The sequence below is a fragment of the Myodes glareolus genome, chromosome 10, assembly GCF_982192425.1.
Source record: "Myodes glareolus chromosome 10, mMyoGla1.1, whole genome shotgun sequence".
NCBI lineage: Eukaryota > Metazoa > Chordata > Mammalia > Rodentia > Cricetidae > Myodes > Myodes glareolus.
In genome coordinates, this window is record NC_142035.1 from 51,254,689 (window position 1) to 51,394,564 (window position 139,876).

General features: G+C 51.4%; 4 protein-coding genes and 1 long non-coding RNA gene across 12 annotated transcripts in view; 3 read left to right on the forward strand and 2 right to left on the reverse strand.

The window, feature by feature from the left end:
* The window catches only part of Prom2 (prominin 2), a 14,944-nt gene extending 7,644 nt beyond the window's left edge, over positions 1 to 7,300 (forward strand). Inside the window, exons 15-24 of the mRNA XM_048459886.3 lie at positions 1,492 to 1,638; positions 2,508 to 2,579; positions 3,263 to 3,355; positions 3,493 to 3,546; positions 3,822 to 3,902; positions 4,052 to 4,120; positions 4,869 to 4,958; positions 5,122 to 5,228; positions 5,510 to 5,582; positions 5,736 to 7,300. Of these exons, the coding sequence (XP_048315843.1) occupies positions 1,492 to 1,638; positions 2,508 to 2,579; positions 3,263 to 3,355; positions 3,493 to 3,546; positions 3,822 to 3,902; positions 4,052 to 4,120; positions 4,869 to 4,958; positions 5,122 to 5,228; positions 5,510 to 5,573 (777 nt within the window). The 3' untranslated portion in view covers positions 5,574 to 5,582; positions 5,736 to 7,300. The remainder of the gene's footprint in view (positions 1 to 1,491; positions 1,639 to 2,507; positions 2,580 to 3,262; positions 3,356 to 3,492; positions 3,547 to 3,821; positions 3,903 to 4,051; positions 4,121 to 4,868; positions 4,959 to 5,121; positions 5,229 to 5,509; positions 5,583 to 5,735) is intronic.
* A 5,478-nt stretch (positions 7,301 to 12,778) lies between these two features.
* Positions 12,779 to 83,943, forward strand: Kcnip3 (potassium voltage-gated channel interacting protein 3). 5 transcript variants are annotated; one of them, XM_087911231.1, is made up of 9 exons: positions 12,779 to 12,927; positions 22,756 to 22,921; positions 74,484 to 74,604; positions 74,993 to 75,062; positions 75,288 to 75,358; positions 79,991 to 80,098; positions 80,478 to 80,582; positions 81,199 to 81,261; positions 82,048 to 83,943. In XM_087911231.1, exons 1-9 carry the CDS (start codon positions 12,825 to 12,827, stop codon positions 82,093 to 82,095), a joined length of 855 nt encoding a protein of 284 aa, XP_087767357.1. In that variant the 5' UTR covers positions 12,779 to 12,824; the 3' UTR covers positions 82,096 to 83,943. The 5 variants fall into 5 exon arrangements, with proteins under 5 accessions (XP_087767357.1, XP_087767360.1, XP_087767358.1 ...); XM_087911234.1 differs by having other exon boundaries at positions 12,785 to 12,927; positions 74,480 to 74,604; XM_087911232.1 differs by lacking the exon at positions 12,779 to 12,927 and adding an exon at positions 17,052 to 17,192.
* Positions 19,795 to 32,558, reverse strand: LOC146892590 (uncharacterized). 2 transcript variants are annotated; one of them, XR_015739095.1, is made up of 4 exons: positions 27,038 to 32,558; positions 22,329 to 22,496; positions 21,337 to 21,414; positions 19,795 to 20,100 (listed from the first exon to the last, which is right to left on the reverse strand). It is a non-coding gene; the product is annotated as an uncharacterized LOC146892590 (long non-coding RNA). The 2 variants fall into 2 exon arrangements; XR_015739096.1 differs by lacking the exon at positions 21,337 to 21,414 and having other exon boundaries at positions 19,796 to 20,100; positions 27,038 to 32,556.
* Positions 83,944 to 88,930: 4,987 nt separating the features above from the next.
* LOC125416687 (oxaloacetate tautomerase Fahd2a, mitochondrial) lies at positions 88,931 to 100,675 on the forward strand. 3 transcript variants are annotated; one of them, XM_085696431.2, is made up of 8 exons: positions 88,931 to 88,952; positions 95,606 to 95,856; positions 96,617 to 96,833; positions 98,615 to 98,674; positions 98,890 to 99,052; positions 100,078 to 100,186; positions 100,277 to 100,364; positions 100,485 to 100,675. In XM_085696431.2, exons 2-8 carry the CDS (start codon positions 95,612 to 95,614, stop codon positions 100,545 to 100,547), a joined length of 945 nt encoding a protein of 314 aa, XP_085552557.2. In that variant the 5' UTR covers positions 88,931 to 88,952; positions 95,606 to 95,611; the 3' UTR covers positions 100,548 to 100,675. The 3 variants fall into 3 exon arrangements, with proteins under 3 accessions (XP_085552557.2, XP_048315765.3, XP_048315764.3); XM_048459808.3 differs by lacking the exon at positions 88,931 to 88,952 and adding an exon at positions 93,358 to 93,482; XM_048459807.3 differs by lacking the exon at positions 88,931 to 88,952 and adding an exon at positions 93,368 to 93,517.
* A 111-nt stretch (positions 100,676 to 100,786) lies between these two features.
* Positions 100,787 to 111,509, reverse strand: Gpat2 (glycerol-3-phosphate acyltransferase 2, mitochondrial). Its single transcript, XM_048459806.3, has 22 exons — positions 111,440 to 111,509; positions 109,319 to 109,436; positions 108,945 to 109,058; positions 108,242 to 108,315; positions 107,771 to 107,875; positions 107,438 to 107,566; positions 105,832 to 105,931; positions 105,424 to 105,557; positions 105,076 to 105,175; positions 104,767 to 104,979; positions 104,333 to 104,455; positions 104,104 to 104,186; positions 103,755 to 103,873; positions 103,209 to 103,279; positions 102,879 to 103,137; positions 102,650 to 102,798; positions 102,412 to 102,489; positions 101,976 to 102,107; positions 101,763 to 101,883; positions 101,615 to 101,680; positions 101,338 to 101,393; positions 100,787 to 101,051 (listed from the first exon to the last, which is right to left on the reverse strand). Exons 2-22 carry the CDS (start codon positions 109,379 to 109,381, stop codon positions 100,935 to 100,937), a joined length of 2,406 nt encoding a protein of 801 aa, XP_048315763.2. The 5' UTR covers positions 109,382 to 109,436; positions 111,440 to 111,509; the 3' UTR covers positions 100,787 to 100,934.
* Positions 111,510 to 139,876: the final 28,367 nt, after the last annotated feature.

Consider the following 139,876-nt stretch of genomic DNA (forward strand, 5'->3'; position numbering starts at 1 on the left):
AAACTGCTTGGATTTGTCTCCATCCCAAGTCATGGGATGGCACAGTCAAACAAGAACAGTCCTGACCTGATGCCTCAAGTCATGGCTAGGGATGTTTGCTTACTGTCACTACCTTTTTCCTCTAGAAACTTTAATCAGAGACGGTGAGCCGATAGCTGGAGACTCTGCAGGTTGGGCACAGGGGATTGCCAGTCCTGGTGACTGGAAGTCACCTCAGCCTTAGGTGATCTCAGCCCAGGAGAGGGGAAAAGTGTGGGCCAATGAGGCTTCTGGTTCTGAGGGACCAAGCAGTTCTTTGAGGTTGTATGGTGATCTTGAAGAAACTTCTCAGGAGAGACTCTAAAAAGCCAATCTGCATAGATCAGAAAGATAAAATGTGCCATCCAGGGCACCAGACTGCTGCTTCACATCCCATCCCTGTCAATGATGCCTGGAATGCTGCTACCAAGAGAGTTCGAGCCCCCTCTCCCTGGAGGAAGGAGGAAGGTTGCCTAGTAAGGTGGGAAGAGGTGACCAGAGATGGGCTGCCTTCTGATATGGAAGCTGAATGTCATGTCCACAAGACAGGCAAATGCTGGCTGTCTTTCCTGGAAATGTGGGTGTGTCATTCACTCTTCATCCATTCATTCACCAGTCCATTCACAAATCTACAAACTGGATCTCACCAACCACTTGACAGACTCCGCTGCAGACGAGGGACCTTACAGTAGAAGTGTCCAAGTCCCTGGTACTACTGAGCTGATATAATTAACAAGTGACTTGAGAGTATAGGTGCTGTGAGGACCTTACTGCGGAGGATGTGATAAAGAAGGGCCAGAAAGCTACTTTGTATCGGGTGGCCAGGGAAAGTATTGTCTATTTTACTTTTCTCAGGGGCTCGCCAACCAGTTCCCAAATAAATCACTCATGGAGGCTTATTCTTAGTTATGAATGCCCAGCCTTAACTTGGCTAATCTCTTGCCAGCTTTTCTTAGCTTAAATTATCCCACCTATCTTTGGTCTCAGAGCTTTTATTTTTCTATTTCTGTATACCTTACTTTACTTCTTTCTCCGTGACTTGCTGTGTAGTTGGGCGGCTGACCCCTGGTGTCCTCTTCTCCTTCTCTTGCTCCCCGAATCCTTCCTTCTCCCAGATTTCACCTCATATTTATCCTTTCTGCCTGCCGGCTCTGCCTATTTCTTTCTCCTGCCCCACTTTTGGCCATTCAGCTCTTTATTAGACCATCAGGTGTTTAGACAGGCACAGTAACACAGTTTCACAGAGTTAAACAAATGCACACAAACAAAAGTAACACACCTTAAAATAATATTCCCCAACAGGCAAGTCTGTGTCAGAGCTCAATTGTCACATGGTCCCTGGAAGCAGGCCAGGACTCTGAGTAGAGGTCTCTTGGGAGCCTGTGAGGGTGTGACCACCTGGAAAACCGGGTGATGGTCCTTGAGCCAAGCGACCAGGCTCGGCAATGTGCCCCATCCTGTCCTCTCCTCCAGTACACCCAAAAGCTTCAGGATGAGCTTCAGAACTTCAAAGTGGATGTGAAGGATCTAGACCTGCTGAGCCCCGCTGCCCGCCGGGACCTGGAGGCTTTGCAAGGTAGCAGGCTGGAGAAAATCCACTATGGAAACTTCCTGGTACAGGTCAGTGAGGGGCACATCTGGTGACCCAGCAGGACGTGGCATTGAACAGAAGGGCCAGTCTGTGTGTGTTTGGCCTCTTTCCAGCTCCCCACAGTCTCTCTGCTCCTGGGACTTCTTCCCCTTAAGGACCCTTCTCCAGGTCCTTTAAGCACGGCCATGAGTCGCTGTTCATGGTCCTGAACCCACTGCAGCTAAGAATGGTGGTGTCATTCTGAGTTTCCCACATGTATGGGTGTTTTGCCTGCATGTATGTTTGTGTATCATATGCATGCAGTAACTGTGGAGACCAGAAGAGGGCAGCTGAAACCATGAGACTAGCGTTTTAGATGGTTGTAAGCCACCAAGTGGGTGCTGGAAATCCAACCCGGGTCCTCTGGAGGAACAACCAGTGCTTTTAACTGCTGAGCCCTCTCTCCAGCTGGACACTGGCTTTTCTTCAAGTCACTCTAGAGAGCATCTTTATTTCTCTAGTCCACTGGACTCTGAAACACTTTACACCTTCAGTTCAAGCTCACTATGACTCACGTCACAGTAGTCTTAGCTGGAGCTGGGAATATGGCTCAATTGGTAAAGAGCTTGCCCAGCACGCACAAAGTACTGGGTTCAATCCCCAGTGCTACATAAAGCCTGATGTGGTAGCGCGTGCCTGAAACCCAGCACTTGAGAGGGAGGAGGAGGATGTGCAAGCTTGGATTCAGCCTCGGCCATATGAGACCTTCTCTGAGATAATAGATAGAGATGTGGGGCGGGGTGGAAATGATTGAACGTAGTTGGAGCAGGGCACACTTGACAAGTCTGGGAGTTCAGAGGCTGAGGGTATCCAGGGACATCTGGGTTCAGCCTGCTTGGTGTCTCCTGTCTTCCCTCAGATCCAGAAGCCTGTAGTGGAGACTGACGTGGAGCAACTGGTGCAGGAGCTGGAAGGACTGGCCCAGGCTCAAGTGAGAGGGAGCGGAGACCCTGTAGCCAGATAGCCGTCAAGAAGGAGATCTGGACGGGGGGGGGGGGGGGGGGCGGGGGGGAGCTAGGAATGCTGGGATTGGAGAGGGGGCAGGAACAGAGGCTGGGGACTGAGGGCCACACTCACAGGTGCTGAGGCTTTCTACCCTGCTGTTGGGCTTGAGGGTCTGCAGCTTCAGCTCCCCTTCAGGCCCTGATGTCAATTGCTGTGTGGCCTTGGGCAAGCCATTTGGCATCTCTGGACCTCTGTCACTGCATCTACAGACTGCCCTAGTCTCCGAGCAGATGGAGGTTCTGGCCTAACCTTACACAGCTGGGCCAGCTTCAGACTCTGCCAGGACAGGTGCTATGAGGACCCCCCCCCCAAAGAACACACGCACTCCCCACAGGAAGCCTCTATATTTACAGATATCTCAAGTTTTTGAAGTTCTCTCTGAGACATCTCAGACTCTACAGCCACCTTGACCCTGGGTAGAGCAGAGAGCATGGCCCAGTTTTAGCCGTGGTTGCTACAGCTTACACGGTGCTGTGGCAGGTTTGGTAGCATCCAGCTCAGGGAAGACCTAGAACAGGGAAAGTCTGAGCTTGAGGATTTTCTCCTCCCTCGGAGGGCTGCTCTTCCTGTTGGGGTGGGAATCCTTCTAATCCTTTGGTCTGCCCTCAGAATGACTCTGCACTGAAGCAGCAACTACAGGAGGAGGCCAGAGAACTCCGAAGCCTCTACCAGGAGAAGGTCGTCCCCCAGCAGAGTCTTGTGGTAAGCTTGGAGGGAGTCTGGGACCTGAGGGACAGGAGGGATGGAGAGAGGGTGTGAAAGGAGGGAGGGGCCTGCCGTGGTCTCCATTGCCTGCCTCTGAATCCTTAATTCTGACAATCCTGATTCCTCCTCCACAGGCCAAGCTCAACCTCAGTGTCAGGGCTCTGGAATCCTCAGCCCCAGATCTGCAGGTGGCTAATGGGAGTGGGAGGATGGGTCAGAACAGGTGGGCACTAGAGGAAGGCAGGGCAGCTGCTTTGAGATTTCTGCTCTGTCTTGTCCCATTGGAAGGGGAAGGGGAAGGAGGAAAGGGGTCAGATCATTAAGGACCTCTTTTGTTGGCCTCTGGGTCCTAGAGCCTGCCCTTCATCTGTTAAAATGATGTGCGGTATCTCGTAGGATGGATGGATAGATTGGTGGGTGAGTGGATAGATGGATGGCTGATTTGGGCTATTGTCTCCCGCAGGTGGATACCTCAAACGTTCTTGGTAACATCACTCGTCTGAAAGGAGAGCTGCCTGCCCGGACCAGCCACATCATGAGGAATGTGAGTTGTGGGCAGGGAGTGTCTACCACAGGCTTTCCCTCCAGCTCGGCTTTCACTGTGTCTCCCATGAGAGCCAGGCTCGTTCTGACGATGTGGAGAGGTGTAGGGAGGCAGGATCCCTGCCAACCGTAGGCTTCTCTTTCCTGTAGGCCTCTGAGTGTTTCCTGAACAGGGAAATGGGCTACTTCTCTCAGTATGTGGCCTGGGTGAGAGAAGAGGTAAGTGAGGACTCTCACCCCACCTGGCCTCAAAGTGTACCCACCCCAGTGGACTAGCTGTGGAGCCCTTTGGGGGTACCCTAGGCCTTTGGAATTGGACCCAAACTCCTAGACCTTCCATCTGCACTCTCGCTCCCACCCCACTTATACCCCCAGCCCTTTTGGTGAGACCCAAGTATGGGCTAGGTTGACCAAAGCTTTCTAGAACATTCCATCTACTTCTTGCCCCTATGCCTCTCCATGGATAGGTCCCTCACCCTGCTTGTCTAAGGCCCACCATCAAAGCTCATCTCCTCTTACACATCCCAGGGGCCTTAGGTTCTGGGAAAGGTCCTAGCTGGGGTTTGGCTTGTCTGTGAGTGTCTGTGTATATGCAGTTGAGGACAGGCGTGTGTGTGCGTGCATGTCCCCTCTCCAATAACGATGACTTAACAATAACCATAACTTAACTTAACGATGACTTAACGATAACCATACCGAGGGACACAGTGAGACTCACGTGTGGGCTGGTGAGTGGATGAAAGGGACAAGAACTAAGCTGAGCTGGAAGTTCAATGTCCTAACCTTCCTGGGGACCCATGACCATTCTATCTGTGCATGCACCTGCCGCTCCGTGTTCACGTGTGAGGTGGACTCCAGCTATGTCCCTGGGCTTCTGTGGTCCTCTTGGCCTCCTTTTCAGAATATGGGGTACCCATCTGTGGGTTCAGGTGTCTTCCCATATACCTGTCTCGTGTTGGTACCACAGGTGACACAACACATCGCCACCTGCCAGCCCCTCTCTGCAGCCCTGGACAATGGCCATGTGATTCTATGTGACATGATGGCCGACCCCTGGGTGAGTGTCCCCAGCCTGTCACGGATACAGAGTCCAATGGACAGGGACAGTAGGAGGACATGAGGCCAGGCTTGTGGGGTCAGTGCAGAGTCTGTGGGCCTGGGGTTGGAGGGAAGGCGCCGTCTGCCCAGCCTGGTGAGCTGACCTCATGGTTCCTGTCCAGAATGCCTTCTGGTTCTGCCTGGGATGGTGCACCTTCTTCCTCATCCCCAGCATCATCTTCGCTGTCAAGACCTCCAAATACTTCCGTCCCATCCGGAAACGCCTCAGGTAAGGGACTGCCGGAACAACAGAGGGCATCAGATGTCCAGGAATTCTTTACAGCCATTGGGCCACACCCTGTCCAGACCCCTCCCAAGCAGAGAGAGAGCTTCTGGCCCAGCTCTAAGGAGTATTGGGACCTGATAGTTCCCACCTAAGCCTGCTGCATCTTTCTTGCTGCAACATGACCACCTGGAGGGTAGCTCCTTGGGACTTATCATTCTCTGGAAGACTCCTGAGGCAAGGAAGGGTCTGTGCTGGGGACTCACTTTACTTCTGTGATGTCACAGCTCGACCAGTTCTGAGGAGACACAGCTTTTCCATATCCCCAGGGTCACTTCTCTGAAACTATAGGACCCACTGGTGAGTCACCCCCCCTCCCACAATCCCCCTGAGCCTGATCTGAGGGGCTCAGATCTGGGGTTTCAGTATGAAGGAGGGGGCAGGAAGGATTGGGGTCTGGGTCGGTGTGGATGGAACCCCCCCCCCACCTGCCTTCACCTGTTTTCTTTTTAGTTTCTAACAGGGGCTTCCTGTCCTCCTTCTTTGTCTCAGCCTGGACCAGAAGAATTCTGTAATCCCCTCCCCAGAGCGCAGGCTGGCCTCCGGTGCTGGCCTGTCCTCTCCTTCTCCAGCTTCCCTGGTCCCACCTTTGTACTCTTCTCCTTGAGACCCAAATCATACTCAGCCCTTACTGAACTACAGAGCCAACAGGTTCTTCTGGTACCTAGCCCTTGTCTTCCTTGCTGTGGTATCCCAGCAACAGGAAGGGCCTCTCTCCACCCATGGGAGCTCCTTCTCCAGTCTTTAGGTGGACTCAGGTCCTTCCATTTTCCCTATCTTTCTCCTTGCTTTCTGTCCAAATCCTGTTCCCCTTGTCTGAGTTTGACTCCCCCCCCCCACCTGTACCAGCCTCCTTCCTGGTCCCTCCCCAACCCATTGCTTGCTCTCTCCATGGACAGGCCTGTCTGAGGGCTGAGCTGTCCTGTCTGCACCCCGGGTTATAAATAGCCATGTTGGCTCCATCTTCCCTCTGAGCACTGGCTCTTAAGAGTGGACCAGGGATGTAGACCACATGGACCCCCTCTTTGCCTCAGAGACAGTAGCATAGGTGGCCCCCAACTGTGCTTCCCAGGAAGGATCTGGTGGTGGGAATACAGTTTGGCCCTCCCCTTTCCACCCTGCACATACGGCCTGGGATCACCCCTCACTTGTCTCTGCCTGGTCCCTGTGTGCTGGACACTGGGTCAGGAAAGGACAAAGAAAAGAGAGACAATATGGACGAGTCTCTGTTCCATTAACATGTTGCCATTTCCCTAAGTTTTGCCTCTGGGTCCCTGAAGCTGGATCCCTAAGGCTGAGGTTCAGTAAACAGTTTAATGAACATCTGTGGGAAGAATCCCATGGCCTCTCTGACTGCAGGCACCCTGGGACTGTGCAGCAATTTAGTGTGAGGAGCAGAGCCTGCCTGGTCATGTGATTCACAGCCTGGTTCTGATGCTGCTAGCTGGGGCACCTCAAATATGTGGTGTAGGTCTCCCAAGCCGCAATTTCTTTCTTCGATAAAGTAGAGAGGCTCCTCAGAGCCTGTATGTAGGGTTGTGAAAGCCAAACATGACGGGTGGAAACCCTTGACAGGGCGTGGTGTGAGCAGGTGCTGCTCGGGAGTTGAGAGCTAGGCTGAGGGCAGAGCTGGGGTCTGGGCATAGAGGGGAATGCCCTTTATGTTAGTGTGTTTCTGGGCATGTTGGTGTGGAATTGCATCTTCTGAGCTAGCAGCAGTTTTGTTGCTAGGACTCAGGATGGTGGTACCTGATGTGCTAAGACTCCTACATGTATACTCTCAAACAAGTTCTTTTGTTTGATTGGTTTTTTTGGTGGTTTGGGTTTTTATTTATTTGTTTGTTTGTTTTTTCTTTTTTCTTTTTTGGCTTTTCCCAGAGGTTAGAAGTTTTTGTTTTGTTGTTTGTTTTGTCTTGTTGGTTGTTACTTGTTACTTGTGGGTGAGGAAGTGACACCCTGTATTTTTTAGATATAATTGATGGGATTTAAACAAATGAAATAAAAGCAATTAAAAATCATTTCTAATTCTGTCAGAGTTGCTTATCTGATCTATTAGATGCCTGAGTATATTAAGTACAGTTATTTTAAACTGAGTCTTTGATGCAGCCCCTGGTGACCTACTCCTGGTGGCTTTTGTGTTTTTTGTTGGTTTCATCTTGCCTCTTCTACATGGTAGGGTTGGTTGGATATTGGCACTCATATGTGAACATCTGCCAGAATGATTGGAGGCCTTGGATGACATTGTCTTCCATATTGTATGCATCTAGCAGCGGCTGAGGACCCAGCAAACAGGGCACTTTAATCCACTGGCAGGGACCAAAGTTCCCTGGAGAGCGGGTCTGTGTCAAGTCTTCACTCCCCCTACCCCCCACAGCATAAAAGATTTTCCAGGTCCCCTCTTCTGATGGGCATGGAAGGCTGGCCAGGCACCCCCTTTTGATGGGCGTGCCTTTTAACCAGATGTTACTTAAAGCTCTGCTCAGCATCCTTTGGAATCAGAACACATCCTAGGATGGAAATAACCCGCCTTTGCCACTATGTCATGTTTTATGTGATGCTGGGATTTGAACCCGGAACTTCATGTGCTTTAAGCAACCGTTCTATCAAATGAGCTACATCTTCATTTCAGCTCTGTGGTTCTTTACAGGCCCCTTTGCTCCCCGCGGCTTAAGTACATCATTTCAAGTACTCAAAAGGCACACACATCCCACATCCTCTTTTACAAGTGATGTCTAACTGGGAATTATTCCTCGTGTTTAGCACCCAGAAACCTCATCACAGCCTTTTGGATGCTGTTTGGAGAAGTAGTAAGTTCAGAGGCTATTACTGTAAGCACTGGTCACCAAGGAATGAGGGTGCTGGCAGTTAAGAAACAAAAATAGCTGTAGAGAGAAGCAGATGCCTGCTCTCCTGGTTTAAAATGATGGGCGGTACCTGGCTGGAGCTGCTCTGTACAGAAGCTGAACCCTCCTACCCCTGCACACACACACACATATGCACAATGACAATTATCTGTTAGGTTGAGTTGTTGTTATCTGTGACTGAGCCTGATGAAGCCCCAGGAAATTATCTGGCAACTTCAAGGTCATCTAAGTTAGATTTGGGTCCCCTGGTCCTGACCCTAGACATGTTCTACTGGATTCTCTGCAGGGCCCCATCTCCTGTGGCAGCACGGGAGGTAGGCATATCTCCAGGGAAGTTTGAGTCAGATGTCCTTAGTGTCCCTGTGGCAGGAGGGACGACAGATTGGGGGCCCTGGGAGTTCCGCTAGATCTCCACCTGGTTGCTCAGCACAGGGCCCTGTGGCAGATTCTGCCAAAGAAGCACCATGTGGGCTAGGGCATTTGAGGTCCTAGGTGAACAGCTCTGGGCAGCACAGGGAACACACAGCAAGGTTCACGTGTCTGGGTCTAGAGCAGAGTGGACAATCCACTGAGCTAGGCACTATGTATCAGCCAAGGGAGAGGCATACATTTAGCTACTTGGTTTAGAGAAGGAAGGCACAGAGATTGGGTATGAGAAAAACCCACCCAGAGGAATCTACAAGGCTGGTGGCACTCCAGTACCCATTGGAATTGCCTGGGTCCAACCTGAGACCTTGCTCAGGCTTGATCACGGACAACGTCCCTCCTCCCATTGTCCAAGGGCCAAAACCATTTCCTTCCCTTTTCAGACTATGTACTGAGCGAGGAGGCTGGCAGCCAGCCTGATGGAACAAAGCCTTTTCTCCTGGCAATGAGGCCTTCCCTGAGTCTCTCGGATATGCCATGTGGAGCACCTCACACGCCCCAATCTTACAGACAGTAATAAAGTTGTAGACCTGGGTGAGGATGGAGGTGGAGCAATGGGGACCGAGATCTATACCACTCCTGCCCATGGGTGATGTAGAACTCAGGGTTGAGATAGCCACCTCCTCATCTACACTGAGGGTACCAAGGAGTCAGGGCCAGTGGAGACTCGAGGGAAGTAGGCGAAGCCCAAGATGAGGGGAGATGCCTCCCTTCACTAAAGCCAGAAGGAAGAGGCCCACAAGCACAAGAGGGCCAGCAGGATGGCTCGCTGGGTAAGGGAACTTGCTGCCAGGCTTCATGACTTGAATTTGATCTCTAGGACCCAAGTGGTTAGAAAACTGACTCCCACAAGGTGTCCTTTGACCTCTACATGTGTACTGTGCCCGCTTAAACAACAACAAAAGAGCAAGCGGGATTTGTGGGAGTCCTAAAGTGTGGGAAATGTAGGGAACAGGCACTTCCTTCTCCCCTCTGTAGGGTCACTGTTAGCTGTGTAAGCGCAGAGCTAAGGGGAGGGCTACTGATCCGATTGAAGACTCCTGTGAGAGTTGGCATGGGACCGCATTGGTTGGCCTGATCCAGGCCTGGCGGAGGAACAGACTTCAGGCAAGAGCAGGTGCATCTGCCCCTGGGTGTTGGAAGCTCCTTTTTAGCCGTGGTCCCCCGACCACATAACAGCCATGTGGAAGAACTGGTGTGGCCAGAAGGAAGGTCGCCAGAAATGGCTAGGGCTGCTGGTTCATCTTTTGTCAACTTTTACGCGAGTTAGAGTCACCTGGAAAGACGGACCAGCAACTGCAGAAAGGCCACCATCAGACTGGCCAGTAGGGCCTTTTCTTGATTAATGGTTGATGAGAGAGGACTCAGCCCCCTGGGGGCAGTGCCAGCTCTCAGCAGGTGGAAGTGGGCTGTATAAGAAAGCAGGCTGAGCAAGCCAGTAGGCAGGCTTCTTCCATAGTTTCTGCCTCAGTTCCTGCCCTGACTTCCCTCCGTGATGCACTGTAAGCTGAAATAAGCCCATCCCTCCCACAAGCTGGTCCTGGTGTTTATCATAGCAACAGAAAGCAAACTAGGAAGCTTAACTGGAGGCTGACCTCCCCGCCACACACACACCCTCTCTGGGAGCAGGCCTCCTGCCTTTGGAAGCCCAGTTTGGCCCCAGTGGCCTCCACTTCAGGGCAGGTGTGCTAAGAGCGAGCCAAAGGAGAGCCCTAACTGTGCTGTGTGCCTAAAGGGACTAAGAACTGCTTCTGTTCCCCTCCCAAGAAGGGTCCTGGGCCTGTCAGGTTTCCAGGTGGCTTGTAAAGAGGTTCCAAGGGCCTGAGGAGGACAGTAGAGGTGACGCGGGTGTTTACAGTTCCAGGCGATGTCCACTTCTGAGATCTGCAGCATCCGAGGAAGGTTAATTTTTTTAGGGCAACAGACACCTCTGGAGCTCTTATGAGGCCTCCACCCAGTAGGGGCCCTCTCACAGGTAAGGGCTGTGGGGTTTGGACCCTGAGAGATGTCCCTCCCAGCTCTCCCAGACCCTCTGCAAGACCCAGACACAGAAGGGGCCTGAGGTAAAGGTGTGAAGCTGGAGACTCCCCAGAGCTGAGTCTGAGGGGCTGGCAAGGAAGGAGTTAAACTTGAGCCTGGTCTGGAGAGGTCCTGAGCAGAGACTTGAGAATGGTTCTGTTTGAGGAAGACTCCAACCGAGGGTCTCAGGGTCTCTGCTTGTAGTTGTGTGAATTTCTCTCCTGGAGAGGTGGAATGGGCTCCAGCTGGCTGTAGAGGCCCACAGCTGCATCTTCAAGTGTTGTAGTACAAAGAAGAAAACAGCCCCCTGAGTCTTGGAGTCATCCCTCCCTCTTCCTCTTGCAAACTGCACCACACCAGCCCACCTGAGGAAGCCACAGTTAAAACCCATCAGCCTAACCCGTCAGCCTAAGTGTTGCCAAAGCACACTGGGCCTCCTTCTGCACCCTAAACAGACCTCCAAAGACTCTTTTCTCTTGTCCCCACGTGGCAGAGCAAGGCTGAGGTTCACTTGATGTCTCTTGCTTTGGCTCCTTTTCATTCCTCCATCTTCCGGAAACCCTGGAAGGATCTTAGAAATGTCTGGGGACATTGAGAAATTCCCTGAAATACCCAAAGGAAGGAAGGTCAGGCGACTCGAGGCTCCTGGCAGGGCACAGTTCCTTTGTGCCTGTGTTTTCTGTGGGGTACCTCCTGGGTAGCGGCTGTAGGAGGAGGTTGCTGGCTGCCTGGTAGGCCCAGGACGGGAGGGCTCTGGACTAGGCTTGCTCCGCCACAGCCTGTTACTCCCAAGGAATGCGTCTCAGAGGAGTGGAATTTCAGCAAGGGTACCAAGCAGAGATTTGTGACTCTCCAGAAAGAGGTGCTGACTTGGCGGGGGGGGGGGGGGGGGGACTGCTCAGAAGACCCTGCCTCCTCAGGAAGCGCCCTGAGTTACTTGTTCTGGGCTGTGCAGTGACCAGTGTCCAAGCTGATCCCCGAATCTTGGACAATTATAACTGGTGGGTAGAAAATTCCCCCAGAACTGGCTCTGATTGGAAAGAACAGCCTGGGTAGCTGTCAGGTCGACAAAGACTCGACTTTTCGGGAGTTTTTACCATCATTAGCATAGACTGGGATAATGACCCTTCACTCCACAGCCCACTCGGGACTCCAAGGCCTCAACCTGCCCTTCCTTGTGGAAACTTGCTAATGCCCAGCAGACAGCTGGGAGAACTGACCCTGACCTGGGAGCCTCTGCGGTCCTCGCCATCCCCTTTCCCAGAGAGCCCTCTAGTCTGCTGAGTCCCTTGCCCAGATGGAAGTCCTGATGGGCAGATGACAGAGCTATCACCCCCCTCTAAAGACAGCCTTCCTGCCTCTGGGGATCAACAGCCTCAGGGTTTTTGCCCCTAGGGCCTGACAGCTGGAGCTAATTGGCTGACTCAATATAAAGGGGGTGGGACAGGGTAGGGAGGGCAAGCAAGTGCTCCAGGGCTTTCTGGGAAGGAGGGGCGGGCTCAGCTCTGTTTCTATGGGAACCACTGGCACAGGCAGGCTCCTCAGGGCGCCAAAAAGGGAAACTTGGCGCAGGTTTCGGCACCTGGCTCCTGGTGGATTCCCAGAGAGACGAGAAAATGCCCAAGAGCTTGTCTCCTATGGGACAGGAAGGAGCCTTCCCGGGGATGCTCAGGACCCCTGATTCCTTCTTCCGTCCCCAGATCCTACTCCTAGAGATCTGGGGGAAATCCCGTGACTGCCCAGAATCCCTGAAACTGGGGGAAATGTAAAGAAAGTGCTTGCTCCAGCTAGGAAGGTTTCCATATTGCAAGGCCTGTGAGGGGTTACACAGAGGTGACTAACGACACAGATCAGAAGAGGTGGAAGAACCCCAGGAGTCACTTCAGTGATGTAATCCCAAGGGCTCCCCCTCTTTGTTCTGGGCAGGGACTGGTGTTGGGGTGGCCTCCCTGCTTTCCCTGTGACTAGGAAGGGTGGGAACGGACCACGTATTAGAGAGGGATGAGAGCCAGGGGCACTGAGAGGCTGAGAGACCAGGTTTAGGAGCCCTGGAGAAAGAGAAACTGGGGGATGGAGGGAAAGGGGGAGGGAGGGAGGAAGGGGAGTGAAGAGGGAGGAGGGAAGAGGCAGAGGAGAGGTGGAGTTAAGACCCGGGAGGGAGGGAGAATGGAAGGAGTGGGCAGGGGGCGGGGGAGAAACCTCCAGTGACAATTGCGTCTGGGTCCAAGCAAACATGAGGCAGCTGCCAGCCCGACCGGGCAGTCTGGCTTGCTCGGGCTGCAAAGCGGGAAGGCTAGTGACAGTCCCCTTCAGCGGCGGAGATGCAGAGGACCAAGGTAGGTGCGGATGGGCTGATGGCTTGCCGGGACTTGGGAGAATCTGGGGCTTGGGTGTTGCTCTTGACTGTAGAGTGTCTTCATGGGTGTTCCTAGTGCCCCCTTCCTTAACTCTCCATGCTTGCTGACCCGATAAGGGGAAGTGATTGCTGGGGGGCATCCTATCTGGAAGACTGAAACCCTGGGGCTCTTTTAGATGCAAGAAGCTCTGGGTGATTTGGACAGAAGAGAAAGAAGCTTGAGGTTAGTTCCATGACTGGTCCTGTTCAGTTAGGTCACTGGAGCAGGGACCTGGGTAGCTGACCCTGAACCTAGCCTCATCGTCCTTAGTGAGACAGGGGAGCATAGAGACACAGGGGGTGTCTTGTGAGTGGGGGCTAGCCAATGAGCACAGTTTTCAAGTAATCCTTCAGTTAATGAATGAAGACCCCCTTCTTCTTAAGGCAACATGAGGTCCCCTAATAAGGGCACAAGCAGCTCCACCTCCATGGGGGCTGTCAGGAGATGGCAAGAGAGGGGAGGCAAAGGGGCACCAGGCAGAGTTCGTGAAATAGTTGTGAGGTGAGGGAAAGGATGGAGCCAAGAAAAATCGGCTGTGCCCCAACTTAGCATTGACCCTCAGAGAGTCTGGCCTGGAGCCCAGCGTGCTGTCCACAAGTCCAGGATGGTCTTGCTTAGGAGGAGGAAGGACCAGATCCAGGTCCAGTTGAACATCCCAAATAAGGAAATCAAGGTCTTATAAAAAGAATAGACATTGGACTGGTATCTGGCAGTCTCTCCTCCCAAGAGATGACTTTCTGCCCCCCCTCCCTGTCCATTCCCCATGAAGACAAGCAGCCCAGAGAGGGGTGTGGACTGGTTTCAGGCCATACTGCCCCAGAGTCAAGAATACTACCCCTGCTCTGTTTGGTCCATTGCCCGGGAGACTCAGAAGAATGAGCAGACAGAACAAAGCCTTTTGGGTACCAGAGCAGGGCTCCTGGAAAGGCACAAGTGTCCTTGCAACCTCTGGACTGGCAGGGAAGAAGCACTGGCAGCCCTCTGTCCCGGACTCACATGCACACTGCCTGCAGCATGGGCTGTGTACACCCACAAAAGCATTGGTGTGAGCATGAACCTCACGGTCATGTAAGCACAGTCACGTATACCCTGTGACCGCCCCTGCTCCGCCTCCAGAGTCAGGCAATGTGACTCTGTGTATCCACAGACACAGGGATTTCTACAGCTCTGTCTGCCAGCAGGGGACAGCCCCCTTTTCTCGCTCCTCTCTGGTGGTTCTAATTTCCAGAAGTCTCCTTGGGACCTTAACTACCACTAACACTACCAGGTGGCAGAGTGAGTGACCAGAGTCCCACAGTCCATTTTGGCCATTCTCTTGGCTGCTATGACCTCTACAGTGTCCAGAATTGGCCTCCAGGAGCCCATGTAGTTCATCATCTTATGCCTGTCCCTGGATTTCTATGTGTAACCTGGTCCACAGAGATGGTGGTACTGGGTGAAGGCCCCACTGTACTGTATCAGCAGGCGATTATGAGACAACCTTTGTCCCTAGCAGCAGAAGGCACACCAGCCAGCATAGGTTGGGAGTTGGTCCCACTTGCAAAAGCCAATAGCTACTTCCCAAAATCTGCCCCTGCCTTCTCCCCATACACCCCAACCATTTCTTTTCCCACTTGATCCTGCAGAATGGGCACTATCTTTTTTATTCTCATGCTGACAAAGCTCGGAGTGGTCACTGACCACAGTGGCAGGTCTCCTGAGCCAAACCCTTTGTCAGGAGGAGTGAGCCAATAGCATCCAGATTCTGAGGTGGCAAGGTGTCCTCATGGGTCAGTTTGGCCCTGGGAGCCTCTCCAGCATCTTGCGAGATGGACCTTAATCCGTTCTGTTTGAAAAGACAATAACTGAGTACCTAGACAGGGTAGAGATGGAGGTGGCCCTGAAGGACCACGCTTCCCTCTAAGCCACTCTCCTCTTGTAGCCCACAACGTAGTTCTTGGTATGGTTCTTCCTCTGCGGGTGAGGAGAGGAGGAGGACCCTAGGCTGCAAGCAGTGCTGGAACTGGATTTGAACTGTCTTGTCCTCCAGAGCACAGGCCCCAAGCACTGGGTGGGGGTAGGAGGCAGGGAGTGGCAGGAGCAGACTCCAGGGGAGAGGAGCACACCTTTATCCAGGCATCCAATGAGGGTTGACTCTAAAGTTTGTGACCTGTTTGTACCTTCAACCTGCTGCTTAATGACACAAGTGGGACTCTGCCTCAGCCACACCCACCTGCCTACATTAGCCCCTGCTTCTCCTTTCAGGGCTGTGGATCTAGACGTGTGAGTGAAAGAACCCATTCTCCACTCCTCTTCTTTTCTGTTTCTTTTACAACCCAAGCAGGCTTTGCTGTGTGCCAGAGAATGCCCTTGAACTTCTGGCCCCAGCCTCTAGGTTCTGTGCAGTGGGATTACAGATGTGCCCCTCCATACCAGTTCGTGCCAGGGCTCAAACCCAGGGCTTCATACACACCAGCAAAGCATTCTAGCACTTAGCCCACCTCAGTCCAGTCCCCGTTTTTCACCTTCATCTCCCACAAAAGCAGAGAGCTGTTTAGGTTGCTCAGGCTGGCCTTAGGGGCACCCTCTGCTCCCTTGACCCTCTGGGCCTCACTGGGATTCTCAGGAGCAGTTGCAGGCTCCCCCACATGGCCTCAAGGGCTTTCAAGGCAGAGAAGGGGGAGGAGGAGAGTTTCTGCCTCGGCCAGCCCTGCCCTGTCGGGAAGCGTGCACAGTGTGGGTGAGTCACAGTGCTCCCCCAGCTCCCCGCCCCAGCTGACTGATGTTTGCCCCCCCTTAAACAGGTGCATCTGTCAGCTGCGATCAGCCCACATCCTAGAACACCACAGAGCAGTCATGTGACAGTGCCAGAGCTGGAGCTGGGGGAGCTGTCAGGGCAGGAGGACAGCCAAGAGGGGCCTGTCCCTCGGCTCTCCCTGTCCTGTGTCAGCACTCCGTCCAGCTGGCCCTTCCATCAGGCTTGTGCCGGCTCCTACTCCGTGAGGCAGAACAGAGACACTAGGCTAAGGGCATCATCCCCAGCCCCGTCACCGCTGCCTTCTGCTGCCTTCAGTGTATAGGTGACTTCTGGGACAAATAGGAGCTCCTTTTCCCTGGTGCCATGCCCATGCCAGGCCTTACGGTAAAAGCCTCTCTCTGAACAGGCTCTCTGGACAGTGAGTGGTTCCAGGCAGCTTGGTGCTAGATAGGGCTCTGCCCCCATGCCACTGAAGCAAACTTGCCTTTCTCTGGGCTTCTAACTTTCGGCTGGGATTAGAATATGCCCTCTGCCCTCTACCTGGGCCCCAATTGGGCTCAGCCCCTTGTGTTGTCCTATGGGCAACTGGGAATACCATCCTGCAGCTGTCACCAATGCCCCATAAGTATACAAAAAGTGACAAGCTCATCCGCTCCTATCCTCACTACTAGGTCAGAGTCCTGACCTCAGAGGCAGTGGCTTGGTGAGGGCTCGGGGCTGCCCCTGTGGTCTGGGAGCCCTGCCTCTGCATCAGATGGGACTGGGATCAGCACTAGCTCCTTCATATCTCAACTGTGTGAACAGACAAGTTACTTTGTCCCTCAGTGCCATGGTCTCCTATCACCAACCTCATATCACTAACACATTTAGCCTAAACCATATATATATATACATGGTTGCTAGAGTATAACCTAAGAAGGCATCCTGACAGAGAAGGTTACTAATGAACAGCTTAAGTCAACTTGAGTTATGGAGCGTCCTCATTGCCAAGGACAGGGGAGTGCTTGTCCTGGCAAGTTAGCAGGCACCAGACACAAGACTGGGACTGTCCAGTTCCGGCCTCCTCCGCTGCTGCCACACCCGAGTCTGAGGCCCAGGGACATGTGCATATATACATGTGCACATGTGCGGGTATGTCCCTCCCAGTACGTGCTCCCACCTACAGGGACACGTGACTGTCTCAGCTTCCCCTGCCAGGATGAACTACCTGGCTCACATCTGTTTGTGTCAGAGTGGGTGGCGGACTTAGGATCGCAAAGATTCCCAGTCCCTGGGGGCCTGCACGACACAACACCCACCAGCGCCTTCTGCCATCTGTCCCGTTCGATGGAAATAGAGCATACAACTAGTGGGTGCTGGGTGAGCCAGCATGCATCTAGGCAGTCCCTGTAAAAGGAGGGGATGCAGGTTAACCCCACATCTGTCTCAGACCATGACCTCAGGACAGTCTTCCTGGAAAGGAAAGGGGGTGAGTACCTGGAGCACCCATCCCTTGTCAAGGCTCAGGAATTTCCATCAGTGGGATAAGTGCGCCAACTGTTATCTGCACTTCTAATTCTATAGAGTAGAGGTTTTGGTTGTTTTGTTTTTAATAAAAATGAGCAGACAGGCAATGTGGTCCCCAGGTCACAGACCCCTCCTGGCCCCTTATCTCTCCAAACACAGGGTTCCTGAGTTTGGAGTTTGGGGATTGCACAGGCAATACAACCTCTAACTTGGGCCCAGAAAGACAATCGCCATGGTGGGTAGGGGGCTTATTGGCATGCATTGCTTCACCTGTGTTTCCTGTACCTCTGGGAGGGCATTCTATGATCCCTATCTGCAGATGAAGAAACCAGGGCTCGGAGTAGTCAAGTACCTGGTCCAGGATTGCCCGGTGTGAACATGAGGGCCCAGCATTCAAGTCTCTGGCTGACTGGCTGTGGGCTGCTTCCCTTTGCACTCAGCTGCCTGAAACAGCTCCAGCCTGTCTCAGATCCCCCCCACCTGCCCAAAGCAAGGTGCAGCCTCTGCACCAGCGTCCAGTGTGTCCTGGTCGCTCTTAGAAAACTTCTCACTGCTATTTCCATCCATGACGCAGTGTGCTTGTCTTCTTTTGTGGTGTGTGTGTGTGTGTGTGTGTGTGTACGTGCGTGCGCGCACGCACACATGCACACGTACACGCACACATGTCGTGTTTGTGTCTTTGTGAGTGTATATATCAATGCACTTAGAATGCACATATTTGCCTGATTTACCTCTGGAGAACTGCTAGATATTTTGATAGAAGGATGTCAGCCTTTAGCTATACAGCATTTGGCTAGTGTATGCCCACTGAACGCCTCTACCAATCTTCTCCAGGGTTGACATCTGGAGTTCTCTGTGGCCAGGGACTACACTAGCTGCCAAAGTTCTCACCTTTGGGCACCCCAATAGTCTGACTCCACCTTCTTGCCAGACAGACTCTCACAGGAGGTGTTTCTTGCAGGTCATTAGCAGTGTGCTGGGCAACTGTCCCATGGGCATCACGGCTTTCGGGGAGCCTGTGTAGGGTGGGGAAACATGTGGTAGGACATTTGGGTCAAGGGGCTGATTTGGTGAAAACTCTTGGGACAACAGTATCTAAGTGCCTAGACGGACCACCGTCAGGGTAGACAGAGGCCTCTGTCTCCATGTGGACAGGTTTCTGATTCTGACACCTGTGTCCCTGCCCACACCTCAGCACATCCTAAGCATCTGGCATTAGCCTCTCCACTCCATCGCAGATGCACAGGTATACAGGTCAGAGGATAATCTTCAGAAGTCAGTTCTTAATTGGGCAGTAATGGCACACGCCTTTAATCCCAGCACTCGGGAGGCAGAGGCAGGTGGATCTCTGTGAGTTCGAGGCCAGCCTGGTCTACAAGAGCTAGTTCCAGGACAGGCTCCAAAGCTACAGAGAAACCCTGTCTCAAAAAACCAAAAAAATAAAAAATTAAAAAGAGAAAAGAAAAAGAAGAAAAAAAGTCAGTTCTTTTCTTTACCAAGGCCCCAGGCCCCCAGGTGCTTCTACTCACTGAGCCATCTCATCAGCTCCAAAGGAAACTTTTACTGAGTTAAGTATGTAAGAAAGAGCATAGATAGACCCCACGTCCACTTTGCCAGCCTGGGATATATGACACCCTGACTCAAAACAAACAAACAAACAAACAAACAATCAAACAAACAGCTAGTACAAGCCGTAGGTATAGTGCAGGCCTTTAATCCCAGCACTCAAGAGGCAGAGGCAGGTGAATCTGTGAATTTTGGGCTAGCCAGATCTAAATAGTAAGATCCTATTTAAAAAAAAATATCAGCTGGTACAATATCCCACCCATGCTAGACACTGATGCAGTTGCCCCAGCATGTGTGTGGTTGTTAGAACGCTATCATCTGCAGTTCGTGCATCCGTCACTACCGTCAGGCAACACCACACACGCAAGAAGGTAGCTCTGTCTGTCCCCAGAGGTCCTTCTGGTTTACCATTCAGTAACCACACTTTTCTCCTCCCTATGCCCTTCCCCCATCCAATCCTTGGCCTTTTAATCTGCCCTCCCTTGCTAACATGCTGTCATTTCAAAATGCTGTGTAAACAGACTCACGTGGCATGTGACCTTTCAGGACTGGCTTTTTCGTTCCGCTTAATTCTGAGTCTTCATCCAAGTTGTGGTGGGTGTCCAGCTCCTCCCTTCTCATGGTTTGGACGTTCTGGGACAGCTGCACCACCTTGGTTTCGTCATTCCTCTACGGAGGGACATCTGGCTGTTTCCAATTTGGGGTTCTTACAAATAAAACTGCCATGAATATTCAGTTATAAGGGTTTGTTTAAACATAAATTTTCAACCACCTGGGCCAAACACCCAAGCACGCACTTGCCAGACTACGTGTGAGCTGTTTGTTCCATTCGCTGAGGACCTCCAGCCTTTCCTCCAGAGTTGCTGGAGCACTCTGTGTCCCCAGTGGCCAGGCAGCTGTGACCCAGGTCTGCATCGCATTTACTGTTTTTGCTATTTTTTTTTTTATTTCAGGCATGGAGTGTTTCTCATGGTGATTTTTAAAAAAATGCGTTTATTTTTGAGCATGCACATGCCCGTGTGTGTGTGTGTATGTGTGTGTGTGTGTATTGGTGTCGGAGGACAATTTTGTGGAGTCTGTCCTCTCCTTCCACCTTGGTGTGGGTTGTGGGAATCGAACTTGTGTCTTCAGCCTTGTGCTGTAAGTGCTTTAACCACTGAGTCATCTTGCTGGCTCTCCTGGTGGTTTTCAATGCGCATTTCCCTGGTGGCAGAAGATGGCACGTTCCCAGGTGCTCATGTGCCATCTCTGTGCCCATTGGTGACACGTCTGTGCATGTTTCTTCTGGACAGATTGTCCTTTCGCTGTGAAGTTCATGAAGTGAGAGGCTGTCAGATACCAGGCTCTGTGACAGAAAGAGCCGTTTACACAGGTACACACAGAGGCGCACACACGACGGGCACACACGCACACACACACACACACACACACACACACACGAGTCTCACAGCTGCCCTTCTGGAGTGACCTGAGAAAGCAGAATAATAAGCTATAGTCTCGCTCGATATTCCATATACATTCTTTTGCAGCAAGGAAATGCAGCAACAGAGACTGAGGCGGAGGCACATGGCAGTGACCTAGTTAGAACAGTGCTCCTGGGGTCTGGCACCTGAGTGTGGCCTTGAGAACCCAGCGGACAAGTGTCCAGGGCAGGGAGCAGCAGATACCCAGGCAGTGCTGTGGAGAGAGGCAGTCCGTGAAGAGCAGAGAGCTGGGGGCAGGCACGTGACATGGTTTGATTTGCCAAGTGACAGGCAGCCTTCAGGGACTTCAAGCAGGGCAAAGAGATGTTTGATTTCTGTTCTGCTGTCCTCACTGACCCAGCAGCTCCCACTCTGTCACCTCCCCTCACAGAAACCCACAAGGGTGAGGGTGCAATGGGGTCACCTCCCTCCCCTCAATGCCTTTGAGCCTAGGAGGCAAGAAGAGGGTGTCGGAAGAGCTATTTAACATCCCTTGGCAGCTCAATCAGACCCTCTCCCAGACAGACAAGTGTCAAATATTCATGAGGATGACCCGTGCTCACACCTCCCTGCTCCTGCCTCCCTCACAGTGTGCTGGGCCCCGCCATAGGCTTGACGCCTCTCAGGGGCGGATGTGGACAGGCTGCCTCCTTCCCTCTGCCCTTCTTCTTTCCCCAGATTTCTGCTCCCTCAAGAGGTGAAATTGTCACAGCCCTTGTCCAAAGAGGCTCACAGAGAGATTTCTGGCAACCCATACAGATAGAGGAAGCCAGTTCAGGTGTCCAGACTTCACTCTGACTCTCTACCAGGGGAGAAAAATGGCACCAGGACCCGCTTATCCCAGGGCGTTCAAAAACAGTTGCTTCTGGAGACTGTCGATCTGGTTAGGGAGCTTGGGGGCCCCAACCCCCACCTTCTGAAATCTCTCCAGGGACCCAGTCCCATGAACAATTACTTTGGAAGCCTGTGGCCAACATTACCCAAACTTTGGGGTCCCAAAGCCATGTTACAGTGTGGTATGTCCCCAGACTCCTCACGAATTAGTTTTCTAGGCTGTAAAAATGTGGTGTGACCCACCTTGCTGGGCTGTGACAGATGACTTGAGCTCAGACCAACAGGCGCTGCAGGAGAAACCACAGAATCCACCACACCTATCTAGGATTTGAGACAAAAATCTGCGGTGCCAGCACCTCAGGTGGGAGTAGGGGGTCAGTGGGGGTGGGGCTCGATGCTCCCGGTTTCTCCTCCCCTCCCCACACGCAGAGTCTTCAGCCGTGAATTCAGGAGATAATGAAACAGCTGCCCGGCCGACCCTGCCCCGCTCCTTGACCAACATACAGAATTTATTCATCGAGGCCATTTCTCTCCTGAATGAGATGTTTAATAATGTAGAAGGCGCCTCTGATCCAGCCAGGGCATGGTGTGTGTGAGCATGTGCCTGTGTGTAGGTCTGTGGATGCATGTGTGAGTACATACACGTGGGTTTGAACACGCAAGTGTGTAAACACGATCCGGACAGGGAGACGCCTCCATCCCCATCATTGGCAACCCCCCTCCCTCCACAGCAATGTTCCTGATTGCAAGTGAGCCTTGGGAAAGGGGAGGAATGGAGGGCTGTTCCTCTGGGTGTGATGGGGAGGTGAGTGAGAGCCAAGACCATATCTGTCCCATTGCTGTGCTAGTGCAAAGCAAACCAGATACCCAGAGGGGCCATCGTGACTGACTGCAGCCTGCCCAACCAGGAGCTACCCTGCCGCCCCTAAGGGCGGATAATGGCAGACAATTTGATCGCCGGGATTGAAGGGCAGGATTGCTATAGGCAAACAAATCCCTGTGTTCTGAATCCTCCACTGTGGCTCCAGGCTGACCTTTTCTGATTCACTGTCTCTTAGCCCCCAGCTCCCCCTAATTGACTGACCACACAGCCACGGGCGTGCTTCTTTAGGTCATCAAGTTTGGTGGGGGTTCTGCCCAGGTGTTCACACAGACTTCCATCTCCCCTCAGCTCACTTCCAGGTGAGAACCCAGGCCAAACAAGGCCCTTCGCTGGGAGACGGCAGCGCACCTACCCCACTGTGTCCCCTGTGTGACGTCTCTCTCTCCTCCAGGCTTCAGTCGGTTCGTGAAGAAATCCTTCTGCTCTGGCAGCCTGGCTTGTGGAGGGGCGAGCTCCAGACGAACAAGTCTGGGCTCACTTCTCTGGAACCTTCTTCCAGGGACCCACCCTATGCCAGAGCCTGAGCGCAGAATAGAAAGAAACCATGGAGGGATGGTGGTGGGGCAGCAGAGCTCTCTCTCTCTCTCTCTCTCTCTCTCTCTCTCTCTCTCTTTCTCTCTCTCTCTCTCTCTCTCTCTCTTCTCTCTCTCTCTCTCTCTCTCTCTCTCTCTCTCTTGTTAGGACTGGCCTCACCCAGGATATCAGAGTGACCTACAGAACCTTCTGGAAGTTCCCTCCATGAGCCCATATTAACATCCCCTATGTCTATTCCCTCGCAGGAAGCAATGAAGGCGACAGACGGCAGCCTCCTAGGAGACCCTGGGCGCGTACCGCTGAACAGAAAGGAAGGCCTCAAGTGGCAGAGGCCAAGGTTCACCCGCCAGGCCCTGATGCGCTGCTGCTTGATCAAGTGGATCCTGTCCAGTGCTGCCCCGCAAGGCTCAGGTAGGACAAGAGTGACCGGGGTCCAGGGAGAGAGGGTATAGATCGCTCTGAGCCCTGTCCACCCCGAGGCCACGGAGGCCACTCTAGGACATATTTCCTCCACCTCTGCTGAGAAATTGCGTCTCTCTTTGTTCATATCCTCTTCTCACTGATGCCTTGTGCCACACAGAACTGAGCTCCCGTACATGACCTTAGTGCAGGACTGTGGCCCACGGGGACAGAGGAGTGGGGTCACACACAGGTGTGACAGGGATATGGAGGCAGGCTGGGGGCTGGGAAGCCGGGCTCTGCCTCACCCAGCCCTCCCCTGTGGCGCTGCCTTGAACATGCCACACATCCTTTCTAAGTTCTCCATAGAAAAGGGATCTGGATCCACCCACAGGGCGAAGGTGTAAAACACTTTAATCTAGGTGCTCCCGCTTCTTGCCCCATGCACCTGGAGATGGAGGCTGGGGTTCTGGGGTACTTATGGTGTGGAGATGGTGTTGACAGCGCGTGTGTTTTTATTGGCACAGAGGCATGTATGAGAACTTATCACCAGGACAAGATGCGTGCTCAGTCAGGAGACCTGCATTACATGTTTTCATTAAGTGTTTTCTTAAAAACAAATCAGTTTTCTTGCTTTGAGTTCCAGGGAGCCTCAGTCTGTTGTTGGACAATGGGTACAGGCAGTATTCCTAGCGTCCCAGGTGGGCGGGTGCTCATGAGCAGAAGAGAGATGACAGGCAGGGTGACCTGTGCATGCATGCGCGTGAGGAGACAAGGTTGCAGCATCCCGGGACCGCATCTTTATCTGCAAAGCCCACCCCAAGTTACTCATTGCTCCATTCCATTCCACAGGAAGCCTGGCTTTGGTGGGCTTCTCTGTCACTCTTAGCTGACATTGTCTCTGAGCCTTTCCTACAGAAGCGCTAGAATGTGTGGGGAGACTTCATGCCCCCCTCCCCAGCTGTTTTGTGATCCTGCGGGCAGCAGAACATATTTAGCTCTACCCTCATGGTGCTGTGTGATCTGCACTGGGGTGAAATATTTCCCACTGTCCACCGCGGTGGGCACCAAGAGCAAAAGGAGCTGTGGCACCCTTGTGTGGCCTCTGAGTGTGTCCAAGGGACTCAGCTCTACCCTAGATGGCTCACTTTCTGTCCCCCTTCAAACTCAGAGTGCCCCTTGACACCTGTCACCCTGAGTGACAGCTAGCATCAAGGGCTTGCTGAAGCCCTCTGCTTTTCTTCATGATGCCCACTCTGACCCACAGGCCCTATCTACCAGGCAGTAGTGGTTCTGGATGGGCCTGCACACCTGAGGTGGCAATGATGGAGAGTTAGAAAACATGCAGATGTGTTCACAGTCACCACAGGATGGCAACAACCACACCAAGAGCCCTGCCCCATTCTGGGTGACTTCTTAAGGGGCAGGGCCTTTCCCAATTACTCCTTTAAGAGGTACACAGTAGAGGGTAGGTCCAGGATAGCATGGATCAGTGCAGCCCGGTCTGTGTTTGCATGGACAGACATGTTTATCAGAAGTTGCCAGGCACTGAGAGGAGATACAACTGACGGGAAGCAAGCCCTGTGAAGCCAGAGCTGCCCTCTGCCTCTTGCTTCATTTTACTTAGGAGTTCACAGGCACTAAAAGAGACAAATGGCTCATCGAGTTCTCCAGCAATTGGGGCAGGGACACCACAGACTGAGGTGTGGAGCCCCCATACACCTTGACTCCCTTGGGTTAGCTCCTAAGTCTCAGTTACTCAGCCTAAACACCCATCTGCATCCCTTAGGGAGGACGCCACCGGTGTGAAACATGGGAGGTTTTCTGCACATGAGAAATGCCATGCTCTGGTTGATGAGTCGGCTTCTCCAGTCCGGGTGCATTGAACAATAAGCCGCATTCAGGACATCTTTGTCACACGTCCAGGGAGGCCTGCCACAGTATCCTGAGCACTGGGTGCCTGTGGCCGCCCAGCGCCCCAGACGCCACCGCCCTTGCTGTTGGTTTTTTTCCATTCAGCGGTAGGCTCAGAAAAACAGGTGTCTGGGATGGCTGGGAGCAGAGGTCAAGGCTCAGCACAGTGTCCCTGAGACTTGAGTGAGCTGGGACCTAAATACAGAATGGGGTTCAGGGCCGTCCAAGTGGTGGTGCAGGGGCTGGTCCAGTTGTGGCTGTGCCCTGAGAGGGACTACCCAAGGGGATAGCGGCAGTGCTCTCTAAGATGCATGGGCCCAGAGGGTGGGGTAGGGCAGGAAGCTTGACCTTCCCACCCCAAAGCACCTATTCTCAGCCCAGGACCCTAGGGACATCTCCTCGGTGTGGTGTTCCAGAACTGTGACTCTGGCCTGCTCTGTGGGTGGCCCTTCCTGGCAGAATGCCTTCCCAGGCATGGTTTCAGGTGTAGCTGATGCCACCAACTGGGCAGACCTGCTTCTCCAGGAGGCCTGGGAGATTTGGGTTTCTTCAATGACCTGACTTAGAATGAACTTAGAATGGACTCCTTCCCTGGGGTCCTGGCGACCTGAATGGAACAGAAGGCAGAGCCCCCCCCCCCCCGAGTCTGGGGAAGGTCACAGCAACTCTAAAGGAGCAGGGGACCAGCATGGGATAAAGCTCAGGTCCACTGCCACCGTGGGAAATGCCACCCATGCTGAGTAGCGCTTGTTTCTGTGCTGCACAACACAGCCATTCATGGAACCGAGGATGTGCTCCCGCCCCTCCCCTGAAGTGTAGGCCCACAGGCTCATTGGCCATGCAAGTCACAGGATCAGTCCAGACTCAAGAGAGGACAGATGCACTCCCAGCGCCTTGAGCTGCCGCATGGAGAGACCATCTTTGGTCCACTCCAGAGTTCTCGAGTTCTCAATCGAGCAAACCAAGACTTCACTCCTTAGAAGACTACACCATCTGCGGCCCTGCCGCGGGAGTAATCCCCGTCGATGAGTGCCATTAGGATTCCCAGAGAAGCTGCTGAGCTGAGATACTGTCCTCTTGCTACTCTGTGTACCTGGCCCATCCTCTCTAACTGAGAAGAGGAGCCCAGAGGAGCCAGGTACCATCTCAGCCTCTGGGGCAACAGCCCCATGGGTGTCTCTTCTTGGGGCTTCTTCCTTCAGAATCTAAGCTCTCTCACCTGGAACCCAAAGCAGGAAGACAGGGGAAGCACTGAGGGGGTTGGGTGACCGAAGGACCACCTCATGGCTTCACCTGAGGCCTGGGCCACCTCCTGGGCAGAGAGGCAGCTCTTGTTTAGTAGTGTGTCCTGTGTACCACAGTGTCTGAATCTTGCAGCTGCTTTCAGCCATTCCTGTATCAACAGCTATTGATCCAGTTGTTACAGTAGTCAGGAGAGGACGGCAGAACAAGGAACAAAACCCTTGGTCAATGACGGTGATGTATCTGTGTGTAATAAGTGCTGTAACGGGAGCGCTGGGGAGTCTGCAGCCAGGGTCTAGGCAATCCTTCGAGGGTGGTCCTTGGCTACAATTGCTAGCTGCGCTGAGCTCGGCTGCCACCTGCTGGTTGACTGGGCACATGACACCAGCTGCCGCCAGGGCAGCCAGGAAGAGGAGGCTCTGCTCTTGAATTACATGCTGAGTAATGTAAGTCCAATGGGATACGTGGTACTTTGTTTATGGGCAGGTGCTACAGTGGCAAGAAGAGGCCACCTGGCTCCTAGGCTGCCAGGCACCTGCCAAGCCCTGGCACCCTCTCAAGAGCATTTAGAGAGGATTCATTCCCTAAATTCATTCTCCGACCATGGCCCTTCCACCTCCCTGACCCCTGACCCCATGGTTAACCACAGGCCATGATCAATGGGAAACAGTCTCTCAGGCCACCTCTCCTTCCAGGCAGCGTACGAAGCAGCTGTGCACAGCTTTCTCCCCACCACGAAGACTGGAAAGGCGTCCCTTTCCGCTGCCCTTGCCCTGAGGGGCTTCACGGCTGGGTGTCACTTTTCCGGCCACTCTGCCTGTCAATCACATGGGATTTCCCTCCTTAAATAGTCTAAGAGACTCCAGTGAGAGCAAAGTTGACAGGGAAGACAAAGCAACCAGGGGCTGAGCTGCCTGTCTACCTGTCCAACCCAGCCCCAGCATGTTCCACCCTGGCTTGGCCCTCACCCACCTCAGTATGCGTGGTGATAAAGAGATGCGCACACGGTCCACGAGGCCTGGGGCTAGAAGTAGATGCCCAGTTCCTGGGGATTAGCTCAGAGCTCATGGCACCCTGGCTCCGTCTTCCATCCTTCTCTACAACAGCCCGGTTGTGGTAGCCAGCAACTAGCTGTATTCAGAGGAAAGAAAATATTGCCAGAGAAACATGTTTTTCTGGAAAATTGAGTGCATGCCATTCTCCTGTTGGGACCTGTGTAGCCCCTGAGGGTGTTACAGCTTTCCTTAGACACATTAACATTCACAGTTACTGAATATACTGGCTCAAGACACCCAGGGCTAGAACTGCCTGCTGGGCCTGCCGTACTGCCTTTGTGTGTGCTCAGTAAACAGCTCGGCACAGCCTCCATGACCAGGTACACAGCGGGTGTCACCAAATACCGCACTTGGGTTTGGGTCTGGTCGTAGGCAGCACACAACAGTTCACCTACCTTTGAGGAAGCAGTCTGACTCGCCTGCCTCCATACGTAACAGCAGCTCCATGTGAGTTAGGGAGGAACAGGAGCTTGCAAGCTTGGTTCTTCAGCGCTGTCCTGCTTAGCAACAGAGTGGGAGCACCAGCCCTTACCGCATCATTCCAGGCAACGGAAAGAAAGAGGCACACGGAGGGAGAAAGTGCTGCTGCTATGTCAGCAAGGCAACACGGGCACAGAAAGTTCTAGAAGACTGCTTATGTTCATTGGCCAGAACTAAGCCAAGGGGACTGCAAGGAACATGGAGGAATGGCACTGTTATTTTTTGTTGTTGTTTGTTTTGTTTCTCTGTTCTGCTTTAAGATAGGCTCTCAGCTATTCTGTGCTGGCCTCAAACTTGCTGTGTAGCCAGGGATGACCTTGAACTTCTAAGCCTCTTGTCTCATCCCAGAGTGATGAGATTAAAGGTGTGAGCTATAATGTCTATTTTTCCCAGTGCTGGGGATTGAACCCAGGGACTCACGCATGCCAGCCAAGTTAACCCTAGAACAGCAGTTTCTTACTGGGCGTGTTTGTCCCGCTGACAGATCCTGATGTCTGTAAGTAAAAGCTGAGGGAAGGCCCACAGGATCGTCACTTTTGATCACACAGAGCTCTCAGGGTCCTTTTGATGACTGGGTGCCTCCTTGGTAGTCAGAGGACCTCAGCAAGCTGCCTGGCATTTACTAGGTTCTCAGTAAAGGGAGGCGGAAGTTCCTACTCAAGCCATGCTCTTGATGGCCCCGTCCTCATCAGAGAGACCACTTCCTTCCTCTCCCCATTCGCTTTCTCTCAGACACGCAGGATGGATGCACAGAAGCCAGGTATAAAGGGGAGGCCAAAGACCAGGGTGGGGTGGGAGCAGGCTGCAGAGAAACCCTGGGCCTGCGTGAGGTTCACACTCTGAGCTGCAAGTCACACTGGATGCCACCTCCTCCCAAGGTGCCAGAGCAATGCCCACCCCCATCCAGGATTTCTGCACCGGCTGACACTTTCATTTGGGCACCAGTGAGGTCCTGGGTCCTGGAGGCTGAGGGGATAAGCGCAGGTACAACGCAGACTCGAGGAGACACAGCATCTCCTGGGCAGGCACTGGCAAGAGAGGCCAAGAGAGAGGCTAAGACCAAGAGAGATGTTGAAAGATTGAAAGAGAAAAAAAACTAGAAGTGGAGGAGGGCATCCTCTCAAACGAAGGGTGCTGAGCCTCAGGTTGGGCAAGGCAAGCAGAGAAACGGGACCTGGGCAGCGCCATGCCAGGGTGCGGTGAGGGCTGTTCCCCGAGGCTGCAGGAGTGTCAGCATGGCTGTAAGAAGCACCTGGGAGACATCATCAGCTTCTTCTTCCGCTTCATCTCCGGGAACCTGGCTCGAGGTGAGGGTTGCCTTGCTGGGTCAGGGGGACCATGTGCTGGAAGATGCTATTTGGGGCTAGGGACTGGGAGGCAGGAGTAATGGTACTAGGGACTTGGGAGCAGGATCGGTCTTTGAGACCACGTAAGGTCCCCGTCCCCCTCAGAGGGCCAAGCCAAGGCTTTCCGACTCGTAAGTTTGGAGAGAGATGGGCTGGCCAGGGACAATTCATATCTTCGTAGTAGATAACGACCCAAGCCTGCCTAGCTGCTCTAGAGAGCCCTCCCCACCTTGCACAAGTAAACTCCCTCCTTCCCCGAGGACTCCTCTTCCATCAGAGACAATATGGACCTGTCATGCAGAGGAGAGAGAGGGAAAGAAAGGGAGCCAGTGTGTGAGAGACTGTGTCTAGAAGCTATCTATCAATGACAGCCTTCTTCAGCTCCTCAGAAGCCCACTTATCTGGAAGGCTTGGCAGGAGGCAAGGGCATCCGGCCTATGCCCTAGATCCGGCCTGGGGTTGGGGGAGGTTTCAGAGTTGGCCACTTCTATGCTGTTTCCTCTGCCCTTCATCCAGGCTTGGCAGGGCCTGCTGACAGGCAGTGGGCACTTGCAGACCCAGAAGGGGAGGGAATCCTGCAGATGGGGACCTGAGAAATAGTGTTGAGAGCTTCAAACCTTGACGCTCAGGACCCTCCTTGGCTCTTTGGTCCTCTCCTGTATTGGAAGAAAAGGACCTAAGCTAAAGTCATCACATGGTTCCCCAAAGAGACTTATTATTAAATCCATCAAACAGAGCCCTTGCAGGCATGTGACACACGAGGTAGCCTTCTGCTCCAGGGAGGTGTCAGCGACCCAGAGGGGTGACATGCTAACAGTCGACCTCACTCTCTGGGGTGTCTCCAGGCTCCTCTTCTGCCCAGCCTGGGGCACCACATGAGAGCCAGGCCCAGTCGAGAGCTGTCAGGCTAACACATGGCCTTTTATTGCTGTCACGTGTGCACACACAGGCTCGCGGCCTGAGCTTAAGGATCGGAGGACAGCTCTGTGGAGCCAGCTTCCCCCTTGCACCTTCGCGTGGGTCCCAGGGATAGAACTCAGGGAGCCGGACTCAAGTGGCAAGTGCCTTTACCTGTAGAGCCGTTCCCACCAACCCACCAGGAACATGTTAAGGACAAAGACAGGAAATTGCAGTAGATTTGCTCATCTCCAAATCTATGGATGGCTTAGATATTTAATAATGACTTAAAACGCCAGAGGAATGAGAAACTGAAAAGAAACTGCCACCAGCAAGCTGTCCAGAGGGAGGTCAGCATCTGTGCCAGTGTAGGCAGCTCAGGGGGCTGGAAGGGGACCTAGGAGCCCAGGGTTACCCACCCTTCTAGTTTGTCGGAAAGAACATCATAACTAAGCAGTCCTAGTCAATTTGCGGTCTGGCCCATCCTTGACCCATCCAGTCCTAGTGCCAGTCCTATCTACAAGGTGGCATGACAGATTGTCACAGCTGTGTGGACTCTCTTCTGGAAGGCAAGCTCCTCCCTTACCTAGCACCAGTCGTCAGCCTGTTCCTTCTCTTAGCACAGGATTCCTAGAGAAATTTCAGTAACTTGGGACCACCCAAGGGAGGGGCACAGAGTCTTTAGAACACCCTCACTCCGGCCAGAATGGTTATGTTAGGGATGTTGCCTAGCTCAGAGCAGGCAAGGGGAGAGCAAGGGCAGCCCCTAAGTCCTACCCAAGCCTCCTGCTCTGGCAGATAGTTGTGGAATCCTGGCCCTTGAAGAGGCTCTCTGGAGCCAGGACTAGGGCAGTCTGGCTTTGATTACAGACTGCTATGCTTTTAGATATCAAGGCAAGGAACCAGCTGGAGGAATCCTGGATCAGTCACCTTTGACCCTTTCTGCCTACTGGCTGACATGGCCCTTCCTTACCTTGTGGATGATTTCTGTGCAGTAGTTAGCAAGTGCGGAAGGAACTTCACCTGGGGCCCATGGGCAGGCCAATGTCATCCACCTGTCTCTATAGGCAACTGTAGTGCCCACACTCCTGCCTCCCAGGTGCTGAGCTGCCCCCTCTCCAGGTCAGAAAATGGATCCTGACTTTCTTCTCCCAGGTACACAAGGGTTCTATAGAACAAGCCCTCAGGCTCCAGAGTGGTGACAGGAATCCAGGTCACATCCAGGGCAGCCAGAGTAGTCATTGCCTTGACCCTGCTCCAGGTGTGGGTCAGACCCCTCACCCTGGTCTCACACCCCAAATTCCAGGGACCTACTCAGGTCACTGAAGGTGTCCCAAAATAACTCTTGTAGATTGTAGGTAGGTCCCGGAGCAAGGCCGCCTCCCCAGTCCCTTAGTGTGACCCATAGAGTCATACCTCTGCTGTTGTCCTTTGGAAACTCCCGATTTATAAAGGGTAAGACACAAAGAGCCCAGACAGTGAGAGATTAACACTGTGGAAAGCCCCCCACCCCAGAACCCCTCACGGTGGGTGCAGGGTAGAGGTCAGAAAGGGCTGTCAGCTAAAGCAGCAGAGACTGTTCCCTACCTCATCACAAAGTCCATCTGGCTTGAGTTACCCGGCTATCATTTTGATGTACTAAATATATTCTCCGACAAACAGACGCAAGAATATACCCTCGTTCCACTGACCTCCCAAATGAGGATGCCAGCCGGATGGCAAAGCTTGATTCAAATCAGAAAGAAACCCAGGGAGGTGGGAGGGCTTGGAACAAACAGGGCATAAAGCAAGATGGCTCAGTTATACACACATGACGGGAAACAGTAGACCAGAGGCAGTGAGGGGCCATCCACGAAGGCATTGTCTCTGTCAGAGAAAAGAGGAGCTTCTCAGACCTGCGCCTTGGTGTACCGGTCTCCACATCACTAGGCTCTTCCTGACAAGTCAGGTGATGCTGAAGGCAGCCTGGGAGCTGCTCTGGGCCACCAGCTTAGCATTTATTAGCACAGTTTGTCAACAGAGCCCCATCTGCGAGGCCAAGCTTCAGCTCTCACCGCATCAGTTCCTTCCTCTGAAGGGTGAGATGGGTGTAAGAATGGGGTCATTGAGGTGGTTGTGTCGGATGCGTGTGGAAGGAGCGGCTCCGTGGATGGCCTTCTGCTTTTATCTTGTCACTGGGCGGCTCCTGGCTTGGCTTTGCTCTGTATTAATGCTGGACATTGAGCAAGTTCCTCCGTTTACCCACCCTTCACGTGGACACAGTAGCATGCTCTTTGGGAGCCCACCAGCATCTGTAAGGGATCACAGCAGCAGCTGGGCAAGCACTAACAGAACCTGACTTTGGGGCCCTGAGCTGAGGTTTTTTTTTTTTTTTCCTTTCTGTGTCAGTCAAGTTAGTTAGACCGAGAATATAGATGGTAACTTTCCAAAGTCAACCTGTTGTGATTTCTCCCCATTCCACTTGCACAGAGCAAGGCCTGTGGGGTGGGGAACTGGGCATGTTGTAGCTTCCAGACCCTCACTGGTAAGGCTGCCCTCTGGTCTCTCGTCTCACACCTCTTGGTAGTCCCTGGCTGCTGCTGTCTGAGTTCTGGAAGGTTCCATGTTCCATCATTGTTCTGTGCCCCGGCTAGAACTCTCTCCCAGACTCTTTCTAGTGAGGTGGAGCCCACTAAAGCCCACCACGGGCAGTGCAGCCATCTTTCTTCAGAGAGAAGTGGGTTTTTCAGGCCGATAAAGCTCCAGCGGTCCAGGATCCTTCCTGTTCCAGGCTCTGCCCACTCTGCCTCCCTCCTCTATATGTCCAGATAAATGGGAAGAATGGGAAGAGCCTGCTGGAGCACCGACTGATGAGGTGGGCAGGGAGGTGTGTTGGGCTCCTGGGTCCCAACATCATCACCACTTTCCCAGCCCGACTCCTCCCTGGTGTGTATGAGTCTAAGTGGTCAGGGTGGAAGGTTTTGGGGATTTGGGACTGCCATTCCCCCATATGCACACCAGAGGGCAGCAGAGGCCGAGGCAGCCGGCAGTTTTAACCTTTCAGGGCAGGTTTTACACAGACTGTTAATTTCTTCTGACACATCTACTTCACACCTTAGAGGATTAAAGGCACAGGATCTGGCATTTCTGGGCTTCTAGCCCTCTTTCAGGATGCATCCCGATTCCCTGAGCTGAGCCAAGAACAGACCAAGCACCTCCTCCAGCTGGCCACCCACCCACCCCTAGCTATCCAATAAATCTCTGTTCTAATAGCTAGGACTCTGTGTTCCTTGGAATGACAAGGCCCTCATCCTGCGACACTCCAGAGGCTTCAGTGGATGAGTGGGTCCTAGGGTGCTGCCTTCAACGGCCTTCTTTTGTGATGCTCCTCATTCCTGTGTGGCAGGGAGGAAATGGAGGTAGGAGGTTCAGGGCGGGAGCATCTACATTTCCAGATCCTTCCCTGGATGCTCAGGCCAGGGCTCCTGAACCTCCAGTCCTCCAGCCTCCAGCCCTGTACCCTTGGTATAAGGGAAATGTCGGGAGAGGAACAATGACTGTCCTTCAGCAACGAACTAAATGCATTCCCTTCCCAAGGTTTAGCTCTTGCTCTCTTTGGAAATGATGTGGAAGACAGTGAGTAACCGGGGTTTTATTTTGGTTTTAATTTTTTTGAGGCAGTATCTCTCCATTAAGTTTCCATGCCTGTCCTGGGACTCACTATATAGACCAGGCTGGCCTCGAACTCACAGAGATGCTCTTGCCTCTGCCTCCAAGTGCTGTGATTAAGGGCATGCAGCACACACTGGGTTAAAAAAAAATACTTTTTATGACTTCACATCACAAACAAAGGAGGTACTTTTCTGGGATTTTCCAGCGTCGAAGAACATGATGGGGGTACTCAGAGCCCAGAGACTACAGCTCAAGATGCTTGAGCCTGGTCTGGGAGGTTGAAGAAAGCTCTCCAGGAACTGGCTTAGTGACAGGCAACAGCTGGGGCAAGATAAGAGGCGTCTCCTGGCCAGGTGCTGCTGAAGACGAACCAAGTCTCCGCAGAGCACAAGGCATGGCCAGGCTGGTGACAGTCACAGCCCTCATGGTCAGGAAATGGCTCCATAAAACACACACACACACACACACACACACACACACACACACACACACACACACCACGGCTAGAGTGAGGACCCAGGCCTAAGCAGTGAGCAGAGGCAGGGATCCGCTGGAATTTGGCCAGGATGGGCAGAAGATGGTGGCGGCAGATACACTGGCAGATTCAGCAGGGACAAAAGCCCACGAGCCTGCCACATAGCCTCTAACTTTCAAGAAGGGCCCAACGACAGGATGAGTTAGCAGGAACGGGACAGCAGCCAATAGCAACCTGAGGTCTCTCTGAGCGCCTAGGGTGATCTCAGGCCAAGGGGCGAGTTAGGGATCCAAGAAGCCATTGTCTTCTGCCCCCAATGCGGAGGGGTTAACCTAGAGCAGAGGGAGATGCCTGACTCCTAAACACCTCTCCTGGCTAGAAAGAGGTGGTGGCCAAAGTGGGAGGGAAAGGGGAGTGAACTGAGTGCTTGCTCTGGGGTCAAACCGATTGTGGTGCCGACACCTATGCTACCAGCCTCCACTGCTACCACCTTCCATGAGAGAGCATAAGGCTTAGGGAGGAAACTGTTGAACCGTCCATTCACTCATCCATCTGTCCGTCCATCCATCCTTCCATATACACACCCACCCGTCTGTCAGTTCATCCATCCACCCGTTTGTCTCTATTTCCAGCCGTGTGTCCACCCACCCATCTCTCCACACCTTTGTCTATCCACATATCCACCCACCCGTCAAGCCACCCACCCACCCATTACATACTTGCATAACATCTGCACAAAGCCTGGCACAGCAGGGCTTGAGGCTGGTTGAGAAGGACAAAGGGGCCAGGAAAGCCTTTCTTTCCTTCGCTAGTCTTCACCAGACAGGTTACTTTCTCACCCCACATATGTGTGAAAATCTCCTGTGGTTGGGAAATTTGTTGCCAGCTGTACTGGACAAGCCCCTCCCCCAATCCTTTGCACCCCCTTCAGAGGAGGAAGGCAGAGGCGGCGACTCTGGTACAGTTTATCCCTTGGCCCTCTGTGGGGATCTCAAGTCCCCACATAAACCCCATTGCAAGCTTCACTGATATTGGGGAAATTCCCAATAGCAGCAGACTCCACCCACTCCTCTCTCAACTCCTGGGACCTCTTTCTCAACCCTGTCAGCACCATGAGATGTGAGATGCGAGATGCGTGAGGTCGGGTGTGTACGGGGACACCACGGGCAGTGCTCTTTACCCGGCTCTCTCGGTCTCGGTGCAGGTTAAAAAGCTAGGGGCTCCATCTTAGCACTTGGCAGGGGAGGTGGATGCACAGTGGACGGCTGAACTATTTCTAAACACAGATCTCACAAGGAAACTGGTTGAGGAGAGTCTATGGGGAGGCTGGAAGGCAAAGTGGGCAGACTTAGTGCAGTGTGTGTGTGTGTGTGTGTGTGTGTGTGTGTGTGTGTGTGCAAGCGCACTAGAACACACACATGTGCTCGCTCTCACCACTCTCGCAGGTGTGATGAGAAGTGTGCCTATGACCAGGTGTTGGGGACCAGGTGCTGTTGTAGCAGCATTGACAGCCCATGACGGAAGGGTCCCTGGGGATCTGCTGCCCGACACGGGAGCAACCAGGCTGTGTAGGCCCCTTAGTGCCAGGAGTCAGCGGCTGCCATGGGGGCAGAATCTTGCAGGCATAAATGGAGGTCTTTCTGCCCTGTCTTTAGATGAATCCTTGGGCATATGGGCTAGAGAAAGGCTACCTCTGAGAAGATGGAAAAGGGAGCCTCGGAAGAGGGTTGGAGGACAGGGATGGTCCTGGGGTTGGCCCAAGGGTTCCTAGAAAGGGTTGGAGAGGCCTAGAACTGTGCCCTGGTGACCTGGAGCAAATCATTTCATCCCTCAGCCTCTGTTTCCTCATCTTTAGGATGGAGAGCGGCAATGGAGCCAACTCCCCCCTGCTGTGAGGATTAAGAAGCAGCAGTCAGCCAGGGTACTCGGCAGGCACTCCGAGTTAGCTTCTCCTGTTGCTGAGATAAAACATTCTGAGCAGCCTTCCTCCAGGAAAGGGCTTATCTGGCTTACACTTCCAGGTCATAATCTGTCACCGAGGGAACTCAGGACAGGAACTCAAGCGAGAACTGCGGAGGAACACCGAAGTGATGGCCGAATTGCCAGCTTTCTCAGGCACAGCCAGGCCACCCACCCAGGGATGGTGCTGTCCACAGTGGGCGGGGCCTCCCACCTCAATCATTAGTCAAGACAGTCTCTCTCAGACATGGCTACAAGCCTCTCCGAATAAAACAAATCCTCAGTTGAAGTTCCCTCTTCTCTGGTGACTGAGCTGTGTTGAGCTGACAATAAAAACTGGGTCTGCTCGCGATAGGCACCCAGTAAACTCCACGGCTCCTGGGTCAAGGCTGACCCTCAGAGCCGCAGAGAGAACACAAGTGGTCTCATGCCTAGGGGGCTCCTAGTGAGAGAGCCCCTCTACCTCCGGGGACGAAAGTAGATTCTGTTTTAATTAAGCCCAAGGCCTGGGGTAAGAGCAGAGTGCCACGTGTCTGTCTCCATCTGTGGCCCTGCCAGCCCACAGGCCAGGCTTATTCATAAGCACTAAGGTGGGCATCGCCAGCTCATTTTATAGGTGAGGACTATGACCAAGGGAGGTTAACAATATCCATCCATCCATGCACCCCCACCTACCCACCCACCCGTCCACCCACCCGTCCACCCACCCACCCGTCCATCCACCCACCCGTCCATCCACCCACCCGTCCATCCGTCCACCCGTCCATCCACCCACCCGTCCATCCACCCACCCGTCCATCCGTCCACCCGTCCATCCACCCACCCGTCCATCCGTCCACCCGTCCATCCGTCCACCCGTCCATCCGTCCACCCGTCCATCCGTCCACCCGTCCATCCACCCACCCGTCCACCCACCCGTCCATCCACCCACCCGTCCATCCGTCCACCCGTCCATCCACCCACCCGTCCATCCACCCACCCGTCCATCCGTCCACCCGTCCATCCACCCACCCGTCCACCCACCCGTCCATCCGTCCACCCGTCCATCCACCCACCCGTCCACCCGTCCATCCACCCACCCGTCCACCCACCCGTCCATCCGTCCACCCGTCCATCCACCCACCCGTCCTCCCACCCGTCCATCCACCCACCCGTCCACCCGTCCACCCGTCCACCCACCCACCCGTCCATCCACCCACCCGTCCACCCGTCCACCCGTCCATCCACCCACCCGTCCACCCACCCGTCCATCCGTCCACCCGTCCATCCGTCCACCCGTCCACCCGTCCATCCACCCACCCGTCCACCCGTCCACCCGTCCACCCGTCCATCCGTCCAGTTGTAATCAGGTCACTCCAGAAAAGCTGTGTCTGACCCCACACCTGAGTCCCTAAGGAGCTTGTGTCACGGGGACCCTCATCACAGGTCTTACACAGCACCGGTCTGGCTGCCAAGAAGGTGGCAAGCGGGGAGGAACTGGAACTGCGTCTCTTTGACAAGTTTGCCGGCTGCTGGGATACAGACCCCTGGGTAGAGTGTGCGGGTGGCTCACACATTTCACCGAGTAAATATTTACAGCCATTATAGCAATTGATCGCCTTCGATCCTGTGCGCAGCTGTGAGAGAGCCCTGCTTACTCATGCTTTCTTAAAAACAGCTTCTTCCCCTGAGCGGCTTTAATAATTCAGCTCCTAATTGTCTCCGAACGCAAGCTTGAAAATGCCAACTCAGGGCCTTCCTCCCCACCCTAGTGCTCCCCCATCTTCCCCGCAGGCTCTCACTGCTCCTCTGCTACAGCCCTGACCCCGACTGTGACCGTACCGGGGAAGGGCTGGTGGGTTCTGATGTTGTCCCTGCTCTATGCTGAAGCCAGGAGGAAAGCTAAGTGTAATGGAGCTCCAGGGCCAAAGAGGAGTCAGCAACAGGAAATTCTAGCTGCTGCTTCCGGGGCACTTTGGATAGTTGTAGGTGGGGAGAAGACACGGGGCACCTTAAGGCGACAAGGGAAACCTGTGCGGAATAGGCACTGAGGCAGGCCACCGCCAGTGACCACGCCTGCCACAATTGGGGGGGAAGGGTGGGGGAAAGTGAATATTGACATCATGACTGTACATGCTGCCACTCTCCTGGTGAGTGATGCTCTGCAGTGCCTTCCAAGGGCTGTCCCCATCTGCGTGTGGGATAAAGGTCTGGGAATAGCATGGTGTCCTAACCCTGCCCCTGATGCAGGGCAACCAGGGGTCCTATAGCTCTATTCTGAGCTCCTTGTCCAGTCAGTTTCCTTGTCCAGTCAGTCAGTAGGGTAATGCAGGAGGTGCTGTGGAAGAGTCTCTTGTGCCTCCTGCAGAGCACCTGGAAGGTGTGAGATCTTCACAGCCAAGGGACCAGGCCTACCTGAGGCCAACAGTGAGGATTACACGCTGCAATGACCACCAGTCCCTGGGAAGGGCTGTCCGTCGTGGCAGAAATTCCCACCATCCATGGTAGACATCCAGGACCATGAGGTCTCTTCCTAGACTTTTATTTTTTTAATTTATTTTTATTCTATGTATGTCTGTGTACCATGTGCCTTGCAGTGCTTGCAAAGGCCAGAAGAGGGCGTTCTTACCCTCCAGAACTGGAGTTACAGACAGTTGTGAGCCACCATGAATGTGCTGGGAACCGAACTCAGGTCCTCCAGAGCTCAGCAAGTGCTCCTAACCACTGAGTCACTTCTCCAGGCCCTTCCCCTCCATCTTAAACTTTTAAACAACAGTCGGCCCAGTCTGGGATAAGAGGGTGTGACGTGCAGGCTGGGTAATGTCTGGTAGCCCAAGTTCCAGACAGATAGAAGATTCCATGGAGGAAGGGTGAAGTTGATATGTAAGAAGTTAGTGTCAGAGAGGTAATGATTAGGGCTCACCCTTTGGTGACATTAGTCCCCTCTCTGTGTAGTTTGATTTAGAGTCTAATAAGCCCCTTTGACTAAGCAAGCTCAACCAGTGACCCCTGATTCAGCTGCTCTGGTGAGAAAGGACATATTCTCAGAACCCAGGCAGCCAGGCACCTAAGGGTTAACTAGGATTTCCTAAAGCCAACACCAGGCCTAGGGTTGGCATGCAATGTGAGTGCCCTCTGAGCTCAGGAGGGATGTGGCCATGGTGGCAATTAGATTCTATTCTAATCCAAAAGATTTTAAAGGCATTCCTTTGGGTTCTCCTTAGAGGTTTTATGATTTCCTCCCCTTTTAGTTGATTGTCCCACTGAGAATTCCAGGTTTGTTTTTTTTTTTTTTTCTGTGACTCAGGGAAACAACGATTTATGGATCAGGTCTATGCCTTAGCCAGTGGGTGTGGGTTTGGGGTTCCAGTTTCCAGGTCTCGGTCTGTCTCTTCCCATTGAACTTTGAGTTCAAACCTCAGCAAGGACCATTGTTTGGTATATCAGTGCCACAGACGGACAAACTGGACGACAGGGCCTGGTGGAGTCACATCTGCTCTCCTTGGGTCACACACATGCATACACACATACACACACACACACACACACGCACACACACTCACGCATACACACACACACACATATTACATCCCAACTAAAGTTTCCCCTCCCACCTCTCCCCCAGTCTCCCCACTCCTACCTCCCCTCTCCCCCAGATCTATCTCCCTCTGTCTCCCTCAGAAAAGAGCAGACCTCCCAGGGACATCAAACATGGTATAATATGCTACAATAAGACCAGGCATAGACCATCACATCAAGGCTGTAAGGCATCCCAGCAGGAAGGAGAAGGTCCCATAAGCAGGCAACAGAGTCAGAGACTCTTCCTGCTTCCATTGTTAGGAGACCCACAAGAACACCAAGCTACTCTGCCATAACACATATGAGGAGGATCTAGGTCAGACTCCTCCTACAGGCTGCCTGAGCTCTGCAAGCCCCATGAGTCCCAGTCAAGGATTCCGTGAGACATGTTCTCGTGGTGTCTCCGGCCCCTCTGGTTGTTCCCATTCTTGCTCTCCCTCCTCCACAGGACTCCCTGAGCTTGGCCCAAAGTTAGACTGTGGGCTCTGCATCTGCTCCCATTAGTTGCTGGATGAAGTCTCTCTGGTCTCTTTGGTGACAGTTCTGCTAGACTCTGGTCCCTGAACACTCCGCAGGCAGGGCAGGCTGTAGGTTGAAGGTTCCGTGGCTGGGTTAGTGCCCCAGTCTCTCCACTTGAGGCCTTGCCTGGTTACAGATGATGGCCAGTTCAGGCTCTGGGTCCGCTATTACTAGGAGTCCTTGCTAGCGTTACTCTTGTAGATTCCATGAAGTTCCTATTGCACTAGATTTCCATCTTGTCCTCAAAGTGCCCCCCAATTATAGTCATTTCTGCTTCCCTCCCCCTTGATCTCTCCTGTTTCCACCCCCATCCACCCCAGTCCACCTGTAAAATCTGTTCTATTAGCCCTTCCCAGGGAGATCCTCCCACCCACCCCCCTTAACCCCTCATTGAGACTTAGTCTCTCTGGGTCTGTGAACCAGAGCATGACTATCTTTTACTGCTAATATCCACTTATAAGTGAACATATACCATGTTTGTCTTTCTGGATCTGGGTCACCTCACTCAGGATGATTTCTTCAAGTTCCTTCCATTTGCCTGCAAATTTCATGATGCCATTGTTTTTAACAGCTAAGTAATACTCCATTGTGTAAATGTACCAAATTTTCTTTATCCATTCTTTGGTTGAGGAGCATCTAGGTTTTTTCCAGTTTCTGGGTCTTATGAGTAAAACTTCTAGGAGCATAGTTGAGCAAGTGTACTTGTGGCCTGGTAAAACATTCTTGGGTCCTTTGTGTATATGCCTAGGGATTATATAGCTGGGTCCTGAGGTAGATTGATTCCCAATTTTTTGAGAAACCGCCATATTGATTTCCAAAGTGGCTGAACAAGTTTGCACTCCCACCAGCAATGGAGGTGATTTGCCTTGTTCCACATCCTCTCCAGCATGATCAGTCACTTGTGTTTTTAATCTCCACATTCTGACAGTGTAAGACAGCATTTCAAAGTTGTTTTGTTTGCATTTTGAACCACTGGACATTTTTACATCTGGACTCAGCCTGTATCCAGGAGCCATGAACACCCAAGGAAAACCACATAAAAAGCCTTTAAAGCTATGCCTGCAAGTGCAACATTTGGGAGGCTAAGGCAGGAGGATTGTTATGAATTCAGGGTTAGCCTAGGCTGCATAGTGGGTGCCAAGTAAGTCTGGACTGGACTCCCTGTCTGAAAACAATACAATTTAGGCTTAGCCAAATAAAGGCATGACACACATAGAGGCAGTCATTGAGACAGAAGGATAAATACAGAGAATATAGAGTGAAATGAATATGAATGTCCTTAGAGACCTAGAAGCACGTTATACACATGACAAAAAAAATCTGCAATATTGGAAGTGACAGTCTAGGAGTTGAAATATAGAACATTTCATAAATGCTGAATTTCATATGAGCTGAATGCCAAATGACCACCATGAAAGGTAAATCAATGGATGTGACTATGATAGCCTTGGAATTCCATCAAATGCTGTACTTAAAGATAAAGGGAAAACTATGAAAAAGAATTTAAGATCCAGGCATGGTAGACCACATCTATAATCCTAAAACTCAGGAGGCTGAGACAGAATAACCACCAACTGGTTTAGGGTCAAACAAACTACATAGCAAGTTCAAGGTCCACCTGTGCTACCTAGCAAGATCTTGTCTCAAGGCAGCAACAGTAACAGAAACATATGAAGAATTCAAAGATTAGGGCTGGAGAAGAGGCTCAGTGGTCAAGACTAACCTGGGGTTGGTTCCCAGCACCCACATGGCAGCTCACAATTGTCTGTACACTTAGTTCCAGAGGATCTGTCACCCTTTTATGGCTTCCACAGTCACCAGGCACACGTGTGGTGCACATACATACACTGGGGCAAACACTCATTGTAGATGGATTTTTCTGTCCCTCCTGCCAGCTCCCAAATAACCAACACGGGGACTTCTTATTAATTATGAAAGCTCAGCCAATAGATTAGGCTTGGTCCTAACTAGCTCATAACTTAAGTTAGCCCATTTATCTCCACCTACACCCTGCCACATTACGCGTGGAATTACCTGTCCCCTGCATGTCTTGCTCCCTCTCCATCTGGCTGGTGACTCTGCTTTCTTCTTCCCAGCATTCTCTCTGGCCCCAAAATCCTGCTTAGCTATTGGCCATTTAGTTTTTTTATTAAACCGATCACAGTGACATATCTTTATAAAATGTAATCATATATCTCTCAACAACCCATAAAATGAAAATAAACAAATCTTTAAAATTAAATAAATAGAATCTTAAAGTCATGGTAGAAAGCCAGTTTCAACCTTTATCTAAAAGAAAACAGGTGAGGGAACTTGGAAAAAAACACGAATATATTTCATTTAACTGTCCCAGAAATTCAGTAAGAAAGATACCGTGTGAGCATGTGTGTTTGCTAGTTCACATGTCTATATGTATGTGCAGGTGGGCAGGTACATGTGTGCACGTGATCTTATGGAAGTCAATGTCCTCTTCCTCGATTTCTTTCCAAAGAAGGTGTATTTTACAGATGAGGCCATAGACAGATGAAAACTGAGATTTCTCCAGTTCCTACAGGGACAAGGGCTGTGCCTGAAGGATGCCAGGCACTAAAGCCTGGTTGTTTCCGTGGGGTCACTCTGAGACATGTGGCATGTCCCCTAAAAGCACACATCATGGAAATAATGTCTCTCTAACTTGTACCCCAAAGTACTACTGGGTTTTAAGAGGAGGCTACCATGGTCAAATAGACTTGGCATTTCCCGATGGCTACAGCTGGACAAAGTCTACAAGCAGGGCTTCTCAGAACCTTTAGTGTTTGAGAGATAAAGCATGAAGCCCCTCACCCTGAAAGCTCTCTGCTCTGGATTCTGAGCTTTCATAGCCTCTTTGTGTCTTTGAAAGATTTTTTTTGTACTTTTCTGGACCTTAATCTTCTCATCTGCAAAATGGGAGTTATAGTCACAGTTACATTCCTGACCATCTTCTGGCTTTAGGGTCATAGTGAGAAAGTGACGGAGCAAGTGTGTGTGTGTGTGTGTGTGTGTGTGTGTGTGTGTGTGTGCGTGTGTATGTGTGTGTGTGTGTGTGTGTGTGTGTGTGTGTGAGAGAGAGAGAGAGAGAGAGAGAGACTTTATAATGTGATCTATTCTGTCTCATCTGAGTTCCGTCACTAAACCATCTGACCTCAGCCTGTTCCCAGCTGCTGTGGGCAGCTGCACAGATTCAACTTCTCATGCATGATTTACAAACTGAACTCCAGAGTGTGTGTGTTTGTTCAGCATGTGAGGGGTGAGAAGAGATGATGGACCTGCCTCAGGAAACCCCAGGACATTACTGCGTGCTTGTCATCAAACCCTAGCAGACAGCATCCAGCAACCGGAGACCCCTCTCCCACTGTGGGGCAGGGATGTGATTGCATAGGCCCTTTCTCCCCATGCCTTAAGTTGGTGTCTCTTGTCCTGGGGCAGGGTGACACCATGTATTATTGCGGAGCCCAAGATAACCTCAAGCTTGCTATGCAGTAAGGATAATCTTGAACCTATTTTTTATTTAAAAATCTTTAATGTTATTTTATGTGCATGGGTTTGCCTACATGTGTGCCTGTGCACCACTTGTGTGCAGCACTGCGGAGGCCAGACTAGACCACTGGGTTTCCTGGCCTGGAGTTACAGATAGTTGTAAATTGATACGGGAGTGCTAGGACTCGAACCCAGGTCCTCTGCAAGAAGAGCAGATTTTTGTCACAGCTGAACCATCTCTCTAGCCTGACCTTGGATTTCTGATCCTCCTGCCCTGATCCCCCCGAGTCTGAGATTCCAGGTGTGTGCAAGCACTCTCAGTTTATAAGGCAATGTTTGTAGAAGTCGCAAGACTTCGCGCCTGCTTGGCAAGCTCTCCACAGCTGAGCCACAGCCCTGACCCTGTTGTTTCCGTCTGTTTGAGATAAGGTTTCATGTTATTGCGTAGCATGGCCTCAAACTTGTGGCAAGCACCCTGTCTCAGCCTTGTGGGTGCTGGGATTATGGGCATGACCGTCCCATACCTGGCTACAGGGACCGTTTAAATGTCCAAGCCAGAGTGGAGGGCGACTGTGGGACTTAGTTAAGAAGTGGGAGATCTCACCTTGTGAGATCTGGGATTATGAGTGCTGGGATTATGGGCATGACCGTCCCATACCTAACTACAGGGAATGTTTAAACGTCCAAGCCAGAGTGGAGGGCAACTGTAGGACTTGGTTAAGAAGTGGAGAGACTCGGGCTCTTTCTTGTCCCTCTTATGCTACTCTGTGACCTCACAGCCCAAGTTGAAGCTCCTTTGTCCCATCTGGCCCATGAAAGTCAAGTGGCAGTCATAGCTGCCTTTCTGGTCACCCTGCCATTAAAGCAGGTCAGTGGTGGCACACTCCTTTAATCCCAGCACTCGGAAGTCAGAGGCAGGTGGATCTCTGTGAGTTTGAGACTAGCCTGGTCTACAGGGCAAGTTGCAGGACAACCAGGGATACACAAAGCTTCCCTGTCTTGGGGGGAAAAAAGGAAGGAAGGAGGGAGGGAAGGAAGGAGAGAAGAAGAGAGGGAAGAAAGGGAGGAAGGGAGGAAGGGAGGAAGGAAGGAAGGAAGGAAGGAAGGAAGGAAGGAAGGAAGGAAGGAAGGAAGGAAGGAAGGAAAGACCTAGACCATGTGATTACTCCATGGCCCTGGGGATAAAGCCATCTGGACCTCTATATAAGACTCCTGCCTTTGCTTCCTCTTCCTTTGTGATTTCAGTACTAGGGACCTCTAGTCCACAGCTTGAACCTACTCTCACTCTGTCCCTGTCCTATGCACCTGGGCTCCTCCTTAAGCCATCCCTGACCCTCAGTCCTGACATGGAAACTCCCCAGCTCCCTCCATGAACCTCTCCTCTAGCTGCCAGTTTGGGATAGCAGCTTCTCATACCTTCTCTGTCACAACCAAACCATGCCTATGACGGGTTAATGGTCAGTCTCCTCTGGAGTGGAACCATTCCTCTAGGACTGGGACCAGATCTGCCACCCTCAGTGCTGTGTCTGGTAAACACAGGGAAGGAACCCAGCAATACCAGCTAAAGGAACACATGCATGTGCTTAGATGTAATATTCTAGGATCTTACATCTTTCCAGACTGAGAGAAGAATCTAAAACCACCTCCCCTCTATACTTCCTGTATATTCTATAACTACCTTCACTAACTGTCCCCGCTATACTTCCCTGGTGGCCTTTCAAGTCCCACTGGCAGTTACCCTACCATCTAAGGAAGCGGGGAATTCTGGGTATTTCTGAGGCACCTCTCTGAGCATGGTGGTTCAAGCCTGAAGCTTCTGAAAATAGTTTAGAGAAAGTCCTAGAACAGGTGTGAATAAAGCCATGACTGGTACCTGATATGTGAGTTCTGAGGACCACACCTGGGGCAGATAAATAGTAGGCAATCCAAAAATAGGACTCTCAGTACTACCACCATTGTCTATCTTCCACGCTACCCTGAGCTCAGAGAGGCTAGGACACTGGTTGAGGCCTCTCAGCTCATCTGAAGCTAGGAGTGGCATCCATACCTAAGGCTTGCTCACCCCCAGGGCACTCTCTGGCATCTTCTCCCTGTGGAAGAGCCTGAGGTTTTGATCTCCGAGTTGCTTGCTGCCTCCAGCTGATCCGGGACATCTGGCCGTCAGAGGACACGGTGGTGGTGGGGATGCTGGCACCAAGCATCCAGCATGGAAATTCCCCAAGACACCCTTGGGCCCTCAACTTCAGTTCCAACAAAGAAATGCTTATGCCCTGGACGTCTTCACAGATCAGCACAAGGCTGGGACTTGAGAGCACTTTGTGTTGATGTCATCATCGTGAGGATTGATGGCAATGTGTGACTAGGATGAGTGCCAGGGGCAGCTCTGAGCCAGCCAGCGAACTTCTGACTTCCCGGGCATCCTTTAGCTCAGGGCTCTGGCCTAGATTCCTGGGGGCTAAAATCACACTGCACTGATTAACAGGAGCCTGCTGCTCTATGGGGTCCTGTACAGGCCGGGGTGCTTGTGGGAAGGACTAAGGGGGGCTTCCCTAACTTTAAAGATGAGGAGCTTAGCCTGGGTCACCCTGGCTCTGATCTCCTGACTGATCATGACCGGGGCCTGTAGCCAGCAGAGAGATGGGAAAGCCAAGTTCACCCAAGGAACAAATTTACCCAAAGAAATGCACAGACCCACATGGTGAGCATTGTACAAACGCGGTTCAAAGTGCAGCTGACCCTGTCATGGTGGAGCTGTTTAGTTGCCCGACATGGGCAGTCCTTCAAGTGAGGGAGAATGGGAGAGTCTCCATCACAGGGACCAGGAGGACAAGTTGAGTTCATGTCACCCCTCCTATCGCCCATTCAGTAACGCTAGGCTCGCATGAGGATAGATGGAGGCTGGATATGTCTTGCTAGGGATGGAGACGTGTAAAGTGGTCCTCTCCTTCTTTCCCAAGGGACAGTCAGCGAGGGCACTGGGTGTTCTCATTTTTTTCCTGTTGCTGTGATAAAAACACTTTGACTATAATCAACTCTGGTGGAAAGGGTTGCTCTATCTTATACTTCCAGGTCACAACCCATCAGGGCAGGAACTTGAAGCAGAAACCATGGAGAAATGCTGGTAGCTAACTTGCTCACAAGCTCATCTTTATGTATCTTTCTTATACAGCTCAGGACTACTTGCCTAGGACCCACGGAAGGCTCGGTCCTCCTACGTCAATTAATCATCAAAGCCCTCACATTGAGATTACCTCCTCAGGTGATGCTAGTCTCTGACATGTTAACCAGCAGACTGGGCAATGAGAGGACTTTCCTTTAAGCAGTAATGTTCCTAGAACCACAGTGATATTTGGGGAAAAGCCTACATGGCCAAGTCATTCTCATGCCTTCCGAGTCTTTCTTGGACATGAGAAGCATGGGGATAAAAATCTCTTAGGGCTCACTCATCTCTTACTTTCTGAGGCAAAACAAAAATAAAATAAAATCCTAAGGATGAAGATGACTTTAGAAAAGAGTCTCCTCATGAGCTAAGAGGGTTTCCCCACAACACACAGATCCATGACCAGCTTGTCCCTGCGGTATTCTTCCCATACGACAGGTTCTTCCCTGTTGTGTACATGTTGTGTACATGGCTGACAAAGGAAGGACAACCGCTTTTATGAAGTTAGGGCCTCTAAGAGTCTCTGCCTCTTGTCCTTGTGGGTGTTCCTATTCCCATTTCATTCCCCATTTAAGGATTTCTTCCTTCTTGAGGAAATGTTGAAGGAGACAGGGGACTGTCGGTCCTGTCTATCCCTGGGATGGAATGCGGATAAGATGGACATTCTTCCTTCTGCTTCTCTTCTTTTTGATAAAGGGTCTCATATAACTGAGGCTGTCCTTGAACTCCTGGTCCACTGGAGAACAAGCATGCACCACCAGGCTTGACACCCTCTTTATCTTGAAGGACACTCTAAGTTGGCTATTCATTTTCCTTCCTTGAGATTTTTTTTTTAAAGTTAATCTAATGTAGTCTGTTTTCTTCTTACTTTGCTGTACCTAATTGTGGTTTTTCTTCATATTTTTTCCTGATTGGTATTTGTTCACTTTTTGACTCTGATTTCTTTCAACTGTTTTTGGAAATTTCTTCAAATTCTGTTATTATTTTTCATATTATTTGTGTAGGGTTTTTTGACCTTTTCTTCTAAGACTCCAACTATATATTTTTTAGGCTTTAAAATTTTTGTCTTAATTTATTTCTATTTTTCTTCTATTCATTTTAGTCCATTTATATTTAATGTAATCCCACAGATGGTTGAACTGATAACTGAAATGTTTCCATTTGCCTCATGTCTTAGGTGTCCCTCTCTTCCCCTGTGACTGCCATGTCTTGTGTTTACACTCTCTTGCTTCCTGGTGTGTGTTATAACTTCATTGAGTAGTGATCTAGATACATATCTGGCTATGATATCATCTCCTGCTCCAGGAGATGTGCATTTTCTGGGTTCATTTTGGAGTTTTAATTCTCAGTATTTTGAGCAGTATGCTCAGAGATAGTGACAAAATATTGGTCAGATTTCCATTACTGTAACAACATATCTGTGGTGACTTAATGAGGAAGAAGGTTATTTGGCTTACAATTTTGGAGATTTGAGTTTTGAGTCCATGGTCATCAGTCCCTGTCATTTTGGATTTGTGGTGTATGTTATGACCAGAGTCTGTGGTAGACGAGGCCTCATGAGAGCCATGGAACAAAAGGAAGAGTGTATGTCAGGATCCAAATATAGACATGACTATCCCCCAGTGACTTAACTTCCTTATACTAAGCCCCACTTCCTAAAGAACTGTAGTTAGGCCAGTCAGTGATGGTGCATGCCTTTAATCCCAGCACTCAGGAGGCAGAAACAGGAGGATCTCTGTGAGTCCAAGGCCATCCTGGTCTACAGAGCAAGTTCCAGGATAGGCTCCAAAGAGGAACCCTGTCCCAAAAAGAAGAAGAAGGAGAAGGGGAAGAAGAAGAAGAAGAAGAAGAAGAAGAAGAAGAAGAAGAAGAAGAAGAAGAAGAAGAAGAAGAAGAAGAAGAAGAAGAAGAAGAAAAGATTTGTAATTGGACTTTTTTTTCATTGGGACAGTCAGCTTCCCAATAACGACACAGAGACTTATGAATTATGAAAGTTCAGCCAATAGCTTAGGTTTGTTTCTAACTTGTTCTTTTAACTTAAATTAACCCATTTTTTTAAAAGAAATCATGAATTTTTTTTAAATTTATTTATTAATTATGTATACAGCGTTTTCCCTACATATATATGCTGCAGACCAGAAGAGGGCACCAGATCTCACTACAGATGGTTGTAAGCCACCATGTGGTTGCTGGGAATTGAACTCAGGACCTCTGGAAGAGCAGTCAGTGCTCTTAATCTCTGAGCCGTCTCTCCAGCCCTAACCCATATCTTTTAATCTACATTCTTTTACATGGCTCAGTTACCTTTACTTTGTAATGCCCATGCTGCTTGCTCTGTGTCCCTAGCATCTCCTCCCTTCTTCCCAGCATCCTCTGTGCCTAGAAATCCTGCCTAGCTACTGGCTGTTCAGCTTTTTATGAAACCAATCACAGTGACACGTCTTCACACAGTACAAAGGAATATTCTACAACAAAGATTCTACTACTTGGTGTGTGGTGGTTGGGGGGAAGGTACTAGAGATTGAACACTCAGGAGTCACATGTTAGACAGGTGCTCTACCATTGAGCTATGTCCCTAGCTCTCTACCACCCAACAGCACCATGTGCTGGGGAGCAAGCCTTTGCCCCACGAGCCTGTTAGAACATTTACCCCATAGCAGAGACAGAGACAGATCCCAGTGTGTTCTTCAGACCTCCAATTTTCTCTTACTGAAAACATATTAATGTGCTATTTTGAAATCCCCTTTTCCTTCGCTCCAACATCAGGGGCATCTCTGGGTTCTGAGTCGACAAGGTGATTAGCAATTTTTTTCTTCTCATATCTAGAGATCTTCTGCTGCATGCTGGACATTGTGATTTGTTATAGAGGGTTGGTATTAAATTATATGCCTATAAAGACTGATGAGATGGGGGCACCAGGGAGACAATTTGTGGGCAAAGTTATTGCTCTAGTAGCATGAGCTAAGCTTGGATCCCCAGAACCCACATAAAATCTGACAGCTACCCCAACATTGTAGAGTCAGGTGGATCTCAGAGACTTGCTGTACAGCCCATCTAGCTGAAAGTCTATTCCAGGTTTAGTGAGATGCCCTGTCTCAAAAATACTGTGGCGAGCATTAAATGAAGACACGGAACATCAACCTCTGGCTTTCACAGATTCCCTTCGCACGCACGCATGCACACACACACACACACACACACACACACACACACACACACACAGTGTATTGGCTTTTCTATCTGAACACTCCAGCAAGCACCCCAGGTGGGTGGCCCCTGCCCCATGCAGCTGTCCAGTTAGATCCTTTCTGCCTTGTGGCTCTGTCTTCCCCTCCCCTGACCTCATCCTGATTGCTCTGCATGTCTGAGGCCCTTCTTCACCATGTGGGGATCCAGCCTGCTGGAAATCTCAGAGGGAGACTCTCCTAATGTACTGGTTTATAGTCATTGTCAGCGGGACTGGCTTGGGAGACACCTAGGAGATACACCTCTGAATGTACCTGTGCGTGTTTCCACAGATGTTACTGAGGAGGGGAGATGCACCCTGGGTGTGGGTAGTACCATCCTATACACCGAAGCCCTTGACAAAATTAAAAAAAAAAAAAAAAGAGGAGGCCAGTTGTGCGCCAAGCCTCTTCTCTCCCTGAGCCCTACACCTCCAGTTCTGTATTTTGCTGGCTCCCTTTTCGGAAGTCTGGTCTTCATAACTAATAAGTAATGTATTAATTAGGACTCTTCTGGTTACAAGAAACAGTAACCCGACTCAAGTTGTTGGCTTAAGCAATAACCAGAGGATTTGCTGGCTCATATAACAGGAAGATAGCTGTTTAGATGCCCCATGAGGCACAGCTCCTGAGGGGACAACATTCCCAGGCTCCTCAGAGTGCCCACTGACTCCATAAGTCTCCTATAGGGTTCTCATGGTCCTGGTCCCATCTAATACCCAACCTGAGCTGACCACGGAAGTGGTGGGAGACAGTGCAAAGCAGAACAGAGGACTCGATGCCGCTTTCCCATTCCATTCAAATCTCCAAAGCCTCTGTCCCATGGCTTCAGGAGCGAAGATCCCGACAGAAGCAATCAGGGCGCCGTTACCAAGTCTGAATGGGGATGGTGAGCAACCACTCATGGCCTGTGTTGAGGCAGAGCCACAGGCAGAGGGACAGAATCCATGTTCATCTTGAGATGGCTGAATGGAGCAGTGGGGGCCGGGAGGGGGTTGGGGCCCTATGTCCAGGAGGGATGGAAGGGGTGTGGCTGAGCTCCTGATGGCCAAGCAGAGAGGGATGGAGGCCTGGTGCCAGAGCGCAGAGGTACCGTGGAGGTAGATGGGAAGAAGGGTGGGACAGGGAGGAAAACTGGGGCCAGCACAGGCTGGAAGAGGTGGAGAGGTCAGCTTTGGAGGTGCTGAGTATGAAAATCCAGGAAACATGGTGTGAGGTACTGTAGGACCCCGCCTCTTCTGTGGATACCCACACCCGATCCAGGCGCGCGCCTTCCCGAACTCGGGCCCACGAGAATGGACGATTGTCCTGAGGGTTTAAAACAGACACACACAAAAAGAGAGCTGCTCACTTACCAAGAGTAAATGGCCACTTTATTAAACTCAAGTCGGGTATTTATACCAGTGGGCAACCGGGATCAAAAGGGCAAGGCCTCCTCCCATCCAGGAGCAGGAGGAGAAGATTACAGGCCCCTGCACCTCAGGCAGTATCAGCTGGGAGGGGCCAGGCGTGTTGGAGCCCACTGCTAGAACCTTGAATACAGGTGGAATCACCACAACAAAGAGAGCCAGGTTCTTCCTAAGCTATCCCCTCAAGCCAGTGCTAGTGCAGAATCTCCAGGGAGCCGGAAGTCACACGGCCCTGCGAATCGCCAGGAAGAAGGGAAAAAGACCTTGGTACCTACAAGGTACTTCTTGGTTGTGGGACTCCACTCCTGGCGGTTTGTTAGAAGGGTTCTTCGAACAATGCCTGTTGTGCCCAGTAGAATGTACTAGAACTAAGGGTAAGGGAGGCCTGCTCCCCAGAGAGCTGGAACTAGTGCAGCTTGCTGGGCTGTTCCCAGGGGATGGCTCCCTGAGATGGCACCGGTCCAGACACGCAAGAGTCAGAATCTTTGGAGTCTGGAGTAGCTTGGTGTCTGGAGCAGGAAATAGTAAGCCCCGTCAGTCAAATCCCCAGGTTCCCAGCCTTGAAGAACCAAGAGCAGAGCTGTGTGAGACATAAGAGATAGAGGGGTATAGGAGGCAGAGACGGCCCAGAAATATCGCAGAGGGAGTCCAGGGAAGGCCACCAAGCAGGGCTGGTGGAATCTTGGTGGTCTTCCTGGAGACAGCATGAAGAAGCAGCTTCAATACTTCAGGCCGAAAGGACACAGGTACTTCAAGGGCAGCCTCTCTAGATGCCAACCAGCTTTGTCTGATAGCTCCCTAAACTAGACCAGGCTACCCCAGGCATCCTAAGGCCTTCAAATGAGAACCTGAGCTCCTCCCTTGAACCCCCTAGGGAGCATGGATCTGAGTTCCTCCCCTTGAGCACTCGAGGAAGCATGGGGGGGGCGCTCCTCTGCAGGGCTCCCTCATCTTCCCCTGCAGGAATTTTCCACCAAGTAACCCATCCCTCCTGTTCTTTCCCTAAAAGCCAAGCAAGTGCTGCCACTTCCCAGGACGTGCCGGGCAGCCCCCTGGGGGGCGTGGCAGCCCCCTGGGGGGCGTGGCAGCCCCCTGGGGGGCGTGGCAGCCCCCTGGGGGGCGTGGCAGCCCCCTGGGGGGCGTGGCTGCCGAGAGGGTGTGGTCGGACAATTTCTGACTGAGAGAGGACTTTTGGGTCTCCAGGCCTAGTCTAGGGAGGAAGCATGTGAGAGAATCGTCGCCTAGCATCAGCGCACCTCCGTTAGCCCTGGGCCTGAGAGGGCCCAACTCTAGTGAGCAGAGGAGTCAACTTCCATCCATTAGTCCTGCAGCCCAGGCTGCTCATAGCAGCGCGGGGCCACTGTGCTCTCGGGCCTGTGATCCACTTAGCCTTCGTTAATATTTTACACCGCACCGTCAGGGGATCGATGACTCGCTTATAGCTCCGTGCTTATAGGCCATCACTGACGCTTCCACTGGCATCTGAAAATGCTTAGGAGCGCAAGGGAAACTGAGGCAGGATGGCAGTGGTGGGTGCCAGCCCCAGAAGGCTAGCAGGGATGGTGTCTTACCCACGCTGGGGTTCTCTGCCTCACCTGGTCTTCCTGCACAGCTGGGCTGAGTGTAAAATAATGCGGAGATTGGTGCCCACTCAAGCGCTGCCCATAGCCTCACGGGATCCTTTACGAGACCAAGGAGAGACTAGTTACCACTCCATTTTATGGATGGGGAGACTGAGGCTTACAGAGGTTATGACTCTTGAGATGTCCGTCAGGACTTTTACTCCATATGAACACTAACTGGGACCTAGGCTGGGTATTTCTTAGTGTTTAAGTGTATAATTTATAGGTCACAGGAGACCTTTGACCTTCTGGCCTTTTAAACGTTTTACTCTGTGGAGTTCTCCAGCCGAGCTGTCTAGTAATCTTGGCCTCTCTGCTTAGCCCTCTGAATTCGTCAGTGGAAACCGTAACCTGATCAACCTGAACTAAAAGCCGTATGCTTACAGCTCCTTACAAGTGTTGGCCTGCTGGGCGGTGGTGGTGCATGCCTTTAATCCCAGCACTTGGGAGGTAGAGGCGGGTGGATCTCTGTGAGTTCGAGGCCAGCTTGGTCTACAAGAAAGAAAAAGTGGCTATCTATTAACCAAGAAGGTGAAATTGTGAGGCTGGAGGCTGTGTGGCTCCCATCAGTGAAATGCTATTTCAGACTGTAAGGGGGTAAACTGCACTTGTGCCCCCGTAATTCACCCTCTGAGCCTCAGTTTCCCTGTCTGTAAAATGGGAGATGAGAAATGCCCACTGGAGGAACTCTTTAAATATATCCAAAGGCATGGCCCAGACATATGAGCTCTGGCGCAGGTGGGGTGGCGCAGGTGGGTGGGGGTGGGGTATCTGCTGAGGTTTCCATAGACCTGAGTGTAGAGCTGCGTCTGGGACTAAGGTGTTGATGCCCTTTGAATGAATGGACGAATAGTTCGTGAGCTCCTAAAGGAAAGCTAAGGTTGTTCGGGCCTGAAGTGGAAACTGCACTCTTAGGCTCTTAGACGTGAAGCAGTTCTCAATTTCTCCTTCTGCTAAAATAGCAGGAAGGGATTGGCATTGGCGGCAGCAGCGCTTCCCTCCTGGCCCCTCTGGGTCTGGCGAGGACTCCCGCGGTTCGCTGCACCCGCTGGAGAGCAGCAGAGAGTCAGCACTGGGCACCCAGCATCAGCTGGAGCTTCGCAGCCTGGAGCATCCCTGGCTCCGCCCTGCCACTCCCCACCCTCTCCTTTCTTTCCGTGACTTCCTTGGCCCTACCCAGTGCCCCAAAGGAAAGAAAGCCATCCACAAAGTAATTAGCACAGCTTTCAGCAGCAGCTTAGATCTTCCCGACAGCCAGAAAGGCAAATAGGCCCGCTAAGGAGAAGGTTACAAGTCCGAGACACGACCAAGGTTATACAGCTGTCAGAACTTGAACTCTGTTCGGTAGGCTCCAATGCCAAAGCCGAAGCTTCCTCGTAAGGCCTCGGGAGCGCCAGCAGGTTTCCAGAACTGGAGAACTCTTCATATCAACTTCTCCATCTTCAAAGAGGGATGGATCGGGATCAAGTTGAATCTCAGGCTGTGGGTTGAGACTTGCAGGAAACAGCCCGGAGAAATAGGGCTTCCCGGATCCTCGGCACCCCTCCCACTGATTCTCTTGTGTGGCCGCCGCGCCCCTCCTCCTGGGCACCCCGCTCCCCCCAGAGGGTGGGGAAACCGCAGACCGCGCGGCCTCCCCAGGGCTGGCGGGGTAGCAGTGGCAACCCGCCAGGTTCAGTCAGGAGCTGGACCTTGCAAGGCGGGGCTTCGTCCCTCCCACCTCCTCCCCGGCAAGCAAGGAGGGGCCGCAAGAGACAAGTCCCGGAGTGGTCGCTGCGCCTAGGCCAATGAGCGTGCGGGGAGCCGCGATGGAGCCTGGGGCGGCCGAGAGCGCCCGGGACCCCCCGCCGGTGTGGCCCCGAGCCCTCGGGGCAGGAGAGGGGGGCGACAGAGTCGTGGTGCCCGGTGCGGGGCATGGGAGCGCTGCTGGCTCACACTGGTTTCGGGAGCTGCACCCCACACTGCAGCCGTCGCTGTGCCTCGAAGTTTGGTGACTGATTTGAAAACTTGCGCCCGGGCTCCAGCATCATTGTCAGGCCAGTTCTTCTCACTGTCGCCTTCTCCTCCGTGGGGTCCTGGCCCCACCAACACCCATAGCTCCGCCTGTCCGGGGCATGTGAGCCGCCGCCCCTGAAGCCGGGCGGGAGGCTCCGGCCCCGGCGCCTGCAGGCAGCTCACGGCCTAGGGGTGCGCCCCGGTTCCTGCCACGCTCGCCATGGGCATCCAGGGTATGGAGCTGTGCGCCATGGCCGTGGTGGTGCTGCTGTTCATTGCTGTCCTCAAGCAGTTTGGCATCTTGGAACCCATGTCCATGGAAGGTAACGTGTGGCCGCCCGCCCCTCTGTGACTCTTCCCTGGGAGGCCAGGGTCGGTGGAAGGATAGCTGCATCGGCTCAGGCGCCGCCCCCTCCTGGTTGCGGAGGGTTGGGTCTGGGATTAGGAGGGCAGAGAGAGCTCGGGCAGAATAGACCAAACCTGCAGTTGGCATAGATGGGAGAGATGGGCAGAGTGACATCTTGAACGAGCATTCCTAGCTGACCCAGGCCTGCGAGTCCAAGCTGCTTCTGACTTGGGCTGCCTGCGGGACACCGTGACCCAGTGTGAAGATGCCAGGAAAAGACCCACAAGCCCAGGTGCCAGTATTAGCGAATGGTGTGAGAGACCTTTGCCAGTGGTGGGATTGTCTCTTTCGCCCTCCATCTGGTGTCCAGTTCCCTGTCCTCATACAATGCTCCTGTCCCTGAGATCAGTAACCAAATCCGCAACTACGTTTCTGTCCTAATGAAATATTAACGGACTATTCTTACACCAGCTCTGTCCATATCCTTGGGACCCCTAACAAATATCCTTGGAGAATACCAGCCACAGGGACCTACCACTTCTGGGCAGGTTAGGAGGAGGGGCCCTTCTCCGGACACATAGCTGGGCTAAGAGAAGGGAACACCAGAGCTATAACTTCCCCCAGCTGTTCCAAAGGTTCGAGTACATCCCGAGAGAAAAAGGGCTGGCTTCAGGTCACCTAGGTGCCTTAGCTCCTCCAAGGGTGGATGGGCATGCTGCCTGCTTCAGCACTCTAATGACCTTGTCAGGCCTCCGTTCTTGGGAATGGAACCCAGAGGCTGCAGAAGGGAGGTCTCTCCTGTCTCTTGAGCTGTCCAGCATCCTTTTAGACATAGGGATGGGACCCAACCCCTGCAAAAGGCTCATGAGGGCTGGAAAGGGCAGGCCAGGATAGAAAGTCTTGTGTTACTCTGATCCTAAGGCCAGGGTTGGCTCTTTCCTTGAAACCTATCACCACGCACTCCCCACAGATGCCAAGAGCTCCCTCATGCCTCTTTTCTAAATCTGTAAATGAGGACTGGAGAGAAAAAGCTTGCTTAGATCACCACCACCTTGGACTCAGACTCTAGTGGGCAGGAAAGTTGCCCAAGCCAGCCCTTGCCTGGCTGGAGATGGACCCTGGCAATGAACTTAGTGGGGAACAATGCGAGGGTCTTTGGGGTTGGAGCAGGTATGGGGAGGGCTTCACATACCCCCAGCAGACGTCCTGTACCCACCCTCTTCTGTACATCTCCTGTTGGAAGCCTGGAGTGTGTGATGAGGTTTGATACCTAGGGAAGCCAGGACCATTCCATTGCAAATCCATGTTTTGGGCCCTCCTGGACCCTCGCTCCTGCCCGTGCCCAGAAGCACCGGTCAGCCTCATTTCCATAGCGCTGCAAAGACGACTCTTGCCAACGTCTGGGGCGGTCTAAGGGTTGTGAGTTCTCAGGAAAAGGACTGTCTTTCTGAGGTGGGCAGGATTCCTAAGACGGTGGTATGATTTGACCTACTAACCAGCCCGCTGCCAGCTCGGAACTTCCTTCCCCCTTTCGAGACCACTTGTGACTTTGGGAGTCTTGATGCAGGTGAGGAGCACACAGACCGAGCTGGAGAGGTCTGAGAGGGGAATCCCGTCATCCTTACAAACGGTAATGCCTCTTAACCATGCGGAGTCTCTGCTGCACCTTCTGTAAATAGGGGCTGATGGTCTAACTCCTGCACCCCCGTGCTGTGACAGTCGGCGCCCTGCTAGCTTGGAACCATTGCTATCACCAGTCACCAGCAAGAGGTGGCTACTAGTAATAATAGAAGTTATTCAGAGCCGAACACATTTCTCTTACGAAGACAGCTCTCCCCTCCCCACTTCTTGGGTCAGAGCGGGGGAAGTTGTAAGTTCTAGATGTTCTGTGTTGATGGGGAGTGGTGCCAGCTAAGGGCCTGAAGTGCCTGGTGGCCAGCAGTGGCTAAGGGACTCTGGGGTGTTCTGTGAGGAGCCTGAGTCCCGCCAGCCCACTGGGTATGAGATGTTCTGTATACTGCTGAGATGAAGCGGCTGGTACTCCTGGTCCTTGGCCCTGCCGCATGTGCGCATGTGCAATTGGCCGTATCTCTTTTCTTCTGTGTCTCCGAGGCTTTCACTTGTAAGACATCAGAATTATGAGTCCTTCAGGACTTAGGGAACTGAAGAGTCCGGAGCTTTTCAGAGGGTCTTGAAGTGAACCCTATCTCGGTTTTGGGACCGGAACCCAGCGGGGACTGGGCTGAGGAGCTAAGGTTTGTTAAGTGGTTGTCTGGCGTGTAGGTTCTGGGTCTGATCAGCCAATGCAGTTAAAGCAGCATTGCAGGGTTGGAGGCTTTCGCTGGCTGGCTGACATTTAGTTCTACAGGGAGTCCCAAGTCTTGCCCGAGGCTCTTTACTAATCCTTGCTTGAGGGTCAGTGGGAGGGTACCCAGCCCCATTTCCTGCACCTCTGTCGTCTCTGAGGTACTGGTAATGTGGCATTCTTCTTTGCCTTTTCCCTGCAGAAGCCTTGACTCCCACACACCTGGGTCTCTCTGCAGCCCCCTACTCACCGTAAGGTGCTGGATGTCTGGGCTCCTTGGTTAGTTTGTGATTTGTCTCCGGATGGGGGCGTGGCTTGGGGGCGTGGCTTTGGGCTGCCCGCTATAGTTCCCGTTCCCGTGCCTGGCACCATGTCAGCAGCTTGGTGAGGATTTTTTGAATCTGTGAGGGAATCTTTTCAACAAGGAGAGACAACTGGAGCTTCCAATCTGCCTCCAGCCCCAGATGCTCCACCCCCACCCCCACCCCCAGCCTAAGGCTGTGTCTGGGAGAGACACTGATCCCACTGGGTATGAAGGAGCCTCTAAATGCCAGGAGTGAGGTCCACTGCTGAGTTTGCAGAGGCTAGGAGATTGTGTATGTTTAGTGTCAATGGAGATAGGTGTGACTTGAAGGGAAACAAGGGGTGTGGTGGAGGAGGCCAGGTGAGGTTATATAGAACATTGGTTGGTATTTGAGTGAAAGGTGCTAAGTAGGGTCTTATTAGGTAGCCCAGACAAGCCCCAAACTTGTGATCTTCCTGCCCCCTCCCTTCCAGCCCTGGGATTACAGATACACTAACCACCATGCCTGGGTGGAACATTGAACCTCAGTCATTGTCATATTCAAGTGGGCTTCAAAAAGCACACTTATCAGGCATCAAACGCCTGAGGTCTCCAGACATGTTCCCCTCTAGGAATATTGGTCTTTTATTCTCAGAGAAGTCTGGAATCTCTGTGTGGAACTCCCAACTCTGGACACCCAGGGGCAGGCAGGGTCGAACACAGAGGTAGGTAAAAGACCTTCAAGGATAAGCAGTCAGGGCTTGTCAGTGTGTCCCCATGCCAGCCGTAGGAACAGGACTTGTTAGAAATGAGCATTCAGTCACGGTAGTTCAGGCCTGTATCTCAGCTTCTGGGGAGGCAGAGGCAGGAGCCTCCAGGACTGCCTAGGCTACAGAATCAGTTGAAAGCCAGACTGGGCAACTTAATGAGTTGCCTATATCAAAATGAAAAATTAAAAACAGGCTGAGGGTATAGTTCAGTAGAAGAGCATTTTGACTAGTGTGCATGAGACCTGTGTTCAATCTCTAGTAAAATACACACACACACACGCATGCATACACACACATGCACACTTGTATCTTAAGGTCCTCCTTAGACCTATGGTGTCTGGATGTGGGACCCAGCTGCTTGTCTGGTGTTCAACTCCAGAGACCACTGTGATGTGCTCCAGTTGGAAGACATGGCTCTGGGTGGCCATGGTCTTGTGGGGACACTGGCATTCATCCAGACTAGAGGACATTTCCAGGCAGAGGCAGATATCTAAAATTTTAGTAAGAATCCTGGCTTCCCTTTTAGGAGCAGACAGAGGAGGACTGGGGCTCCAGGTACAGCACCGGGTCCTAATGGAGGCATTCGCAGCCCTCTTGGAGGGGTGGCGATGAGACTGGGGGAACGGGTAGGCTCTAACTATGTCCAAGGCAGGGCTTCTAGAGCTTGCTATGAGAAGTGGAGGGTAGGGCTACCATTAGGGCATGGGGGTGGAATACAGGGCCGAAACTGCAGGTTTGTTCTGTTTCCAACCAGGCCTGTTAAGTTTGGGGGAAAACATTTTGTTTGTTTGTTTGTTTGTTTAATCATAGATGTAATAGCTGGAACCCTCACAAGGAGATTACTCTACAGTTCTGTAACCAGAAGCCTTGCAGATCTCCCCGCTAAGGTGACATAGGTGAATAGGGCCCTCCTCCAAGGGGCTCTTGGGAGTAATACCTGTTCCTTGAGGTGTCTTGTTGGCCCCTGCCCACTTCCTCCATTTCAGCAGCATCGGACTGAGCCTCCTGTCTCAGCCTCTCTTCCAGTGTCCCTTCTACTTCATTCTGAGCTCCTGCATGGTCCAGGATGCATCCCTGTCTTAAGGTCAGCTGAGCAGCAACCTTAATGAACTCCATCTGCAGCTGGAATCACCTTCTGCTGTGTGACCAGACATACCCATAGGCTCCAGGCATTCATCTCGGACCTCTTTGGAGAGCCATTATTGTGCCTAGCACAAGGGACCCACGTGAAATCATGAAGGAGGTGGAGGCTGCACCCCTCTGCAGTGTGGCCTGGAGGGAGGCTTGCCTTCAGCAGGCAGCGAGTCTAGAGCATCACCAAGGACGTGAGGTCATGAGGAACCAGGTTCCAGGGCTGAGCTGATGCTGCCACTGACCGATTAGAGGGAAACAGTGGTCCGAGCAATGGAGGAGGCAGGGAGGTCAGATGCTGCTGACGAGGTGGCTGTGGGGGGCCCATGTATATCTGGGGATGGTACCCTATTACCAGCTGGAGCATCTCCCAATATCCTGTGACCATCAGCCCCACCTCCCTTGCCTTTCAGTCCTGGTCATCCTGTTGCCCAGATTTGCGAGTCAGGCAAGGGCTTGGAGATTGACACACACAGAGACGCACAGAGACATGGATCATCCTTGAATTCCCCAAGAATTCCCCCTTTTTATTGTGTTCCAGGGCAGCTTATATAGGGATCCTTGACTGATAGCCATGCCCCAGCCGAACCCACCAGAAACCACTCCCCTGCATCAGGAACTCCTGAGGGTCTCCTGCTCAGAGCAGCTGCAATCCTAACAAGTTGTTTACAGGAAATTCAGGGTCTGGGGGTCCCCAGCTCCCAACACCTGACCCTTCTTTCACATCCCACCAGGGATTGTGTTAAAGGACACTACCTTCAAAGTTCCTGTGTTCTTTTCCACACCCAACTGTGGGTTCTCCACTAAGGGCCTCAGCATGCCCAGAACTTCCTGGCAAACAGCAGGTGCTGAGTAAATTAGTCCAGTATCAGTGGCTAAGAGCACAGTTCCACAGACCGGGGAAGTTATAAAGCCAGAAGACCGACTTTACCTTCTGCTCTGCGCTCTCCAGGGTGAGGTCTGTCTGGTGAAGGGGCTGGCAGCATCCCCTGGGCAGGACAAGGCATTGCATGGAGACAGTCAAGGAACTTGCGTGTGTTTCTCTTCCTTACAAAGCTTCCGAGATTCCATTATGGGGGTTCCATCTTGACCACTTTATCTAATCCCAATCACCACATAAAATCCCCCTCCCTTGAAGTACACTTGAACATATTGGCACAGGAGACCACTTCCTAAATATAGCCCCAGTAGCAGACACTGAGAGAAACAATAAATGGGACCTCCTGAAACTGAAAAGCTTCTATAAAACAAAGAACATGATCAACAAGACAAAACGACAGCCTACAGAATGGGAAAAGATCTTCACCAATCCCACATCAGATAGAGGTCTGATCTCCAAATTATACAAAGAACTCAAGAAATTGGTCATCAAAAAAACAAATAATCCAATAAAAAAAAAAAAGAAGTGCAGATCTAAACAGAGAACTCTCAACAGAGGAATCTAAAATGGCTGAAAGATACAGAAATGTTCAACATCCTTAGTCATCAGAGAAATGCAAATGAAAACAACTCTGAGATTCCATCTTATACCTGTAAGAATGGTCAAGATCAAAAACACTGATGACAACTTATGCTGGAGAGGTTGTGGGGAAAAGAGAACACTTCTGCATTGCTGGTGGGAATGCAAGCTGGCACAACCCCTTTGGATGTTAGTGTGGAGATTTCTCAGAAAATTAGGAAGGAAACAACCTTCCTCAAGACCCAGCAATACCACTTTTGGGTATATATCTAAAGGATGCTGAATCGTGCCACAAGGGCATGTGCTCAACTATGTTCATAGCAGCATTGTTTGTCATAGCCAGAATCTGGAAACAACCTAAATGCCCCTCGACCAAAGAATGGATAAGGAAAATGTGGTACATTTATACAATGGAGTACTACACAGCAGAAAAAAATAATGACATCTTGAAAATTGAAGGCAAATGGGTGGAGCTAGAAAGCATCATTTTGAGTGAGGTAACCCAGACACAGAAAGACAATTATCATATGTTCTCACTCATATGTGGTTTTTAAACATAAAGCAAAGAAAACCAGCCTACAAATCACAATCCCAGAGAACCTAGACAACAATGAGGACTCTAAGAGAGACATACATGGATATAATCTACATGGGAGGTAGAAAAAGACAAGATCTCCTGACTAAATTGAGGCATAGGGACCTTGGGAGAGGGTTGAAGGGAAGGGGAGAGGCAGGGAGGGGAGCAGAGAAAAATGTAAAGCTCAATAAAAATCAATTTTAAAAAAGTATAAAATCCCTCCCCCCTCAGAATACCAAGGTTGGATTCAGTTCCTGCTTTCTTACTGCGGGCATTAAATTTCACCCTAAGAAGTCTGAAAGGGGTTAATATAGAAGCGCACAAAAGCAAGCCTGATTCTAACCGCTATGGTTTCCACCATATTATGCTGCAACCAAGGGAACCGTCACCAGGAGTCGCCCTGTTTGGATCCTTCAGTTACCAGAATTAGGAGTCAGCTAGAGCACTTCATTAAGTATCCAGTCCTGAGTACTTTTAATTTTTTATTTTAATTTTTCTTTTATGTTTATGGGTGTTGTGGTGATTTAATGAGAATGATGCCCAGAGGTTCATATGTTTGAAAGCTTGGTCCTCAGCTGGTGAAACTGTTTTAGGAAGGATTAGGAGGCATGGCCTTGTTAGAGGAGGTGTGTCACTTCAAAACATTGTTACCATCACCACCCTCCCTCTGCCTCCAACTATGGTTCAAGATTAAGCTCTTAGCTATTTCTGCCATTACATCCTTGCTCTGCTGTAATGGACTCTAACCTTAGATATCATAAGCCCCCAATAAACTCATGCTTCCATATGCTGCCTTGGTCATGGTGTCTTCTTACAGCAATAGCAAAGTAACTAAGACAGAAGTTGGTACTAGGAAGTGGGCTACTGCTGTCACAGGCCTGACCATGCTGTCTTTTGCAGGAATGTGGAAGACTTTGGGACTTTGGGCTAGGAGAGCTGTTGTGTGCGACAAGCAGGGCTTAGTGAGAAATCTTAGTAGGAGCATGGAAGGCAGTGGTACAGTGCAGACTATGGAGGCCCAGCTAAGGAAGTTTTAGAGGGGAACAATATTCGCAATTGGGCCAGAAAGCATTCTTGTGATATTTTGGCAAAGAATGTGGTTGATTTCTGCCTTTGTCCTAAGAATCTGCCCGAGCAGGCAGATCTCTGAGCCTGAGGCCAGCCTGGTCTACAGAGTGAGTTCTGGGATACACGGAGAAACCCTGTCTCGAAAAAACAAAGAAACAAAGGAAAATCTGCTGAGGCCGCTACTGATTTCCCTGGCAGAGGAGGTTTCCGCATAGCCCAGAGCTGACTCTGTCATGTGTTTGTTAGTAGTCACTGTTATGAACAGGTCTACAGTGAAAAGGAGCAAGCAAGCCAAAAAGAAATTAAAAAATGTACAGTTTGAAGTGAAAAAGAGCAGACGAAAATTTAACGTTGGAGTCAAGGCTTGTGCTGAAAGAGATGAGAAGGTTAAAGAAAGGTTTGTTCCAAAATGGAATAAGGGGGAGGGGGGGTGCCTTCAGAGACCCCACTCAGTTAAGTCTCTAACTTGTGCAAAGGAAAGACCAGAGCGTTTTCTGCTCCAAAAACGAAACAACAAAGGAAAGTTGCTGCAAATTTAGGGGACCAGGCTCTACCCCAAGTGGGAAGCTTCATTTGACAGTGTCATCCATGCGGTTCTGTATTTAGAGTCAAGAAGGATACACCAGTCAAGGTTCGAGGAATCTTCCTCCACTGTTAAGTAGAGCTGCTGAGGCCAGGTATGTGGCAGAGTCGCAGCATGGAGACCCTGAGAAGCCGTTGCATGAAGCTGTCAGCGTGAAGCCTAGATTGCATTGGAGAGCCTTAAGATGTTAGAGGCAGCAGATCCGTGAGATCTGCTAAGGAGAGATGCAGACAGGAAGTGAGACAAGCCTGAGAGAGAAGTAGTTGCAGTCAGCAGTCAGAGCCATCGAAGCCTTTTGATGGGATTTGAAGTTTGTCCTGCTGGGTTTTGGTCTTGCTTTGGTCCAGCATTTCCTCCCTATGCTCCCGTTCCTCCCTTTTGGAATGGTAATGTATGTCCTGTACCATTGTATGTTGAAAGTAAATGATCTGCCTTTTGCTTTTATGAGGGGTTACAATTAAGAGATTGCCTTGAGTCTCAGAAGAGACTTTGAACTTTAAAACAGTGTTGGGACTGTGGAAGACTATAGGGACTTGAGAAGTTCGACTAAAATGTATTTTGTATAATGATATGGCGACCCCTGTAGGCTCATATATTTGAATACTTGGTCCGCAACTGGTAGAAATGTTTTAGAAGGACTAGGGAGCATGGCCTTGGTGGAGGTGTGTTGCTGGGGTAGGCTTTGATGTTTCCAAAGCCCATGCCATTCCCAGTTATCTCCTTCTGTCCCAATGTGTAGACTAAGATGTAAGCTCTTGGCTGTCCCTCCCGCCAAGTCCTTGCTCCATCATTATGGACTCTCTCTAATCCTCTGAAACTTTAAGTCCCAAGTTAATGCTTTCTTTTATAAGTTGCCTTTGTCACGTGTCTTAACACAACAATAGAAAAGTAACTAAGGCAGGTGTTTTGCCTGCATGTATGTCTATATACCGTGTGCATGTCTGGTTCCCACGGAAGTTGAAAGAGCGCATCGGGTTACCTGTAACTGGAGGTACAGACAGTTGTGAGCTGCCATACAGATGCTGGGTCCTCTAGAAGAGCATCCATAGCTCTTAATGACCAAGCCATCTCTCCAGCAGCCCCAGTCTCAGGATTTTATTGTATCACCAGTGATGATGCCCTGAGCATCGCGGATGCTCTCCTCCACGGCAGATTGTAAACTGCCAGACTTCTGAGCTCCTTGGGTTGGGTTTCTAGATCTAGGTTGCTGGTGTCAATGGCAGAAGTCAGCATCTATCACTGCTATAGGAACGGAAAGAAGCCTCATGGGACTGCTCCCCGCCATGCTCAGGTCAAGTCCCTCTGGTGGCTGTGCAGAGGGCAGGCAAGATGCGGGCTCCTTCCTGGTGGTGGCATTAGTAGGACATGGCCTGGGCCGGAGCTTGAGGTATGATGTTGCTCTAGGCTGAGGCTCTTTCTCGGGCAAGGCTGTTACAGACAGTGGATTCAAGCTTTTAGTGACAGGTTCCCAGAGGACGGTGCTATAGTTTGGATTGAGTTTGTCCCCCAGATCCATATTCTACAGGCTTGTTTTCCAACCTGTAGTTCTCTAGGGAAGTTTTGGGACTGTCGAGGAATGAGGCCTGATGGGAGGAAGCTGGGTCACTGGAAGCCTGCTGTCCTCTTTTCTAGTTGTCCGTCTTTTAAACTGTGGCTATCCTAGTCGGCAGCTGCAGCTCCACCGCTAGCAGCAGCGGCTAGGCCTCAAGAGCCGCAGCCTAAGGAATTTCTGTTCCCTCAGGCACCGGCTCTTTCAAAACTACTAAGAGAGCTTATCTAAATCTGTCCTGCTAAAGAACTCAAGATTCAAGGGTTGAGGTGGAGTCCTGCTTCCCAGAGAGGCTGAATAGCAAGCAGCTCACCTAGCGGCCTCCTCAAGTCTCCCAGGAAGTCCCTGTGCTTTTTCTCGCCCCTCCTTATAAACCCTTCTCCACCTGGCTCCTCCCTACTACTTCCTGTCAGCTAGTTGCTGACACAACCTCCAGACACAGGTGAATTTTATTTAATCAAACACATCTTTGCTTCATTAAAGAAATGTTCCAGAGCGTAAACCAAAGTAACACACCTTAAAGTCATATTCTACAACAGAAGGCCATAAAGGGACTGTGTGTGAATGTCATCCCTCAGGAGCTGTTCATCTTTGGGAGGTGAGGTCACTCACTGAATGTGGAACTTGTCAACTCAGCAAGGCTGGCCAGCCAGTGAGCTCATTGAGAGCCTCCTGTCTCAGCCTCCTTAGTATCTGGATCACAAGCAAACCACCATACCCAGCTTTTTCACAGGGCACTGGGAATTGGGTGCAGGTCCTCATGTTTGCCTGGCAAACCCTTTATTGACTGAGCTACCTCCCAGTCTCCTTGAGAGCTCGGATTTTTTTCTCTATTCATATCCGAGCCCCAGTGAGATGGACAGGCTTTGGGGGCCCTTTATTCTTGTTGTGATATGCTAGGCAGACATTACTCCAAAACAACAGGGCCTGAAGACCATGGACTAAACCATCCCAAACCATGAGGGAAACAAACCCTTCTTCCTTGTAATCTGTTTACCTTGGTATTTTGTTTCAATGATGGGAAGCGAACAAACTTAGAAAATACTCAAGGTCCAGAGTTCCTTTATAGGGGAAAGAGACAACTCAGACTAAGCTGGAAGTCTTGCCCCGTGGCTTCTACTCCCTCCACAGACGTCAATGGGACTCTTCTGTGGGACCCCAGGGTCTGGGTCACAGGTCACAGGGGTGTCTAGCATTTTGACCTTACAACATGATGTTGAGTTAAGAAAAAGTTTCTAAAATTTCAAAACTCTCACGTCTTAAGTAAGTTTACAATTTTTCATATTGAACTCCATTCATGGTTATCCTAAGATGCATGTGGCCCATGGGTTGGTTACACCTAGAGGACACATAACAATGGGGACTAAGTAACGGCTGAGACCCAGCAGTCTTACCGTCCACAGCCCCTGTGAGCAGGAGGCCCCAGCAGGCAATTTCAGGCCCAGTTATGTCTGCCAAGAGCTAAGATCTAGGATCCCTCCAGTCCTGGGTCTGAAGACTGTGATTGGAGCCACTTTCTTCCCTGTTTACAAGAATCCTTACCGGGTTTATCACAAGCCACCAGCTATCCACAGTGCGGGATGATGTAAAGTCACCGGTGTGGGAGATTATTAAGGACTTTAGTGGTCCTGGTACATCCCAAAATAAGTTTAAAAAAGTAATAAAGTAATAAGTTTAATAAGTAATAAATTAAACTTTGCATCTAAAGGTCTCGTGTGAGTGAGCCTAGGAACTGTCCCCTTGATGAACACAGAGCTGTTTTTAAAGAATCCGATTCAACCCTAACTATGCCAAGTGCTCCTGGTGACGGGACAGGGGCATGTCTGTTCACTCTGCCCGTCTGCCTGTCCCTGGCCAGGCATGGTGTACACAGAAGTGACTGTGGGATGCATAAGTGCGCTACTGCACCATAAGGGCCCCTAATCCGGCAGCACCGAGGAGGAGGGGAGGACAGGATATTGGGAGGGTCATAGTCACTGGCACTGGAGCCGGTGACTATGACAGAGCTTCTGGAATCTGTTCCAAAGAAAGAACTTTGGGATACTCAGCCAACTCAAGAGGAGGTCTGAGGGGGGCTTACTCTTGTTTCTGCCTCCCCTCATACTGTGGCAAGATGCAGGAGACCTCTAGAGGTGTCAGCAACAAGGAAGCTTCATTGGGTTCAGCTCTGGAGCAGGCCCAGAAGGCCCCTTCCCCAGGCCCTGTGTAAGTCCTCTTAGTGAATCTGAGATCTAAGTCACATTTCCCAAGCCCCTACAAGTGAGTTGTGCAGACAGAGAGAAACACGGAGTGCAGGGCAGGACCCTGGTCTGTACTTTTTATGCACTGGTAAGAACACCCAGCTTGAATCTGAGGGTGATTTGGCTGCAGCATCTTCTACCCTGCTGGTCACCAGCATTGATTAGACCGACCTGGCTGGCCAGGCAGGTGTCCCCTTCCTCTCTTACAATGTGTCTCTCCTGTGTGCTTGGTCTGAGAGGACAAGCTCAGACCAAACAGAGGAGGAGCCATCTTTAGGCCCACCAATAGCTGTGTTCATGTCTAGAACCTCTAAACGAGTGTTCAAAAAAGCCCAGCCTGCAATGTTTCAGACACTGTGGGACTCCGGACTTTTTTAAACATCAAGAAAAGTTTCTTTTGGGAAATTGGTAAAGTATTTGACCTGAAAACATGAAGACTTGAACTCATTTCCCTAACCCACAAAGCTTAGGAGTCCCAGTGCCGGGACAGAGGCAGGGAGATCCTTGAGACTTAGTGGGGCTGCTGGGCAGAGGTAGAGGATTCATCTGTGCTGGTGCTCTGGTCGTCAGTGGGTGCATTGGTGGAGGGACACTGGAGTGTGAACGATACAAAAGCCGTTTAGCTACCTGCTTGTTCTCTTGTCCTTCCGAGTAACCCTACACCCAAGACTCTTCCTCCCCTACTCTGGCCCATTCAGTGGCTAGGGACTGCTTCATTCTTGACATCTCTTGTTATGACCAAACCTTTGGGGGGACACTCATCCAAACCACAACAATGACCTCCAGCAACCCTGTCTCCAAATCTGACCACATAGAATGTTACTGCTTGGGTGGAGCATTCAGTCCATACACAGAAAGCCGAAATCGGCATATGCCAACAAGTTACAGCCAACCCAAGGAGTAAGACCAGGATGGGGGTAGATAACGATGCCATTGTTCCCTCTGAGAAGGTGACTGAGATATGAGCAGAGGCCCAGTGGGGAATAGGATACCTGGTGGGTTTTATGGGACAGTATAGCAGAGTGGAGAGAGGGAGGGCAGAGAGATGTCAGAGGTGAAGTCCGAGCTGAGGGTGGGGGATGGGGGAGATACTGATTGATTTTGTAGTAGACTCGGGGAAGGTTATGGAACAAATGTGTTTGCAGAAGCTTCCTCTGGCATCCTAGGAAGAAGAAGACGCTGTGTGATCCAAGGCAGAATCAGTCTAACTAGAAAACAGTGGTTGGGATCCTGAACAGATGGGAAGGAGTCAACCAAGGCATGGGAGTGGTGTGTGTGTGTGTGTGTGTGTGTGTGTGTGTGTGTGCGCGTGTGCGCGCGCATGCGTGCGCCTGTGTGTATGCATGTGTGTGCATGTGTGTGTGCATGCATTGTGTGAGTACGTGCACATATGCACATGTGTACATGCATATGTGTGCATGCATGTGTGGGGGGGTGTGCGTGTGTGTGCTTGCATACGTGTGTGTTCATGTGCGTATGTGTGCGTATATACATTTGCACGGTCAGCCTCAGATGTTATTCCTCATGCATCAGGCACCTTGTTTTTGAGATAGGGTTTCTTAGCAGACTAGTAGGCTAGACTGGCTGGAGAGGGAGTCCCAGGAATCCCACAGTCTCCACCTTCCAGCATGGGGACTGCATGCACGAGCCATCTGACTTGTCTTTTTATGTGGGTACTGGGGACACAGCAATCACTTTATCAACCAACCCATCTTCCCAGACCCTCACCCTGGATTTTTTATTGGGATTGCATTGACTATGCATATATCTGACTTTAAGAAGAAATGGTGGGTTTGCAGAATTATCCATCTTTGTAGTATTTTGTTACGATCACGTGGCCCCATGCAGCATGGTCGTGTATCTGTCTGTGGAGGTCCTTCGAGTTTCCCTTACTAATTCGGTGGCTTAGTCATATTGCCTGTGTGGTGTTACCTGTTATTTTTAGTGCATTTTCCAGGTGGCTATTACTGTTGCAGAGAGCTGCTATTGATCTTTCATGAATTCATCTCCTCCTCCCCCTCTTCCTCCTCCCCCTTCTCTTCCACCTCAGCCTCCTCAGCCTCTCAGCGTGGGCTAACGTCTCTCTGTCTCCCTGGTTGGCCTTCACAACCCTTCTACCTCAGCCTGCACACTGTCTCCCCCACCTCACCATGCCCGGCTTTGCCATTAAAAAAATTATTCTCTTTTTCTCTCTCTCTCTCCCTCCCCTCCCCCTCCCTCTCTTTCTCTCCCCTCCCTATTCCCCTTCCTTTCACAACCACCTGTGACTTTAGCTCCAGGGGATCTGGGCCCTATTCTAACCTCTGTGGGCACCTGCACACACATGGCCCACACAATGCAGAGGCACATGGCAGATAATCCCAGACCTGTTTAATCTTCACACACTTAGTTTTAGGCTTTGTTCACATACAGCTGAGCTTGCTTTTCCTTAGGTCTAGAGTAGTGGTTCTCACCCATCCCAATGCAGTTCCTCGTAGTTGTGGTGACCCCAATCATAAAATTGTTTTATAGCTACTTCACTATAATTTTGCTACTGTTATAAATTGTAATGTAAATATCTGATATGCAGGATATCTGACCTACAGATTGGGTTCCTGGGAGCCACACTTAGGTCATCAGGCTGGTCTAGAGCAAATTGTCTTAACACTTTGAGATGGCTTTGTGTTGTTATATATGACTGGATCCTTGTCTGTTTTTAATAGAGAATATTGTTCTTTTAAAATAAATAGGCCACATTTCCATGTTTTTACTGATGGGGCGACTTTCAGTTTTGCCGCTGGAAGCACTAATAAGAACAAGGCTTCCTTAAATAGCCTTGCCCAAGTCTTCCTGTGGACTTTGTGTGTCCCCATTTGTCCCATGTGATTACGGCCATATGTCTGATAAGTGTTTCATAAGAAAGTGCCCAGCAGTGGTCCACTGTGTACACTGTGTTATACTCACTGTGTACACCGTGTTATACTCACTGTGTACACCGTATTATACTCACTGTGTACACCGTGTTACACTCACTGTGTACACCGTGTTACACTCACTGTGTACACCGTGTTACACCTACCGCAATAGAGCACGAGCTCCCGGGAGGTTCCCACCTTCACCAACATTCAGTGCATCCATCTCATGGGCATCACAGGGGATTGGGTGATTTGCCATTGGCTCATTGGCATTTCTTTGAGTGATAGGTTGATGCTGAAGGCAGCTCTTGTACTGACCATTTGTATATCTTCCCTCCGAGAAGGTGGAGTTCTCAGTTCTATGATTGTTGACTTACAGAAGTTCATTACATGTTCTGGACATGAGGTCTTACCAGATGCATGCACTAGAGATACGTTTTCCAAGGCTAGTACTTCCTCCTGGATTTCATAGTGGTTTTATTGGTTTTTCTCTAAATTGGTTTGTTTCATTGTTTCTTGAGCGCTCCCCTTATTTTCTCTATCATTATTGTCATCTGCTGTTGTTTTGTCGTTGTTATTGTTTGTTTTGAGACAGGGTCTGGAACTGTAGCCTAGTCTGATTTTGAACTGGGGACTATCCTCCTGCAGCAGGCTCCTGAGTGTTGGGATTGTAGGCTATGAGTCACCTTGCTTGGTGCAACTCAACTACTATTTCTATTTTTATTTACGGTCTTTTCTCTATTTACCTTGAGTTTGTGAACTATTTTGTTATACCGTGTGTGTGTGTGTGTGTGTGTGTGTTCTCAGGAGTACACATGCCATGGTGCCTGTGTAGAGGTCAGAGGACAGTGTGTGGGAGTCCTTCAGGATGGTACACAGCTTCATAGCTTCCAGGCAGTTCTTCGGTCCCCACCTCCAACCTCGCCACAGGAGTATTAGAATTGCAGAAGAATGTTATACCATGTCTGACCTTATATCTGGGTTCCTGGGAGCCACACTTAGGTCATCAGACTTGCTTACAAGTGCCTGTGCCCATGATGCCACCTCACTGGCCCCACACATCTGGAGCTGGGTCCTCTTGCTTTCACAGCAAGCGCTGCTCCAGCTGAGGTGCTTTCCCCAGCTCCTGAGAGGCTTAGCTCTAAAAGCCTGTATCTTTGCTTTTCATCCACCTTCTTTGTTCTTTTCTTTTCCTTTCCTTTCCTTTCCTTTCCTTTTTCTTTCTTTCTTTCTTTCTTTCTTTCTTTCTTTCTTTCTTTCTTTTTTGGTTGCCATTTGTTTGTTTTGCGACAGGATTTCTGTGTAGCCTTGGCTATCCTGGAACTCACCTTGTAGACCAGGCTAGCCTTGAACCTACTATCTTCTTTTGACTTTTTTAAGGTAGAGTTTTACTCTGTAACCCAGAATGGCCTGGAACTCATGGCAAGCCTCCTGCCTCAGTCTCCTGAGTGCTGGGATTACAATCATGGGTTACTGTGCCTGGGTACCTATCTTCTTTCTTCTTCCTCCTCCTCCTTCTTTGTTTTTCAAGATAGGATTTCTCTGTGTAGCAGCCCTAGCTGTCCTAGAACTTGCTTTATAACCCAGGCTGGCTTTGAACTCACAGAGATCTGCCTGCCCCTGCCTCCCAAGTGCTGGGATTAAAGACATGTGCCACCATGCCTGGCCTGATAGAAGAACTTAAAGACTATGATATTCTCTCTGGACACAACGTTTCCCGCACTCAGCAGATCTTGACAGTCCGTGTCTTCACTATCACTCAGATCAAACTTCACCCTGTAAATTTCTTTCTCCAACCTGTGGGCTCATTGCAAGTATATTGTTTCATTTTCAAACACTTAAGATTTTTCAAACCATTTACTTGAATTTTAACTTATTACCACCATGGTCAGATCCGTTTTATGTACCAGCATCTGGTATATCCTAGCAACCGCAAAGCAGGCTTTTGAAAAGAAAGTATATTATACAATCTCGGTATAGTGTTCTATAAATATTAATTAGATCAAATTTGTTGATAGTGGTTTCTGAATCTTTTATATTTGTGTGTGCCAGTTGCTGAAAGAGAATGTTTATATTTTCAAATGTGGCTCTGCTGTATCTGTCCCTCCCTGTAGCTCTGATTTTTTATTTACTTATTTACTTTGCTTCAGATATTTAGCAGCTATGCTTAAGTGACGTAATACATTTTGTATTATTCCATCTTCAGGATGAAATAATCTTCTCATCATGAAATTTCTGATGTTTTATCCTTCCTCTCCCATCTTAGTCTCTCCAGCCTGGGCTTTTGTCTCCGAGTATCGTTTCTGGAGAAAGCATGTTGTTGGGCATTTTTATGAAAATTTTAAAAGCCTCCCTCTTAAAGAAGGCAAGCCCTTCCTTCCAGCTTCCGGGCCACTCTGTGCAGCTCACACTGGAGGCTCCTCCCTGGGGTGTGCCCCCCACATCTCTCTACCCCCCACATCTGTCTGTCCGTCCTGCTATGACAGTCAAAGATGTCTCTGGCTCCCCATCTGTTTAAAAACAATGAAACACACAAAGCCCTGACTGTTGCTGGGGGGTTGTTGTTGTTCCTTGTACAGGTGACCCTATCGGGGACAGATCCTCATGGGACACCAACCAGAGTGGCATTGCAGGCTCACATGTGACTTGCCAAGGCTTCATCTGATAGGTAGCCAGATTTGGCGGTGTGTCTGGGGCTTGGGTACAATTAGTGGTAGAGCGCTCACCCAGCCTGCGTAAGGTGCTGCATTCAAGTTCAGTATCACAAGACAGTTTAAAGCCCAGTATATTCATGTGAAGATGGAAATGACCAGAGAGAAGGGAAAAGACATGGAGAAGAGATGGAGAAGGAGCCCAGGCTTGAGTGCCGGTATCCACTGCCCACATGGGAGGTTCACCTTAATCAGGGACAGGGCACCACAGCGTGGAGCAGGAAAGAAAACGTACAAGGACGTGGTCTGGAAAGCACTTTGGGAGAATTTCCCCTTGGGTGCAGCCTCTAAATCAGTGGTTCTCAACCTGTGAGTCATGACCCCTTCAGTGTGTGGAACAACCCTTCCACAGGGGTCACCTAAGACCATCAGAAAACAGATATTTACATTATGATTCATAACAGCAGCAAAATTACAGTTATAAAGTATCAACAAAATGGTTTTATGGTTGGGGGTCACCACAACGTGAGGAACTGTATTAAAGGGTCACAGCATTAGGAAGGTTGAGAACCGCTGCTCTGGATGAAACAGAAGCACAGAAACATGAGAGACGGGGGAGATAACATCTTCACCTAGGAGCCAGGGTATGTGGTTGGCCAGGGAAACATCAGGTGCTTCTGAGGCCAGGCTTCCCATGTGTGCATGCTGCCTGGAAGCCCAGCAGGCTGTCCCTTGTGCAGGCTGTCCCGTGTGTGCATGCTGCACCGTGTGCGTGGGCTGCCCCATGTGTGCATGCTGCCCCGTGTGCGTGGGCTGTCCCGCGTGTGCAGGGCTGCCCCGTGTGTGCAGGCTGTCCCGTGTGTGCAGGCTGCCCCATGTGTGCAGGCTGTCCTGTGTGTGCAGGCTTCCCCGTGTGTGCAGGCTTCCCCATGTGTGCAGGCTGCCCCGTGTGTGCAAGCTGCCCCAAGGCCCAGCAGGCAGGTTGTACAGTTTCTGGCTGACCTTGTTGGTAGAGACATGGTTGTGATATGAGGATCTTCTACACCTGTACTAGCAGAAGATGAAGCATTTTGAGATCATGTCGCCCACAAAGGGGCAGGCAGTTGCAGTTCCCTTGTCCAGAGCTTTTACTTTGTTTTGTGAACAAGATGCATGCCACTCCCAAGAAAATGTATGGGGAGGATCAGATAATTAGCAAAGATCACCAGAAGTCTCATTCTACTTCAAGGCAACCTGGACACACATTCTGGTGTGTTGTTTTGTCTGTTTGTTTGTTTGTTTTAACAGAAATGGAAATAATGACCTTGCCCTTTCCCAGCTACGCAGCAAGCTTATCGGGCTGGGGTGGACCAAGATGGGTGCCTTCCCGTTCCTGATGAGATCAAGGGGGGCTGCATGGAAGAGACAGCCTAAAAACAGTATCTTGCTGTGAGATCTTTCTCTCGTGTCTCCCTCCCTCCTCCCTCCCCCATGTGGCTGAGGAGTGGATATGCTCAGAAATAGAGGCACTACACTATGGAGGAATAGAGGCTTAGAACAGCCAAAAGGCACAACTCCGTCACGGCCCCTCCCTCTGTGCCCTGCACAGCCGGCATGGCCTTACAGGGTAGTCACACAAGGAGAATCCCTCCGCCCTCTCCTTCCGCCTGTGTCCTAGCTCCTGCCCACACCACATGTCTCTCTCCCTGCTGGGTCTGTGTCCTCCTCCAGACAGCAGTGACAGTGAACTGGAGTTGTCCACGGTGCGCCACCAGCCAGAGGGCCTGGACCAGCTGCAGGCCCTAACCAAGTTCACCAAGAAGGAGCTACAGTCCCTTTACCGAGGCTTCAAGAATGTGAGTGCCCGTGTCCCCAGGCCCCATTAGAGTCGATCTATCTCTCCATCTTCTGTCTCCTACCCAGGAAATGGGGTTCTTTTCAGGGCTCCTATTTTATGGAATAGCTATAGGGGTATGGTTCAGAATGGATACTGTGAAGGCCACCATGCTCTTCTGTGAGAGCCTCCAATGCTGTGCCAATTGGGACGGCATTGGCATGAAGGGAAGTACCTCCACAACCCTGTCTACGGTGCCTTCTGCCTGCCCAGGGCTCAGAGGGGCACAGCTGTGCCTCAGATAGTGGGCACCTCATCCTCCCAGAGGGTGGAGAGAGGTCAGCCCTGGGGAGTCAGGCATGGAGCCAGGAGTGGCTAAGGCCACTGAGAGGTATGGCTTCTCACTGCAGGAGTGTCCCACAGGCCTGGTGGATGAGGAGACCTTCAAGCTCATTTACTCACAGTTCTTCCCTCAGGGAGGTAAGTCCATGGCCAGCCCCCTCCCCACGACTTCCAAGCCCTGACTGTGCCCCTTCTCTGGGGAGGGGGCCTTATGACCATTCCCACCTTCCTAGCCAACCCTTCCTTTATGGAGGGCCTGATGCTGCTTCTGACCTGCCAGAGAGGAGCCCTCATTGGGCCTGAGCCCCAGGCAGGACCGTGTGAGATGGGAGCAGACTCCAGCCTTGCCCTTTCTCCCTCCAGATGCCACCACCTACGCACACTTCCTCTTCAATGCCTTCGATGCTGACGGGAATGGGGCCATCCACTTTGAGGTAGGTCCCACTGACCTGTATGTCCTGCCCCCGAGGTCTCCGGAGTAGTCCCCTCAGAACACAAGGGGACTCCTGACAGTTGGCTAGCTTTCTCTTCCGTTCTGTGAGTTTGCATCTGACTTAGCTAGTCAGCCAGGGAAGCTGCCAATACACCCTCAGCTAGCAGTGACCCAACACAAATCTATATTTTAAGAAGAGGTCAATGATTTTTAAAAATTAATTTACCATGTATTTGGGGAGGGGCGCATGCCGTGGCAAGTGTGCGAGGTTAGCGGACAGTTTGCAGAGTCCGTTTTCTTCCATCATATGGGCCCTGGGGATTGAACTCAGGTTGTCAGGCTTGGTAGCAAGTGCCTTTAACATCTCACCAGCCCTTGTCTTTGTTTCTTTGAGACCAGGTCTCTCTGTACCATCCAGTCTGGCCTCAAACTCATAATCCTCCTCCACTCCCTCCAGAATGCCAGGCGTACAGCCATGAGCTGCCATGCCTCGCTCTCAAATGGGTCAAGGTTAGTAGGGTTTCATTGTTCCCTGACCTTATTGCTAAGCAAAAAAAGGTCAGAAACACCCAGAGAACGTGTTGAGTGGGCTCGAAGCCTCCAGGTTGTCATCCCGGCAAGACACCATGAGCGATGGCCAGTGTTGCTCAGAGTGGGGAAGGAGAAGCCAGAACCCCCCACATCCACACAGACAGCCTGGGCTCCCCATGGGCAGTGGTAGCATGGGTTCCTCCCAGGCCTGGCCACATGCAGTCATTTGAGACAGGCCCCATCTGTGGAGCCCAGGTCCCTAAAAATAGCTACAAGAGAAAAAGCTGAAACCTCTTCGGAGAGGACCTCACTGAGAGCTAGCCTGATCGATAAGTGCCCCAGCTTGGCTTCCAAGGCCAAGGGCGGCCAGCAGGAAAGCGGTCTAGCAAGCACACAGCTCAGAAAGGCCATGGACAACCAGGCTGGGGTAATAATAACTCGTCAATAATGCCACTGGGTTATTTTTACACAGCACCAGCCACAGAGAGACATTGGATGGGCCTGGGAGCCTGGGTTCAGCTCTGTGACCACAGCCCCCCGCCCTGACCAGAAGGCCCGTTGTCCCTGTACACGCGCAGGGTTGTTACCACTGCTTTTCATTAACACCTGAAACACCAAAGTCAGTGCACATAGAAAGCACAATGAGAACAGGGAGCTAGCAGGGAAGATGTGGCTCCCCAGGATTCCTCTGTGGCCAGTTCCTGGGGTTCCCGCCTGAGGCCACAGAGCCTCTTGGAGAAGTAGTGAAAGGAAGGCTTTGAGTGGTATCCAGCCACAACCACGTGGGAGAGCTTTCCCTACTCATCAATGAGCCCTTCAGTCAGCTTCCCAGGACCCCTATGTGTGTCCATGGACCAGGAAGGCCATGGTGCCTACCCCCTTCCTGTGAACATCACTTGCTGTCCCTGTGGAACCTTCCTATATGGCACAGAGAGGGATCTTGGGGCAGGTGATGTGTCTGGGAAGCATGATGTGTCAGTGCCTGGGATGGGCCCCCCCCCCAGCACCTTCTCATGCAGCACCGATATCTTCTAGTCTTCTACATACCTCTCTGTGTGTGAAATGAATCCCTCCAGCTTCAGTCCCCTGAGGAACTTCCTGGTTGTGGCGTTCTGCTCTGGGAAGCTTTCTGGAGGAAGGGAGGGGCACATATCTCCATTGCTCTGTCCTCCATGTGCCACGGGCCAGGATCCCAGGAGTCTAGAATGATCCTCTCAGGTAGGAGGAGGGTGCTCTGGCAAATTCTCAACCCAACTCAACACCTCAAAACCTTCCGGGGGAAAAAAAATATATATATTACAACTTCTCATCCTTGACAAAATGACTACAGCAACAAAAATCAATAAAACTAACGAACCCCATTCGAACCGAGAGGATGTGGCCCCAGGTCCTTCCCGCCTTCCACCTGCTGTAGACAGCACAGAACATGGATGTGATCCGTGGTCCCAGGTCCCTCCTGCCTTCCACCTGCTGTGAATGGTGCTGAACATGGATGTACCTTAACAGCCCATGGCACGAAAGCCCTTTCTGATTCAGCGAGTGCATCTTATCAGGAAAGCACAGAGCTTCCCGAATACTTCAGTAACTACAGGTGCCTCTGGGTAGCCGGCTTGAAAATGGCATTGGACAAGCCGCTCATTTGGAAAGTGAAGCTGTCACGTGTCTAGCGGGCGTAGCCACTTCTTTGTACTGACCCAACTCCAACCCCATCATGGCTTCCATGTTACTGACTAAGTTGGCCTCCATAATATGGTGTGAACTGTCATCTCAGGTTGGCCTGCAGTCGACAGTCCCCCTTAGTTCTTACCAGCTTCTTCGTGTTCACCTCTGGGATCTTAGAAACCTGCATGTAGCCATGGGTTCTACTTTGGGGCTCATACCTTTGAGCCTGGAGTTAAGGCTGGTGGTGGTCACACTTGAAAATATGCTGCTTGACAAATGGGCCCTCCCTCCCGTGGCCTTGCAGCGACACTCAGTGCTCTGTTAGAGCGGGCTGTGTGGCTAAACGCAGGTTTTCAGAAGAGAGAAGGGTGCTAGTGCCCCCTAGTGGTCGACTTGAGGAGATTGCACCCAAGCAGACACCACACCCCTCATCCTCCCACTGGGAAAGCCTGTGGGGTAGGTGCGGGGCTGGATTATCAGGGCTTCAGGGATGACTTTGAATCTTCCTTGCTTGGGTAAACCACACACACACTTTGGTGATCATTTCCCAGCCTAAAAGTATAAGAAATAATAGCACCTTGCTTTTTCTTTGAGTTTTTTATTCATGACTTCCAAGACCAGTACACCGACAGAGCAGTCTCCTTATAACATGTTTTCATGACTTTTCTGGGCTGTCCTGTTTAGGTGTGGTGTCTTCAGCCTCCCCGAGCACACACGTTTCCCATCCCCCTCAACAACTGACTGAAGGATTCAGACTGTAAAGTGACTGAGGGATCCCCAGCTACGTCAGGTCCCCTTGGACCCACTTTCTCTTTCTCCGGGCCAAGTCCCCCAGACTGGGGAATCGCTTAACTTCTTCCTGGCTTTGCTCTCTTTTCAAGGATGCAGCTTCTTGGAAAGAGTGTATGGGAAGTGACTTTTGAGCCACTGGATATCCGGAAATACCTTTACCCTTCCTCTCTTTTGCCTGCTGCACAAACTAGAACTTTCAGGAAGGTTATTTCTCAGGCTTCATTCCCCCAGGGCTACTGTTCAACAAGCCCCACCAGATGATTCTGATCAGGTGTGTGGGGCCTTATTGACAAGGATGACGGATGGATGGATGGATGGATGGATGGATGGATGGATGATTGATATTGATTGCTTTCTCCCAGTTGGCTTTGTGTTTCTCTCTGGAAACCCTCTCTTGGCAGCCAGTTTTTCTGAGCCTCAACCAGGACTTGTGCTGTGGGGTTCAACTGTAGTTGATCTCTCACACACTGTGCCAGTCTCGGGATGGGGATGGGGCCTGGGAACTTAACTTTGGGGAAATCTTTCCCAATTTCTCTGATTCACTTTGCTGCATTTTCTCTGGTTCTGCCTGGGGTTTCTGTCCTGGTGCTCCCCCCCACCCCGGGATCTCTCTCTCTCTCTCTCTCTCTCTCTCTCTCTCTCTCTCTGTGTGTGTGTGTGTGTGTGTGTGTGTGTGTGTCCCCACTCCTTGGAAGACCCCACTTGCTCCCCCAAACCTTCTTCTGTCGTTTTTGACCCCTACCAACCAGCGAGCTCTTTCTGGTCTTGATCTTTGATCGTTCCCCTTTCCTCTTTTATAAACAGTGTCCTGTTTTTATTGTAAGGCATACCAGGTTTCTAACCTCTGCATCTCCTTATTTTCATCAGTTTTTTTCCTTCTAGAATGTTCTGTTCCTTACAAACCGCTGTTCTGTTTCCCTTGGTCTCTTCTTCTTGACGTATGGGCTTCCTTGTGACCAGGAAGTCTAATCTGGGAGTAGGGGCTGAGTCCTTTGAGGCTGTACCCTGTCCCTCTGCAGGCTCCATGGGCAGTTCCCCAGGAGAGATCTTCCTTTCAGAATAGCCAAAGAGGACCCTGTGGTGGGGAGGGGAAGAGGGCTTGCTTCTCTTGTCTTCCAGCTGGAATCTGTGTGCAGCAACTGTGTGAGCAGTCACATCTTATCCTGCCCACTGTCACAGCCCACAGAGGGCAGCAGCCTGCAGCTTGTTAAACTGAAAGTGTCTGAGGAGCTTTGATTTGTGGATGCTGAGTGGACTAAGGTAGAACTCTCCCCTGTGCTGAAGGAGCACCCAGGCAGCAGCAAGGCAGGAAAGGAGCACAAGACACCAAACTAACAGCTGGATCTCTGCTGGACTCAGTATTGACGACTGTGCGTACACACACACACACACACACACACACACACACACACACACACTGCCGCGGGGTACACAGGCACAGTTATGCATGTGCTCACACACAGAAGGACAGACAACCTTGCACACGTGCACACACACTCACACGCTGACCACCTGAATGGACATATCTGCCACTCGACTGTGGAAGACCCTCATTTGAGGGAGTGTGACTGCCAGTGGGAATCACCTGGTGGGCTAGAAGGGAGCCCCAGCCATGGCTACTGTTCCTCACCCTCCCTGTCCTCTACAGGACTTCGTGGTTGGGCTCTCCATCCTGCTCCGAGGGACGGTCCACGAGAAGCTCAAGTGGGCCTTCAATCTCTATGACATTAACAAGGATGGTTACATCACCAAAGAGGTACTGGGTTGGCAGACCTGCCTGTCCCTACTCCCCTGAGCTCCTGGCTTCCCTTTCCTCCTGATGCCACTAACTTGGCGATTCTCAGCCCTGCCTAGCGACCTTGCCACACAGTCCCATGGGCGGTCTGGTTTGGCCCAAACATTTTTATCTGAAATAGTCACTATAGCTTCTTGTCTTGGAGACAGGTATATAAAAATCTATTGCCAGTTTCTCTTGGCAGTGATTGGATAGGAGGGGCCAGCTCACTCTCTGTAGCTCCCAGGCACCTCAGACTCACTCACCACCACCCTGGTGGTCGCTTGGCCCTTGGAGGTTACATTCAAACCCCCAGGCGTCCCTGCAACGGAAGCAGCTCATGCAGCCCTCTGTCTTCCAGGAGATGCTGGCCATCATGAAATCCATCTATGACATGATGGGCCGCCACACCTACCCCATCCTGCGGGAGGACGCGCCCCTGGAGCACGTGGAGAGGTTCTTCCAGGTGTGTGAGCCCTGACCTTCGATGGGGGCGGGGCAACGCTAGTAAGCCTCTTATCCTCCCTGAGCCTTCAGCCAATGCCAGTGAAGAAATGCAGCTGGACTCCCTGCCCCAGCTGACTGTCTGAGTCCCCAGGCCCTGTCCCAATGAACTTCATCTGGAAAATGAAGTATTCTGGGCCCCTACGTGTAGAGGCAGCTGGCACCCACACAGGGTCCAGTGTTTTAGCGCCTTTTGGGACATATTTGAAGCAAGCTCCCCTCCTCCCACCCTACCTGAATAGTGCTGAAGTTGCCCCCATTCTGGAGGCGCGGAAGGAACCAGTGGTTCCATTTTACTTGCGTCATTCTGGGCCTCTAAAGTGCTGGCTTTTGTCCCAAAGTTGAGGGGTTAGATAGGCACAGAGGGAATTCTGGGATGCTAAACTAAGGGGAGCCAGCAAAGAGCCCCCTCAGCAGGCCACCTGAGGAGACACTTAGAGTAAGGTTGGCTGGAAAGGATGGGAAATGGAAGTTGAACTGGAAGAAGATCCCACCCCAACTCCAGCAGTGCACTCAGGTTGCAGTAGGAGAAGGCCCTAAGGGAGACAGGCTTACCTTGGGCATGGTTTGGGTTGCAGAAAATGGACAGGAACCAGGATGGAGTGGTGACCATTGACGAGTTTCTGGAGACCTGTCAGAAGGTAGGGTGGCATCTGGTTCTGGGCTTGGAGTCCTCTGTGTTCTCTGTGTTTGTGTGTGTGTGTGTGTGTGTGTGTAAGTGCATGCATCTCTCTGTTTGTATGTGTGTGTATGTGCGCATGTGTGCATGTCTTTCTCTCTGTTTCTCTGTATTCCCCTCCCTCCCTCACACACAGGATCCTGTTCCTGCCAGGGAACATGGAGGATGTCATTAGCTGTCCTCAGGCCCCACTTTCTGGGAAACTTCCGTCTTTCCTGAATCCATCTCCTTGGTGTCCCCAGGACTTACCCTCTTGACCTCCTCTACCCAGTCCTGACTCCCGGACCCTCTCTCGGTGTTTCTCTTGTCATCTCCAATCAGAGAGCAAGTGTGGGGTCAGCAGAGGGGCGATTAGCCCAGTGTACCCCCCAGACAGAATCACACTAAGGGAAAGGCATCCAGAGCTTTCTTGGCTCTGCTGCTGGCCCTCCTCTCAGAGCCCATGGAGACAGGAAACACACACCACCGCCTCCTGCCTCTCCATCAGCCCTGGTCCCTGACCTGACTTGCAGCTAGGAGATTTTTGTGCATCAGCCATGACCAGGCCCTGCAGTCCATCCCTAGGGATGACAGGTTGTACCTGGCCACTTGGGCTCTGGGACCAGCTACTCCCCATTTCTCTGGCCCTCGGTACCCCATCTACCCAGTGAGACATAATCCCTGACAGGAATCTACAGTTAGTCAGGATTGGAGAATACCACTGCCCTGCCCCCACCTCCTGACCAGCCTCTCTCCTTTCTTCACACAGGATGAGAACATCATGAACTCCATGCAGCTGTTTGAGAATGTCATCTAGGACACATGGGAGGGGACCCTGAGTGGTCATTGCTTCTCAGTCTGGAGAAGCCTCAATCCTGCCTCATACAAGCAGCCTCTATGAGAAACATTTTTCTAATATATTTGCAAAAACTGTACAGTTTACTCCCAAGACAGACACAGACACAGTCTTAGTCTCTCTTCTCCCTCTTCTCTCTCTCTCTCTCTCTCTCTCTCTCTCTCTCTCTCACACACACACACACACACACACACACACACACACACACACACACACGGTTCCTCTGACTTGGCAGAGGAGGTGGCAGCCAGAAGGTACCCCCAGTTCTTCCCAGGTCAATAAATGGGACTGCCTCTGGGGGTCCCTTGTGTCCTTTCTACCACTTAGGAGACCAGGCTACTCCCTGCCCATGAACCCATGTTCCTAGGAAGCTCCCAGAAACTCTGCAGGGGCCCAGAGGGAAGAGGTCTGGGTAGGGGAGAAATAATGATAGAAGCTCAGCCTGCAGCTTCACGCTGATGAGCATCTGGGGTCCTGGAACTCCAGTACCAGGTCATCTATTTTGAGGTGAGCTTAGATCATGAGGGACCAATGGGCTACGTCCTGAAAGAACAGAGCAGGATCCAGGTTTTTGGAGAAGCTGGGGGAACAATTTGTCCACGCTACTGGGTGATGGACCACAACTGGCCAATGGGGATGTGGTGGGCGGAGCTGTCATAGCTCCCAGCACCAGGCTGGCCTCTCCAAGGTACTCTTTGGTCCTGGGAGGTGGTCACATGGCTCAGGAACTGATAACCAAGAAGCTGGACTGTAATGGGAAAGGCCTGGTAGGGGTATTCCCCTCCTCTTCCCTGGCCACTTGCCACCCAGTTCCGTGGCACCGTGGATCATTTACAGTTCTGTGGCTGCCCTTGAACAGGCTCATCCCAACCCAACCAAAAGCACAAATACCCTAACAGCTCAGGCCGTGCCCGCAAGAGGAGGCGGGGGTCGCTGATTGGCCAGGGGGAGACCTGGGTCTCCTCAGCCCTGACTCAGTGGCATGAGGAAGATGTTTGGAATCCATCCTGTGCCTCAGAGCCTTGGAGTCTCAGAGCTCTTTCCCAGCCCAGCTCGCCAACATTCTAAAGCACAAACCAAGGACTGTGCTTGCCTGGGCTGCTCCCTGGGGATGGGAGGCCATGTTGTCAGCTCTAAGCTGAGGCTAGCCATGAGAGCTGGGGGCCTGTGGCCAGGCAACAGGTCGGCAGACCCTCAGGAGGAGAGAGAGCTGCTCCTGCCTGCCCAGGCCTCTCCCACAAGGGACTAAGTCCCAGGCAGCATGCTCCCCAAAGGAACATTCCCACAAAGTACATTCCATCAGCCGCAGCCCAGTCTCTGCTCAGGCCCAGTTCTGAAAGTCCATGGGTGTTCCCCCAGAAGGCCAGCCCCCGGCTAAGGGGGGCCCTTAGAGGAAAGGCAGGGTGACCATGGCCCCCATACACAGGTGGATCCCCTTCTCAGGGCTGCACTGACCCCATCTCCATCCTGACTGGGGGCCCCTTTACCGCAATATAGAGGCCATCAGCTTTCCCTGGCTCAGGGACCTCCCCTCCCCCAGCCTGGCCCCTCCCACTGGGGTTCCTATGCTGGTGGGAAGCCAAGGCCAAGGGAGAAAGTTACTACTCGGCTCTAACCCACCCCACCCCTTAGCCTCTGGCTGCACGCCCAACCAGGAGGGGTCTGTCCCCCCTTGCAGGGACACAGACTGGCCGCATGTCTGCATGGCAGAAGCGTCTCCCTTGAGTGCAGCCTGGGAGGGTGGTTCCTGTCTCGGGGCCCATCAATATTCAGTCCTATATATTTTAATAAAATAAACTTGACAAAGGCTGTGGACTCTCTTCAGGTTTATCTGAACTGCCAGTCAGGCCTTCCCTTGCTGCTGCTGTTAACTACAGTTCCTGCCCGGTGGCTTGATGCTGACTTTGAGGGAGGAAACATCCAGAACCCCTCTGCCTCCCAGTGTTACATCACTGAGGGGGAAAAGGGCACACACCGTGGGCCCTGGGGACCTTCAAGAGATGCTCCAGCTTTGGTACCTTGAATGCACAAGTCTGTGGAACACCGTGGCTTTCTGCGACGTCATTTATATTTCATCCCCAGATCATTTTTCTTCCCAGTTCCAGAAAGTCACTTCTGGATGTCCTTTGGCAAGGGAGGGCAGGTCATGCGGACAAGAAGCAGGACAGAGGTGGTGGTGTAGCGTGGATGGTAGAGCTCTTTCCTGGCATTCATAGAGTCCCAAGTTAGATCCCTAACACCACATAAACTGGGCATGATACCGCATGCTTGCAATCCCAGCACTCAGGAGGTAGAAGCAGAAGGATCAAGGATCAGCTACATGGCCAGTTTGAGTCCAGCCTGGGCTACACGAGATGTTGTATATGTGTATTTGTGTATAGCACAACAGAGAGAGGACTCCCTTCTGCCCAGAGGAGGTTGGAGGATCAGGAGGTTATTTGTGACTGAACAGACAGATACTCAGAGCAGGGAGGTGATAGGGCGCTACAGTACCAGCAAGGGGCCCACTGGGCAGCAGGTTGATGAGTGGTTGACAGAACAAGATGAGGACTGTAAGGCAATCCCAGAAGGCCTTGAGCCATCCTTGAGCGCCCAGAGAAGCCGGTAGCACCCCATGACAGTCACTGAGGACAAAGGCTATGGAGCTACTGTACGACCCAAACAAGTCACGCAATCTCAGTGCTTCACTTTCCTTCCTTGTGAGTCAGGCACAGGCAGAGAGACAGACAGACAGACAGACAGACAGACAGACAGACAGAGACTCTACTGCACTGCAGAGCCAGGCTTACCTGAACACAAGGATATTCGACCCAACTGCGGGATCAGACCTTTTTATAAAGTGGAATCCAGGGATTCCGAGGGCTGCATCCATGAAACATGGCTCCTCTCTGCCTCTGCCCTCTGTCATGAGCCGTCTTCCTGCTCCCCTGGGATCGTCTTTGTTTCTGAAGGACACACTCGGCAGAGGAGCTGACTGCTCTAAGCACTTCCTCTGAGCGCGCTGGTTCGCACATGTAATCTCAACCCCTCGGATGCTGAGGCAAGAGGTCTAATCCAGGAGTTTGAGGACAGTCTGGGATACACTGACTTCCGGGCCAGCCTGAGCTATTCAATGAGACCCGTCTCCAACAGAAAGACAAAAACTGCTTCCTGCTGAGAGGGGCTGCCCTCTGCCCTGTTTCCTACCAGCCTAGGGATGGGTTGCTCCTCAAAACGAGTGTCAGGGCTGACCCAACCCACACACTGACCTGCACAGATATGGGGCAAGAAGCTGGCAGGTGTGGGCACCAAAGAAGAGCTTCTTGTCCTGCAAGCCTACACTGAAGGCGAGAAGGATCGGGCCTCCAACACATAGCCCCAGGAATTCCTTAACATGGCACCGTGACTCTAAAGGCCTTCGACATCTAGAGCAGAGATCCCACGCTTCCACTCTGGAACTTTCTGCCTCATTCTGGGTATAATGTCACTGAATCCCAATTTCCTTATCTGGAAAAAAAAATCCTTGATTCCCGCGACTTTGACAATTGAGGGTTGTCTATCTCTTTTGAGACAGGGTCTCACTATATAGCTCAGTCTGGCCTCCTCATCAGTGCCTCTTAATAGGTGTATTTGTTCTTCCTAAGCATTGATGGTTTTTGTATATTATTTCCCATCCTGATAAGTCATCTGATAAAGGACATTTGTGATGGTCTCCAATTTCCCTGGTCACCCCAAAGCTCATGTGGAGAGCAGCCTGCTAAGGTGGAACAGTCTCACCAGTAAGACCACAATCAGTGATCTAATATCCACATGCCCGTCCCTTGTACCACCCACCTCACCAAATGACCCAAACAGAAAGAGGGCCCAGAGCAAGTTCTGATCATTAGGGACCTGGCCTGTCACCTCTCTCTCACCATGGCTTGTTACCTGGAAACACAAAATGAGGAAAGTGATGCCCCACCTCTTCCCCACGTGGCGCTTAGCCATACGGCTTCCCAAAGAAATGATCAGTCTGCCTTTTAGAGGTGGCTTCTCCTGATAGTTCACACAGTTAGCCATCTAGACACTTCCCAGTGTTGTACCCCCTACTGACCACCAGGGGGAGACGGCGCCATTTCTCTTTTCATCTTCTCTGACTCAAGGAAGGGAAACTATCTGTCATTTCCTTCAAAGTACCAAAGACATGTTCCTATTTCTGCCTCATCCTTCTCGGGGTTTAAAAAATAAAAAGCGCCGCTCATGGAGTGTATCAAGACATAATTCCATAAATGCGCTCAGAGTAAACCAAACCGGGTGTCGGGAGAGAGGGACACATAGATAGCTATGTCCTCCTATTTTATTAGCTAGGGTACAGAGAACCCTTCACACACATAACCACTGGGCCTTTTTCTACTTTGAGAGGAAAAAAAATCTCGAGAATCCCCCTCATGGCTGACAGCTGGGTCCCTCTAAGCTTCAGAAAGCAGGAAGAAGACAGAGGTCTGTGGAGACCCTGGGAAGGAGTGTCCAAGAGCTGAAAGACAATTTCTCACAGGACTGTACTTCAAAACATCTGCGCCCTCCCTCTTGGAGGCGGAGTTCTCTGTGCAATCTCAGGACTCTTGAGTGGGATCCTTGTTCGGTGACCTGGAACCTTCAGGGACATCTACACCAGCCTTTGTCCTTCAAACTCAGGCAGGCCTGGCAGCCACCCTCAGAGGCTATGTATGCCACTGCAGGCTGCTCACTCTCTGTGAGAATTTCCTCACTGCTGGTCTGCTCTGCTAAGGCTTAATTTCCTTCCTACCCGGTTCCTCCTCCCACCCCTGTTAGGTTGCAGTTCCCAAACCTAAATTAAGGGGGACACTGAGCTAGTTCCTGGACACCTGAGGCCACAGCCTAAGGAAAGCCAGTTGAATACGCTGCACTCTGTGTCACCAGAAGGCAGGGAACAAGTGCAAGGCTGGCTCGGGCGATGAGGACAGGACCTGCCCCAGGTTGGGAGGCCACATTTGACGCAAGAAGACCTGCCTTCCCCGAGAGCCTGTCTAGACAAGAGCAGGCACCAGCAAGATGGCTCCCGGGTAAAGAGCGATCACGAAGACCTGGGTTTGGATCCCAACACCCATGTAAAAAGCCGAGTGTCTTAGTGCACGTGTGACCCCAGTGCAGGAGAATAGCAAGCGCTCACAGGCCAGCTCTAACAGTCAATCAATGAGACCCAGGTTCAGGGTGGGACCCTATCTCAACAATAATTAGGTAGCTCCCCAACCTTGTCCTCAGGTAATCTGTCAATACTCCTGCGATATGTCATTTAATCAAGTCACCTGGAAATTGTGCTTCGTGCTTCAATCTTCCTAATTTCCAATATAACTAGATATTCAAAACTAACTCATAAATACTTATTTTAAAATCCTCTTCATAGTCATGATGGTTGCTACCTCACCGTAGGCCTCGGTCATCATCGGCCTGACTACAAGGTCCCAGTAACTTTAGGTCCCGTCTGTTTCAAGTTCATATGCCCCTCCCCTCACCATCAGGGCACATTCTCTAAGTAAGGAACTCGTCTGCTAGCTCCTCCGCAACTAGGGCATTTATATAACAAATATCTTAATTTAAAAAAAGGACACATCTTAAGTGACACTTAAAACACTGTCAGCCATCTTTCTTCTTCCTCCAGAATAGTCCTTGTCTTCCATCAAAAACATCTTGTACCTGAGATGAGTCAACTATCAAGTAGACACAGTCCTAGAAGTCAGAAATGATAGGACATGTGTGTGTCCTGAAGAGCCGGCTAAGTCCTAGGAAAAGGGAAAGGTAGCTGCACCAAGTGCGACTGTCCCCTCCCTCAGGCACTGGGATGGTGCTCTCTCACAGGTAATTCGGGAGCTTCACTGAAGCAATACTGAAAGAAAAAAAAAGAATTTACATTTTTCAAATGTTTGTGAAGCTCGGCACTTAGGTTTCTAGAATCGTGTAACCGGCATCAGTCAGTGTCCGTGTGGATGGTTGGTTTAAGTGCAGTCACGGGATGGCGTGCTGTGTGGCCTGAGAGGAGCCTGTGAACCTTGAAGGCTGACCGCCCTGAGCTGTCAATCACTTCTCCAGTTACTGTGACCTCAGCGCTGACTTATTTGACAGTGCCAGTTTTCTGTTTGGAAAAACAAAAAACAAAAACAACAACAACAAAAATACCTTTTTTGTGCAATTAGACATATGAGTATGTGTGAAATGAATGCAGTCTACAAACTTGCCTGGAAAACACACTCACACACACACACACACACACACACTCACTCACACAATCTCTTTCACACTCACACACTCACGTACATACTTACTCTCTCTTTCTCACACACACACTCACATACACACTCACACGCACAGTCTCTTGCACACATGTACACACTCACATACTCTCTTGCACACACACACACACACACACACACACACACACACGATGGAAAGTGGTAGAGGAAGACCCCGATGCCAACCATTGGCATCTGCAGGCTCATGGGTGCGTGCACCACACACGGATAGACAAAAATAAATAAAATTGGTAAACAGCTCAGTTAGAGACAGCGGAGCCTCCGTTGGCACAGGAAGTACTGAGACACAAGTTCAGAGCACTGGGGAATCCCTTCCCCTGCAGGACACATTCCAGATGAGAAGAACAAGGTCAGGCCTAAGCCAATCCTGCACTCTTTCCCCGTCCTTGAGGTTGGTTGAGGGATAAGCTCTCGGTGTGGCTGCAGCTGATGAGGCCCAGGTAATCCTTAGTTGGAAAAGTACTGGTTCTCGGTAGTGTTTGGGGCCATTTCATCACTCCACCAGTGGGACTGGATCCAAGGAGAGAAGAGGTACCGTCCCAGGAAGCGGGAGTGAAGGGGAGGGGAGCCTAACCCTTTGAAGCGAAGTACAAGCTGTACCTTAAGTGCCTTGTTCTCCGCACTGGACTTCTCACTTACAAAAGCCCCTAAAAGTATTCCCAATACCCACCCTGCGGCACAGCCTGCCGGAACTGGACGTTCAGCACTCTTAAGTTGGAAATTTTTCAACTGCTAAAGTCAAGGTCAATGCGCTTTCCAGACTCCTGCAGCCCAGGAGAAGAGGGGGAGGGTCAGGCCAACAAGCGTGCTGATCGAATGCCTTACGAGCAGAAGGGGGCCTCGCACTGCCAGGGTGGCTGCACACACCCCAGAGGCAGTGAGTGCTGCGCACCTGAACCTTGGGGTGGGGGAGGACTCTGCGCCCCGGGCTCAGAGAGCCCAGGCCAAGTTCGGGGGGTGAGGCTGAGACGCACCCCACCCTGAAGTCTTCAGGTCACAGGGCTAGCCGCTGGTGGGCTGTTTGGACAGTTGGGCTTCTCTACTTCAGCACCCTCCCCTGGAAGCCCCGCCCAGCCCTCCTCCCTCCCCTTCCTCTCCAGGATACAGCTCACTCATGAGGCATCACTTTTTCCCAGTTTTGAAAAATCACCAAATACAGTAAAATATCCAGAAACTAAAAATAAGGCCCCTAAAGAGCAGGTCATCATTTAGTTCCTGACAGCCAACTGAGTTTGGAAGCCCTGGAGTCCCTTGCTTTGTTGACAAACTTTCCCAGCCCAGAGTAGAAGTTTCTCCTGGGTGGAGCAAATGAGGCTCAGAGGGAAGAGGGCTGGTCTCAGGCTGGCTTCTCTGTCCAGTCTCTGTTCCCGTGTATGTGGGAAAAGCAACAAGACATTGGCTGAGCAGGAGGTATCTTCACCGCAGGCTCCGTTGCTCCAGGTCCCGCTCTGGAACATATGTACTAGTACCTTCATATATTAAAAGGAAATAAAGCCATCACTGGGCTTGGGGTGTAGCTGAGTTGGTAGAGGGCTTGCCTAGTGTGCACAGAGCCCTAAGTCAGTCCCCAGCACTCCATAAACCAGGTGTGGCAATGACCTAAGATCCCAGCAGCTGCGAGGTGAAGGCTAGATTGTTCGCGGTATATGTTTTATTTGGATGTGATACCATTTGCTTCTTCTCTCCTTCCCACTTTGATTTGGTATGCAAGCTGTTATGACCTCATGGAAGATTTCTGGCAACAGACTGTTCTGGGGGACTGATGTTATCATGAGCAAAGCAGCTCCGGTTCTGTTTCTCCTGCCGTGTGTCCACAACACAGATCCCTTCTGGTCTGCGGAGGATCTTCTCACCAAACAAGCGAGCAGTCTTGCAGTAGTGAACAACAGCTGGGGAATCCTCATTCAATTTTCCATGATCTGAAGATAGCACAGAACCCAGAGGTTGGGTCTCGGGTCCCAGGAAGTCCCTCCTCCTGACTTCCCACGTTAGTCATGAGCCCAAGCTGCTTTTACTTGTACATCTGACCAAAGGACGCTGACTCTCCGCTCAGTTCAGTCAGCTGGCTTGAGTGACTCACAGACTTGAGGGAAGCATGTTACTAGCTTAGTGTAAAGGAAGCAAATGGTGCACAGGGCTAGGAGTGGGACGAGGAGCCTAGGGCCTCCCTTGTTGGGGACTGTGTGAAGGTTTGGGTCAAGTGGAGGCCTGGGGAAGAAGAGGATCTGGCCCAAGGCTTACCAGGCATTTTTCTCTGACTGACAGTAGGGACAAGGGAGTCAGCTGGTCACCCATGAGGCAGCAATGGGAATTTGAAGGTCTGTGTCTGCCCTTGTCCCAGGTAAAACAAGAGCATAGGACATCTTATTCAAGTATAATGACTTGTTCTAGTAAGCTGTTTTATGTAATCTAGAAAACGGAGAGTTTTTAAAATATGTGTGCTGGTGCCTGTGGAGGCCACAGAAGGCCCTAGATATCCTGCATCCAGTCTAGTCTTGCAAGATCAGCCATAGTCTTGCAAGATCAGTCAGAGTTCGTCATTGCTATCTCTGCAACCCTGGGTTATTGTCCCTATTTCTAGGAGCACAGAGCAAAGGTAAAATTCAACACAAAGGAGAGAAATGGCAAGGTCATGGTGGCAAATGTTCCTCAAGAGTCAGTCCCCCGTGGGGCAAGGTATGTGGGTGGATGCCAGCACAGGGTCTCTGTGAGTCTGAGGACAGCCAGGGCTACATGGAGAGAACGTGTCTCAAACAAACAAAAAGTTCTTGCATGTATTTATAATTCTGTCAGCTGTTCATGAGGGTCTCAGTCCTTCTAACTCCTGTAGACACATGAAAAGGACTTTTGGTCGTTTTAGTCGGCGCACAGTGGGGTCGCACTGTGACCGCATTTGCACTTCCACGGTGGTCAGTGTGCTGCAATGTCTTTCCTGTCCTGTCTGCGCATCTCTTTTGTGAAGTTACCTGTTTAAGTCTTTTGTCCAATAACTGGTTCAATCTGACTATTCTCACTCTGGTCTTTGAGAGGTCTTTGTATAGTTGGGAGACAGGCCTTTTTGTCTGATATTGATTTGCAAACGTTTCCTTCTGTTCCACAATTTGCATTTCCAGAATCTTCTGGGCTAAGACTTTGTACGATGTTTGTATGAGGTTCTGCTCATACGCGCAGTCTCAACCCCTCCATGGGCTCTGTTTCTAACTAGGCGTAGCTTTTAAAGCCAGGTTGAAATACCTCCTTCTAGATTCCTGTCTTGGACCACGATCTAGAGTCACTGAAAAGACACACTTCTGGCATGTGTGTCAGGGATTATCAAGATCAAGTTAGTTAATCACGCTAACTGCGGGTGATGCCATGTCACGGCCAAAGATCCTGGGCTCCATAAAAAGGAGAAAGCAAGATGAGGACCACCCTTCATCTTCTGCTTCTTGATTGCAGTGTGACCAGCTTTCTCAAGTTTCTGCCACCATACTTTCCCTGCCATGATGATCTGTACCCCCAAATGGTGATCCAAAATGTCCCCCTCCTTCCATAAGTTTTTGTCAGCTATCTTGTTATAGCAGCAAGAGAAGTAACCAGGAAATTCGATGAACCAGTCCCTCCTGGTCTCTCTTTGCAACTTTTTATTTTATGTTGCATGTGTCGTGGTTTAGCCTGCCTGTATGTCTGTGCATTACACACATGCCTGGAAGCCAGAGAAGGCAACAGATCTCCCAGAACTGGAATTAGAGGTGGTTGTGAGATACCACATGGGCACAGAAACTCAAACCCAGACCCACTGAAAGAGCAGTAGTTGCTTTTAAGCCCTGAGCCATCTCTCTGACCTTTCTGAGCTGCTCATCTTCCCTTTCTGCCATTCTTCCATGCTGCCGCAACAGTACACATGAGTGTCCTGGATGATGTACTAAGAGCACCAGTCAGCTGAAGAGGGAAGCCAATGCCATTCCTTATCAGCTCCCAAATCGTCTGGCTTCTACCTGTGAGGACGAAGCCTGGTTATACCCAAGAGTTTGGAATCGCTGATGATCACAGAGCTAAGAAGAGTGTTAACCTCACAAGCAGGTTGAACAAACATGGAGACATCAGTCCCAGACTTGGTGTGTGTCTCAACACCTAGAACAAACATGGCAGGACAGCCTGCTCCCACTCTGTCAGTTCTGTTTTCTTGCACTGACCACCTCAGCTAACCTCATGGACTATGAAGAAGGAAGACGAGAAATTACACAGGAAGGAAAACTCTCAGGTTCGTTTTCTACAGATATAAGAAATGTAAAACTTGTGGGGCTGTGGTGGCGCGCTCGCACTCGGGCGGCAGAGGCAAGGGGATCTCTGTGATTTTGAGGCCAGCCTGGTCTACAAGAGCTAGTTCCCAGGACAGGCTCCAAAACTACAGAGAAACCCTGTCTTGAAAAACAGAGAGAGAGAGAGAGAGAGAGAGAGAGAGAGAGAGAGAGAGAGAGAGAGAGAGAGAGAGAGAGAGAAAACTTTCATGTAAATAAAATGCCTCAGTGGAAAATATTTTTTAAAGTAAACATAACTAAAACAAAGTCCAAAGTACTTCCTGGGACAACTAAAGCCTCTGACAATCTAGTTGGACCTTAATTAATTTCCGAGCCTCTTTCTCAGAGCCCCTTTTTGTTTCCATATGCCAGAGGACTCGGGGTGAGCTTGTGTGAGCATTTCCAACCAAATGCCTGCTCGCTGGACTTGAGATTACACCTCACTTCCTCATCACGCCCCCTCCCCGCTTTGTTCCTAAAACAGGGCGTGGGAAGATAAAGGTGCTGCTCCAAGCAGGTGAAACTGGTACCGGATTTGCTAAGGTCAGAGCCTGAGCCATGGCAAGCCTCACGAGCTAGAATCTGTCTTCGCTGCGTCAATTAAAGAAACAAGTTAACAGTGAAAGGCAGGAGTCCTCCTATTGGCGGCGGGGTGATGGCGTCATCACACCGCGACCGTGGACCCTACGTCCCCTGGAGAAGAACAGCCGGCTTCTTGCAACGGGACCGGCTGTGGCTTCTGCGCTCTTGACCTGTAGCCTCGCAGGTGTCAGCTGACAGTGTAAGGCGCCGGGCGGGTCCGGCTGCAGCGGCTAGGTAAACTGAGGCTAGAGCAGCGCGGGAGGGAGATGAACCTGGCGCTGGAAAACCGAGCAGCCGGCCTCGGTTCACGGAAAGTGGAGGTCGGCAGGGTCGCATACACGGCCCTGCGCCCGAAGCTGCCCGTTCCTGTGCTGTTTGCTAAGGGACACTTGTCCTGTAGGACACCAGCGCCACCTTGTCAGATGACTTGACCTCGTGAAGCCTCAGTGCTACTGTCTGTTCAGTGGGGAGTGCGGCAAAGACGGAATGAACCTGAGCGCGCTGTCACGGAGGACTAACACAACCTGGGGTTTGGGGCTATCAGAGAGCAGGCGGTCAGCCCTATCTCTAAGTCCACAGTCGTTGGCCGCTCAGAGGCATGACTGAAGACAATAGGCAGGTAGCAGCTAGGGCCTGAGAGGGGTAGGCAAGATTGAAACCTGATTATCTCGCTTGGAAATTACCTTGCTTCAATATCATCTAGACATGGATTCAAATACCAGCTCTTTCATTGAGCTGTATGACCCTTGAACCTTAGACAAGCCACTTCCCCTATCTAAGTTTTGGCTTGTTCATCTGTAAAATTGCCCAGCAGTACCTGCCAACCACAGTCAAGAGAATTCAAGGAGACATCACAGGCGGAACACTTGGCTTTCCTCAGGACAGTTACTGTCATTTTAGTGTGTGACGTGGGTGACCACGTGTGCTGTGACAGCCTTCAGATTGTGGCAGAGCGGTGCTTGTGTAGTACAACAGAGCAGAGGATGGGAAAAAAGCCTTTGGTTGTCTGGACAGACTTGTCAGCTGGCACTGTGGTGCTCCTGAACAGAGTAGGTTGAGGTGAGGACCAAGAGCCCAGGACTGAGAACGCTACCTCTCCATTCATTAACGTAAAGACACAGGCTTGCGTGTGTGCACGGGGAACAGGCCTTGAGTGTCCTTCAGGTACTGTCCACCTTAGTTTTTGAGACTATGTTTCTTGTTAGCCTAGAACTAACTCTAGACTGGCTAGCAAGCCCCAGGAATCCACCTGTCTCCACTTCCCTAGCACTGGAATTATAAGTATGGACCACTGTGTATAAACCTTTTCACGTGGGTCCTGGGGAATGGGTGGGAATGGAGTGTGGTTTAGCTGACCCAGCACCCATATCATAAAAACAAAAGAAACATAAGAGTGAGTCTTATCTTTAGGTGGAGCCTGGAACTCAAAATAGGCTCTGAACCTTGTTACTTTCCAAAAGATCTGGGTCTGAGGAAGGGAGGAATGGCCAACCATATCCCAAAGTTGATGATTGCTAGGCTCTTCCCGGAAGTGAAAAGACAGTCCCCTTGCATCTCTCATCTGCTCACTGGACAGATCAGTGCAAGCCTGTGCTCTCACACAGCGGCAGCACTGTGGGCTCAGCAGGGAAAGAAGCAGACATAGCTGCTGAACCCAGGGAGATAGCTGAGCAATGTGGTAAGACCAGGTCTCCAGCTTCTTGGCACCCTGAGTCTCCCCATGCTCCAACCATAGAAAACTGGTGCCTATTGGAGGAGGCAGAGGACAGCTCTTAGGCCAGAGCAAACTGGTAGGGGTTCTAGGTTGAGCCCATGAGGATGGAAAGTGTTGAAGTCATAGGATCAAGTTACAGCTTTTAAAAGCTCCATGAAGCAGCTGTGAAGCCATATCTAGGAGTAGCTATTGGCCTAATTTGGGGCTGATTCCTAGCCCTGAACATTTTAACCTTCCTCAGTTGGAGGGCTTCCTCTAAAAGCTAGGTAGAGGCAGCGGTCTGGCCATCTTCACAGCATCGTCACGATATCTGAGTCTTGAGTACACCGGTTGCTGGTATCTGTCTCTCCAGCATGCAAGATGACAGGGCCAAGTTGGCCTGCTGTGTCCCCCGCTTGCCAGCAGTAGGAGCCGTCAGGAAATACTGGTTGAGGAAAGGCTGGGCTCTCTGGGGTAGCTTTAAGCCTGGCATGGTCTTTGAAGTATAACAGAGTAAAATGACCTATGTGAGCACTTCCCCACCGGCATGCTGGGAATGGTTGATGGGGCAAAGGAACTAAGGGATCCTCATGATGGTTCTCCAGTCCTCCTGTCTTCTTTCCTTTCAGGCTTTGATGCTGAGCTCTGGTAAAAGGAGGCTGTTCTCAGCTCTGCTGCACGTTCAGAAGAGGCCCTGTCAGCCATCGAGAGCGATGAGACTGGTACAGTTCCAGACACCCCACCTGGAGGGGCCTCACCTGGGCCTGGAGTCGGGGATTGGTGGGGGAGTCGTAGACCTAAACACCTTTGACCCCACACTCCCCAAGACAATGCTGCAGTTCCTGGAGCAGGGAGAGACTGCCCTCTCAGTGGCAAGAAGGTAAGTCAGCAGGCCCCGGTCCCTCTCGCTCCTCCCATCTCTCTCCTGCCCTGAGAATCAGAATCAGCAGGTACCTCCTTTCAAAGGAGCAGGGGATCCCACCGTTCTCTTTTTCACTTGTTCTTTTAGTGAAGAGATAACAGTCATTTATCTTTTCCTTTGAGACAGGGTCTTGCTATATAGCCTAGGCAGGCTTTGATCTAGAGAACCTCCTGCCTCAGCCTCTTAAATGCTACGAGTGAATTACAGGTATATATGATCATACCCAGCAGACGCCTTAAAAGTCTTATATAATGACACTCTCAATTCCCTCAGAAAGGGAAACTGAGGCTCAGGGAGTATGATTAATTCATTTGGTTGTGGAGCCACGACCTTACCTTATAATACTACCTTCCTGAAAGGCTAAGTTCCTCCCACTGGAGGAGCTGTAACAAGGTACCAAGAAAGGCTTTTTTTTAGGAAGGTGTGGGTCCGATTTAGACCCTTAGAGGAAAGAGACCTCTCCATTTAGTTCCACAGGAACCTTTCACATACTTCTGCATGAACAGGAATTACCCAAGGTGGGAGGAAATACGCATTGAGAAGTACCACCCTGCTTTGCTATAAAAGGACTGTGTAGCTGGGTTTGAGTCTTACACCAATGGGGAAAGATCTAGAAAATGCAAAAGGCACAACTCATAACTGCTGAGGGACCTCCCCAGCCTGCCCTGGGATTCCCAATCTGTTCCTTGCTAGCCCTTCTCCCGCTTGGTCTCTACAGAGCCCTGGCTACTCAGTTGCCAGTCCTCCCTCGGTCACAGGTGACCTTCCTGGCCCCTGTCACCCGGCCAGACAAGGTGGTATGTGTGGGCATGAATTATGCAGATCACTGCAAAGAACAGAATGTGCGGGTGCCCAAGGAGCCCATCATCTTCAGCAAGTTCTCCAGTTCTATCGTGGGGCCCTATGATGAGATCATCCTCCCACCAGAGAGCGAGGTTAGTGCTTCCCACCACCCAGGTGGCTGTGGTCCAGCGTAAGGGGCATTCCCCTGGAGCAGTGGTTCTCGACCTGTTGGTCACAACCCCTTTGGGGGCCAAATGACTCTTCCACAGGGATCACACATCAGATACCACATTATGATTCATAACAGTAGCAAAGTTACAGTTATAAAGTAGCAATGAAGTAATTTTATGGCTGGAGGTCACCACAATATGAAGAACAATATTCAAGGGTTGCAGCATTAGGAAGGTTGAGAACCACTGCCCTTAAGGAATCTTCTGTCACTTGGGAGCGCACAACCACAAACAGAAGCTAGAGAGGACTGTATTGTACTAACACAGCCTGGGTGTGGGTGACAGGAGGAAGTGGCGTACATCTTTCCCCAGTTACAAAGTCGTTTTCCACAATGAAAGTATATTAATAACCTAGGTAAAACAAACCAGTATCCTGCTGCCCATGCTTTGGTATTCGCATTTGCTGTATTTGCCCAGTGTTGTCTGTCCAGGTGTAGTCTACCACACATGCACCTTGTTCCATTTGGTCTTCCCCCATTGTCTGTCCCAGCTGTCTCTGCCAGACACCCCACCTTGTCCCAACTCCATCAAGAATATCTTTTCACCCCACTCAGTCTTCTCCCTGACACATTTGAGATCTCCATGTGGCTCCCTTTCCTGACACTTTTGAAGGATTGTTTCCTCATAGGGTGCTTAGTTTGCCCCGTTTCCTTGTGACCAGCTGAAGCAGTTTTCTGAGGGGTCCTACACAGGAAATGTCCCATATTTCCCATCGCAGCCTGCCAGGAGGCCCACATCAGGTGTCCTCAGATGTCACCATGTTGCTCACTCTGACCGTAACTGGCCTGTGGAGGCCAGAAGATGTACTATTCCCTGGAACTCTCTCTCTGGAGCACTGTTGGTTCTCACCTTGCACCCTGCTGAGGCAGCCAGGGCCTCTTTTCTATGCTGCATATCAGGCTAGCTGACTCCTAAGCTTCTGGACGATTCTGCTCTGCCTCCTGCCCACTATAGGGGTACTGAGCTTACAAGTGTGTGCTGCTGCATCCAGCCTTTTACGTGTGTTCTAAGGGTTGAACTTGGGTTATCAGGCTTAGGTGACTAGCACCCTTACCTGCTGAGCCATCTCCCTAGTCCTCCCTTTGTACTTTTAGTATTCCCTTGAATTCTTTTTCTCCTTACCTAATTTGGGTGAGCCCACTTTGGCCCATCCTGTTTCCATTCCCCTTTGAGCATGCCCTCACTTTCTGGCTTCACTGAAGCTCTCATGCAGTCTGCTACACTAGTCAGCCATTTCCTGAGGGGCCTGCTTCTTTAGTGGCATCCGTAACACAAGCTGGCCCCTGAGTTCAGGTGAACTTCTGCCAGTTCATCACCATTAAAAACAGCTGAGAAAGATTAAATTGAAGCTCTTTCCAGTTGCACTTTGCTCACTGGGGAGAGGCTGGCATTTCTTCCTCATGGGTTGCTTTATGTAAGCCCTTGAATACACTTATTCCAGGACAGCTCATGCAGTGTCAGGCACAGTGGAGCTACACATTGCTGACTGTTACTGCTCGGCGTCACTCTCCATTGCAGGCGTCCAGAGTGACTTTAAACTCAGTCCCCAGACGTGTTGAGCTAGTCACCTCCAATGGTGCTCTTTGCCATTGCCCAGAGCTTAGGGGTCTGCAAGTCATAGCCACGTCATTCACTTCACCCTGGTTCCCAGAGCTGAGGCCTACCTTCAGCCGCTGCAGCTCACTGTCCTCTCCCACTTGCAGGAGGTGGACTGGGAGGTGGAACTGGCCGTGATCATTGGAAAGAAAGGCAAGCACATCAAGGTGAGGTGGGAGGGTGCTCCCAGGCCAGGGAGGAGCAGCAGTCCCAGGTCCTCTGTTGTCCTGCACCGGGCGTGTTTGCACTTTCACTCCCTTGCCTTTCACACACCACTGTTGGCCAGCGCTGGTGCTAATGTGTGATAATGGTTTTGAGATTCTTTGTTCTAGGGGTTGTGTCACCTGTGATGTAACCTATCTGGCCAAATCTGCCCCAACAGGCCACAGATGCCATGACTCACGTGGCTGGCTTCACTGTGGCTCATGATGTGAGTGCCCGGGACTGGCAGATGAGACGCAATGGAAAGCAGTGGTTACTAGGGAAAACTTTTGACACTTTCTGCCCCCTGGGCCCTGCCTTGGTTACCAGGGACAGCATAACAGGTAGGTTGTTAGTCTTTGCCACTTGAACCCTCCCACATGCAGCACCTGAGCGTCAGGAGAAAATAGTGCTCCAGCAAGGACTGCACTTACAAGTACATGCAGAGCTTGGATGTCACTGTTGTCCCCAGAGAGCAAGTGGCCAGCCTCAGCTGTGAACCAGCTCAGAGGAGCTTCTTCCAGAGCCTCTTAGAGGGAACAGAGCCATAGCTGCTGTGAAATTACATCCTCAAAATGAACTACAAGGAGCACTGCTCTTGGGGGTCAGGGAGGGGCTTTCTGCAGCTTCCCATCTCGAGTAGCCAGTCCTTAAGCTAGAAGGAAGCAAGGCTGGCTCTTGAGCATGCTGGAGAATGGCTGTGTGTGATGAAGCCTGTTCATTTTTTGTAAGGGAGAGGCAGAAAAACACCAATAAATAGGACCTTGTCCACCCACTGTGCACTCATCCATGGGGCATGACATGGGTGCGTGGGGAGCCCCTCAGGACAGTGGTGCCTCAGAAGCTGTACTCCAGCTGCTGTGGAGGGTGAAGATAGTTTGCGTTAACCATCATCTGCTGCTCCGCTATCCCTGTTGTTTTGAGATGTTGAGTCATTTTAGATCTAATTATCAGCTTTAAAACATTTTATTACATTTCTTCATGTATGTATATGTGCATACTATGGCACCTGGATAGAAGTCAAAGGACAATTTTCAGGAGTTGGTTCTCTTCCATATGGATCCCAGAGACCAAACTCAGGGCCCCAGATTTGGCAGTGAGTGCCTCTACCTGCGAAGCCAAGTGCCCACTTTTGAAAGGCAAATCCCTCGGCTATTTTTCTCTGTTCAGAGTCTAGAATGTCCCTCCTTCCCTCACTTAAGGGCTATTGCTGTTGATGGGTGAATTTAGGGAATTCCAGTCTGTACAGGAAGTCCCAGGGTAATGTGCTAAGCCAAGGTGGGTAGACATGCTCCCTTACAGTTTCCTCTCTCCTTTGGGACTGGGTGTTGGGGGAGTGGATAACCCACAGTATTGTTTTGAATTCCAGACCCACACAATCTAAAGATCTGCTGCCGTGTGAATGGGGAGGTAGTCCAGAGCAGCAGCACCAACCAGATGGTGTTCAAGACTGAAGAGCTGATAGCCTGGGTCTCCCAGTGAGTGAGTGGAGCCTGACACAGCCATTGCAACCCATGCCCACTGCACACCTCAACCCATAGTCTTATTGACCCTTGTGCTGTCCCTAGGTTTGTCACTCTTTATCCAGGGGACATCATCCTGACTGGGACTCCTCCAGGTGTCGGTGTGTTTAGGAAGCCTCCTGTCTTTCTCAAGGTGAGTCCATTTAAAAGAGTAAATAGTACAGACACGAGAGCTAGGGAGACCTGGGAAGCTTGAAGCAGCCTGCGGGGAGTGAAACGGGGGCTAAAAGCCTGGTGGCCTGCTGTGTTACAGAAGGGGGATGAAGTCCAGTGTGAGATTGAAGAAATCGGTGTCATCGTCAATAAGGTGGTGTGATGGCATCCCTGTGAACACTGGACTTGACACAAGGTGGGACTTTTGCTCCCACAAAGCTCACTGCTGGCCCTGCCCACTTGAGGTGCTCCTAGGTAGGCCTTGGAAATAAATTTTCTCTCAGAGTTGCAGCTTAGCTTCTGCTGTCTTTAAGCCACACACACTCTCCCCCATCCCCGACGGTGGGCCATTTTCACAGGACTGAGTAAGGAGGGAGTAGATATTAGACACATGCTTCAGGCTTAGGGAAGAAACTAACCTAGTGTCTTTATTTATCACACCAAATGATGAATAAACACAGCTTTTGTAAGTCCGGATTGGCTGTGTCCTGATGAGAGGACACAGCCCTAAGTTCTAGGCTGACAAGTCCCATCAGGTTCCACTCTGTTCCTAACTGCAGATGAACTGTCGGATAAATTGTTCTAGCTTGTCCTGGTTGTCCCGGCTGGCAAATGTAGGGGACAGGTGGAGCTGGGGGCCTGTAGGGCTGGGCATCTGTTGTAGTACCTGAACCACAAGATAGACTGTAAGCACCCTTGCTGAAGGGACAGTGTTCCCAGGGCCAAGCCTGTCCAACTTTCCCACCCCCACAAAACTCTGTGGTGATGCCTCAGTGCCTGAGTGTAAATACTACTTGATGTCCCTGGGACCCCACTGTAGGTAGGGAAAGCAAACCATCCTCGCTAGCATTCACCATGGGGTGTGGGAACAAGGTGGTTCCTCTGAGCAGTTCTAGCAGCCCGTGGGGCTTGGGGTGAGGTCAGGGACAGAATGGTGATAATGTCCCTCTTACCCCCAGGTCTTTGAATGTCCAGATAGCACTGATAGCAAGATTTGGGTCTGCACACTCTGGAGGGAAGAGAAAGACAAGGAAAGCTCTAAGGGAAGCCAGGGAGCCACTGGGCTGAGCTTTCTTCCTCTTAAAGGAGAACCAACTAGGGCTTGCATATAACTAAAGCTCTGTATGCTAGCTCCCTTCCCTGGTGTCAGGCAGCCACTGTCCAGCAGGGGGTAGCAGTCACCAGCAAACTACCCCCTCTAGGGAGTCTGAAATGGGGCTTGGAACTCACCAAAGATCCCTTCTTTTTGGGCACAGTCCTGTAAAAACTGGAACAACTGCTCTGAGTAGCTCGCCTCTGCAGGAGAGATATTATACCTAGAGCCCAGCTCTATGGGACTGAGCCTTACCCTGAACACTGCCAGGGGTAGGGGCCTTACCTGAATCCGGCAGCTGCCCCAAGTGGAGGAAGGTGGCAGCCTGTGCGAAGGCCTTGAGTATTGGACTGAGCAGGCGGCAAAGGAAGAGGAAGAAATCAGGGCAGCGAGACTGCTGGCTAAGCTGAAGAAAGCCAGACCAGAGTGGGAAGGTGGGCTCCCAGGTACCTTACCACCTCCACTGCCTCCCAGGGTTTGTAGCATCTCCCAACATACCCTGAAGTACCGGCCCCCTGGCTCCTCAAAGTCATCACTTTCACTGTCAGTGAAGTCCCCACTCGGTTTCCACAGCAGCTTAGCACTCAGATGCTGCCTTCCCGTGTCACAGGCTGGCCGGGAGCCCGGAGTCTAGGAGTTGGGAAGAGTTACTGGTACCTGGTAAGGCTGGGCCGGAATAGGCTCTACAACCCTCAGACCTGGTCCTGGCCCAGCAGGTAAAAGCAGGTCTGGGAAGCCCAAAAGGATACTCAGAGCTACGTGGGCCAAGTACCCAAGCTCACAAAGAAATGTGGAGGCAGGATGTGTGAAGAGAACCTTAGCTACATATGCAAACTGGCATGATTCAGATAGGCCCAGGCTAGTGGAAACAGGCTTGCATGTGCTGGGCAAAACAAGCAGCCCAGGGCGCTGGCACCTAGGGTGGGGAGCATACCTCCTCAGCAACCAGGAGCCCACACTGGATGAGGCGGTCCAGCACTTCCTGACAGTAGCAGTAGGAAGACTGGCAGGGCTGTAGGAAGAGAAGCACCAAAGCCATTCAGAGAACATACCCCCCTTCGGGGCGGGGGGCAGAATTTTGACCAGAGGTAGTTGGAGGACAGAATCACTACCACGGGAGGTCATAATGACAAGGCCCAGGGCCCTGCTGAGCTGCGGGAGAGGAATCTGACCTGGGGCAGCAGTAGGTCTTGGGGTAGCAGGTGCAGCAGCATTAGGATCTGGCGGTACAGTTCATTCTGACTCAGCAGCTCTATGCCCTGCAGCTCCCATGGCCCCTCAGGTGGTACTCTGCCGACCAGCAACCCCCGCACTGCACAGGCTGGCAGAGGAGGCTGCTTAAGGAGGGAGCCGTTCCCCTCTCCTTGCACATCACCCAACCCTGTGAGCCCACTGACTCACCACCCACAGCTTCGCTCAGGAAGGTGGGCAGCAATTCCTTGCTCAGACGTGCCAGGTGTGTGAGGCCTGGCCCAGGTCGTGGCACCACCACCAAGTCCCCCTGGTGGACACGCAGCAGAACCACGTGTGCCTTCAGCAGGCTCAGTGTATGTTGGGCCAGGCACCGCAGTTGCCCAGAGAAGCCCACGTCAAAGCCACGCAGCAGTGTCTCCTCTGTCAGCCAGGAAAACTCCCCCAGGAGCTGTGACAGGACCACACCCTGGAGACAAAACAGACTGAGCAGGGGGCCAAGCCTTGCTCTTCCCTGGGCCCCACCGTACGATGCCCTACCTTTTGGTGCCTCAACAGCAGCAGTGTTGCCATGATGGCTGTGCTCATCACTGCTGAACTGGCCACACTGGCTGGGGAGAGGGGGAAAGGTGGGGATGTACAGTGCTGTCAGGGGTCAGGGCCTAGAGAGGGTCTCCCCGCTACCCAACCACACGGCCCCATCTCCACCCCAGCAGGAGAGAACAGGTTCCAGGAAGTAGTTATAACCAGACCCACCCCAACAGTGTGCTACAGTGACATTTGAGAAAGCAGTAACAGCCACATCAGGGAGTGCCCTCTGCAGGCACGTGTTGCTACTCCTAAGGACATTGGTTGAGGGGCATCTGAGATTGGGTTGGACCTGGCATAGATCTCCTGCACAGTGGCCTTTGCCTCAGACATTGAGTTCATCTGCTCCCCTTCTCTCTGGATACCCCACTCTTCTGGTATCCCAAGTGTGCCACGAAGGGGATGGGGGTGGTCAGGTCCTGGTAACTGGTTCCGTATTATCCACATAAAGTACTGTTGAAACTACACCTTAAAGGTGCAGCTCCGGGTTTCCCTTACCACTCAGGACATGCCGGCTCAGTCTTCTGACCAGGAGCTGGTCCTCTTCTTTGAGGGTCAAGAGGAGCCCAGTTGATGGGGTCCACTCCTGCTCCTTCTCAGTGTCTGGAACAACACTACTGGAATAGAGACAGATCAAAGAATGAAACCAGACTAAAACGTCAGAGTCTAAAGCTTTCCAAAGCTATAGCTGTTTTCCCCAAGTCCCCGTCCAGGCCTGTGTGCCATCCTCCACTTAGACTGCAGGGAAGGTGAGTGTCTGGTGCTGATGTTCTGGGATGGTTGGAGTGGTCATGAGTTGAAGAGCCACCTGCCTCCCTTCTGAGACCCATACATCTGTGCTCCTTACCATTCACCTAACACAATGGGCTGCAGCAAGTGTTCCAGGGTCTGCCTACTATCCCAGCAGCTTCTAGCATTGATGGTGTATTCCTGCCCAGGATAAAGACGTGTGGTCTGCTCTTGCCCCCACAGGAAACCCTCACACAAACCATTTAAGACAGAAAATACTATCCCTACAATGGCTTTGAAGGACAAATCACAAAAGCTCTCCCAGCCTTTCCCAACTGGTTTCATACCTGCAGGGAAAAAGGCTGGGCGAGGTGTACCCTGACGCAGGCTCTCTGGTTGCAGCCCCAGCAGTTATACAGTTTCCAAAAGACAGCCAAGGCTCCTGTCCATAGCCCCAAGGGAGCCAAGTCCTGCAGGGAAGGAGAGGCTGCACATGTATTCTTGGACAATTCTCAGGGCTGCTACCCATTCTGCCCTCCACACTGCTCACTGATCTTCTCCAAACTTTCACCCGTGACCTCCCTTGTGGGGTCTTTTCTAAGATGGTGATGGCAAAGACCTTGGGAGATACTGCAGGATGGTGACTGTAGGGTCAGTTCCTTTACACACAGTTCACATTCCAATTTGACTTCAGCTCTAAGGAAGCCCAATCACAGAACATACTATGCCACCTAGAAGTGGTGTCCACTTGGGGTCCCCCCCAGGGTCAAGAGGCTCTCACATGGTTCATGTCACATGGTGCATCTGGAACCAGGTCATAGGCAATGGCAACTGGTACCAGTGTGGCATCTGGAATGATGCCCTCCTGGACCACTTGGACCACCAGTCCTAGCCAGGCCTGGCCCAGGGCTGAAAGCCTGGGCCCTGGGTACCCAGAAGGCTCTTCAAGGAAGATGAGAAGAGGCTGCCCACTGGCGAGCAGCTGCTCCACAGCCTAGAAAAAGAGAGGAAGGGTGAGCAATGAGGCCAGATTAGAAGCAGACTCTTGTACCCTTGGCCCACCCCATACATAACCACAGGGAACACTCACTGCACGGACCACAGCCCTTGCAAGGATGCCATCTGAGCTGTCCAACGACAGGTTGGCCTCTGGGGGCAGGAAAAGTCCCCCAAGTTTCTTCAGTAGAGTTCTGTGAGCACAGGACAGAGCCTAGTGAGAAGGGGCTCTGGAGGAGAGACTGGGCCCAGATGCTTCACAAGAGTCTTGCCTCTCCCAGACCGATCTGGCTAGACACTTGAAACAGTCATGGCCCAAGGACCCATAGCCAACCATCCATCTAAGTCTACAGGTTAGGCTGTCATATGGCTGAAAACACACTAAGAAGGCAAATTAACTTCCACCCTCCTGCTCTAGCCTGGGACTTCCCTCCTGTCATACCTGAGGGCAGGGGAGCAGGTGTGGGGGTCCAAAGCCACACGGACCACACCCAGGCCCTGGGAGAACAGTACAAAAGGCAGCAGGAACCCATCCAAGAGGGACTTGTGTGTAGAAAGGAAAACAAGCGGCGAGCCCTGTTCCAGAGACAGCCAGAAGGAAGTACCCACCATAAAAACACAGCCCAACCCCAGCACCTACAAGTCCCAGGGCAGTACTGAGGGAGGGAGGGCTCCTCTACACACTTTCCAAAGGAAGAGTAGCCTTCCCATAACTTTTAAGGCAATGCAAAGCATAATGGCTGTTGAAACTGAGGGGAAGAAACTACAGGACACCCCATAGGAACAGGACAATGAGACGGGTTTGCCTCTGCTCAGGCCATCCAAACCTATCCGGTATGGCCTGGCTTACCTCCTGGACAGCCTTGTGGACCATCTTCATCTGTCCCTTGTGAAGCTGCACATTCAGGAAGAGGCGGTTCAGGAACCACAGCAATGCCCAGCTGAACAACCTTGAAAGCAGTACCAGCTTGAGGTGCAGCAGGGTCACCTTCCACACGGTTCAGTCCCATAGGACCCCCCAGAAGGCTGCCCAGAACTAGTCTAAGGCAAGCAACATTATTGCCCACACTGATCAGGAGAGGTCTCGACCTGCTTAATATTAGACAACGCTAAGTGGGCGCTGCTGCTACATAGGGTCCTGATACCACAGCCTGCACCATGAGGCACTGACTGCCAAGACCTCATGAAGCAGCTGGCTCACATCAGACACAGATTCTGCCTCTGCTCATCTAAGGGAGACCAAAGGACTCAGACTCTTTCCAGATAGAACCCCATCAGCTTACATTTACCAACTACCAGGACAAGTGGGAAAGGGAGGTGATGCATTTGCTCAGGTGCCCAGTAGGGGGACCATGTTGCCACCAAAGGAGGTAGAGGAAAACTTGTGGCAAGCAGCAAGCCTACATCTGACAGGAACATTAAATGGGAGCAATTCTGGGACGCAGCAACCATGTGGGAACGCTGGGGAAGACCATGCCCCTATAAGAGCTGTGCTCGGAGGCCACCTGACTACTTTAGGTGCACAGGGGAAGCAGGCAACCTGCTAGAGTTGTGCTTTGGAGCTCCTACACAAGGGCACTGTGAGGCCATGAGCCTGAAAGCCTCAACAGAGTCAAGAACTGTTACAATGGAGGATTGATCAAAATCACCAACAGCTGAGCCTGACACACAACCCTAAGCCCCCTTCAGCTGCTTAACTGAAGTCATCCTGGCTTTAAACATAAACTGTATACTAAAGCTCCGAAAAATCTTACGTCTTTTCTTCTGAGCTCCCAGACCTACAGAGACAACCAAGTCCTCAAGCCAGTTACTGGAACTCCCAATCCAAACATCCTTCCAGGGCCAGTTCCCTTCTGAGCAAGCCTGACCCTCTCTGTATACACCCCCAGGTACTAGGCCAGAAACAGGGATTTCCTGTGTTTTTCTTTTCCTACCGCCACCTAATCTATTCATGAGTCCCATTATTACTACCTTAACCTCAGTACTCTTCACAATGAGACTAACAACTTTGCAGATATGCTGGTCTCTGCTCTCATCCCAGCTCATCATGCGGCCACTTCTCTCTTAAAACTTTCCTACTGCCTTTTCCTGCCCTTAGAGCCACCTGAACTACGTATATGGCTCTAATCTGGTTCCTTCTCCAGCTGCTCTCTGCTTCACCCATCAGCTTTCAACCATGTCACTATTGTTGTGAACCTGGCCCTTCCTGTTCACAACAACCTCCCTGACTCAGGTTTCCCCCTCTAAAGAAACTGTTTCCTCTCTTACTCCTGTGCCCTTCACGACTGTATCTAAGTGTGCAGACCTGTACTGTGTGAACCTAGGGAGGTGCTGCAGTAGGCTACCATCCAGCTACTAAGGAAGAATATTTGGTGCTTTTCCAAACCCAGCTCACATTCACTCCCCAAAGGGGCAGAGGCTTCAACCTAAGGACATATGCCGTTCACCACTGTTACCTGAGCAAGACGGGGCAGAGTGTGGCCTGAATGTAGCCCAGGATGCGCTGCACCTCTTTCATCACTAGGCCAGGTGCCTGGCCTTCTCCAGCCCCTCCTGGAACCCTTCCTGAGAGGAGGTTCTGCACCCTGTTGGGATTAGGGGAACAGGGTTGGGCTAGACATCAGTGGTCTCTCCACTCACTTCCTCAGTGTATACCAGAGTCCAATGTGGGCCCAAGCAGAGGTAACGTTCCAGAAACCTTGCCTCAGCCAGTCTTAGCCATCCTGATAGAGCCTTTGTCACCCTTTTTGAGTAGCCCACAAGTACCAGCCTCTGATCCTGCTCCTCACCCAGTGTTTTCCATGATCTTCTGAGAGGCATCAGAGCTGGTGGGGATGTGCTGCTCCAGGGACCACAGGAAATAGCAGAGCCTGCGAACCAGCCAGCCCCGAAACCTGGGGGAAGATGATTCAGAGAGGCCTTCCCGAGGTCCACAGAAGTCTATTCATCAGGAAGGGTTTGCACCGATCTCATGCCCCAGGACCAAGCTCGACCATGGAGCAAAATTAAAAGGAACAAGGAACCACTTGCCTATCTGGTCCCTATTTCCACTCCCTTCCCCACTGAGGCAGCACAGTGGCTTGACACTCAGTGGGCAACCCATACATGCTCATGGGAGGAAGTTGAAGAGAGTAAAGCTTGCCTCAGTTTGCTGTGCTTATGAAGGAGAGGACAGGGTCCTTCTTTCCCCATTGCAGAAAGAAAATGATACCACAAAGGGCCCTCACAACCCACCACCCTGCACCCCTAGCTCTGGCTACCTGGTGTTCTCTTCCTTCACAAGGATCACATTGCAGAAGCCCAGATCCATTATGCTTCTGTGGAAGAGGGACTCCTAGTCAAGAGGGAAGGGACAACATGTCCTGGGGGCCTTTGCAAGCCAAGTCTGTACCCTCCCCATCTAGCCTCTGCCTGATGGCCCTTTGAGTCTACCAGAAGGAAAGTATAGAGAACATCTCTCAGATGTCTGATCCAAGATCCCAAAGTTGGCTTAGAAAGAAAAGGCTTCATGCTTGAAATGAAACCACTGCCCCGTTTGGAGCTGCCCTCCTAGAGATAAGCACATTAAAACCCTCTCAGCAGGGGTTTTAACTCACCAGGAGCAGAGGATCTGTAACCTGAGTCTCCATTAGTATGCTGAGCCATCTTGGCAGCAGCACATGATACAGACATGCAAGAGATGCTGAGTGCTATGACGTCTGAATGGACAGTGTCCCGACTGAACACAGCTAGTGCAGACCTAGGTATATTCCAGCCTACCTCTCCTGAGGCTTCCTACCGGTTCCCCCAGCCACATCCCCAACAGACCCCTGTGCATTCATTCCTCTGGAGGGCAAAGACATGGTGCAATTGAAAGATCAAGCTTGGAAAGTCATGGAGGAGGCAGCTTCCCAGCATCCACAACACCCAGAACTAAGCTAGTGTACGCTTTGCAAAGGAGGGCCCATTAGTCCCATCACTTACCCAGCTTTTAGGAGTACAGGTCTGGCAGCAGCGACCCATAAAGGGGCGATACTTCCCCAGGAATGGGGTGATGGTTTCCATCTTCATCCCAAAGCCTGACGACCAAAGGCTGGTCTGGAAAAGGGCCACAGGAGAGGTGAGCGAACTCAGTGTCCTTGACAGAGGGAGGGACACATCAGGAGTGAAGATCACAAGAGCATAAGGAGGAGGGCAAAGGATGTGAGAACCCCAAAGCCTGAGGACCAAAGACTGGTCTAGAAAACAGCCACAGGAGAGGTGAGCGACCACAGGGTCATTGACAAAGGGGGGCACATCAGGAGAAGGTCACAAGAGGGTAAATAGGAGGACAAATGGTGTGAGGATTCCCACACTACCTCCTGACCATTGTGGTTACTCCTCTGCTGGGTTTGGGGACTGGATTTCAACATGGTATCCATGAATTCCGTAAGATCTGTGAACTAAGCACTCTGTCTCTCTCCACATGAACCTAACCTAGAAAAGGGGAAAAGGGAAGAACTGCTTGGAATCTGAGCCATAATCCAAGGGTTTCTGAAGTGACTCAGTCTACCCCTAGGGCAGACAATTGCCAGGAACTGGAGGCTCAGTCCCCAACACAAGTGGTACCTCCAGGAAGTTAGCTAACTAGAAAAGCCAGGGGTTCCCTCAGGCCGACATGAGAGGGAGTAATTGTCTTCCATCCACACGTTCAGATGCCTCCTGACACCAACTAAAGATTCTCGTGCAAAGCAAAAGCCCAGTTGGACTGGGTTATACCAGCAAGAAGGGGCCACAAGGAACAGGCCACGCTGCACGATCCCACCGAGTCCTGCTCAGCTGGTCTCCTTCGAAAGCCCAGATCCATTATCCATCTATGGAAGAAGAGGGGCTCCTGCCCAAGGTGGTCCCCCTACCCTGGCCTCCCGCAGTATCCGTGATGAGCCGATTGGTCTAATTATTCACATTGTTTTTTCCATCCAACGACACTAGCTGCAAGCTAGCCTAAGAATGCCTTGCCTCCTTGTTCCTGAGACCACAAAGTCTGCTGGGATATAAGTTCATAATGTCTCTAGATTCTTTTCCTGTGAGTCTCAGGGCCCAAGGCTGCCCGAAAATTGGCCTCGTGAAGGCCTGCAGGGTTCCCATTTTACTTCCTCTGTATCACCTGAAAGTTGTCCTGAAAGCAAGAGCTGAAAAAGATTCATGTGCAGACCTAGCAATTCAGGGGCATGGAGAGGACCCGGAGAGCCAGATGCCTGTGACTTAGTTCCCAGGAATTCCTCCGTGCTCCTTCTCCCAGCTGATGCTATTTAGCACCAGGAAGCCAAGCGGTAAACGGATCCTGATCGTGTACACACAGGCTCTGGCGAGCTCACTTCAAATACATTCCCTGTTTTGAAAAATGTTCTCACAGCCCCACTCAGCCCCTAAGCACAGGGGGCGGGGGGCACATCAAGGCTGCGATGTCAGGGGTCCTGCTTTATTTGCAAGGAAGATGTCTGATACCCCTCAGCTTCAGAGCATGCTTCACCTCAAATGCTGACCCCAATGCTGGTCCTAAAAGAACATCAAAACACCAAGCAAGGAGCACTTCTTGTGAGCCAATTAAGTCAACTATGTAGCTCACACAATCCAGGTCAGTTTGGGGACATGTCTCACTTTTGTTAAGGCAGTGTCTTGCTATGTTCGCCCAGACTGGCTTTGAATGCTCCATCCCCCCTCCTCAGTTTCTCAAGCACCGGGATACAGACATGTCTGGCAGCCAGCTTCCCTAAGGGAGGACCGCTGGCAGTCTGCGGAGATGGAACACCCCTCCCCAAGGGCCAGCTACAGTTCTCTTCCCACTGGCTATAGGACGTGCTAAAATGTTATGAATTAAGGCTAACATTTAAAAGCAGAGAGCTTGTTACATAAAGAGCGGGGGTTCCAGCTGCAGCTGTAAAAATAACCTTGAGATGTGGCATCTCTGAGCAAATACCCCACCGGGCTTCAGCTGGGGGGAGACCCGAAGCCACTGTTCCTTTCGCCCTACCCGGGTGACACTTGGTGCCTGGCTCTGTGTAGCTCTTGACCAAAGACTAAACTGCAAACCCGCCCCCACAGTGTCGAATGTTCCCGTCCTACTAAGCATCACAGAACCCAACTTTAAAGGTGGCGCTCCAGCAAATACCCCTACGGAGCCTGCAAGGAAGCCTTTCCTCGCCAAACCCAAGATGGAAGCCAGGGCCTTGTCTCAGCCGCAGCACCGGAAGTCCATCCCTGCCGCTGTTCTCTGGGTCTCTGGTGCCAGAAGCCAAGCAAAGGGCAAAGCGGGTCTCTCCGGGGCCAGCAGCTAGGCCTCATGCCTTTGAGGGTTTATCTGTGTGACAGGCCCAGCAACAAGACCACCCACCAGCCTGAGTTCCCCACACTGGGATATTAGTCCCTGCCTGCCCGAAAGCCCTGCTCAGCCCAGCCTGGCTTGACCCAACCCAGCACACAGGTCCCACAAAGCTCACCTCACACCCTCAGCCAACTCCCGCCAAAACAGCCGCCCGACTGGGCCAGCTAAGCCGGAAGACCGCGCCCCGCGCATGCGCCTCAGAAACTGCCTGGACGACCAATCGGGACGAGCTGTGGGCACAAAGCTCCATTCCCCTCGACGCAAGGCACGCACAGCTTGCCGCGTTGCATGTACCACGCGATCCTGTTGTGTTTAAGAGTAGGTGGGGAGAGAACTTTCTGGCTGTACTTCGGGACCCTCTTGCCCTAGTCTGGAAGCGTAGGATGCAGAGGACCCAAGGGCTGGAGGGGGAGTCTTTAGAATATCGGGAGGGGCGAGGTGGCACGCATCTCTTATCCAGTGCTCAGAAAGCGGAGGCAGGTGGATCTTTGTGCATTCAAAGCCAGCCTGGTGTATATAGCAAGTTCCAAACCAACCAAAACTGCATAGTGAGACCCTGTTTCAAATATATATATAACATTTATAACTATGTATATTATAATATATATTAATTATGTGCTTGTGAAGCCAGAAGAGAGCATTGTATCCTCTGGAACCAGAGTTAGAGACTGCAGTGACCCCTAAAGGGTGCTGGGAACCAAAAGCCAGACCCATAATAAAGGCAAGAACCAACTGTCCCAGGCTGTCCTCTGACGTCCACATATACACACAAAATAAATGCATGTGTTTTTTTTTAAGACAAACTTGAGCAGAGCACCAACACTTACCATCCTGCTTCCTGACCGGATGTGATGTGGTCAGCTGCCTCAAGCTCCTGCTGCCACATCTTCTCAGCCACGACGGCCAGTACCACTCAGACTGTGAGCCAAAACGAACACTTCTTTCCTTAAGTTGCTTTCTGTCAGGTGTTTGGATGCAGCAACAGGCAGAGTATATCATGACTACAGCCCGCGAGCACTGTCTTCATCATGTGGTCGTTTGGGTAATTCCCTGCTTTTGTGTCAGCTCTGAGTTCAATGTCCAGCACCCACATCAGGTGGCTCACAGTTGCCCATAACTCCAGCTCCACGGGCTCCATCACCCTCTTCTGGTCTCCTCGGGTAACTGTATTCACATGCACACACCCACACACATATATGTAATGTTAAAATAACAACTCTCAAAGGTGGTACAATATTGAATAAATGGGAAAGAGGTGTTCTCTGCCGCCCTCAGCCCACATGACAGCTCACTGGGTTCCACTTTCAGAACCTGGGATGCCACATATAGGCCCCATGGGGCCCTGAGAACTGGCTCTCATCCTACTTCTCTGTCTCTCCTCCATCTATCCTTGAGGAAATGGCTACCGCACTTCCTCCTCTATGTCCCCCAAGGCCTAAGTCTGTGTCACTCACTTTCCCAGGTTACGGATGTTCTTAGTACACAGTGGTGTCATTTGTGCCCTGTCCTTTTTTTTTTTTTTTTTTTTTTTTAAGGCTGTCCTCAAATCTGCTACATAGCAGAGTATGGACTTGGACTCTCGATCCTTTCGTCTCTTCTTCCTCAGTGCTAGGGTTACCAGCTTGAGTTGTTGTCTCTGACGCCCAGGCTAACTATTGTTTTGGATCAAAGTGCACAAGCCATATCAAGAAAACTCCAAGACTCTAAAACAAAAAAAGCAAGCAAAGGGAACCCCTTTATTTAGCAAAAGTTAACAAGTTGGCCCCAGGCATAAGTCTGGCCATCTTCCAGGATCATCATCTGGAGAGACCTCACGCTGAGGAGGAGGAGGAGCCCAAGGCAGCTGCTCCATACTGGAAAGTTCCTCTGGTAGGGACAGCAGGGTCCAGGGCTGTTTCTAGCAGAGTTCTGCCCTTGTTCTGGCCTCAGCTGCCCTGCTGCTTTAGAAAGGATGGCTTGGGTGACCATGGTGGCTAGGGCTGTGTGCTGTAGTTTGGGCACAGAAAGATGCATACATACGCCGTAGACGTGAGTCAGGGTTTGCTGCTGGAGATACTATCAGCAATCTGTAGCAGATCCAGAGCTACCCCAGCATGGTGAGACCTGCAGGCCAATGCTCTGCAGACTGATGGCCTGACATGATCCTAGGAGACACCCAACTATGCATCAACTTAGAAAGCCCCTCCCTGGATACAGCTACTGCCCCAAAGATCCCAACTCCTGGAACTGACTCCTAGGGCTCGAAAGGACAAAGGTCCTCCCTGTGGCAGGACATACATTCACATCTGGGTGTTTCTAGAAGAGATGAGCACTGTGTGAGTAGATGGAAGAGCAGTTGCTCTCACCCGTGTACAGACACCACCCCATCCACCAAGGGATGAGACAGGGCAGAGGAAGGGTGGGTTTATCCGCCATCCAGTCTGGAATCGGGATACCCACCTTCTCACTAACAAAGAGACAAATTCCTCTGCTCCTATGCCAGGAGGTCCGAGGACGGCCACCCTGAAGGGGTAGCCATTGCTTAGGGTTGGCCTGTATGATGTAGACCCCTTCCTTCATTCCAGAACCTTCCATATGGCCTCATTAAATGCTGGCAATCCATAGCTGAGAATTGAGATTTCAGCGGTTTGGGTGTTGATGGGAAAGGGTGGGAGAATCAATTCTGAGGGCATCTCATACTGTCTGCCACCCTGGCCACTTTTTCCTGATCATGCTTAGTTCTGTAGAGGCTGGGGCAGGAGGTGTGTGTGTGTGTATGTGTGTGTGTGTGTGTGTGTGTGTGTTGTATGTGTGTTGTGTACATGTGTGTATGTGTTCTGTGCATGTCCGTGTGGCTGCATATGTGGCTGCAAGTGTGGATGTGTATTCGTGTGTGTGGAGGCTAACAGTACACCTCATGTGTTGCGCCTCTAGAGAGGGCTACCTTGTATTTTGAGACAGGATCTTTAGCCTGGAGCTTACCAAGTTGGCCAGGATGACTGACCAGTGAGCCCAAAAGCTTCATCTATCTCTGCTCTCCTTCACTGAGATTATGAGCGCACGTCACCATGCCCAGCGTTTCTACATGGGTCACAGCCAGAGGACTCAGCACAGGGAGAGGCACTCAGAGTAGAGAGTTCTGGGTGGGAAAGGGGGGCAGGACAAAAGGGACATTCCTTGTCTGTTCAGCTCAGGAGAGACAGTCCTAGGGACTCTCAGGACCCTCTCCTTAGCAAGGTAGGTAACCTTGGGGTCCAGAGAAGTAAACCTCTAATGTTCCCTTCCAGGCCCTTCTCCTGACCCCCAGTCCTTTCCCAGAAAGTAGCAAGCTTGCAGGGTGGGTGAATTTGATTGCTTGGGTCTTAGAGTTTCTTTTTGGTTTGGTTTTTGTCCTTAGTAACACCCAGGATCAAAGCAGTGTGTTTTAAACACAATAACTCTGGGGAGGGCCCTCATGGGGCCCTGGGGCATTACAAGAGACCACTTGCGCAGAAGCAAATATCTATAATCAGTTGTTGCTTTCACCCCACAATGGGCACATGAGCAGTAGCGACAGAACAGCCTACTCCCTTCATAAGGACCTTCTGGCCCAGCCCCAGGCCCTGCCTCCATCCTCCCTTGCCTACACTGTTAGAACACTAGGCAAGCTGGGCTGGGCATTGGCAAGGAGAGGGTACTGGCTCTGAGGGTATGGGAATGACCCTCCTCTAGGCCAGTGGTTCTCAACCTATGGGTCGCAATGACTCTTTCACAGGGGTCGACTAAGACCATCAGAAAACACAGAAGACACACATTACGATTCAGAACAGTAGCAACAAAAATAATTTTATGGTTGGGGGTCAGCACAACAAGAGGAACCATGTTAAAGGGTCACAGCATCGGGAAGGTTAAGAACCACTGGTCCAGGCAGTTTTCATAACAACCTCCCCAGCCCCTAGCAACCTGGAGTTTTGAACATAGCCCTCAGCTTCTCTATGGATGCAGTGGTTATGTAACAAACAGCCAGCCACACGAGGCCAAGCTCCTGAGGGGCTGTGAAAAGCAGCTGGAGTGTTGCCTTCCCCCAGTGTTGGGGTGCTAGTCCATGCTGGGTACTGGAGTGGGGATTTTAGTAGAGCAGAAATAGAGGAACTGGATATAATACTTCCTGCTGCAAGAAAGCCGAACTCAGAGGTGCTTAAACATCAGAGGAGCTGTGTCTCCTGTGTCAGCCCGTCCAGAGGCAGGATGGCCCAGGGCTGGTTAGTGACATCACCGGGGATCCATATTTCCCTCCCGAGTGGACCAGCTCAGACCATTTCCCCTCATGATTTCAGGATGGCTGCCTCAGTTTTACGCATCAGCTAGCAGAGTCTATGTCTTTCTAGATACTTCTTTTTTTTGCCATATCTCACTGGGGCCAGGAAGAGAATAAACGCCCTGTATGACAATCCCAGGAGTGCAAGGTGATGATGTGACCTCCCCCTCTGTCATCATAAAACAACAACAACAACAACAACAAAAACCAAAACCCCTGAAGTAGCTTAGAGGAGAGAGAAGGTCTTTGGGCCTTGGTTTTAAAGGTTCCAGTTGCCAATGGGGCAAGCTTTCCCTCCCTCTTTAAGACTCTGGAGCCAAGCCACCTCCTTCATGGGCAGGGAGAGGAAAAGAGAAAAGGGGAGAGATCAGAACCCCAACTCCTTTCAAGAGCACATCCCCAGTGATCCAAAGACCTCCCAACCAGATCCTGCCTCTTAAAGTCCCTCTGCCTCTCAATAGTGGCAGTGCCGACCTGAGGACCCAAGTTTTGGGGTATGTGATATGTGCGGAATTCATTAGTGGCAGTGTGCTCTCTGGTGTCATGGGATATGGGATTTATTTCAACTTCCTTAGATCTCAAGTGGAAAGATATCACCGAGTTATCTCTAGGGAAACAAAGACTACAGATGGACTTCTTTGTTTCAGTTCCACTGGGCAAGAAGAGAGTGGTCCCTCAGGAGGCCTCCACCCAGACCTGGGAGATATCTGGCTCCCACTGGCTCCCTGGCTTCTGTCCTCTCCAGGTCTGAGCATCCTTCCCTCTGGAGGCAGAGCACTTTTCTTGATTCCTAGGAGGGGTATGCATCCTTGTGTCTTCTTGGATGTCAATTAGACCTTAGGTGGAGTCGGAATAAGGATTAACCGAGATTGACGCAGGCTCCTCACTGGGAGGACTGAGACAGGAGGCCTTTGTGGACCTGGAGGCAAGGGGTGGCTAGCTGGAACAGATGTTGGGTGTTCTGTGTTCTGATCAAATACTGTTGTAAATTCGCCCTGGGACCTCTCAGATCTCGATTTCTTAAGTAGCGAGAAGTTAAATTCAAATGAGTTGCCCCATAAAGGGAACCGGTAGACCTACCCAGACACCAAAACCGCAGAGGGAGCTGGCATTATTTCTTTACGGCGTTTCCTCAGCAGGTCAGGTTTGTTTAAACTCCACTTATCTGCAAGCCAGCTATTTCAGGATGGTTGTCCCTGTGTGGCAAAAGTGGCCATCACTGTTTCTAGAGCATTCAACATACACCCCACAAGGGGCCCTTTCATTCCAAGATGCCTTGAATTCCCAGGCTTCTACTTGTTCTGATTGGTGAGTGTCACCTGATCTCCCAAGGGGTGTGGAAATCACTCACTGTAGTGTGGGGCCTTGAGGGTATGTTTTGGACTGTATGGTGTGGTGGAGTACCGAGTGCACCCCTTCCCATCAGTCCTGTGTCCTATACCTGGTAACATGACCATTATACAAATTCCAGGGAGCTGTAGGGCAAGAGAGAGGAGAACAAACAGTGTCTGCAGTCACCTCCAAGACCTGACTAGTCTGAACAGGACAACAAGCCAGATGTGCTGGGATACTCTAGTGTGGAAACAGCCTCACACCTGCACAGGGTACACCCAGAGCTAGATTATCCAGAGTCAAACCTGGGGACCCAGAGCAATCCCAAGGTTTCTTTGGCTGTGAAGAGAGGCAGGAAGCCAGTGGACTCATGCACTAGGGGGGTGTCAGGAGGCAATAGAAGCGCACCAGGGAAGCATCAACAATTGGTACTTTTGGTTTTTGCAATAGAGTCAAGCTATGTCGTGTTAGCTTGGCCTTGAACTTGGGAGGCAGCGGCTGTTCATTTTACCCTCAGGACATCCTCTGTAGAGTTGCTGACTTTCCAAAGGTCAGTAGCACAGTGTTTGACCCTCTGGCTGTGGGGTAACAGTGGGTTCATCTGAGACTCCTCATTCTGAGAACTGAGTTCTAATCAGACCCCTCTGTGGGCACAAGGCCACTCCGGACAAAGCCCAGAGCCGTGCTTAGCCACAGTGGTCTACAAGGTGGGGGGTTGGCTTTGGGCGAAAGGTGGTATTTTGCTTGGTTGAGGTGGGAAGAGCCCCAGGGGAATATGCACAGACCAAGAAGGGACTTTCAAAGGTCGTTTCTGGAACATTCTGCCTCTAAAGACTCAGATGGACGCTGAGCAGGGTGCCAGCTACAGAGAATGGGGGGAGGCGGTATCTTGGAAAATGAGCAGGAAATGGCTTGAGCTTTGGACCAGAGCACAGAGAGTCCAGGAGAAATGAGATCACCTGGGGGAAGAAAAGGTTTGATCTTCCAAGCTAGCAGGAGCTGCAGGGGACCGGCTAACAAAAGAGGTGAGAAAAGACAGCGTCTGCAGCTGTGCCCCGGGGACTCCTGTGCCTGGTCTGGGAGTCTAAGACAGCAAACCTCTTAGGTAGCAGATGGACCATTTATGGCAGGACTGGTGAAGGTGGGGAAACAGGAAGGGGGCAGAGCCAGGGAACACCCCTCCAGCACACACAAGCTAAAACACCTCAGTTTGCAGTGGAACCCTTGACAGACATCACCAAGGTGGAAAAGCAGCCCAAATGTGACATTTCAGGTGGGGCATCTGGGACAAAATTAAGTCTTAAGGAGACTTCAAGACTGGGGCTTTATCCAATGTGACTGTACAGGAACCTGAGCCGGGATTTCTGCCTCACCTGTGATGAGATGCTAGGACATGGTGAGAAAGCCCACGCCAGAGGTGGCCACTGGCCTTGAACTCCCTGGTCTTGAGAACCGTGAGCCCCAGAATCCTTTAGTCTTTATAAATGGCTCCACCTGTGGTCTTCCACCCAGCATCAGGGAGTCACTCTGTCAGACTGCTGCAAGATGGCAGCAGAGGGGAGTCTGTGCTGCTGCTCCTGGAGTCCTGGAGTCTCAGAGAGCCAGGGAAGGTTTCCAAAGCCCGACAAACCCCAAGAACCCCCCCCCAGGCCCAGCTAACCCTCCCTGGTGGGACGCAGGCCTCCAGCAGCCCATGGACCTTGCCCATCCCCAAAGGCAAGGGGCAAAATCCAGAACCTTTACTCAGCGTTCTAAGAGCTCTGCCGGCTAATGGGGGGTGTGGGTATCAAATGACATGGCTCTTGACCTTTGCCCGGGCAACATTCTTTTCTTATTCTTTCTATTTTTTAAGACCGTCTCATTCTACAGTCCAGGCTGGTCTGAAAGTCTCACCATGCAGCCCAGCCTGGCCTCGCACTCATAACAGCCCCTTTGCTTCAGCCTCCTTAGTGCCAGGACTGTAGGTGTGATGGCAGTGGTGGCTCCTTCTAGCCCCATTCTTTCCTTCCTCCTTCCTTGTTTTACCCCATCTTCCTTTTCTTCTTTCTTCCTCCTCTTCCTCCTCCCCTCATAATACCCTCAGCCAACTCATATATCATCCAACCTCAGAGCCATCATTCAAGGTGGGCATCAGTTCTACCCACTTTATGGACTTAGAAACTGAGGCTGGGGGAGAGCCTCAGATAGCAAATGAGAGCTCTCCATGCATGCCTTCATCAGTTACTACCTGCACACATCTGTCCCGTGGGGTGGTTGGGGAGTAGCTTCAAGATGCTCTCCAGCGCAGTCCCCTTCTCCATTCCCCGACAGAGGACGAAACAGAAGTGGGAGTAAGATACAGTTTTAAATTTTAAAGTCCCCACGATGCAAGTCACCTCTGTACTTGCATTTTCAATCTTGGAACTAGTTGCAAGGGACGTACAAATCACGGTCTGCATTATGACCCAGCATCTCCCTAGCTCACCCACAGCAGAGAGCCCCTGCTACCCCAAGCAGAGAACCCCCTCAAAAGGACATAGCTGGCTCACACCGCCCCTATCCTCCATCCTGCACACCATGGTCCCGCTGAATCCTGGGCTTTCCAGTTCCCTCAGATTCAGAAGTCAGAAGATTCCTTATTCCAGTGGGATCTGGAACTTGTGTATCCCCAAATCCCAGTCCTGGGGATGGCAGTCATGCCACCAGCACTGATGATCCATTAACCATCTGCGTCTAGCACTGGAGGCTGTTAATTGAAAACTCAGTCCCTGCTTCAGCGGCCTTCCCCTGTCCTGGATTCTCCGGCTTGGGGTCACTGATTTCTCCCTGGTTGGGTAACATTTGCTATACTTTCTGTAGCCATGCCTGTCAAGGCCACTGCAGTCTGGGTGAGGGTCCTGAACATTTGGGTCTCACTCTTTGCCACACACACACACACACACACACACACACACACACACACACACACACACACCTTGCAGGGGAGCCCACTCTGGTCTGCTCTGGTATGGAAGGCAGGAATGCAGCTAGAGCTATTCTCCCAGTGCTGATAGCCTGTGGAAAGACTCCGCCCACGCACACCAAGGACTGCTGAAGCAAAAAACACAGTTAGTTGCCTTAGCCCAACAGAGAAGGGAGTCTGATTATTTAATATTATTTTGCAATTACATTTTTTTTGTTTTATTTTGTTTTGGGGGACTTTGTGAGGGTTTCTTTGTTTTGTTTTGTGTTTTGTTTTTTGAGACAGGGTTTCTCTGTAGCTTTAGAACCTGTCCTGGAACTCACTCTGTAGACTAGGCTGGCCTCAAACTCACAGAGATCTGCCTGTCTCTGCCTCCTGATTAAAGGTGAGCACCACCACAGCTTGGCCCTATTTCTTGATTTGGTGGAGGAAGGAGAGGTCAGAGAACAACTTATGAGACTCAGCTCTCCCTTCTTTCATGCGGGTCCCAAGAATCAAAATCATACCCTACAGCGTGGTGGCCAGCACTTTTATACTTGGAGCTGTCTCTTAGGCCCTGTGATGGTTGCTTTTGATTTGAGACTGTAGACTCACCTGGGAAGGGGGTCTCAATGAGGAATCGCCTGGATTGGGTTGGTCTATGAGGGCTTTTCTTAATTGAGGTGGGAAGACCTAACTTGGACATGGACAGTGCCATTGAATGGGCTGGCCCCTGGAATTAATAAGGGGAGAACCCTCTAAGCAGTGGCATGCGTTCATTGATCCTGCACCCTCTGTTCTTGAATGTGGACACACTGCAGCTAGCTGCCTTGCGTTCCCGCCTTGACTTTCCCCACAGTCGTGAGCTGAAATCTGTAATTATAAGTCAAATAAACCCTTTCTTCCTTAAAGGGCCTCTGTCAGGATATGTTTATCATAGCAACAAGGAAAAAAAAAAACTAAAACAGGGTCTTACCATTGACTGTTTGTAGGGTGTCTCGTAGTGTGCTGCACCAGAGGCCTGGAAGTTCCTTCCTTGAGTGCCGGGGCTCAGTCATGCCCGCCGGACTGTGGTCTTACTTAACTCTGAATCTGAGAACATAAGGACTCTGGGTGGCCCCTGCCCTCCCTCACCACTTCTCTTCCATGTTGGTGACAAACAGAATTGGACCAGGTGTGCTAACATACATCCCCATAATCCCAACACTCAGGAGACAAAAGCAGGTGGATCTCTCTGTAAATTCCAGGTCAGCCTGGTCTACATAACAAGTTTTGTGCCAGTTAGGGTTATGTAAAGAGACCCTGTCTCAAATAAAAATCTGCTGTTTGACAGCAGGTAGAGTTCTTGGCTAACATGCATAGGCCCTCATTTCGACCGCCAGCGTGGTATCAGTCAGGCATAGTGATGAGTCTCTCTCACCACAGCATTCAGAAGGTGGACACAAGAGGATCGGCAATTCAACATCACCCATGGCTACACAGTGAGTTCGAAGCCAGCTTGAGCTGAAGAAGTCCCTGTCTAAAACAAGTCAGGCACTGTGTGAATAAAGCAAATTTTAGGAAAGTGGGTACCACATGATGTCATTCTTCTAAGGGGACCCGAGTGCTGTGAGTCGTGTGTGCACACCACATGCTCACAGACATATTCTTGTTTTGTCTCAGTGCAGGAGACTGAGCCCGAGGCCTCACACGTACCAGGAAAGTACTGCTACCACTGAGTTACTTCCCCAGCCCCTGGTACCACCTCTTAACACCATCGTCCAAGGTGTTAGGCTGTGTCATGTGACTTCTGGGGGTACACAGATCTTTGGATCATAGCAGCCACTCTGTGGTGAGAATTGTTGCTATGGGAAGCTGTAATTGGGAGAGGAAGAAGAGAGCTACATTCTTTTTGCAGTTCAAATCGTCTTACCAGAAAAGGGAACAAACGAATACTTGTCCTTTGATGGCTATCTTAGGGCTACTCTGGCTGTGATGAGACACCATGGCCCAAAGCAACTTGGGAAGGAAAGGGTTTATCTGGCCTTCGCTTCTACATCACTGTTCGTCATTGATGGAAGCCAGGATAGGAAACAGGGCAGGAACCTGGAGGCAGGGAGCTGAATCAGAGGCCATGGAGGGGTGCTGCTTCCTGACTTACTCCTCATGACTTATTCAAACTTTCTTCTTATAGAACCCAGGACCACCAGAGTAGGGATGCTACCACCCACCATGGGCTGGGTCCTCCCCCATCAATCACTTACTAATACAATGCCCTACAGGCTTGCCTACAGTCCAGTGTTATGGAGGCTCACTCCTCTCCAGTGCCTCTGGCTTGTGTCAAGTTGACGTGAAGCTAGTCAGTACAGTGGCCCATGACCCACACCTCATCTGGAACATGAGATGCTGTCCCTTGTATCCTGTAGCAGAACACAGATACCTCCAGCTTGATGTTGTGAAGGCTCCTCCCTCTCCAGTGCCTCTGGCTTGTGTCACTTTGACAAGAAACTAGTCAGTACAATGACCCGCGATCCACACCTCATCTGTGACGTGAGATATTGAGTTACTGTCCCCCTTCACCCTGTAGCAGAACAGAGATGAAAACAGCCCCCACCGTCCCCATCTTGGATGAGAAGGGAGACAATGGTTCATAGAATCTTGCAAGAGATTTTAGCCATCCAGATCTTTCACTGGAAATAGAATGTGCAGGAATTCTCTGCAGTTTTCATTATACCCACCTTACTCTTCATTTATCTTTCTGAAAAAAAAATGGCTTATCTGTGTATGTATTCCTACTGTGGAAACAGTAATAGCTCAGCTACCAGAGAACTCTTTACTCTGAAGTCGTAGGCAAGGATCTTATTGGTCGGCCTTGTGAGTATATCAATCAGTATAGACTGGGCTAGGCTATGGTAAAATCTCCTGAATCTCAGTGGCTTATAACAATAGTATTTACTTCTTTTATAAAGAACACATGCACTGTGAATGCACTGGAGGATTCTGTATACTCAGTCATTCACTGATCTAGTTGGGTAGAGACTTCACTGCCTCGGAGGGAGGGAAGTGGGAGACGGGACTTGGCTGGTTCTCAACATAGATCTCAGCCCGTTTGCTTTGCTAACCCTGTCCAGCTTCATCTATTCAGTGTGACCTCCATGTGTGCACAGAAAAACACATGCCATGAAGAACTCTAAAACCATCTGACTAAGACCAGAGCAGGTCAGCCGACATCTCAGAGCCTTGGGTTCTCCATCTGTCTGCAGCACTGACTGTAACATCTGCATGCCACCTCCACTGAATTTTTGTGTGCCTGGCTGTTGTGGTTCTCTGTACTAGACAACGCCTGACTGCTCCTGGCACCCCCAAAGAACACCCCCCAAGTCTTCTCACTCCAGGGATGCCGCAGCCACTCTGGCAGCTGTGCAGAAGAACTCATCTCTGAGTAGACAGAATGGTTGTGTCTGCCTCCCAGCCCTCTCTGTCCAGGAAAATCACACAGCCCACATGATTCCCTCATGTGCACCCACGTGCTCCACAGCCATTGTTTCCCTCATCAGCCAAATAGCTGAGAGAGGCTCTACAGAGAGAGAGGAGGCAGCAGAAGACAGGCCACTCAGCCCTGAGGGCTCCTAGCACAAGGGCAGAAGGCACAGGCTCCTTCAGAGACCCTCCTCACCAGGGCTCCAGATAGGGGCCAGCATAGGAGCCAAGCCTACATCTGGCAAACCATACTCATCCTACCCTGTCTGGGCGAGCATAAAGCTTGCTTTAGCAAGGCAGTGGCCTTCCTGAGGCCTTCACTGGGACTGGTCCTGGCACTGCCCCAAAGAAAGCCCCGCTCCAAGTCTCCCATCTCCTCAGTCAGTCATGCCACAGCCACTCTGGCAGCTTGGTAGAACTCATCTCTGAGAGTTTAGACAGACTAATTCCTTATTTTTTTTTAAATATTTATTTATTTGTTATGTATACAATATTCTGTCTGTGTGTATGTTTGCAGACCAGAAGAGGGCACCAGATCCCATTACAGATGGTTGTGAGCCACCATGTGGTTGCTGGGAATTGAACTCAGGACCTTTGGAAGAGCAGGCAATGCTCTTAACCTCTGAGCCATCTCTCCAGACCCCCAGACTAATTCCTTATGTGATTTTAAATTTTAAGTTGCCAGGGACTCTCAGAACTTCTTGCCATTAGAGGCATAGAGGACAAAGGGGCTAGGGAAGGAGGTAACCACACCAGCCACACCACCCATGGGCTGCTACTTCTGCTACCTGACACTTACTGACCAAGTCCTCCCCTCCCACAGCAGTACCCCCCATGGCACCTGACTCACCCATTGGTCATTTCGATGGAGCCTTAGAGTCCCCAGAAAATGCAGGTAGGGTATACCCTAAAATAAGTCTTCCCAAGACAGGCTGACCCCTCCTCTCTCCAAGTCCATACTGATGGGTTAGAGGTTCATGATGGAGAAAGGAGTGTCATGAAAATGGGGACAAGATGGACAAAGGCAAGGGACAAGGACAGGAGTAACAGCCCAGACACAGCCCTTACCCAGGGGTCTAGATGAGGGACGTGGAAAATAGATTGAGGCCTGGGACACACAAGCCCATCCACTCAGGGAACATTGCTCCCTTCTCTGAGACTGCAGCAATGGTTGTGGCCATAGAACCTGAGACTTGTCCTAGGGAAGCAGAGTTGTGGTGACAGGCAGGGCTCCTGGCCTCGGTCCCTATTCCCAAAGCTCATCCACTCTGCAGCCCCCAACCTCTCCTGCCCTGGTGCCTGTTCAAAAAGCCAGTAGGGTGCTGGGTTTAGACACTATATAGAAGGGATTTGTGTGGGAATTCACCCAGAGACAGACCTTGGGGACACAGACCCTGCCTAAGGGCTAAGGAGAAGTCTGCTCCATCCTATACAGGGCCATAAATATGCTATGCTCTTTAACCTAATAATCTCACTGTTTGGAATTCCTCCCAGAGACAGATCTGCATAGGGGAACGGGCTATACGTGCAGCGCCATTTATAGCAGCGTTCCTGAGAACGGTGAAGAGTGGGGCCAGCCAAAGCCTTCTGCAAGTGGAGGGGCATGTATGTCATTAAGGCAAATGCGTCCAAGAAAAGTGGAAAACTGGAGGGTTCACACGGTCTTGAGAAGGCAGGGGAAGGCAAACACGTTCTGAAGACATCGTCTTGAGCCACAGGCCATGAGAAACCAATGTGTCCAGAACCAAGTCCTGCCCTAGAGGAGGGGATATTCCAGAGGCGAGCCTCATATGGCAGGCAATGAGCAGGTAAATGGGATCACAGGGAAGTCCCTCCCTAGAGCAGACCAGCATCCCGTGCCCCAGTTACCCTATTGCCTGTTGAAGACGGCTAGTCACTCCCAGGGTGACCCAGGAGACCACGGACTCCTGAGGCCAGATCTGAGCACAGGGATGAAGCTGGGGGTCCTGTGATGTAGTGAGACTGGCTCTGACCTAGGGCAGAACCCATGCAGACACAGGGGTCTTCTCTCCAGAACAGGGCTCTCAGCAGGCCATTTTTAGGAAGCTCCTTGAGCCTGTGGTGTGTGCATGTGACCCAGTGAAGAAGCCCCTCTCCCTCGCCCCGAAGTGTGAGCTGTACTCTCTACTACCCCAGCAAGCAGTGTCTCAGGAATGACAGTGACAGAGGGACTGGGGATCTACCCTTTCCAGCAGGAGACATGGTATAGTAGCCTGAAGGCAGAGGCGAAGACAGGATTGGCCCTGTGTCTGCCAGCTCTTCAAGGCCCACAGTACAAGAGGAAGCTACCTGGGCCTGGCATGTTCAACTAGCAAGAAATGATCTGGGAGGCCCTTTCCTCAGTCCCAGGGCCTGATGGGAGCTCCCTGGAGTCAGGGAGGTGAAGCAAGGAATTGCAGCACCCCTACCCCCCCACATACACCCAAGCCCTGGGCCCAGAGTCCTGGGGCTAGCCACTGGCTGGGTGTAGGAAGAAGCAGGAAGGCTCTCTGCTGCAGAGGCTTGCCCTATGCAGCTAAGTTCTCTTCCAGCTCTGGGCCCGTGGGAGGCTCCAGGCAAACAGAGCAGTCAGCAAGCTAAACATGCTATTAGCAGTGATGGAGACTGCTGATTACCCACCCAGCTGTCAGGAGCATTCCCAGCATCCGCACTGAAGAGGGGCCTCTACTCCTCTGCCCTCCCTGATACACCCACTCTGGGAAAGGAGGCCGCGAGAAGCTGTGTCCCCTGCCAGCCCCGGGAACCAGGCCCTCTAGTGAGAGACCTGAAGGTGAGGTCTGCCCCTGTACCTATGTCTGGGCCTTTGGTTCTCCAACTATAAGCTAGGAGCATAAGTGGCACCAGCTTGCAAGGCTACTGGGAGAAATCTAGTGTAACCACGCCTTGCACGTGTGATGATTAGCACCGTTAGGATTCACCAAAACCAAATCCCTGGAGCTGGGGAGAAGGCTCGGTGATGGAAACAGCTTGCTGTTCTATCAGAGGATTGGAGTTCAGTTCCCAGAACCCCCTGTGAGGTGGCTCACACTGCCTGCAGCTCCAACTCCAGAGGACCGAAGGCCCTCTTCTGGCCTCCATGAGTACACACACACACACACACACACACACACACACTCATATACATAAAAGAAACAGCCTTGAAGTTGGGGTTGTAGTAGGAGTACAGCAGTACCTAGTATATATGAGATCCTAGATTTGATTCCTGTACCATAAAAAACACAGAAAAGAAAGATCAATTGATTTGTGTCTCCGTGAACTGCCATGATTCGTTCACACAGCATGTAACTGAGGCTGGGGAACGGTCACAACTTGACTAAAAAAAAAGCACACAACTGTAAACAGAAGAAAATGTCACTTTCCAACTTGGGACCAGAGAAAATCTCAAAGGGCATCCAACCTGCCAAGGGAGATGGAGGCCCAGGAATGAAAAGTGAGTCATCTATGGCCACAGAGTGGCTAAAGACAGCACCCCAGGCCTCTGCAGATATGGGTCTGCCCTCCCCAGGGCTGGGAGCTGCCTAGGGATAAGCTTAGGTCAATATACTAAAGGGAATCTCAGCAGCTCCCAGGGTTCCTCATACTGGAGGGTGGGGAGTGTGCAAGACCCAGCAGGACCTGGAGAACTACACTCCTGGAGATAGGATGTGGGTTTGGAGCTGGCTCGTTAGGGTGTGGGTACACAGTTGGCGGGAAAGGAATCTGCCCAGGTGCAAAGCAAGCCGAGTTTTGTAACACTTCATACAACCTCCGAGGCCTTGCCGGGAGCCTGGAATCTTCTGTGGTACTTGGAACCCCACCTTCTACAAGCCTGCCACTGCTTTGTGATGTCTCCACAGAACATGTCTCCTCTACAGACAGAGGTGTAAGCACCCTGAACCTTGGGAGAAGGCTCGGTAGATGGTCTGGGAGGAGGGAGGAGCTGCCCACAGGTGCATTGCCACCAACTCCTGACTGCCTCATTCGCATCAGCCTGTGCACACGTGAAGTGCATCAGGGAGGCAGAGGTAATGATCACGCAGTGTGGGAGGCACATGGAAGGTGGGAGGTGATTCGCGGGACAATGGAGAATAGGAAACTCTCCAAGCCTCGCCAGTACAGGGGAGGGTATGGATGCTGGTGACTCAGGGGTACCTGGGAATAGAGCTTGCCCCTTGAAGCCACTGGTGCCTGCACCCAGCCCTGTGCCTGTGGCAGGTCTACTGTCTGCCTCGACTTTGCATTCCTGGGGCACCTTTTGTCCTTGGCCCCTTAGCAGTTGTGTGGCCAATGAACTCTAGTGTTGCCAGCCGCCACTGGTTGTGCTGACCTTCAGCAGGCTGCTGTCATCCTCTGAGCCTCACTTCAGGGTCTGTGGATGGAACCAGAGACCCCAACCCACAGAGCTGAGTGGCCCATCTTGCCAGTGCAAATGGCAGAGCTCTTAGCAGGCTAGGAGATGGTTGGAGGATGGCTGAGGGCCAGCCTTGGAGATAGCCCTCACAAACAAGAAGTTTCTCACTCCTCTGACACTCTTGCTATACAGTACTTCCTACTGTTCCTCTCTGTGGCCCTCTGGACCTGGCCCTCCGGACAAGTTCCCTGAACCCCCAGGATTCCAAGGTACTAGGGCCTGATGAGTCAACACAGATTGAGTATAAACTGAGGAGGCTTCCTGGTGTCTAATTCTTATCACCAAGTCTCCTCCAGGAGACCACTGGCCCCTAGCCCAGGACTGCCTTTGCACCCTCCTTCAAAGACACTAATCAGTTTGATCTGTTCTGTGAGGGAGACTTAGCCACAGGTGATGGGACAACGGGTTGGCCTTCCTCCCACTGTGTCCATCCATCAATCCACCCATCCAGCCATCTTGCCTTTTACCCATCTTACATCCCAGTCTGTCTATTCGTCTTCTCACCCATGTCTTCATTGGCTGTGGGTGTAAAATGTCCCCATAGGCTCATTGTTTGAACACGTTCACCAGCTGGTTCTCTGCAACCTCACCATTAGAATGTGTGGCCTCTGAAGGAAGCGGGTCTCTGGTTTATAGATTAGTCCCAGGGTCAGCCTGAGCTCCCTCACTGCTTCCTGGGTAGCCACTTAGATAAGAATAAGCTGTCTTATGCTCCAGCCACCATGGCTGCCAGCCACTGCTTCTGTCTGTCATGCCCTCCCTGCTGCAGTGAAGAATCCCAGAGAAGCTGTGAGTCTAGAAAAAAATCCTAATGTAGCTTTTGTCAGGTACTCTGTAGCCATCTCCCCATCTGTCCATCCATCCATCCATCTCATCCACCCACCATCTCTGTATCCGTGTCCTCATCTATCCATCCGTCCATCTGTCTGTCCATCTGTCCTTCCATACATCCATCTGTCCATCCACCCGTCCGTCCGTCCGTCCGTCTGTCCGTCCATCCTTCCATCCATCCATCTCATCCACCCACCATCTCTGTATCCATCTCCACATCTGTCCATCCATCCGTCTCATCCACTCACCATGTCCCCATCCATCCATTCATCCATCCATCCATCCATCCATCCATCCATCCATTCATCTGTCTGTCCGTCCTTCCATCCATCCGTCTCATTCTCTCACCATGTCCCCTTCCATCTGTCCATCCATCCATCCATTCATACATACATCCCTCTATCCATCTTTCTTTTAATCCATCAAGTCAACCACCCATCCATCTTTGTGTCCTCTTAGATTGATCACACCTAGGTACCTGTCATCCATGTACCCATCAGACTCCCAGACTGTTTGATGATGACATCATTTTCAGCAAGGTTTTTTATTTGTTTGTTTGTTTCTCAAGACAGGGTTTCTCTGTGTAGTTTTGGAGCCCATCCTGGAACTAACTCTGTAGACCAGGCTGTCCTCGAACTCACAGAGATCTACCTGCTTCTGCCTCCCGAGTGCTGGGACTAAAGGGAAGCCCAGCTCCCTCAGCAGGATCTGCTAATAAGATCAGGACGGCTGTGGGGTTTGTCCTTTGTGGTGGTCCTAGTGTTAGTGTTCAATGCAGATTTGTTGACTCTCAAATGAATGGTCAGACTCCTCACCCGGAGGGTGGTAGCGGAGCTCACAGAGCCGGAGGCTCTGATCAGGGACTTCCCGCAGAGCAGGAGAGGAACAGGGCCAGGTCTTCTGCCTAGGGCTCCTTCTAAACCTGTGGTTCTCAGCCTTCCTAATGCTATGACCCTTTAATACAGTTTCTCACGTTGTGGTGACCCCAACCATAAAATTACTTTGTTGCTACTTCATAACTGTAATTTGGCTACTGTTATGAATTGCAATGTATCTGACATGTGATCCCAAAGGACTCGGGACCCCTAGGTTGAGAACCACTGCCCTAGATGTATGTTGTCCCCATTGATTGTGAAAAGCTATCCGTCCCGGAAATTCATAGGAGGCCGGATCCTGAAAAGAGGCAGGAACGAGGTGGGGCCAGAGCAGGGACCAGAAGAGACAATCGCCCCACACCAGAAGAACACTGCTGAAATTATCCTGAACTGGGACTGACTATCTTAGACAACAAGGTGGTGGGACTGACCTAGCTTGTCTCACGGGAGAGTCAGGAACTCCGTTGGTGTCACACCAGGCCAGTTGATCAGATTCTGTGCTATCCAGATCAATCTCTGGTCATAGGTTTCTGGGCCCTCTTCTCACACCACTGGGGAACCTAGGACCCAATGCCTGCTTCTTTCTGCCAGATCCAGGGAGCTCTCACGTCACCTGCCTGCCTGCCTTCTGCCAGCTGTGTGACCTTAAGCAGTTCACTGCCCCCACCCCCCCACCCCCCCACCCCCCCACCCCCCACCCCCCCCCGTACCAGCCCAACTCTGTCCTCTACTAACACCATGCTTGTTAACTCTTGGGTTTGTCACCAGGAATTCTGGTTTGCAGTATACAAAATGTCTGAGGTCTGTGGTTTACAAAAGCCGGTGGCTCAGCCTGGGGCTGAAGCCACCAGAAGCCAGAAGCTCTGGACAGCCTGGGCCTCAGTCACCTTCCCTACAAACGGAAATACTCAGAGTCCTGCAGGCATTTGTGGGCTCTGTGGGGGCTGACACAGTAGCTGTATGTGACCAGCCTGAAGACTCCAAAGGGCAAGGAGCTTGGGGGTTCCTCCCTGATGCAGCTCACGGTGCCTGAACAAGATGGAGTGTGTTCTCTCCTTCTAGTTGACTGTGTACTGTGGTTTTAATGTAAAATGTCCCCTACAGGCACCCATGTTTCTACACCTGATGTGGTACATTGTTTCGGAAGGTTGTGGGACCTTTAGGGAGCAGAACCTACTGGAAGAATGACTCACGGGCTGTGGGCCTTGCATGACCTCACTTCCTGTCAGTGCTCTGTTTCCTGACTGTGGAGGCAATGTGGCCCAGTGCCTCATTCATCCCTGTAGGGATAAACCATACCTCCCGACTGTAAGCAGGATAAACCCTCCCTCCCTTTAGTCGCTTCTTGTCAGGTATTTGGTCACAGCGACAGACAAGTAACCGTGATGCTCCTGTCAGGGCTGATGGTAGGGTCATGCAGCTCTATGACTCTGGGACCTATGGTGGAAGGGCACTGTCTAAAGCAAAGCCACTCACTGTGTGGTAGCCAGGAAGCAGAACGAGACAGCCAGGGAATGGGGACAAGATTTACCCTCTAGCCCAGGCATGGGAATGAGGACCTGTAATCCCAGCACTCAGAGGCAGAGGCAGGGGGATCTCTATGAGTTTGAAGGCAGCCTTGTTTGTGTAGCAAGTTCCAGGACAGCGAGGGCTACATGGTGAGACCCTGTCTCAGAAGACAGAATGAAGAAAAGCTTACCCTTTGAAGGCAGGCCCCTAGCGGACCCACCTTCTCCAGCTAGGCCCTCCATCCATGCCTCCCGCTGTGATGTGAATTCATTCATGGGTTCTTGTGTGGCTGAGTCTAGCAAGCCCCGAGCCCCAGTCACCTCCAAACAGCCACCCTCACTATTAGAGGACACTTCATACCCAAATCACAGCACTGCCCTATTGCTTTCTAGTAGGAGAAGATGCCGAGGGCTTGCTTGCTTCCCTGGTGCCTCTTCAAGGCTAAGGCATTGTCCTGTGGTCTCAGAGGAAGTCTGCTGAACTTCCTGCCGAAAATGCCCCTTCATTGTCTCTGGGGATGTGAAGGCATGTTGTCTAGTGATATGGCAACCATTTTGTGACCATGAGGAGACAAGCTCAAGGAAGAAATCGTTCTTGATGATCATCCCATTAAGCTGCTAAGTTAACCGTCCCTGGAAGCACCCTGGCTCTGTTTGTTATAGGCACGATAAAACGTTTTTTGTTTTTTTTTTCTTTTTATAGTCTTGGCTTAAACAGTTTGCTTATTGATCGTCTAAAGCAGCCTGACACAAAGGCTCAACGCTAACGGGAACCCATCTGCTTTCCCAGCCTCATCTCCTGATGCATCTCCAGGAAACGCCTTGTTTTTTTTTTTTTGTTTGTTTGGTTTTATTTATTTATTTATTTTTCTTAACTAGCTGCAGAGTCGCTCTGGCCTTCTCTAATGGGTGAACTCCTAGCCATCCTTTAAAACCCACCTTAAACACTTCGCACTGAGGTTGGGGCGAGTCCAGAGGCCCATCTCACGGCTTCAACTGTCTTCACTGTGGACGTCCCTGCGCAATTTTCTGTCCCCTTTTGTTCCACCATCCTCTGCATAATAAGCTCGTTAGTGGAGGGGCCTCTCCCTCATCTGGGTCCCCCTAGCAGCATGCCTGGTAACGATGGAGTTATTGACAGCCCAGCCTCCACCTCTCCAGCTCCGAGCACCCAGTGTCCCTACCCCAGCTGGGCAGGAAGGAGAAAACCTTCCAAGCCAGCCACGGCAGAAGTCAGTGTTCTTTGGGCCTGGGCCTGGAAACAGCCCCTCCAGCTGCATACCAGGGTCCTCTTCTGGGGATCTGAACCTCTGGACAGGGGACACTGAAGCTGCAGCTAGATTCAAGGGGTTTCTTTTAAAGTAGGTTTTAAAGATTTTTTTTAATTGCTTGAGAACATGTCTTTGTTAATTTTTTTTAAAAGGCTTAAAGTATTCCAGACAGAATTAATGCGCCTCTTCACCACCCTTCCCTCCCCCAGACAAAATCCTGTCCCCAAAGGAAACTTCTTCAGCTGGTGTTTTTAAAATAAGATAATAGGCTCGCTCTCTCGCTCTCTCTCCCTCCCCTCCCCCCCTCGATGTCTTGTCTGAGATGACATATTTCCCTCCCCCAAGCCATCATGGAGGGTTTCTCAGCTCCTCCTCGGATCTTTCTTTACACCTCAGGCAGAGAACTTTGTCCTTCAGGCCTGTGCCTGTGGCTGTCCCTTCCCAAGGGTCACACTGTGACGCAGTCCTGCCTCCTCCTGCAGCATTTCTCCTTTTGTGGACAGAGGAGCTGCCAGAGTGCCTGTCGGGTGTGTCATCCCAATCCTGGGGTGATGCCTGGGGTCTTGGCTGTGAGTCCGAGGCAGCCAGGGAGAAACACAGAACTTCACCCTGGGAGACGCTCGGAGCGTATGTCATGACAAGGACATTGAGCGAGGCCTGGGCAGCCTCTACTGGGACTTAACTTCAGTTTCTTCCCCTGCAGCTGGAGTTAGACCCATGGCTTTTTCGTTTCGTCATTGACTCCAGTGCCCCTTGATCACTACACAGTGTCAGGCAGAGACACAGAGCCCCTGACCAGCAGGGCCCAGCAGTGAAAGGCAAGAGAAGCCCCTAGGCAGCTTTGCGGTGCCCCGCTGTCCCCTCCTTCCTTAGCTTCCGGTTTAGAGACAAGCCCCTCTGCCCCCCAAAACTAGGAATCATTCAAAATGTAATAATTTCTGGGATAAAAATCTTCCCAAGCGGGAGGCAGTGGCTGCAGCAAGCCAGGTTTGTCACAAGCAAGGAGTGCTTCCCTTCCCTCTTCTCTCCCCCTGCTTTCCTTGTACTTAATGTGAATTCCTCAAGTATAGGCCAGTGGCACAATATTAGCCTAGCCAGGCATTGGACTGGGATCCAATGCAGCAAAATGGATAAATAACAGTAGAGCTGTGTCTTCCTGATACCGGACCTCAGTGTGCTTTGCTTACGGTAACAGTGGCTGCCTACTTGTTAGTGTTTTCCACGCCTGCTTTCCAGGGCTTCTGGGTGACAGGCTGTTACTGTGGAGGTCAGAGGAGCTGCCCAGCAGCTGGAAGCTGAGAGCTCAGCCAGGCTGGAGGTCAGGTCTCCCCCAAGGTCAGTGATCTGCTCCTGGAGACCATGGTGGGTAACTAACTGGTCCCAGCTCTCAGGCAGCAGGGCACCGTTCCTCCCCCTGGGCTCTGCTTCTCTCGGGAAACCTCTAGAAATGCCATTCCACCCAAACAAGAAAAGGGAATGTGCCGTGCCCAATCCTGTCACCAGGCAGTTTTTATCCTGAAATCTACCACACCTCCTCCATCTTCCGTCTGTTCCGTGCAGTGTCAAGGTAGTGAGGAACACCAGGAAGGGGCAGGTCATGGAATGGGGACACAGCCGAGTGATCCCCCAGGAGAGGAAAGAACATAGCAATGAGTGAAGGCTTCGGCCTTTCGGGACTCCCTGTCTGTACCCTGGGCTGGCATGCAGTAGGTGTTCTGTTGTGCGGGTCAGCCACTGATCCACCAAATACGGCTGCTGCAGAGGCTGGCCTTGAACCTAAGGAGGCTGCCCACTCTTCAGCCAGCACCCTCTACTCCATTGTGCTGCCACTGTGGACTGAAACTGCAATGCAGAGATTCCCTGGGCCCCTAGGACCCGTGCCACAGACTGTAGGAGCCCTGCCCTGACTCCTGAGTGCTGAGTACCAATGCCACAGACTGTGGGAGCCCTGCCCTGACTCCTGAGTGCTGAGTACCAATGCCACAGACTGTGGGAGCCCTGCCCTGACCCCTGTATGCTGAGGACCCGTGCCACAGACTGTGGGAGCCCTGCCCTGACCCCTGTATGCTGAGGGCCAGTGTCACAGACTGTGGGAGCCCTGCCCTGACTCCTGGATGCTGAGAGCCAGTGTCACAGACTGTGGGAACCCTGCCCTGACCCCTGTATGCTGAGGGCCAGTGTCACAGACTGTGGGAGTCCTATCCTGACCCCTGGACCCCTAGGACCCATGCCACAGACTGTGGGAGCCCTGCCCTCACCCCTGGATGCTGAGGGCCAGTGCCGCCACAGACTGTCAGAGCCCTGCCCTAACCCCTGGACCCCTAGGACCTATGCCACAGACTGTGGGAACCCTGCCCTGACCCCTGGATGCTGAGGGCCAGTGTCACAGACTGTGGGATCCCTGCCCTAACTCCTGGAGGCTGAGAATTCATGCCATAGACTGTGAGAGCCCTGCCCTGACCCCTGGATGCTGAGGACCAGTGCCTCAGACTGTGAGATCTCTCATGTGCTGTGTCTTCTTTCCCACCCCATTTTCATCCCTTCCTGTCCATCCTCTCTCAAGGGCAGAATTAACAATAAATGCAAGTCCCATCCATCTCTGGAGTTGCCACACTCCCTAGCCCCCCACCCACCCCATTCCCTCATAGGTCTGTTTAGCCTGTGTGACATGCTAGCCATCTGGGGTTGCCATTGTTCATTGTTTACATTTGCTTACCCTGTCTGGGAACAGGTCTTTACTAGCCTGGGCTCATCCATCCAGAAAGACACACCAGGGAAAGATTGGGGGCACTGAGGCAGTATGGCGGCCTTGGGTTTTTCTAGAGATGGAAAGTGCTCTGAGTCGCAGGGCCATAGGAGACTGGTAGCCACCTGCCAGCTTCCAACTGTGCCAGCATCTGTCTAGGACTCATTGCTGCTGAGAAACCAGACCTGGCCCCACCAGGGTGGGGGACCACCCACAGCTGTGTGGTCTCAGGACTGCATCTGCCCAATGGCAAAGGAGGAGGGACATGGACTCTTTCGGGAATGCAGGGCCAAGCTCTTGGCTCAGAGCCCTGGGGTAAGAAGACCCTGATGTGTCCTCTGTGATCCCTGAGAATGAAGCCTGTGGCTCTCAGGCCCTTGGCCCATGTCTGTTTACCTCTTCCCTGACGAGTGTTACATGCCATTATGACCCTTCCCCCACCACCAAGCCAGTAGAGACCAGAGAGGGTCTGCTGGCCTCTGAGGACACTCCTGTCTTCTTCCTGGAAGAGACATGGTCTACATCCTGGGGCAGGAAGAAAGAAGGCCTCCTGGGCCATCCCTGCAGTCCCCTCCCCCAGTGGCAGTCAACATAGCTGTCAGAGCTGTCTCTTTCCCAGAGCCACCTCTCAGCGACAGCCATTAAAGCCTCCTTTTGTCAGCTCAATTACTGCAGTGTTGGAGTTGGGGGCTTTGTTTCTTTCATTTCTCTGACTGAATTTCCCAGAGAGAGGAGGCGGAAGGGTATCTGCTTGCTGGAGGAGCCTCTGGGTTCCAACTCTCTTCTGTCCCCAGCCTCCTGTGACATTATCAGTGAGCACACACATCACAGAGCTTCTGCAGCCATTGGGGCTGTGCCCTGTGTGGTGGTGAGCTAGAGGAAATGGCCACCCCATGACACTCAGGTCTTCTTTGGGCCCAGCAACCATTGTCAAGGGCTGGCCTGGAACCCTCAGGGAGGCTTGGCAGTGTGGAGCTGTTATCTCTCTCCCTCTTCCCCTCTTTCTTTCCTCCTACTCCTCAGGGATGGAACCCAAGGTACCTCAACATGCTAGGCCCATGCTCCCCACCCCAGGCCCCTTAGCCCTGACAACAGTGAGGAACCCAGAGGGAATAATCACTATGGCAGATTCATGGCTGCAGCCCAAGGAACAGCTCAAGTCTCTTTCTCTCTCTCTCTCTCTCTCTCTCTCTCTCTCTCTCTCTCTCTCAGAGAGCCCCAGAAGGGCTAGGGAAAGCACCCCCCTCACTGCTAGCACCACACTTTGCCGATCAGCTGGACTCTGAACCCAAATTCTTCGGCCTCTGTAACTTCTCAGCCTCAAGAACGTGCACTAGAAAGGAGTAGAAGGGTGTGTAAGGGCGTGACTAGGCATGGCAGAAGCGCCACTGGCTATGCGAGCCTCAGTTTTCGCTTTACAGAGGAAGAAATGGGTCCAGGAAGGTTGGGTGGTATTGCTCAAGGTGGGAACCTGTTGCCTGTCTCCCCGCCCCACTCCAGGTGACCTCTTCATCCATCAGAATGGTTCCTTAGAGATCTATGGTCTGCCAGCCCTGTAAGGGCTATTTAAAGAGCAGTTGCTCACACATTAGTATAAATTAACTTTATGGATGCTTTCTCCAAGCTAACAAGGCAAGGGCATTGGTAGGAGAATTTTCCAGAAGAGGGGGATAGGATAATTGCGAAACCTCTAACTTTGTTCAAAGAGGACAAGCTGGAACAAGAGGAGGAGCCAAGGTGTCTGTTGTACAGAGGCCTGCTTCCCAGACCAGTGTCATAGTGTGTTCCTTCTGAGCTCTAGGTTCCAGTGCTTCCCAGACCAGTGTCATAGTGTGTTCCTTCTGAGCCCTAGGTTCCAGTGCTTCCCAGACCAGTGTCATAGTGTTCCTTCTGAGCTCTAGGTTCCAGTGCTTCCCAGACCAGTGTCATAGTGTGTTCATTCTGAGCTCTAGGTTCCAGTGCTGACAAAAACCAGAAATCCCCTCTTGGCTGACTTTTGTTCTTGAGAGAGGGTCTCATGTAGCCCGGGTTAGTCTCCAATTTAATACATAGTCAAGGATAGCCTTGAACTTCTGGTCTTCCCACCTCCACATTCCAAGTTCTAGGATTACAGGTGTGCACCACATCTGATTTGTGCAGGGGTGGGGATAAAACTTAGAGCTTCGAACAGATGAGGCAAGCACTCTGAGAGCCACAGCCCAGAATCCTGTTGGTGCGCGCGCGCACACACACACACACACACACACACACACACACACACACACACCCTATCTCTCACCATCTGATGTCCTGTACCACTTTGGGACTGCCAGCAGAAGATCATCCCTAGATGTGGCCCCTCAACTTTTCAGCAGCAAGACAGTGAACCAACCAATCCTTCCCTCTTCACGATCCACCCAGCCTGTGGTGTTGTGTGATTACCAACAGAAAACTAGTGACTGTTCCCCACAACTATGCCCTGCTACTGCCACAACTGTGTCAGTACAGTCTGTGCGGTCCCCTCTGACCTATGACTGTGTAAGTACAGTCTGTGTGGTCCCCTCTGACCTATGAGGTGTAAGTACCGTCTAACTATGCCAGTCCCCTCTGACCTATGAGGTGTAAGCACAGTCTGTGTGGTCCCCCCTGACCTATGAGGTGTAAGTACAGTCTTAACTATGCCAGTCCCCCCTGACCTATGAGGTGTAAGTACCGTCTAACTACGCCAGTCCCCCCTGACCTATGAGGTGTAAGTACAGTCTTAACTATGCCAGTCCCCCCTGACCTATGAGGTGTAAGTACCGTCTAACTACGCCGGTCCCCCCTGACCTATGAGGTGTAAGCACAGTCTAACTATGCCGGTCCCCCCTGACCTATGAGGTGTAAGCACAGTCTGTGCAGTCCCCTCTGACCTATGAGGTGTAAGCACAGTCTAACTACGCCGGTCCCCTCTGCCCTACAACTCTGTAAGCACTGTCTTACTGTGTCAGTCGCCTCTGCTCTTTGCGTTTGTGCCACCATGTCATGTGCCACCATGTCATGTGCCACCATGTCTTGTGCCACCATGTCATGTGCCACCATGTCTTGTGCCACCATGTCATGTGCCACCATGTCTGGCTCTGAGCTGTCACTAAGCCTATTGAACGAACATTTTGCTTCAGTATTTTATTTCAGTTACAGATTTCCATCTGCTTGCTTTTAATAGGCATTTTCTAATTTATGCGCTTGGTTTATTAGTTCATTTATGTAAGCATGGGCTCCCACATGCCATGGTGTGTAGGTGGATCCAGGTCAGAGCACAACTCTGGGTGTCAGCCCTTGCCTGTAGTACGTGGGGCAGAGCCCATTGCTGGCCACTATGTGTGTGCTCGAGGCTAGCTTGCCCACAAGGTTCTGGAGAGTCTCCTGTCTCTACCTCCCCTCTTATCATAGGAATTCTGGAATTGCAGAATCTTCCTACCACACCCCAATTTCCATGGGTTCTGGAAACACAGGATCAGGTGGCCCAAGCTGGGTAGCAAACACTTTACCCATTAGGCCATCTCCTCGGCACCATTAATTCTCTAGCAGTTGTGGGTGCAGCAAAGCCGACAGGATGCAGGAGTTCCCACATGGCCCCCGTTTTCCTGACAACCTTCCTCTCCAGGAGCACCCCACCAAAGTGGGGCTTCCCTGGGACACAGCAGTCATATTCACATCACCATCAAGTAAAGTCCAGAGTGTGCCACATCTCTGGTGCCACTCTTGGTGCTAGAGATTTTGACAAATTCACAATGGCACACACCCACTGTCACAGCAACAGCAGGTAATTTCATGGCCCTACAATACCCTCGTCTCTTCCCTCTGCCTGAAAGCCATTGGTCTTTCTACTTCTCCCTAGTTCTACTCCTTCCGGAATACTCACTCAAGCTAGACTCGCAGGGTGTAGCCTTTCTAGACAATCAAATGCATTTAAGTCCCCTGTATATCTGACTATGAGTGTAACTCAGGGTAGAGAGCTTGCCCAGATATCTCAGGGCCCTGACTTCTTCCCCAACACTGAACACACACACACACACACACACACACACACACACACACGAGACAGAGACATATATAGAAACAACACAAAGGCGCAGGTTCACAGATACACATTCACAGACATACAGAGAGAGGGTGCAGTATCCCATTGCATGGCATCCAGTTAGGGAGCAGGGAACAGGGAGTTGAGGGCCTCACCAAGCCTTCTCAGTCCTTCTCATTCTATCCCAGACCACAGGATGGTGCCACCCATGTTCAGGAAGGGCCTTCCCTCCTCAGCTCTGTCTCTCTGCAGACACCCTCACAGGCACACCTAGATGTGTGCCTTGAGTCAAGCTGATGGCAGAGGTGAGCTACGACGGTGCTGACTACTACCGACTGAGCCACCACGTTCACTCACCGCAGAAGGATATCCAGTTGCATCCAAGTTCTGCCGTTCACAAAGGCGTCAGCTCTGAATGTGCCCAGGCACTAGTGGTAAGCTCATTCAGGTCAATATTGGAGAACCATGCTGGACAGGTGGAAAGGCATCCTTAGCTTTCTAGAATGTACCAAACTACTTCCAAAGTGGCTACATGTTTTGCACTCCCTGCCAGCCATGCCCAAAGTTCCTGTGGCTGTCTGTCCTCACTCACATTTGACAGGGTCAGGATTGTGGATTCGGGATAGTCTAGTGATTAACTCCAACTCCAGTCGCATGTGCTGCCGAACACACTCTTTGGTGATGCCTGATGGGATCCAGGGCCTTCTACTTGCCTGCACAGTGCTCTGCCACTAAGCTCCCCTCAGCCTTCTTTCAACCTCTGTGTGCTTGAAAATGTTATAATAAAGTGTCTGAAAAACTTAGCCAGGGAGAAGAGTTGGGGTGAAAAGACACCCCTAGCCCAGGCAGAGATGCCTCTTTGTCTACAGAGGGAATGAGAA

Excerpts from the sequence above, each read along its gene's own strand:
- Kcnip3 (XM_087911231.1), top strand. The coding sequence starts at position 12,825 with ATGAGGCAGCTGCCAGCCCGACCGGGCAGTCTGGCTTGCTCGGGCTGC. Across the intron at positions 75,359-79,990 it reads ATGGGGCCATCCACTTTGAG|GACTTCGTGGTTGGGCTCTC; the intron begins GTAGGTCCCACT and ends TGTCCTCTACAG. Across the intron at positions 80,583-81,198 it reads ACGTGGAGAGGTTCTTCCAG|AAAATGGACAGGAACCAGGA; the intron begins GTGTGTGAGCCC and ends TTTGGGTTGCAG.
- LOC125416687 (XM_085696431.2), top strand. The coding sequence starts at position 95,612 with ATGCTGAGCTCTGGTAAAAGGAGGCTGTTCTCAGCTCTGCTGCACGTT. Across the intron at positions 95,857-96,616 it reads GCCCTCTCAGTGGCAAGAAG|AGCCCTGGCTACTCAGTTGC; the intron begins GTAAGTCAGCAG and ends TGGTCTCTACAG. Across the intron at positions 99,053-100,077 it reads TACCAGGGACAGCATAACAG|ACCCACACAATCTAAAGATC; the intron begins GTAGGTTGTTAG and ends TTTGAATTCCAG.
- Gpat2 (XM_048459806.3), bottom strand. The coding sequence starts at position 109,381 with ATGGATACCATGTTGAAATCCAGTCCCCAAACCCAGCAGAGGAGTAAC. Across the intron at positions 107,876-108,241 it reads GTGAAGGAAGAGAACACCAG|GTTTCGGGGCTGGCTGGTTC; the intron begins GTAGCCAGAGCT and ends ATCTTCCCCCAG. Across the intron at positions 103,874-104,103 it reads CCCATTGTGTTAGGTGAATG|TAGTGTTGTTCCAGACACTG; the intron begins GTAAGGAGCACA and ends TCTCTATTCCAG.